This window comes from Toxoplasma gondii, chromosome VIIa (assembly GCF_000006565.2).
Source record: "Toxoplasma gondii ME49 chromosome VIIa, whole genome shotgun sequence".
NCBI classification, from domain to species: domain Eukaryota; phylum Apicomplexa; class Conoidasida; order Eucoccidiorida; family Sarcocystidae; genus Toxoplasma; species Toxoplasma gondii.
This window is the reverse complement of record NC_031474.1, coordinates 370598-496365: the sequence shown is the minus strand read 5'-3', so window position 1 is coordinate 496365 and position 125768 is coordinate 370598. Positions and strand designations below refer to the sequence as shown.

The 125768-nt window shown below is 52.0% G+C and overlaps 15 protein-coding genes across 15 annotated transcripts in view; 6 read left to right on the top strand and 9 right to left on the bottom strand.

The window, feature by feature from the left end:
- TGME49_280370 (hypothetical protein) overlaps positions 1-3856 on the bottom strand; it is a gene marked incomplete at both ends in the record, with an annotated part of 5379 nt that extends 1523 nt beyond the window's left edge. The window contains 5 exons of the mRNA XM_018781846.1: positions 1324-1807; positions 1911-2304; positions 2504-2578; positions 2677-3406; positions 3743-3856. Coding sequence (XP_018637224.1) covers positions 1324-1807; positions 1911-2304; positions 2504-2578; positions 2677-3406; positions 3743-3856 — 1797 coding nt within the window. The remainder of the gene's footprint in view (positions 1-1323; positions 1808-1910; positions 2305-2503; positions 2579-2676; positions 3407-3742) is intronic.
- A 25-nt stretch (positions 3857-3881) lies between these two features.
- TGME49_280375 (hypothetical protein) lies at positions 3882-5984 on the bottom strand (the record flags this gene model as incomplete). Its single annotated transcript, XM_018781847.1, has 4 exons — positions 3882-3898; positions 4343-4495; positions 4980-5130; positions 5949-5984. 4 exons carry the CDS (start codon positions 5982-5984, stop codon positions 3882-3884), a joined length of 357 nt encoding a protein of 118 aa, XP_018637223.1.
- A 32-nt stretch (positions 5985-6016) lies between these two features.
- Positions 6017-9191, bottom strand: TGME49_280380 (poly(ADP-ribose) glycohydrolase). The gene is made up of 6 exons (XM_002371391.2): positions 8662-9191; positions 8379-8521; positions 7665-8198; positions 7371-7548; positions 6993-7272; positions 6017-6893 (listed from the first exon to the last, which is right to left on the bottom strand). The coding sequence occupies exons 1-6, from the start codon at positions 8930-8932 to the stop codon at positions 6638-6640; spliced, it is 1662 nt and encodes a 553-aa protein (XP_002371432.1). The 5' UTR covers positions 8933-9191; the 3' UTR covers positions 6017-6637.
- Positions 9192-9336: 145 nt separating this feature from the next.
- TGME49_280390 (HEAT repeat-containing protein) lies at positions 9337-29527 on the bottom strand. The gene is made up of 17 exons (XM_018781848.1): positions 27186-29527; positions 26000-26975; positions 24974-25731; positions 24188-24643; positions 23421-23590; positions 22608-22921; positions 21998-22296; positions 20112-21721; positions 19057-19629; positions 18121-18471; positions 17451-17788; positions 16734-17015; positions 14706-16222; positions 13990-14213; positions 13073-13541; positions 12539-12595; positions 9337-12413 (listed from the first exon to the last, which is right to left on the bottom strand). The coding sequence occupies exons 1-17, from the start codon at positions 29235-29237 to the stop codon at positions 10485-10487; spliced, it is 12375 nt and encodes a 4124-aa protein (XP_018637222.1). The 5' UTR covers positions 29238-29527; the 3' UTR covers positions 9337-10484.
- A 2668-nt stretch (positions 29528-32195) lies between these two features.
- TGME49_280400 (hypothetical protein) lies at positions 32196-51342 on the bottom strand. Its single transcript, XM_002371393.2, has 26 exons — positions 50745-51342; positions 50251-50338; positions 49957-50030; positions 49244-49308; positions 48741-48845; positions 48175-48231; positions 47455-47535; positions 46808-46983; positions 46294-46383; positions 45666-45791; positions 44683-44879; positions 43853-43952; positions 42998-43284; positions 42237-42279; positions 41581-41745; positions 40941-41089; positions 40016-40213; positions 39394-39520; positions 38750-38861; positions 37029-37354; positions 36414-36460; positions 35624-35696; positions 35350-35475; positions 34497-34722; positions 33862-33935; positions 32196-33199 (listed from the first exon to the last, which is right to left on the bottom strand). The coding sequence occupies exons 1-26, from the start codon at positions 50936-50938 to the stop codon at positions 33032-33034; spliced, it is 3474 nt and encodes a 1157-aa protein (XP_002371434.1). The 5' UTR covers positions 50939-51342; the 3' UTR covers positions 32196-33031.
- Positions 51343-52304: 962 nt separating this feature from the next.
- TGME49_280410 (3'5'-cyclic nucleotide phosphodiesterase domain-containing protein) lies at positions 52305-66419 on the bottom strand. Its single transcript, XM_002371394.2, has 16 exons — positions 63341-66419; positions 62330-62769; positions 61967-62121; positions 61412-61634; positions 60908-61018; positions 60411-60539; positions 59880-60008; positions 59312-59365; positions 58543-58713; positions 58260-58309; positions 57845-57899; positions 57339-57460; positions 56540-56716; positions 55815-55923; positions 55289-55399; positions 52305-54962 (listed from the first exon to the last, which is right to left on the bottom strand). Exons 1-16 carry the CDS (start codon positions 64386-64388, stop codon positions 54789-54791), a joined length of 3258 nt encoding a protein of 1085 aa, XP_002371435.1. The 5' UTR covers positions 64389-66419; the 3' UTR covers positions 52305-54788.
- Positions 66420-67986: 1567 nt separating this feature from the next.
- Positions 67987-78723, top strand: TGME49_280420 (HEAT repeat-containing protein; the record flags this gene model as incomplete). Its single annotated transcript, XM_018781849.1, has 29 exons — positions 67987-68283; positions 68410-68530; positions 69179-69281; positions 69471-69523; positions 69797-69833; positions 69926-69980; positions 70091-70177; positions 70398-70549; positions 70651-70687; positions 70874-70951; positions 71186-71251; positions 71574-71671; positions 71781-71850; positions 72201-72268; positions 72508-72550; positions 72729-73029; positions 73148-73221; positions 73357-73449; positions 73635-73691; positions 73976-74041; positions 74157-74192; positions 74604-74732; positions 74868-75049; positions 75192-75728; positions 76167-76371; positions 76758-77393; positions 77803-77941; positions 78260-78340; positions 78623-78723. 29 exons carry the CDS (start codon positions 67987-67989, stop codon positions 78721-78723), a joined length of 4002 nt encoding a protein of 1333 aa, XP_018637221.1.
- Positions 78724-78736: 13 nt separating this feature from the next.
- Positions 78737-80860, bottom strand: TGME49_280430 (hypothetical protein). The gene is made up of 4 exons (XM_002371396.2): positions 80464-80860; positions 79755-79971; positions 79567-79613; positions 78737-79210 (listed from the first exon to the last, which is right to left on the bottom strand). Exons 1-4 carry the CDS (start codon positions 80839-80841, stop codon positions 79133-79135), a joined length of 720 nt encoding a protein of 239 aa, XP_002371437.2. The 5' UTR covers positions 80842-80860; the 3' UTR covers positions 78737-79132.
- Positions 80861-82925: 2065 nt separating this feature from the next.
- TGME49_280435 (hypothetical protein) lies at positions 82926-89141 on the top strand (the record flags this gene model as incomplete). Its single annotated transcript, XM_018781850.1, has 10 exons — positions 82926-83024; positions 83406-83594; positions 84214-84471; positions 84787-84987; positions 85153-85227; positions 85913-86110; positions 86694-86872; positions 87209-87446; positions 88417-88536; positions 89028-89141. The coding sequence occupies 10 exons, from the start codon at positions 82926-82928 to the stop codon at positions 89139-89141; spliced, it is 1671 nt and encodes a 556-aa protein (XP_018637220.1).
- A 1502-nt stretch (positions 89142-90643) lies between these two features.
- TGME49_280440 (ubiquitin conjugating enzyme E2, putative) lies at positions 90644-95754 on the bottom strand. The gene is made up of 6 exons (XM_002371397.2): positions 94836-95754; positions 94079-94205; positions 93588-93648; positions 93070-93178; positions 92052-92180; positions 90644-91597 (listed from the first exon to the last, which is right to left on the bottom strand). The coding sequence occupies exons 2-6, from the start codon at positions 94156-94158 to the stop codon at positions 91503-91505; spliced, it is 474 nt and encodes a 157-aa protein (XP_002371438.1). The 5' UTR covers positions 94159-94205; positions 94836-95754; the 3' UTR covers positions 90644-91502.
- Positions 95398-101218, top strand: TGME49_280450 (hypothetical protein). The gene has a single exon (XM_018781851.1). The coding sequence runs from the start codon at positions 96509-96511 to the stop codon at positions 100868-100870; it is 4362 nt and encodes a 1453-aa protein (XP_018637219.1). The 5' UTR covers positions 95398-96508; the 3' UTR covers positions 100871-101218.
- AP2VIIA2 (AP2 domain transcription factor AP2VIIa-2) lies at positions 101142-108050 on the bottom strand. Its single transcript, XM_002371399.2, has 3 exons — positions 105476-108050; positions 104695-105303; positions 101142-104436 (listed from the first exon to the last, which is right to left on the bottom strand). Exons 1-3 carry the CDS (start codon positions 106736-106738, stop codon positions 103552-103554), a joined length of 2757 nt encoding a protein of 918 aa, XP_002371440.2. The 5' UTR covers positions 106739-108050; the 3' UTR covers positions 101142-103551.
- A 2614-nt stretch (positions 108051-110664) lies between these two features.
- On the top strand, positions 110665-111931 carry TGME49_280465 (hypothetical protein; the record flags this gene model as incomplete). The annotated part of the gene is made up of 3 exons (XM_018781852.1): positions 110665-110814; positions 111529-111610; positions 111756-111931. 3 exons carry the CDS (start codon positions 110665-110667, stop codon positions 111929-111931), a joined length of 408 nt encoding a protein of 135 aa, XP_018637218.1.
- A 171-nt stretch (positions 111932-112102) lies between these two features.
- AP2VIIA1 (AP2 domain transcription factor AP2VIIa-1) lies at positions 112103-121076 on the top strand. Its single transcript, XM_018781853.1, has 4 exons — positions 112103-112572; positions 113119-114657; positions 114841-115431; positions 115801-121076. The coding sequence occupies exons 1-4, from the start codon at positions 112420-112422 to the stop codon at positions 116734-116736; spliced, it is 3219 nt and encodes a 1072-aa protein (XP_018637217.1). The 5' UTR covers positions 112103-112419; the 3' UTR covers positions 116737-121076.
- A 220-nt stretch (positions 121077-121296) lies between these two features.
- TGME49_280480 (EF hand domain-containing protein) lies at positions 121297-124301 on the top strand. The gene has a single exon (XM_018781854.1). It carries the CDS (start codon positions 122112-122114, stop codon positions 123027-123029), a length of 918 nt encoding a protein of 305 aa, XP_018637216.1. The 5' UTR covers positions 121297-122111; the 3' UTR covers positions 123030-124301.
- The last annotated feature ends 1467 nt before the right edge of the window (positions 124302-125768 follow it).

Genomic DNA, 125768 nt, shown 5'->3' with positions numbered 1-125768 from the left:
CAACTCTACCAGGGAGTCTGCGGTGAGTGCCGGCACTCCACCATCCAGACGTCACGATAGTTCAGCGGCTTGCGTGGCTCTGATAGATGTGCCCCGGGACCAACATCATGGTGGAGCGATCCATTAGCAGCCGACAACGCGTTTTCTGGTGAGTCGAGTAGCGCAGGAGTGATCCATGCACTCTGAAGTCGCCACGATTCTGTGAGGGGTTGGGATAAAAGCGATAGTTCGTCCTTAGAAAAAATAATCGCTTGTGTTCACCTAGGAAGATAAAGAGGTTTCTGCTGAGATTATTTCAGCCTGTGCCTTGCGCGTGAATCAGTGACACCGAGCATGGAGGAGGCAGTGCGCCACTAGTCGACTAAAGGGACGGAGGGAATATCCACATTGCCGTCAAGGTTTTATTGCGGAAATGGTTTGACATGCCTTTCTATGCGTGCACACGAACGTTCCACCAGTCCCGAGGAAAACAGTCCGACGCTCCTGAGGAATGCGTCCGCACATAGAAGGGAATTTCGCTTTTTGCTGCCCGACTTCACTACCCGCAACGACCGATCCACATCAAGAAGTGGCGTTGTACACGACTCGCTCACGGAAGGTTGTCATTGTCAAAAGCTCCAGACAAAAAAGATACATGCACTTTCTGCTAATTCGTCACTCCGAATAGTGTACATGGAGATACTGGAGCAGCGAGACTCCAAACCGCACCGTGCTCGTGGCACCAACAGAAATGGTGCACCATGTGCCGGCACCACCTGCGCACCAACCGCCCGGTGTGCAACTGGCGTGCTCATATGGCGGACACACGAACACTGGCAGTTCTCCCTATATTGAACAGCGACAAAATGCAATAACGAAAATGCACGAGCCTGTCGCGCAAATACGCAAATTGTCCTTGTGCTTCTCCACAACAACAATGTCGGCCAGACGGCACTAGCCACAAACGTGCCCACCCCACGGAAGACTAGTGAGTGACCTCTCAAGTCGTCTCCCGTCCAGGTGCCTCCACAACTCACACACGCCCAGTATCGGCGTGGATGAAGCATCCAAATACCCCTGTGTTCACTGCAAATACCTGCGTAAAACGTGTGTCTCGAGGATATTAGGATCGGCCAAGCAAAAAATAACAATCCTGGTCGCAAATCGCCGAAAAAGGACCCGCATGAAATTTCACGTGGAGAGATGCAGCTCAATTCGCTTCGGATATTCAAGAAACTCATACCGACTCGCCAAGTTTTCGGACCCCCCTCCTCCGCCCCCTCCTTGACCGCCTGAAAACCTTCGCAAGAAGTCCTGCAACTGTGCCGCAGCAGATTCAAGAACTTGACAAACGCCCTCAATATTCCCATCAATTAGAAGGACCCTCTCGGAATAATTGGCCCGCATTAACACACATAAATTTCCAAGCGCAATGTGAACAGCCTTTCCTCCAGCTTCTTGAAGAGCGTGCAGTCCCGCACAGTTGCTTCGTAGAAGACGTCCAACAAAGTCTCCTGGGACTACTAAGCATACTCGGTATCCTTCAATATTTGTTCGGAGTCCTGGACTAGATGTGTCTACCACAGCGTACAAGTCGGCACACGCTCGGAGTAATGAAACCAGCGGGCCGGTGAAGAGGACGCATCGTCCATTCGGATAACCTGGAAACGAAGATGCTTGGGCTGATGTCTGAATGCGGCAGCAGTACTGACGCTCAAGTAGCTCGACCCGTTTTCCATGGTAACCCAGAAGCTTCACTACCAGGTTGTGGTCGGCGCAGAACTTGAGAATAGCATGGGGGTAGTCTTGGGTCAGTGTAAAATGAAAGCTGAACACGCACGCAACATACTTTTAGAACAAATGAATGGCCCCGACATTTGGTATACACACGACGTTCGTCAATTGGTTTCTTGCCTCTGTTGTCTACCTACCTCAACAAAAATTGCTCGACTGAGATCTTGTCCGACCCTTTAATAATGGGTGTGGATGGATTCGGAGCACTCTGAATTTGATCCGGTCCTTGGTATCCAGATGGAGTGAGTAGTCTGCTGGTTGCTGACTTATTTGTTGCTGGCCGACTCTCACCCAAGCTGGACCCAGCGGCTTCGGCAGAGTGTTGCGCCGCCCGGAGACTCTGATTCTGCTGTTGCAAGAAGGTTTGGGTTTCCTCTAAAAGCGTGATTCGGTTTCTCAGATCGGCGTTTTCCTGGCGCAAAACCGCGATTTTTGCTTCTGACACCCTCTGCTGTACGGCGGTTCGATGCAGCTCTTGAAGAACTGCGAACGCCTGTGGGTCGATATATGATGTTGTATGTTGGGTTACACCTAAACGTACAGGATTGAAACAACACTGGATTCTCAGTAATCTGGAATGCAGCATCGGCAAGCCTGACACTCGGAAATCTAAGTCCAGTGTCTAAATTGACTGAAATGGAATTGTTACATTCCAATGCAAAAATTGTGGTGCGCCTCTACAAATCACGACCTTGCGTGCATCCTAGCGCCGCGGTTCAGCCCAGTATACCTTCATTGAAGGGTTCACACAGGCTGGAGAAGTCTCCCCCAGGCCCGTACGCCTGTATGCGCTGAGACGCTGCTGCTGAGAACATCGCACAGCACAAAATTCTGGCAAAATTAAGGTACGCACATATCTTCCGTGCGCACAAAATGGCACGCTGACAGAGAACCAACACTCACCTTCTTGTAACACATGAAGGTCCAGCCGTCCGATGCAACCTCCGGAGTACTCTTCTTCACCTCGCTGCATGATTTCTCTACCTTCTTCGGTTCCATGTTGTTGCTGTTGTTCAGGTGGTCTACCTAATATTGGTCGTCTCGCCCATGTACTTCTATTGTCTTTTGTCTTACTCTCTCCGGGCACATCTACTATCTCACCGAGGCGGCCACTAGGACGACGAGGTGTCGAAGCAGAAGAGGCAGACGATGACGTCGAGTTCGAGTGGAGTAACTTCTGGACCTGCGCGATTAGATCGTCAAACGAAAGAGAACCTCTACCGCTGAAGTTCCACAACCGTTCCGCGTGTCCTTCACCGTAAGGTTCTGTATCAGCTTCTTGGCAATCGATTCCTGGTAAGCAAGAGCCCCCCACATAGTGATTTGGTTGATGATGCGCTGTCGACGAATGAGGACCTGACGGAGTAGTCAGTGGGCTTGCCGCCCTCGGGAGCTGTCCTAGTTGTGGCTGCGGAGTTTGCTCCTGCCGAGGAGGACTCTCCTGGCGAAATGAATCTCCCAGAGATCGCCCGTACATATTTGGCTGAGGTACACCAGAGCAATCTTTCGTCACTGCTGAAGACGACGGCGCAAAAGAAGGCTGTTTTTGAGACTGCACTAATGGCGATGGTGTAGGCGCAGTCGAGGCAACTGGACTACTTCTTTGGGACGTTGCTGGCGGCGGCGGGGGACACTGTGGACGTACAGACGAATAAACCCCAACACGCCGTGGGGAAGATAAACAACTTGTCCTCGCAGCCGTCAACAAAAATGAACTGTTCGGGTGGCTTCCTCCCGTACCACAAGAAGAAAAGTAAGTATCGCTCTCGCCGGATGAAGCAGTCCTAACAGGGTCGGGATACGAGTACGTAGTGGAGCGGAACTGGTTTGTAGTATTCATAAAATTCGACAGGGTAGACAAATTTCCCAAGCCATGAAAAACTGAACCGGCCCCCTGCGAGCAATTGGCAGCGGGGGGACGGGATGGAACCGGGTAAGCTGTACTAGGTGGGAAACCTGGGCAACGCACATCTGAATGGACACGTTCCGTTGTAACTCCTTGTCCTGTAGTCGAAGGCGACGAAGAGTAAGACTGTTTCGGAGACAAAAAACCAGAAAACCCGGTATCCTGCTGGCGTTCCATGGCGGTGGGTTAAATTACTGCTGCGTCACGGAACTTTAATACCTGATGATGGACCGACAGCAGCATATCAAAATCTGTACTTTCATAATGCCTCTGATTCTTTAATAGCATACGCAATTCGAATAACCTTTAGGTCTCTGCTATTGGATGCACTGCCGGTAGAGATATCAACACAAAAAAACCTCGGGTGCAGGTACAGGGCGTTCACCCTACAGATGTGACTGGAGGCTCGGAACACGGAAATGGGACAACAAAGCTGATGAAATTAACTTGCTAAATGCAATTTAAGATCAGTCATTAGATTCATCGGTAGGATGTTCCGTTCACAAGCTAGTGAAACCGAGAGGATGTACCTCTCGATTGGATTGCAGGAAACGGAGAGAGCAGCGCTAATGTAAGCGGCGAGCAGCGGCTGCCGAAGCGGTCGCTGGGATGTCCCTCGATGGAACAAAAACAACGATAACAACAAACGTAAACATGTCCTACTACAAAATTGCCGCTGCTCCGACGAAATTGTCCATAGTCTCGAGGGAGACGGACCGAATAGCGACTCCCACGAAACACGCGGAGTGACCCCGACGGATGGTGCTTGTTCAACGAAGCCGCAGCCGATGCAGCTGCGCTCATCACACCGGGCACCTGCAGAACCAGCAAACTCAGGGAAGCGGCCAGGCGGTAAAAAGATACTCTCCTGACCAAGAAACAAGCATCAGAAGGGACAATGCCCGATAATGCGAGACCTATGTCGACCGAAATTCTGTGTGACAAGACCGATGCCACACAAAATGACCCCGTTAACGCGTCGCTCGGCGGCGAGTGCGACGATCAGCTGGAAAAAGGCCCTGGCTGTGTCTGTATCCATCCGCCTTGACATACAATAGGCTTTGAAACATATATAGTGAACTCATCGGTACGAACAAAGTGTCATCCACGCTGTCGAAATTCTACCCACCGTTGCATCCACGATGCTAGGTATGATTGGTTTCCCCCCCCCCCCCTCCCCTCCGGTCCCGAGATGGAATCACAGTACTCGCGACGGCATCGCTGGTGCCTTTCTTATGCACACCTTTTGTACATCGTGTACCGTGCTCAAGAGACTCAACAACATAGAACACGTTCTTACCTATTAGCTGTTTGTAATTCGAAACAGAAGCGGTGACTCTCTCCGCCTGGCGAGTCTTACGCCGCTTGATAAGCAAGTGCCCGTGACACATGTGTCCTTCACAGAGACGCGCTTCCGATCTGCCGGCTAAATATTTGGTAGAGTCGCAGGCCTGAAGGCCACAATCCCGAATTCAGAATTCAGGCTTTTCCACGATTAGACGTCACATGCCCAGAACCTAGCATGAATGCGAGCATCTCCAGAGTACTCTGCAGATTGAGTCACTGGCACTAAGTGGGCGTAACCAAAGCGACGACGGAGTTCGGCACACTTTCTCCGCGCTGCTGTAGGAATAACTGTTCTGGTTATTGTGGTTTAAGATATTGTTACGGTCAACCGCCCTGGGAATGATCGTGTTCGTTCCCACCGTGGGTCCGACGTACGTAGCAGCAGCTATCCGATGTTATGTAGTGTTCTTTTTCCCCCGGAAAGTGACAGAAACAACAGAAATCCGGACGGGTTTGTCAGCGTGGTAGGTGTAACAGTTACAAATGCTGGAGTGCAACAACTTTCGGTTTTCTTCGGGATTTGTGTCTCTCCTCCAATGTGAACCATGGTGCTGTTTCAAAACTCTTCGACGGTCGTTTGAGAGGCGATGTAAATACGAGAAAGCGCTGTTTACTTGCAACTTCCGTCGAGTGACATCATGTCAGCATTGTTTTTGAGCGAGACTGATAGACCCACATGAATATACAATCGATCGCATCTAGATGGCTCGTTCGTCCGGGAGTCAGTACGACTGTGAGCGCACGCGGTGAGCACGACGCTTTGGGCATACTCTCACTCGCGCTTCCTCAGTCTGCTGCGTAACAGCTCAAGTTACGCGTACTCCGACCGAGTCTCACCATCGTTTCCTTCGTTTTGCGAATTTAGACTGCCTTTTAGCCGGTGATACGTACTGCGGAAGTGGCAAGAAAGTCCACGGCTCACCTGTGACTTCGGCTGAGCAGTGGCGATGGCTGCCATTAGCCGGGAAGTTTCTTCAAGAAGGAAGTACTTCAGTGTGCACCGAGACAACTTACTACGCTGGTTCGATCATACATATGAGTTGCTGTGCCACCTCTAGCGAAAAAAATAAGCCAGCGTGCTCAGCATACCATCCCCACTGAGAGAGCACGACGACCTCTGAGTCGCCGTGTGGAAACAGTCTCAGATCTGTTATAAACGTAAACCCGCGGTAATGATGGAATGACTTAGTTGGATCTGTAATTACCAAACACAAGAGTGACAACTGACATCCTCTAAGTTGTCAGATTGATGAGCAGGGAAGTTTCATGTTATCAATCTGAAGTATCCTCTGCAACAATTGTCAGACACATGCAACAATGCAATTAAGCGTTCCAATGGTTCGGCTCCGTCATGGCCATTCCCAGCTGTGATTGCGTTGACCATCACAAGATCAATCTCTGTGATCGGTCACTACCCACGTTGCTCTGATAAATCGATTTTATTACATCACACAAGCAACATTACAGCTTCCACTTGTATTACACTACGGGAAAGTACCACTGTACAGCAGCAGCTGTTGTTGGCCATCAGGTGCTGACGGGACGCGCCGATATTCGGCCAACTAAAGATGACATTCACACGTTGTTCAAATCAAGACACACAACATCAGCTCATGCACCGTAGAGGAGCTCTTTCCACAACGACCAGCCTAAACGTCCCGATCTCCTGCTCAGAGCGTTCTGTATGGCTTTGTAGAGATTCCCGACGGTCGCGTAACTCTGCCGTAGTTTGGAAATAACAAGACCGAGGCCATCCACGGACTTGTTCGAGAATGTGTAGAACTTCATCGACCGACCTGCATACGATGCGGCCAGCCACTGGATCAGCGTTTTCAACTGCGCGTCTCCATTGAAAACACCGCAGCCCCTACAAAAAATACACCGAATATCACCTGCTGACAACTGGTGATCCGAAAACGTGTCCTGTACATAGACAGCGTAGAACTGGATGGGGACAGAGACTCACCATAGTCCAGTCGCGATGGGTTGGCGCGATCCTGATACAATAAGTTCATACGGGTCACCTTTGAAACCCACTGCCGCCTTCATCAGTTCTCGATTCACCATCACTGGCGAATATTGCTTGTTTGGTTCATGAAACTGGACGGCATCTATCCCCACGATAGCCACGTTTCGTCGACCAAGGCTATCCAGTGGTACGACTCCTTGAACGCTGAAGTGCTTGTTGGAAGGCAGTTCCGTCCAATCCCCTGCTGCTGCCGTGATTTGGAATGTCCATTCGTATCCTGAAAGATAACTCAGAGGTAGTTACGACGAGACGTAACGTTGACTGGCCAAGTACCCACGAACAACACGCCCAGTCGAAGGATATCAGGGGACTCACCTTGAGAAAAAACAAACCTCTCCACACCTTTCACAACAACCGCCTCGTTTGGTTTCATAATATCACTGAAGAGCATTACGCAGAGCATCTCGGGGTATATAATAAAAATAAGCTCTTCCTGAGCGATGTAGCCTTCGAACATTGAGAGACCGCCAAGATACTTGTCTGCAAAGTCTACCTGAGAATACACACACACACACCCGCCGGATGTATGAATGTAACAGCAGTTACATAAGAGCCCGTGTCTCCGCTCACACTGCGCGAACCATGAAAACAGTTCACTGGGATCCATACCTGCAAGTCTCCATCGCTCGTCGTTATATCTCCTTCTTCGAAAACCTCGAAACCACCGAGAGCCTTCGTGCTCTTAGCAATGTCGTCGATGCTCACCGACGCCGAAGTTCCTTTCACCGAGCCATCACTCCACACAAAATCCGCCACCTTGTCACTCTGTCGGTAAAATCCAATCAACTCATCCGTTGGCGCTATAGAAACGCTTTCTTCGAGAGTGGAGCATATGCAAGTGCCTGTGCAAGGTGCCATGTCGACGAAACCTTTCTTGACCATCTCATTCCAACAGTTGCCAAGACGCTCGCGCATGCTTGCAAAGTATATTAACACCGACTGAAATTTGGGCTTGCGCTCCATAAAACCCCTATAAAACATGTCGAGCTTATTTTGGTTCATCACGAACTTCTTTTGATGATGCGCTAGCAATGCTCGCTGATTATGTGGAATCACTCCTAAAAATGCAGCCGCGATCAACGTGAAAACCTGAATTTTCCGCAGATGCACTTGTGGATTCTCGGGCGTGATATACTGCAATCCCTGAAGCAGACATCGGAAATAACAAGTGCATAACACACAATAGCGACAGTCGCACCAGCTTTCTCATAAGAGCAGAGACTGTGTATGTTGAGCTCCGAATTAAGGGATTTGAGATACGCCTGTGGTTCCGACGATGTCAGAATACAAAGCTTTGATTGAGAGCTCAACTTATCAACTTACACTCGGGAAAAGTTCGTCAATACGCATCACCAGCGTCGCCATGAAAGGCAGGTCATGCGAGAAGAATTTTCCCGGGTTCTCTTCCAGATAATTTAACAGGCCACGCTGGAGAATCCGCTTGTTCTTTTCAGTTCGTATGTTACCTGAAGGTATAGTTCATTCATCCAGGATGCAAGTGACAAACAACAATAGGGCCGCATCACCTGTTACAAAGAATTACAGTCCAGCTTCGCTTCTTCGTTGAATTTATAGAATGCATTTCGATTTGCTGCTCAAAGCTCACCACTTAGTTTCAGCAGCCGCTTCTGCAGTGAGGCAAGCTGCTGCGGATCAGCGGGCCCGAAACCGGAGGCGACGAAGTTGAGGATATATTTAGTCTTTCCCCAATCTTCTTCCACGGGAGTCCGCAGAATTGCGCAAGGGTTATCAAAACAGGGGCCAGTATGAGGGTAACCTTTCTTCATCAAGTCTAACTGCGCCGGTGTTTGGGCCATGCAGACACAAGGCACCAAAATGAGAAGTGACACAAGTAGGCGCACCACATGACATTCCATCTTGATCAAACAGTTTCAGCGTCCAAATTCCAACCTGAAAATCAATAACGCTGTTCAACAAAATACCGTGAACAAAAGGGACCTCTGGACGGTTCGCCGTCGCATCGACACTGCGGAACTTCCTGACAGCGTGGCAGCCGGCGCAGCGCTGGCCTCGGCAGGACCGACAGCACACGTTCCGACTATGATTAGCAAATTGAGCTTTACGAAAAGTTATATTTCTCGAACGACAGTCGAACATGGGGTTTTGCCTACCACTGCGTGGGACCAGTGTCTCATCTGGGTCCTGTGTGTCTCCGCGTCGCATACACGTGCCGCGTTTTTGGGGCCACGGCGCTATGCGACGAGAGGTCACGATTCGGTGTGGTGTGCTCATCCCGTTCTGTTGAATTGTCTACTCAGCGGCTGTTCGAAACTGTCGAGGTAGACCGGTTGTTTAACAAGTTATGAGGTATAAACGTGGATCTCACTTTATCCTGACGTGCAAGACTGTAAGGCGATAAACTGCAGTGGCTGAGTCGCATCTGAGTAATAATACTTTGTCTCTCATTCAAAATGCCTTACAGACAGTTTCGAAGCGCGAGAAGAAACGATCCTTGAAGTATGTGCATGCAGGATTAAACAAACTCAAAGCATATCCTTGTTTTTCATAGACATTAGACACTTTTCTTGGCCAGAAGAGCTGGGTATGTCAACAAGATTGTCAGCTCCGATTGCGCAGTTCCATCGCAACTCCCCGACAGAAATATTATACTGCTTTCGTGCCGGGTTGCACATACCTTAGATTTCTGAAATTCTTAGACGAAGCACCCATTTAAAACTCAGTGTGTGATGCAACGAAGAGTTCATTTCTCTGCTCCGTAGAAAATACACCTCATAGATACTGGGTGTCAATGTGAGCCTTGCCTTCGCTACAATGACCCTCTGCAATCAATTCAATCCTGCCCCGGTCCGAAAACGTGGCCTACGTCAACAAGGGACTTCCTTCCCTGTTCAACACTCCCCTACGACGAAGCCTCTATCAGCCAGCAAATTGTGTGCCCATGCATTACCGCTTCCGAACTGAAGGCGTAGCACGTTTTTGTTCCCGTTGAAGACAACTACGTAACAGTTTTCCCTACATGCTGACGATTTTGCTTCTCTCCTTAACGATAGTGTGTATGCCATCGATGTGTGAACCATTGAACGACAACCATGCTGCGACATTTCCAGGCGGTTTTAAGTTCTTCAAAACATTCACAGGTTCTGTGACCAGGCTTGAGCTTGACAGAGAGGGTGCGCTGACCGTAACACAGATATTGGGAACGACGTTCTTCCCCGAATGTTAAGAAACCGACCACCTGGGGGGAGGTGGTTACCCCTGTACCACTGCAAGACAATCCCACCCCCACTTGGGTGCCCCTAACAGCTTCTTGGTACTTTTGACCTTTCAAGAGAAAAAAAAGCGCATATCACAGTAGTGAGCTCTCAACACACCTCGGCCTTACGGACGCACCGAACGTTCTCTGGACTGATCGCTCTCCTCAGCGTAGTAGATCCAGTTTTTCTCGCCTCAGCGCTCAGTTAATGATACGCTGCTCGGCGCTGTTTTCAGTGAGGCTTCCTGGGGAGAGAGACGCATCGGAGATCTCTCGCTCCTACGCAGACACGTTTTCTTGTCCCCTTGCGCCCTTTCAACTGGGCAGAGATGCTTCTCCGCACTTCCCATCACGGCAGCAGACTGCGCGACCAATCGTCCCGCCGAGTCTGAATCGAGTGCTCGCCTGAAATGACAATGTGCCTCGGAAGTCTCCCGTGTGCCTCCATACGCTATCACACCCCGATTCACACCTCCGAGCGACAAGTCGTCACGTTTGAGTAGACTGTTTGGAGAGGGAAGACACAGACCCCTACCCTCACCTGGCGACACCACGGTACCCGTCAACTCACCCACAGTCCACTGTGGGCCACATACAGCAAGCAGGCTCTCTTGGCTACCTCTCGAATCGTGCGGTGCCGTGATCGTCACACTCTTGTTATTTTCAGAACCCACGTTACTTCCTAATCGCCCTCGGAGTCCCTCAGGAGCCACAGGCAGATTCCTGGGAATAAAGCGCGCCTCGCCACTTTCAGAGATCCCGGTGTCAATGACAATATCTGCATCTCTGCTGTGATCCGCCAACCTCGAAGGTGACCTGATGCTCAACGGGTCACACACTCGAGAATCAAAAGGCGCTCCAGTCTGTGAGTCGCGTTGCAGCTGGGCTACAGACTGATGACTACTCGGTTTCGACAGACTGTCCAGGTGCTTTCCTAAATTTGTGGCATGCGTTCCACGAAGACTCGTCTCCTTGCATCTGTGTCCGTCACCCGCCCCTCGAAAGGCATCCACCTCTTTCAGTTTCTGTTCCATATGCCGGCATACTTTTGGCGTTACTCGCGTGCTCTCTTGCATGCACTGATCAGATGCTGGCTTGCGCAGCTGCGTCTCGGAACGGTGGGGAGCAGGCTGTCGAATAAGCTTCTCTGTGGAACTGCAAAATGCTCTATCCAATAACTCGACTCTGCCTTTTTCACCTAAGGAGCTGCGGTATGCATACGGAGGCTCTCTGTACTGTGCGACGTCGGTTTGGCCTCCCGATCGGCGGTCTTTTCCGCTTCTCCCGCAGCCTGCATTCGAAGCCGCGTCTTGCGTCTCTTCTTTCGAAGCTTTCTCGTGGCCTTCCACTCCTGATTCCCTCGCCAGTGTTTCTCGCCCCAGCGTCCCTTGGTGAGCTCTTCGGTTTTCTGTGCCGGTCACTCCATGAGTCCTCACTCCTTGGCTGCACGTCGCGTCGAGAGAGGCCTCGCGGGTGTCATCGTAAACCCCCGCGTGCAGACTACCTGGCCGGCTCTCTGTTGCAATTTCTGGTCGTTTCGAGTCTCCGCCCCGACCGTGGTGAGGGATATCAACTTTGACCATGTTCGCCACGGCGTCCAAATTCACCCATCGCTTTCCCGTGGGAAAGGCAACGGCCCAGGTTCGGTCTCCGCGGACGGCCTGCCTCGCGATTCTCTCTCCACCCCGGCCATCTTCGCTTCTGTCCACGCTGCTCACACTCAAGAGACCGACACGTGCCTGTCCAGGTGCCCGCGTCCCACATGGCCTGCGCCGTCCTTGCTCCGGCAACGGAAAGACATCCAAAAGTGCAACAGATCGAGTAAGGAAGCTCACGAGTCGCTCTCGCTTCGAGCTGCTCTCTCCCGACACTCTCGCCAACGGTCTCCCCGGATCGGCAGCGAGAGAAAGCACAGAGGGCCCCTCCATACCCACTTGCGCTCGACAGAGCCACGCGCGAATGTCGTTCAAGTACGGCTGCAGAGAGAGGTCGTTTGCAGTGTCGAAGGGCTGCTGTGCCACGAGACAGAAGGCATCGTGGTAACACGACCGCAGAAGATGAAGGGCAGAGGAACCCGGCTCTGCCACAGCCCCCTCGCCGTCGCATGCGGGCGTCAGCGGATCCTGAAACGACATGGAAAGCACACGTGCCGTGTGCCTAAAAAATTTGATCTTCGTCGACTCACGTTTCCCCCTCTACGACGAAGAGAAAATTCAAAGAGAAACACCCTAGAACTCTGTTTTCGTACCTGGAGAGGCGCAATATGGTGCCTCTTCATGAGCTCCGCTAGCTTCGCTTGCTCCGCCTGGATGAGACGACCAGGAAAAAGGGAATCACAGAAAGAGATTCATTTCTACTCGAGGGAAACCTAGAATACTATCTTGACAGACACACGACAAAGTTGCCAGTGACCTGTTCCTCCGACGAGTACGCGTGCAAGTCTTGTTCCTGGCGGTGCTAGGCGGTGATTGCTCGTCTGGGAGTTTTTTACCAGCCGAATTCACCCTAGCCCAGAAGTTGTGTCACTGAGTGCATGCGAGGTAGTCGTCGAGAGCTGCGACACCACCGAACGCATGGCATTGGAGAAGAGACGCTTGCCCACGAACAGAAATCAAGCGTTGGCCCTTACATCAGCTCGTGCTTTGTGAGACACCGGACACGGGTTTCTCCACTTGTTAAAACAGTAGACTAACGGTTTCCTCCACAGTCGACTCTCGTCGAGACTCGCGCCTTCCCTCGAGATAACTCCGGATTCGACGTTCACTTATTTTCTCGATCTTACATCAACAACTGACGCAACGAACGTCTTGACTTCATCTCCGAAGCACAGTCTCTTCTCTCTTCGTCCCTCCTCGCTTGTTCGCCGCTCTTTCCTCTCTCGCGGCGCGATATCCTTCGTCTCCTCGTCGCTTTCGAGAGGCAGGGTCCGCTTCCTCCGTTCTCCGTCCTTCTCTTCCTCTTTCTCGGAAACGGTCTGGCCCGTCTCCTCGGCTCGCTCTTCTCTCTGTTCCCCCCGCTCCTCCTCTTCCCGCCGCGCCAGTTCAATACACGCATTGCAGCTGAAGTCACGCAGGCTCTCCCGCGCCTCGGAAGCGCCCTTCACTGCGGCCTCTAGGGCGGCGAAGGCCCTCGCGCTTCCCGACGAGGAGAACAACGGCACGGAGCCAGACAGGAGACTCTCCAGGCGCCTTCCTTGCGTGCACGTCGAAGAAAGACTCTGCGCAATCAGATACTTTCCCAGGACGTCGGGGCTGAAAAAAACAAGAAACAATCGACTCAACATCATGTCTCGACCACGTAGTAACCACGGCTTGTAAGTCTTCTGCAGTATCTCTGCACCAGAAGCGCAGTCACCCGTACAGTGTAACGTCGCACATGCGGCCAAATCTGCAAAAAATATGTCTGGGATAATCGTATCTCAGTGAATTCTAACCGTTATGACAAGTCGAGGTGGAGGAAAAGGCGTGGTAGCGCTCCCGTTTTGAAGACACGATACACAGTCTCAGCGGTAGCGGTTTCGAACAGTAGAAGACTCGGCTACTAACCGCACCCACGAGGCAAGAGAAAAGTTCTTCCTCGGTGACTACACATGCATCAGGCCAACTCCGGCGCTCCGTAGGCATCCCCATGTGCTTTTTGACTTCTCTAGCCACCATCCGTCGGTGCAGACGAATTCATTCTTCCCTTCTGAACACTCACCAGAAACGCACAAACGTGTGCATGAACAGACGGAAGTAGATAAAGGCGAGTGACCTTTGATTCTCCAAGAAAACCGAGAAGCTTTTCCCGCCGCGGCCTCCATGCGCCGTCGTCGTCTCCGGTTTCTGCTCCTCGTCCTTTTCCTGTTTCTGCTCTCTCTGCTGGAGCGCCACCACTGCCGCCTCGTGGCTTCCTTCAAGAAGAAACCAACTTGAGATGACCGTCTGCGCAGAAGCCGAAGCAAGTCCTCGATTCAATGCAGGGAGCAGCAACGCGGAGACACGAATGCGAAAGCCGCGAACATGCGCCATGTCTTCACGCTTTTTCCTCCCCCTTCACTTGCAGACAGGAACGCGTCGACATGCATGGAAATCTACGTCTGCTCTAACCGCGTGTCTGCACATCCCACCTCCCTCACGCGCTGCAGGCTGAAACGTAATGTATCCGCGATACCTTCCACTGGCTCCTGGCGAAAAACGAGAACTATTAAGAGTGAAAATGGCTGCAGCAGCAGACCACGCTTGGACGCATCTGCAGCAAAAGCTTCGTTACGGAAAGAAAAAATATAAAAAAAAAGGAACTGCGTCGAACACTAGGCGAACGAATTCACAGCTGAGAGTGCGCTGCCAGAGACTCCCAGCGACAAACCGCCCCACAGACGCATGCATCTTGATAAAAAGCCTAGATCGACGTGTAAGGATTTTCCCCTTCCTCACGTGCACAAGCTGAAGAAGATGGCCCTGCGGAACGACATCCTGGAGTCTTTTACGATCCGCGAGAGGCAGAACGTTCTTCCCTTCTGCGAAAAAGTCCTCGCACAGGCCGCGTCGGTTTGTATCGCGGTCGCCGTCTCCACTCCGAGAGGCACCGTCAGTCTTCGCCGCGTCTTGCAGCTTCGAGGCGACGCGCCTGTGGATCTTGGAGAGAAACCGCCAAGCCGTGTCGGCGTTCAGGTCGGGGTACAGGCCCTGCATTTGTTGGCCGGCGAGAGAGAAGACAAAGTCGAGGAGACTCGCAAGGGAGGGAAGTGAGCCTCGGAGCATGTTCTTTCCTAGACACTGGTTCAGCAGTGCTGTCACGAGGACTCGCGGGACCAAGAGCTCTTGGGCCGCGGGTGCTGCTGCCTTGTACACGAACGCTTGGTACCTCGACATGCAGAGAAGCAGCTGCTTGCATGCGCGAGCCATCGCCGTCCGGCCCAGGAGTTCTCTCCCACCTTCGCCTCGCCCCGTCGCAGCTTCTTCTCCGGCTGTGGAAACCTCGAGGCGTTTCCACTGGAGGACATCGGCTCGAGCCGGCTTCCGGGCGCCATCGGACCCGAGGGTCTTCGGGGACAACAGCTTCCGTAGGAGAACTTCTAGGAGGAGAAGCAGCGAGAGAATCGTGTGGAAACTCGCGACCGCGACGGAGGTCGACGCGCTGAAGAAGGCCGGATCGAAAATGTTGTCCAGGCCCTGCAGAAGGCTTTCAAACAAGATGGAGGAGACGAGGGATGACGCGTCTGCATGGAACAGAACCGCCTCCCCTTCTGAAGAGAGCCCCGCGGGAGACGCTCCCAAGGAGGACGAGAGATTCGACGCATCGTTCTCTCGAGCTCCAGCAGTGCGTGAAGCGAAAAGGCTTTCAAGGATGGAGCCCGTCGGCCACGACCGAGGCGAAGCGTCGCCTTCGCGACTTCTTGCGTCCTTGCCCTCGCGCCCACGGGCAGCCAGACACGGGATGGAGACAGCGGGGTCCGTGCATGACTCCGGGGCACCAGCGGCGCATTCACGCATCGTCGTCGGGTCCAGAGGGATGTTGGTCAGGAGGTAGAGCAGACAGTGAGCTGCTCGCTCCAAACGAAATACGTCCTTCTCGTACAACTCGCTGCACCACACTTTGACCATCGACACGACGGCGCCCACGAGTCCGTCTTCCTTCTGGTCATCGCTTCTCGCGGGGTGCTGAAGCAGCGAGAAGGCTCTTGGAGACGCTGGCGACTCTCTGTCTCCTTGCGTGGAGACCGGGGGGTTTGCCAGAAGACGAAAGGGCAGAAAGTGACAGTTCGCGTGTGCTTCCTCCGCCTTCAGTTGCTGAGCTGCGATCGAACCTAGAACCTTCACACTCTGCTCCCGATGCGCCCTCTGAAGGGAAGAGAAGCACTCCTCAGCCGCCAACTTCGCCTCCTTCACTTGCGTCAAGACAGGCTCGAAGGCTGCACCCGACCGCAGCGCCGCAGTCTGCCTGTCTGTCTCTGGACACCGACAAACGCAGACGAAAAAGAAGGACCTCTGGATACTTCAAAGGTATTTACAGTTCTATCTAGCATCAAAAAAAACGACAGACACGACTCAACGAGTTCCTCTGACAGAGAACATGCGAACTGTCCGCCTACCTAAAAACATGTTAAAGCCGCTCCAAAGCCCACCGCAAGCGAAGGCAGAATACCGGTGAACAAGAAGCGAAGCTAAAAGACACAGATGATAAACAGGACATACCAGATACGAGAGATACGACAGACATGATATTATATACATGACATTATTATATACATAACATACGTGAAAATGTGTGTACATGCGACGCTGGCATCTGCCGATACGTGTGTTGTGGAGACTTCAGAATGCCTTCTCTCGCCGTGTCTATCCTCCAAAGGGAGCCCTTGCGAGACAACAACGCGTTCCGTCTTTCTGGTTTAACCAGCCGCGGTTTCTGCGGCAGAGCATACCGCTAGTTGTGTTATTTCCTCTAGAGAAACCACGCACCCTTCATGGCGTCTACAAGAGCCTGCTGCTCCTCTCTCCGTTCTCGAATCAGGCTCCGCAGTCCGGCATCCAAGAAGTGGAGCAACTCCTTGGCTCTCGCTCCGTTTTGTCCCCCGTCGCTGTGTCCTTCTAGCTCGTCTTCCTCGCCCCGATTCAGATTTTCGGAGAACTCACTCTCCGCCTCCTTTTCTGAGAGGCCTTCAGCGACAGTAGGCGCTCCTGGTTCCAGCGACCGCGAGCCTTCTTCCGTGCGTTCTTCTTTCAACACTTTCGGCCTCTTTCCTGAAGGAAAAAAGAAAGGCACGAAGCGACATGCAACGAGAACCGTCAGCGGAGACAGCGACAGGGAAAGTACAGAGACGACGCAAACAGTGGAAAAAAGGAAACGAAAGAAATTAAGACAACGGTTTAAAGTCGCCCGCGACCTCGGCAGTTCTTCAAAGAACGCCTCAAATATGTTAGTTTCACCATACCAAAAACACAGACACACAATTATCCCCCTCACAGACTGAGACGCTGAGCACCGTCCGATGTTGGCCCTGCTCTCCTGTTGAAGCGTTTCCCCGTGTTCTGAAGCGTCTTCTCCCCGTCGCTCGCCTCTCAGACTGCGTAGCGATTTCTCTTTCCTCAGTTCGTCTTTTTTGCTTTTTCGCTTTCTTCTCCGCTGTCCCCCCCTCTTCCTTTGTTTGTTGTCCCCTCTTTCTCGCGTCGGCGTACCGGTTGAGGCGGTCTCTGCGCGTTCGCGCCCAACTTCGTCTCTGCTGCCCAGGCGACTTCTCTCTCTCGAGGCAGTCGCACTCTTCCTTCCACCCTTCTCGGCACGGCTTCCGGCCCGCTCCTGAGCAGAAAGGCTAGAGGCGGCACCTGCTTCCTTCCTTCTCTGTGGTAGCTGAGGAGACGCGACAACGGGCAAACACGCGACAGAAACGTAGTCTGAACAGCGAGCGTGAGGTGGCAGAGGAAAGCAGGAGAGAGAGCAGACATCCAAAACAGGAGACGCCTTCCCGAGCTCGCCGAGACGCCCACGAAGCTCCGCTGTCAGGAGAGGAGAAGAGCTGCACACACATCCACAGGTTGCACAGACAAGCCCCGAGGCCCAGACACATGCAGAAACATACATGCACATTTATCTCAGTATTTTCTCATTTATATATATATATATATATATATATATATTTATATACATCTATGCATATTGCCACTTTTTTGATACCTAGCAGTCTCTGCTTGCTACCTCAGATACCCTCGTATCAATCAATCAATGTCCATCTATCTATCTATACCTAACTCTCTACCTACCTGTCGATTTATCTGTATGAATTTGTATGTATGTTCCGGTGTTGATGTGCCTTCGTGGAACTGTTGGAAGTCTCGAGTTTCTGCTTACTTGAGGACACCGCCTTTGGTAGCCGAGTTGCAGAGAGCGAGTGCTTTAAGGGCAGCGTCCTTGAGGGAGAGGCGCTCCTCTCGTTTCTCCTTCTCATCGGCGAGAGGACCCGTGAGAATTTGACAGAGACGCGGCACCATCTGCCCCAGAAGGAACTCAGTGAACTGCGCCTGAGCAGCGGCGTAGGCTGGGAAGGTCGAGGAGAGAGTCGCCGGAGACAAGGAAGGAAAAGACTTTTCAGACGTCGAGATTTTGTCCGCTCTTCCGCGAACTGAGAGAGCGAACGGTAGCGGAAGACGCAGGTGTTGCTCCAGAGCCACGCAGACTGCTTCCAGGATGTCGCACACGAGGCTGCAGAAGAAGGAAAGAAAAATGCGCATGCATCCGAGGTCGGAGGCTCTTTCGAGACTAACAGGGAACGCGGAGACTCCTGCTGTGCCATCCACCTGCGACACATTGATGCTTGTTTACATATCGACGCACTGTCGTTCGTTGAGATATGCTTGAATCGATTACACACATCCCATGACTGCTGTTTGCATATGTCTCGTTGGCATGCACTTTTAGGAAAATACTCTTTGTGAGTTATCTGGTGCGTTGTCGTGATGTCTGTTTTAGCGTCGACATTTGTTCTGTGTCCCGTTCTCAAGAGCGACTTGACACTCCACACTCTCACCGCCTTCGTACACGGCTCTGCACTCTTCTTCTTTCGTCTCTCAGCGCAGTCTCTTCTTCGTGCCATTACAACTCTGATGCCGGTCTTCTCTGCCTACGAACTGCGCTCAGTAGGGAGAGACAGAATGCGACACACTGCGTCTCGCAGCAAGAAGTTTGAGTATGTACTTCCGCCTTCGTGTGCCTCGACTGTGTCAGCCCTCTGCTTCGCCTGTCTCTGCAGGCTCTCCCGCTTTTCTCTTTCCCCTCTCCTTCGCTCACTCTCTGTGTTTCGTTTTCGCCAGCTGTTTGTGCAGCGTGCAGACGAGGGCAGCAGGTTCTCCCGCGACCGTCGCGAGGAGGAGAAGAAGCTGGTGAAGAACTTTTTGGTGGGTCTCTTGAGTGAAGGCGACTGCATGCGTCCGCGAATCGCGTGCGGGCGAGGCCGCGCGGACAGGTGAGCCGAGAGATATCCGCCTCTCGCCCTCGCCTCGTTCACCTCTTGCTTTCCTCCCTTGCAGTGCCTCCAGAGCTGCCTGAAAGCGGAGGTCCAGGAGAAGCGCGGTCGCCTCCTGCTGGTCCTTCACACTCAGACGCAAACGCAGCGCCTTGAGAGTCTGAAAAAGAACTCCCAACACCACCAGCGGCGCCGCCACCGTGTAACGACACTCCCGAGAAGCCCTCGAAGAAGAATCGAGAGGACATGAGGCAGACCAAGAGAGAGAAGGGAGGAGGGCGGGTGGGAGAGAGAGCGGAGGAGAGGAGTTGAGAGGACGAGAGCGAGCACCTGAAGAGGAGGAAGCGAGAGTACGGGGACCAAGGCCGCGGGGGAAAGTCGTCGAGTTCTCTGCGACTCTGAAGGCAAAAAGCCGGCAACGAAGCAAGTGTTGTGTCAGTGCTTGAAGGAATCTATGAAAACAAGGATTACGGACCATCTCTGAAAGCCTCGAGTTCGCCACTGGTATCGTATTAAGAAAACACACAAGGCGACAGACGACGGTCTCTCCATGTCAAACCGACGCGAACGGGAACGACGCCACCCTCTGTTCTCTGAACTCAGTCACTGCCGCCTCGACTTATCCGATCTTTCCGTTTGCTCTCTGTTTTCTATCCGCTGCCGACAAGGAAACAAGCCTTTCGAACTTCCCTTTTGTTTCTTCTTCTCTTTTCCAGTCTCTCCTTCTCCTTTATCTTTTCCACATTCTTCGCTGTCTGCATGTGTTTCTTTTGCATTTTTTCAGAGATCAACAGAAGAAAATTCCGTTGCCACTTTCAAAACCGTCTCGAAAGTCTGAACCCGACACTCCCGCCTCTCCCTTTTCTCGCCTGCGACCTACTGGGAAGCAATCCAGTTGATGAGAAGTCCGACGATGTCCTCGTCCCCCTTCAGCTTCCGATGCACCTTCATCCTTTCCTTTTTCTCTGCTGCGCCAGCGCCCCGCTCGTCTCCTTCTCCTCCCTCCTCTCCCCACGCATGTCGCAAGAAGGAAAGCCACAGTTGCGAGGCTTCTGCCGCGAACTCTGCGTGCGAACTGGGCGATTCTGCGTCGCTCTGCATGGCCGTCACGACTCCGCTGCCGTCCTTTTCTCTTGTGCCGCCCTCCGGGGACTCTGCGCCCTCCCTGTCGACTCCGGGAGACGCCGAGAGAGGCGGGAACATCAAATCCAACAGAGTCTGCGAAAGGTGAGGCCTCCAGGCCGCGCGCGCCTCTTCCCTAACAGCCGCGAGCGCCGCGAGCTTCCCGCGAGTCCGCAACCACGTCGATCTGTTGCTCGTCTTCTCACCCCCCACCACACGCGGCGGAGACATACAGTTCGAGAGCGAGACGCGCCTCGAGCCTGGAGAGACAGCGGCGCTGCTTTTCGAAGCTTGGAGACACTTCGCGGTCGACAGGACGCCGAGAGGCGAAGACGCGGCGGTGAAGAAGGGCGAGGCCGCAGACCCGACGTAGTCCAGAGGCGCGTTCCGGCAAAAGGAAGACCGAGGGGAAGCCCCCGGACTCCCTGGCCTTCGCTGCGAACCTGGCGACGTAGGCGACTGGCTCCCACGGCGTCGAGTTTCTCTCGGGACGCGACGAATGTGAAGGAAAACACCTTCGTCTTCGCTTTCTTCCCCGACCTTCGCGGCTGCTTCCAAGATGCAAGGCTCAGAGCTCACCGACGGTTCCGGAACGTGCGAGCCCTCAGCAGAGATGTTCGCTTGCTCGTCGCTCTTCGCGAGGCTCTCTCCAGCCTTCCCGCCCTCTGCCATCCGAGTGCGAACTTCGCATTCGTCCTCACTGTCTCCGTGCCTAGACAGCTGGCTCGGGGGGGCTCTGAAGCTGCGACTCGACGCCCCCAGAGACGCGCATGCGTCCTCGTGGTCCTGCACTCGTCGCCCGGCTTTCTTGGAAGCAGAAGTGGATGCCCACGTCGCGAGTTTCTGCATTTCTTCCTCCACGTGAGCCGCGTCGGCGTCGCTGAGGTGGGAAGCCACTCGACCGATGAGAGTCTCTAACAGACCTGCGAGTTCTCCGCCAGCCTCGCGCCCGTCGCGCTTCGCCTCACTCTCCCGCTCCTCCAGAACCAGTCGCAGAAAACTGAAAAGCAGCGGCAGCAGGCGACGCGAGAGAACCTCTGTGTGCGCCTCAGACGCGCCAGAAGAAAACGAAAACCGACTCGCCACAAGCAGAGCCACCAGCGCCTCCCCCACCTTCCTCCCAGTCTTTTCAGCCCCCCCCGGACCGGAGGGGAAGGACGAAAGAGAAGAAGAGAGAGAAGATGAGAGGGAAGAAGAGAGAGAAGAAGAGAGAGAAGAAGAGAGCATTTGTTGGCGTAGAGCGTTTCCTGGATTTGAGGAAGGAGCAGAGAGGGCGCGTTCGATGCAAGGAAGAAGAAGGGGAACAGCCTCTTCGGGACCAATCGCGTGAAGCCACTTGAGCGTCGCGATGTGCGCCAGTTCCATCGTCTGAAACGAGTAGGGAAATGAGAAGACAAATCAGGAAGATTCGAAAAGGTAACAGGTCGTGGCACTGCGAGAGAGACCTCAGTCAAAAAAGAAAAAATACAGATCGGAGAGCAGCGAAACACCCGCAGACGTGTCTGCCCATGCAAGAACGCGTCTTTGTCGCATCTTCCTCTTCTTCTCTCACGCGCGTTTGCCTTTTTTCTTGTCCCACTTCCCCTTTTATTCTCTCTTCCGTCCTCCTTCGTCTCTGCCTCGCATGTCTGCTTCGGACTTTACCTTCCGGTCAGGATCATGCAGTCTGTCAAAGAGAGCCGGAAGCAGACTGTCTTTGTACAGCTGACATCCTCGGCTGAGACCTTGAGATTTTCTCCAGGGGAACTCTGCGTCGTCTCTCGCCGTCGCTTCTCGCCACTCGTAGGCGCCCTCCTTCTGTCTCTCCTCGCCCCCCTCTCCCGGCACAGGCTGCGTCGTCAGAGCGTCGCACAACGTACACGCGAGGACGAGGGCGACGCGAGAGACTGGCGGGCGAGGGTGGCTGATTTTTGTGCGAAGAAGCGGGATCAGAGTGCTCAGACCTGAAATGGCAAGTCAGATGCCGAAGAAAGGAGACAGGAGAAAATGCGAAACTCAACAAGAAAAAAGGACAAATGGGGGCACAGAGAAGAAACCAAAGCAGAACCCAACGTGTCGGATAGCTCTCCCCTTTCCCTCTCGTATCTTCCCCAAACTCCCCCATAAACAACCGTTCTTTCTGCCTCACCACTCTTCCTTCCACTGCTCTTTCGTCCTCTTCAATATATATATATATATATATATATGCATCTAAATATATATATATATATGTATGTATGTCTATCTAGAATTCAGGACTCGGTGCCTCTCCTACCTTCTGCTCGGATGCAGCCTCCGCCCTCGACAGCGATGAACCGGATGCATTCCTTGAGCGCTGCAAGTTCCTCCTTTTCTCCCTTTCCCGCCTGTCCTCTCTCGCCGTAAGATTTCTTCTGACTCGCCTGCAGAATCGCCAGACGCTCCCGAGTGAGGACCGGCGCAAGAGACACCGGCTCCTTCGCCCGGCGGACGCACACCTCAAAATCGGACCCTGCGACCTCGCTCACTGCAGAGGTCACGAAGGAGGAGCCGGAAGAGACATACTGCAACGCGCGTTTGACGAGAGAGACGGCAGAGGCAAGAGGCGTCCTGGGAAGAGAAAAAGGAAAAAGCACCCGGAATGAGAGCCGCGGACTCCTGCCGACGCACGCTGACTCAAATGCACACTGTCTGCTTGACCGGCGAATTCCTGTGGAAATACGCGCCCAAGGAAGAGCGGGGAAAACGGACTTCTTCACTGTCCATGCAAAGACGTACACGCATGTCATCGCCCACCCATGCAGAGTGTCGACACACACACAAACCTACGCGTACTCCCCGAGGGCAAGAAAAATGGGAAGATGCACTTACAATAGACTGGTACGGAAACAGATTGAACCTGTCGTTCTGATACACTTAAGAAATTGGTCTCAGCTCTTTCCTGAATAAGTCACGTTACGGATCCCCAACTACATACATCTAAATGTGGGCATGCAGCTCTCTCCCTCTACGCAAGAATGCGATGTACAGCCGTGGAAGTTGCTGTATGGAAGAAGTCATTCTGGAAACGTTCTGTTGCATCCATGGTCCCCGTCCTCATTCGTTTTACCGATTCGAAGAAAAAGACTGCTTGGAGAGGCCTTGCGCGAGTTGTTTGACTGCACTACGCAGGTCGTCTGGCAGAGGCTGAGAGAGCAGCATGCTCGAGAGACTCTTCTCCCCCAGCTGCGCATGCAGTTCCGCCATCAATCGCAAGCCTCCGGAACGGCCTGCTTGCGCCTAGACAAAAGGAAAAAGAAGCAATTTCATCTCCAATCCTTCGCCGTCGCACGTCTCCGCTCTGACGAGCAAAGACGTCCTTCGAGGGTCCCAGAGCGACGCATGCACATCTTTCTCGACGCCTTGTTGCTTATAGAACGAAACTCGATCAGTGGTAGCCTGAGGCTCGTTGGTTTCCATCTCCACGTTTTCACGACCTAAAACGGTCTGTGTTTCCCACTCTGCTTTCCTACTCACTCTCCCTCGTCACACGTTGACATGCACACCTCGAAACAGACGTGAGGTTGCTTCCACAAAGGCCGTTTTCCAGCATCTTCTTCACATGTAGATCCCTGAAACGCGGCACGTCCTTCACCGTTTCGGACTCACACACGCTTTCCAGTTTACACTTTACTTCTTGAATATATGGATTGCCTATCTTCATTTGTACATGTCCACGGGGAGACGGAAACGTTAACTGCATGCAGATTTCAATAGGCACATGTTCTGTCTCCGCAGTTCGTGACGCGTGACCGGCTTGAGACACTGTCTGCAGCGCACTGACACCCGTTCCTCGCCATTCTTTCTTCCTTCTTTGCGTTCTTCTTTCTCCCTTACTGCAGTTGCCTTTTGTCCATCGACGATTTGCCTGACGAAGAGAACGAGCGTTTTGACAGGGCTGAATTTTTCGCTGCCCCACTCGCGTAGGAGTCTCTCGAGGACCCCACAGAGAGCCTGGCACGCGCGCCCTGTGGCTCCGCCGATGGCGGCCGCACACCCGACTCTCGCCCGTTCGCCGCGGGCCGTGCATGCGCCGGCGTCTCCGCTTCTCTTGAGCGAGAATCCTCTCTTTCGCTCTTCTTGCCACGAGGCGCCTTCGCCATGTCTGTCCTGTCTCTGCTCCAGTGACCCGCTGCGGGTCGTGGACGCACTTGGAGATGCAGGAAGAGCGACCGCTAGGTTGCCCTCTGCGCCTTCAACAAGCGAAACGGCCACCGGAAGCGGAGAGTCGAAAACCTTCGCCAGAGCGACACAGAGGCCCTGGACTTTGCCTCCCAGACGAGGATCGCCAATCTTCAGATGCAAGAAACAGAGACCCCAAGAATCACTGAAAGAGTCAACAACAAGCGACCACGATGGAGGTGTGTGCAGACAGAGCCGTGCACTCAGCTGTACGCATGCACACCTACCTATATATATATATATACATGCATACATACATACATCTGCATATATGCATGTGTGTCCGGATGTTTCTGCAGATGCACTGTGCATGTGAACATGAGAATACGATCTGCGGCGGCCGCGCGGATTTCCAAGCCTGTCGTGCCTGAAGTCCACTTTGTCGCGTATCCGTGTGAGCGTCAGTTCCTTCTGAAAAGTTCGCTCGTACGCGAGCCTCACCTTGTCCAGCAGGGGCGCCAGAATGAGAGGTGCGAGGGCGGGATGAACCATCTGTCGCGTGTCTTGTGTCTTCTTCGCCTTCGCTTTCTGACCGTCGCAGGCGGAGGCGACTGTTATGGGTGTCTCCGCCTTGGTGGATTCGCGAGACTTCACGGCGAGGGCGAGCGTCTCTACTGCCGCCGCGAGGCAGGCGAGTACGGCCTCCTGGACAACCAGAGACTTCTCTCGAAAATTCGCGAGCTTCATCCGCATAAACAGAACCAAGGGAACGGCACACTCCACCTTTCTTCTCTGGAGACACTCTTCATTCTTCCCTTCGTCCGCCATTTCCTTCTTGGCTTCCATTTCTTCCTTCTCTCCCTCCATTTCCCCCTTCTCTCCTTCCGTGTCATTCTGGCTCTCCTTCTTCTCCCTCGCTTCCAGCATGGCTGCGCATGCGCGGCATTCGCAGGGGCGACGCCACCAAGCCGCTAGTCGCTCGCATGCACTTCTTCGCACCAGGCCATTGGGGCTTCTCAGTCCGACACAGATTTCTTCACTCCAGAGGCGCTCGGCAATCAGCTCAGCTTCATCGAAACTCGCAGGGCAGTCAGGCACTTCCCACGACAACGTGAAGGCGACGGGAAAGGAAGGCGACGCAGGAAACGAAGCAGAGGAGGCCGACGAAGAAGAAGAGCAAGAAGAAGAGGAAGCCGCGGGAGACGCCCGACGGAGAGCACTGCGAGCCGTGTGGGGTCGGCCTGAGGCGAGACCGTCCGCTGAGAAAAAGGGAGAAAAGATGACGGAAGAACGGAGAATAGGACCAAGAGAAATACAACAGAGATGCGCGTTTCCATTCGCTGACTCCATTTTTCTTGTTCTCCTTTCTGCTTCTTTTCAAGCACTACTCTGCCTTTCCTCACCCTCACGCCCACTCTCCCACAGCCGCTCTCTCCCCCGGGTCTTTCTTCTCCCCCCGTCTCTCGACGCGTTTGACACATCTGCACTCGACTTCTTCGCGCTTTCGCGTTCTCGTTTCTCGCCTACTTCGGCCTCTCGTCGAAAGGGAGACTCTGTTCTGGGCAGCGCCGTCTTTCCGCTCCCGCAGTCGACCCGCCTCGTCGGCTTGTCCGCCGAACTTCTTCTCCTCTCTGCCACACTCGCTGCTCTCTGCTTCCACACCCTGTCCCCTCTCTGCTCCCAGATTCGGAGAGCGCGACGCAGACGCGCCCGCCTTCTTTCCCGGCTCCGCGCCGCCAAGCGTCGGAGACGCCCTTCCCAGAAGCTTCCTCGACCCCGACACTGCCGAGAGAGAAGAGACAGAAGACGACGGGGGAGAGGCGGAGGACGAGGCTGCCATGAGTTTGAGGACTTGCTGGCGTTTCTGCTCTTGAAGGGAGTCGAGAACACAAGACACGGCTGCGCGTCCACCCTCACCCTTCGAGCCGATGTGGGCAAGGAGCTGCAGCGCAGCTGTCCGTACACCCGAGGCGCCGTCGTCGGCGCCGACCTTGGCAGCCTGCACGAGGAGCGGCGCGGCGCGCCAGAAGGCGGCACTCCGCGCTGCGAAGCGAGGTTCGTTTTCGTCGGCTTTCTGCGGCTCTTCGGCCGGAATCGCGGCGCAGAGAGCTTCCAGAAGCGCCTGGCGATAGCCAGCGAGCTTCTCCTTCATCGGGAGGAGCTCGGCGCATGCTACGTCTAGCGGCAGCACTCGCAAGAAGGCGCCCAGACAGCTCGTGGCTGCGACCTGGACCTGCCGGTTGTTCACTTTGAGCTTCGCGGCGACGTCTGGCAACAGGCCCCGCAGCAGCTGCTGAGGAGTGGAAGACCCGGAAGAAGAGAAAGACGAAAACGCAGCGGCAGAGAGGTCAGACAACAGGTGACGAACAAGGTGTTGCATCACGCGCAGACAGCAGCTGACCACGGGCAGCGTCGGCTCGAGAGTCAGGCAGCGATGAATCAGGGAGAGAAGCGACGGGAGAAACGAGTTCTTCTTCGCCATACACACGCAGTCTCGAAGAGCCTGAAGACAATCAAGACACCACGGAATACTCGATCGAATCTGTGTTTTGAGAAGATCAAAGCGCCGCTACGTTCTACCTCGCGCTCTTCCTGGTCTCCCGAAGACGGTTCTTCCTTCTCACTTGCTTTCTCTCTTCATATCTCGCTTCCTTCCTCCTCTTCCCTTTCATCTGTTTTCCGCTGGTGCTGCGCGACGGGTGTTTCGTCTCACCTCTTCGAGTTGTTGCCAGGCTTGCATTTTGATTTTCCACGGAAGCTGGCTTTCTCCGGACTCCTGTGCGTTGCCTGCAGTCTTTTTTTGCGTGCCATTTGCGGCGCGCTGGACCCAATCGCCGTGTTGGCAGACCAGCTTCAAGACGTCAGTCTCCTCGGCGAGGAGGACTCGGCCGTCGCCCTCCGTTTTTCTGCTCGCTTCTTCTCTCCGGTCTTCCGGGTCTCCAGACGGCTCCCGTGCACCTCCGAGCAGGAAGGTTCGCTTCGGCTGTTCCAACTCGACTCCATCCTTTTCGGCGAGGCGGGCGAGGACGTCCGCCTGCATCGATTTGCTGTTCTTCACGGCCTCCGTCGCGAGCTTCTTCGCGGTCTCAGAGGCGCCAGCTAGCCATACCGCATGCGCCGTGAGACTTGTGCAAACGTCGCGGACCTTCTTCTCGCTCACGCAGCAAAACGGTCCGACACTCTTGTCCAGGAGCTGCTTCAGGCCGCCCGCGGCGTTCACGGCTGCGGCGCCAAAGCCCTCGAGAACCGTGTGCAAGAGCTGGAGAGCGGCGCCGAGTTGCTTGATCGCGGCGCCCTTGAGCAGCGCTACGTTGCCCTTTTTCTCCGACAACAGCTTCGCGTTCCCAGCGGCGACGAGGGAGACCAGTGCACTGAGACACTCTGCATGCACTGCCGCCAGGAGGCACAGGAGCTCCGTCGCCTGCGGCGCGAGCCGGGGATTCGGAAGGATGTTCTGGACGACCAGCGGCGCGATAGTCTGCAAGAGGTTGACCCCTCGCTCTGCCGAAAGCGACACGGCATTGGTCGACGGGGGGAGGCCTCCGGGTGTCTGGTCAGCGCATGCGCCGCCGCCGTTCGCGCCCGTGACGGTGCGGACATATGCGAGAAGAAAGTCGACAACTTTGCCCAGCACGAGGGAGTTGCTGTCTTTCAGGAGACGTTCCAAAGTGCCTCCTTGGACGTGCAAAAACGTTTCGGTGCTCTTCTCGGGGTGAGAGAGGAAACGCTGAAGGAGCTCTTCGCACCCGTGCAGGCGCTGCTTCACCGTCTTGCTCGACAGACGCACTGACAAGGGAATCGCTGCATGCGCCTCTTCTTGCTCGCCGCCCTCGTTCTCCAAAGCAGAACTGCCCACCGAAACTGAGGAAGAAGATAGAGGGACCGAAGAAGGCAGTGACAAAGAAGAGAAAGGCAACGAGGAGGAAGAAGAGAGAGACGAAGAGAGAGAACACGCAGAGGGAGAGTCATGGAGAGCAGCGGGTGAATTCTCGGTTTCTCCGCCGGAGAGACGCGGAGAAGCGTCGGGAGACAGGCGCGGTTCGTTGGCCACTTGGAAATTTTCGAGATGTTCTTCGTTCCCGTCCTTTTTCCTCTCGCGCTCGGACTCGGGGATCCGCAGCGGCGGAGTGGGGCACCCAGAAACCGTCAGCGCTGAACCATCGCTCAGGGGTGAAGACCCGCCAGCTGTCGAGACAGCCGACGCGGGCCGCGAGGGAACAAACTTCTCCAGAGAAACATCTCCTCCCTTCTTCTCGTCCGCCTTCTCTTGCATTCTCCCGGTTGAAGCAGGTCTGCGTTGGTTCTCCACAGTCCGGCCCACGGCGCCTTTTCTCGGCCTCGAAGAATCTGGAAGCGGCTGCGAAGTGTCTATGCCTGCAGCGGCCATGACTTCGTCGAAGCTTCTCCCTGCACAAAGGGTCGCTTCGGCACAGGCAGGCGCCTCGCTGTCGGCGGCCGAGCTCATTGGAGGCGAGGCAGACACAGAGACGGGGGCAGAGACAGACGCTGGAGAAGAAGGAGCCTCAGACTGGAGTTTCTGCAGAACTTCCTGCATCTTTTTTGGTCGAGCTTTTGGCGTGATATGACGTTTCTTCGGGGGTGGGAAAGACGAACAAGACGCTGTGTGTTTCATTCCAGAAAGATATCCTTCTCGCGACTCGAGCGGCCGCGGATGGAGAGTGCCTTCCATGTCGCCCTCTGAGGACCGCGGTTGACGGTTCTCTTCCTTGGAGAAGGAAGAATCAGGGGAGAGCCCGCGTTCCATCTTCGTTGGCAAAAGAAAAACGAAAGGCGTCTTGGCACCCAAGGGGGCAAGCTACGACAGACTGGACAGCGAGGAGCAGGCAGGCGCTTCTGCGAGCACTGTCGGGAAGGAAGAGAACAGATGCATGGACGGCGTTTTGCCGAGAGACAAGCCTGCGGGCGGAAAGCCGAGACCGAAAGAAAAAACCAAACACAGACGAGCTGGAATGAGAGGTGCGAGGTCTGAAGACAGAGAGAGGGTTTGCGTGAGACAGCCTCCTCTCGGAAAACGGTCCTTCACAGAAGAAAAAGAGAACGAGTTGTTTCCACTCAGAACGAAAAAAAACCTTCTCGAGGCGCGAGTCCAGAGCAAGATCTGGAGGGAGTGTGGCTGAGGGCTTCAAAGAAAAAAAAATAAGAAGACCGAGTCGTTTTCACAGCCGCCGAAATCTTCTGACTGGACCGTGAGCAATTCGTGCCTGCCGACTATATATTCAAGACGTCCGAGAGGAAATCACAGCAAGTCAAGAGAGAAGAACACGCGCTTTTCACAGGCGATTAAAAAAGAATGCAATAGAGACAAAACACTCCACAAAGGCCCACGTTCAACCTGATAGTTGCCGTGATCGTCCGTTCACGCGCTCAGACACGGTGAGCTCGTAGCGCCGGCGGCGGTGGTACGAACGGTGAACAAAGGCTTTCCTTCTTTCCTCGGACTTCCGACAGAAGGTTCGATCCCTCCCGTTGGTTATTTCCCGTCTACCTTCGCTGCAGCAGACAGAGCAAAGGAGAAAAAAACTGAAATATGGGGTACGACGGGAAAGAGGCTACGGCGACGCGAGCCTTCCGTGGAAGCCCCGGTGGCAACCGACCGAGGTTTTCCCTCTACATGTTTTACTCCGCTCTCCGATTCCCTTATAAAAATCCGGTGGCAAACACTACAGCTGCCTCCTCAAACAACGGATTTCCTCAACGAAACGCGCTAGCCCTCGGGACCCTCCAGAATGCCGGAACCGCCGCGGCGCTCTCGGCTGAGTGTGCGAGCGACTTTTTCACTTTCCTCTCCATGGACCTTGAATCTTCTGAAGAAAGGAGGACACCCGCGAACTCGAGAAAGTTCTCCGGAAGACAAGCGTGTAAAGGGAGGAGTGCCGGTCCGCATTCAGGCAAGACACGCGCTGTGTGCGAACCCAGTCGTTTCCCCCGTTCTTCGACGACGGATTTTTGGGGGAAAATGGGGAAGAACAGCCAGTGTTGCTTCGCCGGGGCACACACCAGTTTGTGGAAATGCGAAAAACACTCGCGAGAAACCTCCGAGACGGCGCCTTTTCCACACGCTTTCTAAAAGAGTGTGTGTGAAAAGCAGCGGGTGGAACACGCGTACCGCAGCGCGACTGGAACGACACGGGCCCGTTGTTCTGACTTCATAAATCGCGCAATGAGGAGACGGCGATTTCCTTTTCCTTTGCAGCCGACACATTGCGAAAAAACTAGAACAAACGCCGGAAAACGTGAGGGTCTCGACAGCGAGCGCCATAACCGCCCTTTACCGTTTTTAAAACGAACAGCTTACGCAAACTCGTGGAGCTTCGATTCTTACGGTCAGAAAATGCAGGGTTTGTTCACAGGGTGTGGTAACTTTTTCGTTCCAGCCCACATTGGGGGCCCGGAAGTGAGAGTTCGCGAAAGAGGCGCAAATCCTCCACACGCACAGAGAGGCTTTCTACAGCCAAGAAGGTTTCTCCATCCTGCGAACAGCACAAAAGAAACTCGGGCCCTGGACCTGTCTGCGTCGATGAAAAATCCGCAGCCTGGCTCTGGCGAAAGAAGTTGCAGCGTAGCGGAAGAAGCAGAGAGAGAGAAACACAAAACACTGGAAGAGGTAGAGAGAGGGAGTGCGCGATGCCGAAGACGAGACAGAGAGCTGGCAGGAGAGCAGAGGAATGCAGGGTAGGTGGGTATGATAGGTAACGAAGAAGCCGTTCGTTTATGTAGGACTGTAAAGTACACATTTCGACAAACTGTCCTTTTCACAGACGCATGGTCGCTTCATGACTGTGTTGAGGATTCACGAATCAACGCGCCAGCCTCTCTCGTTGGAAAGAAAGATTGTCTTTGCCAGACATCTTCAGGCTGGTCCTCTTTTCTGAGAGAATGCAGAGAATCGACTCTCTGTGGCACAGACGACGACTTTTCATCTTGCGGCTTTCTTCCTAGGTCGTCCTGCATGTTTTCTCTTGCCTAGAAGACAAAAGATGTCGATACCCGTGGGTGCGAAAGAGAGGCATCTGAAAAGAATGCCAAGCGATACCTACCGGAGCATTTTTTATAAGCAAGGAGGATACGATGCCTCGTCACCTCGGTGTCACACTCACTAGAAGAAGAGTGTTTTCCACAAATAGTTGAGTTATAAACAGATGACGAATCCGCATTCGGGCGACGCAGGAGCATTCCACCCTCGACCACCCACGGAGTAGGTTTTCTGTGTTTCTGTGTCCTCGTAGCAGATCGCTGGATGCAAGGTTAACTGCTGCTCTCTACTGTTGTGTCCATTTGATAGAGTCGTGGATGGTTCACTCCTTTTACAGCCGTTAAAATTCCCCTAACGCTTCTCAGTGAAAATCAAAGACGGACTGTCTCCGGATGAACGTGACTTCTCGAACCATGGATTCCTAGCGTCTTGCCTCTCTCAATCTGCCTCTCTAATCGGGTCACACACTCACAAAAGTTCCATACACCTCTTCAAGGCAAGATACGCACAAGGTGAGAGACACGCGCTTTCACCCATCTATGCGAGATCCGAAGCTGCATAACTCAAACTGTATAGACAGAGCCATTCGAGGCCCGAGACATCTGGGTAGGGCTTCTGTTATGAGGCCGGACCACCATGTTCGCTATGAATGGTGTACTCCACAAACCTCCCGGGCTACAGCAGACCGTTTCCCTTGTCGAAGCAGAGAAGGAACTCGGAGCGGATCTCCCCGATAGTTTTGAGCACCTCAGCTGCGATAGTTTGCACTCTCACGAAAAAGACATTGCTTTTTGCGAGAAGGAAAACGCGAACACGGAGTGGGCTCGGTTCTCCTCGTCGCTGGTTCTGAGCAAAACCACGGGAGACGGCTACGGACTTTGCGAGAGAAATTCAAGTTCGTAAAACGCCTGAATCCTGAGTGTCCTTCTAGACTTGCACAGGCAGGAAAAAACACGATACAGAGAGACAGAGAGTAAAGTCAAGAAAGGGGGAGACCGAAGAATGCTGGAGTCGCACGCACAGGCCTCCAGCTCCCGACTCCGATATTGGATCTTGTAAGAGAGCGGAATTCACAAGAGAAGTCTGTGCATCAAACACCTCCACAAACGATCGGGCTTCTCCAACGACGAAAGAGAGAAAAGGAATGCGAACGATCTGCCTCGCGTTTGACCCCCGCAAAGAGGAAGACTGTCAGCTTCTTTCCGTCGCCCACAAGGAAAACGAGAAGAGTGCGACGAAGGCGGCAATGCTACCGCGGAAGTTATAGCGAAAAGCAAAGTCCAGCCTGGAGGTGACTCGTTGCTTCACAACTCTGCGACTCGAGTTCAAGAAAGGAATCTACCGATTCCAGCGGATCGAACATCCCGTTGCTTCGGTTTCTCCTCCCGCAAGTTCTCCACGCAGCGACTGTCTGGGACAAAAGACTTCTGTTTCAAACAGGAAGACACCACGAGGGTAAAAAGGAACAAACATACGGTGAAGGAAGCGGCGAGAAGATCAGTTAGGAAACAGCGAGCGAGTATGGGGAAAAGCGAGGATCTTTTTTCCCGGAGAAGGAAGATTAACTAGGAAAGAAGGAGGGTATTGATGAAGAGCGAGACAGCGCGAATGACACGAGAGAGAAAACGGCTTTCTCCGAAGAAAAAATGTTGAATGCGCCGGGCTGTCGTCAGGCGCGAATTCTCAAAGTACGCCCAGCCCTCGACGACGCACTCATTCTGGATGTTCAGCTCCTGCACGGACAAAAAGAACGAAAATAGACAAAAGATCAGCGTGGAGAAACGTACACACACTGAGAGGGAGAAGAGAGGAAGCAGGCGTAGACGAACGGCGAGAAGAAGCCTCGCATCCACAGAAGCGAACATGACGACAACGTCCTCTGGGGGGCAGCGTAGAGTCGAACAATTAAAACAGGATCCGTTTTACGATTTTGTTCAAAGTAAAGCGTTTCATTGGAAAGGCGGGTATTACAGACGGACGGACACCGCGAATACCAAGAGCAGCGACTCCTTTTCCAAGGAGGCGGGCAGCAGCCTCAACAGAACGGATGAACGACTTGTTATCTCGTCGCAGAGGGGCTTCCTCCCCGACGACGGTACTGACAACGCTCGGATCTGAGTCGTTGTCTGCGTGAACGACGCCTGGACCATAAAACTGGTGCAGAAGAACCTCAGTGTGTCGGAGGAATGCTCGTCGAGGCTGCGGACATGAGATGTCCATCACTCCAGTGACGGAGAAAGCAGGAAGAAAAGATATGAGGGCAGAGGAAAATACAAGCTGAAACTGCGAAGCTGAAACGAAATGCCAGAGACGCAAAATCATGCGAAGACCAGTAAGAAACGGAGGGCTCAAGCAGCGAAGTCCGGACTCATTTCCCCCCCAAAAAACTGCGTACTTTGCTCCTGTCCCAGATACGCTGCATGACGCGCTCTTGCTCTTGAATTGCGTGTGGGGTGTCTCTCGAGGCTCCTGAAAGCACGCAGGGACTCCCCAGAAGCGAGGCAACTGGCAGGACAGAAGGCCTGCCTTCACGCAGCTTTACTTCATGCGTACACATCCACCGATATCGATGCATATACCTCCACGCCTACGGCTCGCGATGTGAATGCGGAGGCCCAGTTGCATAGAAACATTCTTTGACCACGAACGCGATGCATGTGTGTGCGTGTACACCGGGGTTCCAACGTCCTTTCGTGGAGACACAGCATCCGTTGCCTAGGTCAGCAACAGGAGTTTCCGAGTCGACTGATGTTTGACTCTGGAGTCAAATCGATAGACACGATACACACATGAATTTTCTCACGATCTGACTGGACCTGGAAGAAGCATTTTGGCATTCCAGAACTCGCAGCAACTAACTCTGTCTGTTGTGTGTTGCCGATGCCCCTCGAGAGACGCGAGGGAAGACGTTGGCTTGCAGGAACCCCCCCCTTGCAGCTAGGTTCGTTTTCGCAGTTTGTCTGCGTCTGCGTTCTCCCGGTTCTTCGTCGTGGAATTGTGCAACCGTCTTCTTTTCCTCGCGTCGCTGACCTTGTTTAACTTGCGTGTCCACCAGCTGTTTGAGCAGCAGGGCCGCTTTGCAGAGGTTGGTAGCGTCATCCAGAAGCTCCGCATTCGTCTTCTTTTCGAGAATGTCTTCCAAGTGAAGAAGACGATTCACGCTTTCCACCGCACGACTTCGCCCGATGGCTTGGTCGAGGAAGAGCAGAAACTGAACTGTCTTCGCGACACTCAGCGGATCCTTGTCTGCACCTCGCTGCGAAGAAAACAGAAGAAGACGAAGAACCTGTTGAATGAGTCCCCTCCTCATGAAAGCGGAAAGACTTCCTGCTCATCTTTCCCCTGAGGAGGAAAGAAAGGAGAGGCTTACACTGTGTAGAATTCACTGTGTTATTACAGTTCCACCGCACCCCACTCCGATCACAAAGCTGGCTCTCCGGGCTGCGATTGGGATATTATAAACCAGCGCCGATCTAAAATCGTGGTGGTTTCTTGTCAACTATATACGTCTAGTAAAGCTCAAGTTCCTTGTATCTACGTAGCTCACTGAGTACTTAGGATCCACCAAGTGAGTCCACAAACGGTACTAGGAAATAGGCGATTGCTGGAAACTGTCAATCACACTGAGTGGAGTGAAGTAAGGAACAGCAACAGCAAGAGTTTACAACGCAAAGAGGATTCATAGAAGAAATTGTGTCACACATCCTGAAAAAGGTACGGAAGCCATTCGGTTTCAATTTAGGGGTCGACGTCAGCTGCTGGAGAGACAGCGCAGCGGAGAAGCTCAGCTGTCCTTCAACGGAGATCTCGAGAAATCGAACCAAGAGTTCACAACGCCTGGTCGCGTATACTCCCCAGAAGCTCGTGAACGACCTCGTCTCACCTCGTAGTAGGTTGCTGCGTCTTTCGAGTTGCCCATGTCGAAGTCGAGGAAGACGCCATGACCGAACAGAACGTCGGAATGGTCTGGAAAAAGAGACACAGACTTCTCCTGCAGGAGGCGGCTTGTCTGAGAAGAGAGCAGAGAAAGCACCAAAGTCAAAGGGAACAAACAGCGAACGCATAGAGAGATGGGCAGCGAAGGGTGTGGACAGGGGAGAGAATGGCAGAACGGGAGGCGACACGAAGCAAGGACAGAAGGAAAAGCAATGACGTACCACCTTTAGGCCGTACAGATCCATCAGCTCTTGAGCAAACTCTTGCATGTTTCGACCGCATCTCTCGTCGTCTCTGAGAAAAACGAGAACACACGGAAGAAACAAAACACATCCGCCTCACAAACCGCAAATGCGGTGCCATATATATAAATACATATATTTATACATATATTTATACATATATATATATATATATATATATATACATATGCATATATTTATACATATATATGTATATACGTATATCACGTATAGATCGATACGGTCTACTTGCGTAACGTCCGAGAAGAACCTCTCTCCATGCGACTGCACGTATATCACTGAAGCCTGAGATCTTTGATTTACGCGACACCGCAAGCATTCCAAGGTCCTCTGTGCAGGAGAGACAAGAAAGTCGTTATGTGCCTGATTGCGATAGTCTGTCGGCGACACACTCATGTGAGCTCTTACTGGTTGCCTGTCCACATAAACCTGTCCGGGTGCTTGCAATGGCGGTGCTCCACTCGAGCCAACCTCCAGAAATACATGTTTATATGTGTGTATACATGCCCACGCTAATCTGCATTTATACATGTATGTACGCTAGAATATAATTCTATGCGTGCATATCTGCAGCATGTTTACGTCAACCTGCGGATGCGGATGAAGCGTTACAATGCATATGCATTCTAACCAGAAAGAGAGAAGCAGCGACAACCCATGATCAAGGCAGAGAGAAACGATGGTGAAACGGAGAGGGAAAATGGCAGTAAATGAGGACTCTGGATATTTTGCGCGCTGCGCGACTCACGTGATGCAGCGTTGAATCCAGGGGTCGAGCGCCTCGAGTGTGGACACCTGCCAAAGAGGAGGGAGAATGACAAAAAGGAAGAGATGAAGGAGAAACAAACGACAGAAGGCGAGATCGCATGCGACCGGAAGAAAGAGAGGACCGATGCACAGCGACCGGAAAAGAGATTGGAGGCAATCTGGAAGACGACGTAACCGACGCGTTGTCTCAAGAAGGGTGTGACTGGAACAGACACTTGGGGTGAAGAGTCTCGCACAGTGTAAAAACCGTCACGGGGGGAAGACCAATGCGCCGTGGAACACAGGAAGAAGACGCAAGTTCTCCGGAAGTGACGAGAGAAGAGAGATCGCAGAGACGAATGAAGGCAAGAGGCAGACACACAGAGTCGCGAAGACAACAGCTCAGCTAGAGACTCAGAAAGAGGTTGAGGGATGATGAGGGAGCATAGGAAACAGAGCCATAAGGCGGAAGAGAGCGAATTGTTGGCCGACAAAGAGAGAGATCAGAAACAGACAGGGAGACAAACCACAAAGGCGGAAGAAGTGGAGATCAAAGGAGAGACAAAAGCCTCGAGAAGGGGAGAGACGAAAAGTCCGAATCCGTCGATTCCAGTACCTTGGACTTCCAGTCGAAGGAAAGGTACGCTTCGTTTTTCTTCTGGATGTCCAGAACTCTCAAAGACTCCTTGAGCTGTTTTTCCGCTTCTTTCCGGTCGCTCTGTGAACGCGTTGCCGCTTTTCCTTCTGCGCGAGTCCCCCGCGGTTCTTTCACCTTCAGAACGGCGTACACGCCATTGCGGTAGAGGAGATCGAAAGACGCTGAACTGAGTTGCGTTTTGAAGCAGAAACGCGAGAAAGACTCCACAGCTCGGGGGCAGGGAAAACTCTTTTCCTCGACGAGATCCGCCACGCCAAAAACAGTCACTTTGTTCTGCTTTGCGGCTGAGCAGAAAAACCGCACGTTCCAGCAAACAGGGAAACACAGCGAAGCAGCGAAGCCAGTGAACAAGAGTGGAAACCGGTAGGACTACCGAGTTGTCGTTTTTCACTCGTATGGGTGTGTCTCAATAACCAGTTGAGTGTTTGTGAGGAGAGACTTCCACCAATATACTACCAGTTACGCTGTGAAGCGTCTCGTATACTCCTTGACCTCACAGCTAACTCTTCAGATGTGCGGGGAGAGCAGAGCGATAAAATGTCAGCACATGCACGGCATCCGTAAAAGCACAACCGCGAAGCAGTGGAAGGACGAAGAGAGAAGAAAAGGGCAATTGGGAGATGCACAGCAAGACGAAAGGCTGTTAAAAAAGCAGGAAAAAGACAAACAGGCAGGAACGGGATGCCGGAGAAAGTCAGAGCGAGGAAACTCCAAAAAACGGGGTGCGGGAAAACGGAAAGCAACCTCCAAAAAGGAAGGAAAACATGAAGGAAAAGTGTTGAGACGCCTCAGAAAAGACTTGGAGAAACAAGACACTGCGACGCAGAAGAAATCTCCAGCAAACCGAAGAAAAACGTATTTTCCAACTGAAGCCTCAACGAACTGCGCTGAACAACTCATACGTGATGGGCTATATCGATCAGCCACGGTACGCTCTGGGCAGAAAGAACTCTGCAACAAAAGTTACTCAGCATTTCCATGCAGAACCAGCGCGTCTCCACTCCTGTTCTGGGAAGCAGCTTGCGCGATCATGACAAAGAAGAGAAAGGAGAGACAGGAAACTCGCTGCGGGCAGTTGCCCAGGACGGCACTCGAAGCAAGTGGGCAAGGTGGCGCGTTGAGACCATTCAGGCAACTTGACAAGCAAGAGTGAGCATTTGCGTGGAAAAGAGAAAGAGACAGTGCGATTGGATCTGCTCGAACGGAGTCCCGAACCTAAGAATGGGTGCCAGAGTTGCCTATTGCAGGGAAGAATCACGAAAACGTGTACGTTCACTCTGCTGCGTGTAAACGCGCTTGAACCGGGCATGACAAACGAGGCAGCTGGCGCAAAGAACTCCGAAGAAGTCGAGATAACACTTTCAACAGCACACCAGTGTTCGCGCGCATGGAGACCGAGGCCACAAGGAGCTGCGATGTGAGACCGGGTTCGTCTTCGGACTTGTGCAGCACTGAATGGGGGAATAGAAGCAACCGGATGAATCTGTGGTGGGATGAGAATCTCCCAGAAGGCGGCAAGTCCCGGAGCTGGTGCCTGCCTTCTCCAGATTCAAGTAGTCGTCTGCAGCAACGCTCTCAGAGAGCGCTCAGCAGAAGGGGGAGGGGGAATTTACGCTTTCTACGTGGAGGAGACCTTTTCTCGGCAAACAACACACAGAGTGCACTTGGCTGAGACCGACCTGCACAGCGGAAGTTGTTGATGAGAAGGTAGTCCGTTTCGTAGACGCGTTGCATCAACGAAGCGTACAGCTCCTCGGGGGGGCACGCAGAGGCGCCATAGAGAAACTGCACCTGGAAAGTCGAAGAGACAAGAAAACGCCGAAAGGGGAGAACAGCCTGCGGTGACACAGATGTTCGAGGTTTGCGCCAGTGAAGACAGCGGGGCTTAGACGAGGGAATCTGAGCGAGCGCCGAGGGGATCCCCTTCTCAGAGGGTTCGAACAGAGGATACCAAAGTCGAAGGGAAAAGCCAGTGGAGCGCTCTGGAGTAAATGCGCATGCAAGGAGAGATCGAGTGCGAACGAAGGGCGCCGTCTCTGCTTTCTCCAATCTCCGACTTCCCACACACTCGCCGCGTTCGCTCGGTGAGAACACAGTACGCGAAACTCCGGGAACAACTGTACGGTGAAAAGGCGCAGCACAGGGTGGACGCCGGAAGCGGGCAAAGACTGAGACTCATGGTCTCTCGCATCCTCTCTGCAGCTCTCTCTCCCTGCAGGCGGCAGCTTCGTGGGTGCAACGTTCCCTTGCGTTTCTCGAGAAAAAAGCTGGATCTTCGAGTACAGGTTCCCGTGGCTAGAACATGAGAAGCTGCTCTGCTCACTCGCTTCCTCATTTCAGCTTGTTCGAATTGAGGGTGAATGACAAGACGCAGCTGCGTCGCTGCACGCAGAGTGGAGGACGAGGGCATGTCTCCGAGGATCGCGGCGTCCGGCGGAACGTTGGTTTTTCTGAAAAAACAATCACAAATATCACAAGCGCGTCCAGATGGAGGAGAGAGCTGCTGCCAAATGTCGTTGTGGAAGAAAGCTGGTGCACCGTCTCCTGCACATCCACCACACCCGACACAGTGCTGCTGCAGAGAGATAGTGGGTCATCCCTGCTCGGCACAAGAACGCGGACGCGGCAGCGTTCTTCCAACAAAAAGGCAAACAGATTCAAGAACTTGACAAGCAAGGGTAGACTGAGATTCGCGACAAAGAGACATCACGAACGTCTTCTGTCGCAGAGATCCAGGTCAGCACTACTCCAGCGTGGAGCATCGACTTCTTGTCCTTTCGCTCTTCCTCGAGTCTCCCTTCTCCACTACGCGTCACACGCGGCAACTTGTGCAGGACTTGTAGGCAGGCAGGCGGCGTTCCTCTTGTGCGCCGTAGGCAGGAGAAGAAGAGAGGAAAAGCTGAGAAGAGACGCGGACTCTTCTCGCTTCGTCGAGAGGGACTTACAGCCAGTTGATGAGAGACAGTCTGCTTTGGTTTGCAGCGTTCTCTGTCGAGGGTTCTGCGACGATCATTTCCTCCAGCGGGAGTTTAAGGTAAAAGGGCAGAGCGGAGAAGCCAGCAAAAAGCAAAACATGTACGAGGAAGACGAACCGCGAGCGACAGCGGCGGCCACCGGTCAATCGACTGCTGATCGACGCCAGACTGAAGAAAGAGAAGTTCACACACAACGGGAAAGGGATACACAAAGATCGACGTCGACAGATGCGGAGAAACCGGCAAGTAACTGCACATAAACGACTCCCTTTTTTGTATGCTCAGAAGAGCTAGTTCCTATACAAATGCCTGGCTTATAATACTTGGTCCAAAACACATGCCCACATATTTGGTTGCCCACATTCATCCAGGCTTCCAGCATTACATATATATATATATGTATATATATATATATATATGTAGGCGTCTCTGTGTATCAGCACACAGAATGCGTATGTGTGTTTTGAAACCTCGAAAAGCTCTTATTGAAGTTGTTTTTTCCTTCGCTTCTTTCAAGCGTTCTATGCCCCTGAGATTCGACTATTTCCAAGCTCCTTTTTGCCCATCGTTTGAGTTCGCTTTCCGTTGCGCAGCACCTCTGCTTCCTCTGTGCATGCAAACGGGGATCGGGAGCGCGGAGCAGGTCCCTGTGTGAATCTGAGTTTACGATCGTGGCTCTGATAGGCAGGGCTGCTCTCGACCAGCAACACAAGGAGCTCGCTGGAACTTCGAGTCGCTGGACAGACACATTCCGACATGAACAACGCAGCCAAAGGCCTTCAAGATCTGCACCAGCATTCCATCTTGTGGGATGTACTCCCCAGAAAGAGCTTAGGCTTCTGCTCGGGTCTCTCCTCTTCCTCTTCCACGTCCCCTATGCAGCTGCGTCTCTCACATGGGCAGATTCAGCGAGGCCGCCAGCGTGCATGCAACCGAGCGCCAGAGCGAAGGCGACGCGACTGCCGCCGCCAAGACGCAGAGAAGCGGGAGAGCGAGCACTCGAAGCCGAGCGATGAGAAGCATCAGAACCACGAAGAAGATCGCCTGAAGAGAAACAGCAACAGCAACGAGCGAAAAACATCTCTCCTCTCCCACACTTCACCACACAAACATCGACACTGATTTACACATGCATGCATGATCATATCTGTGTACATATACCTACCCATATATATACATATATATATATATATACCCATATATACATATATATATCTACCCATATATATATATACCCTTATATATATATATATATACCCGTGTATATATGCACATGCATTTATACACACACGAGCCGTGCGAATGGAGGGACATCCGGATGAGCCCCCGAGACGAAGAAAGGGGGCGGAAGTGACGCAAAAAGTCTTGGGGTCCCAAAGCGCAGAACGAAGAGGGGAGAGAAGAAGCGAAGAAGGAAGGCGAAAAGAAGAGAGACAGAAGCGGGAGAAAGGAAACATGTTTGCAAAGAAACAATGGGCCAGGCGAAGAACGACGAGGACAGAGGAAGTTGTTTTTTCGAAAGCAGAAACAAGTACCTGAACAGAGAGGTAGAAGAGGTCGGGCATCAGAAAAACGGCAGACACCAATTGGTCTTCCATCTGAGCACGCAGCCTCGCCTCCGCTCTTCTCCGCTTCTCCCCGACAGAGTCGGAGGACTCAACTGCCGGTGGCGGCGACTCTTCTCTTTCGTTGGTCCCGACCTGCAAGCAACGAACGGAGAAAGAGGAAAGTCTCCGACTTCGAAGCGGGGCGCAAAGCAAGCCGATCGCCAACAGAAACAGAGAGATACATGCATGCACACTCATTCGCTTTTATGTCTTTACGCGCAAACAGCTAAATATCTACGTGCGCATGCCCACACCCATGCATACCTATACATATGCGTATATATATATATATATATATATATATGCGTATATTTACATACACATATGTATTTGTATGGACCATACGTTGGCAGGCGTGTATACATGCACCGGCTCATGTAGACACACATCTGCCGATAAATAGAGAGCTACGCACGTAGAAGTATGGATAGCGACAACGACAGCGCTCGACGGTTTAGAGGAGATCTGATCTGTGTTGTTTCCGGGTGGGGTCGTGAACGAGTGCATGCGAATGCGCAAGGGGGCGAGCAAGCCAAGCGCTCTCGGAGCAGCACAACTTTCTTCCGATGTATCAAGCTGCTCACCGGTTTTCTTTGTCGCAGCTTCGAGTCGTCCGCAGAAGAGACTCTGGAGACGCGAGAGTGGTAGGTTTGAACAGAAGAAGCGAGAGTGATTTAGAAACGAAACACTGGAGAGAAAGAGACCGTCTTGCAAGAGGGAAGATCGCAGAACAGAGCGACACAGGGGCGACGGGAAAGAGCAGAGAAAGAAGGCTGAGGAGGGACAAAAGCGGAAAAGGCAACGAATCCCACGGCAGAAAAACCACGAGCACACCGCGAATCTGAGAAGAGGTACGCATTCGACGAGGACCGCCACCAGAATCCTCAAAGGAGAAAGACAGGAGTTGACTTCGTTTAAAAGCAAGTATGAGGCGAGGGGGGGGGGAGCTGCAGCCAAGTCGAGAAGCGGCAAAGCACCTGGTGAGTGAAACACGACTCGAGAGTAGGTAATCATCCCCCATGGCGACAGAAAGTAGAGCATGTTGCACAGAGTTTTGTCGACGCGAGACAAGAAGAGGGCAGACGGGGAAGCGATCGTGAGTTCTGTGTGCGTCAAAACATTCCTCTCCACGCGCCGTCGCCCTGTGTCTACTTGCGACTTGGGGACAAGTTTCTGGACTCTTGGGGCCTTGCTGGTTGTTTGCACGCATCGATGTGGATGCAGAAACGTCTGGCGTTCTCTTCAAAAGAGCACTGAGACGACGCCGCAGATAACGGAGACGGAAACACTGGACAGGCGCGCGACCAGAAGGACCGCAGAAGCAGAGAGGGAAGAGGGTACTCACCGTGTGTCAGCCGCACAGTGTTGGGTGCTCGGTGCGGCGTCTTTCCGTCGCGCCTTCTCTGCCTTCGCTCGATGTTCTTCCTGCCCGAGTAGCGGTTCTCTCTTCAGACTCAGAGACTCTTCCGAGAGAGCTGCGTAGAGACCGGGCGATAGGCGGCAGAGGCGGTTCAAGAAGAGCAGTTGGTCAGTAGAGAGAAGAAGGAAAAGGAGAAGCGAAACGCTGGCAAAGAGGAAGAGACGCGACGGAGCAATGAGGTTGAAGAAGTACAGAGAGAAGAAGTCGAACTCCTGAAGAGACACCACAGAGTGGGCATGCGACGTGTCAAGGACAGCGTGGAAACGATGCGAGACAAGAAGAAACGATGCGAGACAGAAGAAGAAACGATGCGAGACAGAAGAAGAAACGATGCGAGACAGGAGAAGAAACGACGCAGGAAAGAGACAGAAGAAGCAGAACTGAAAGAGATAAGCGCCACGGAAAGGAAGGAGAAACAAAGGAGGCGGGGCCGATGAGAAGTCCAAGGGCACAAAAGAGTGAAAGCGACGAAAAAGAAGAATAATCACGACGAAGGACTCGTGGAGAAGAGAGAGAGGTACTGTAAGGCGCTCAAGGAAGTGCGAACTGAAACGTCTCTCTCTTTATCGCGAGGATTTCGATTTCTTCTCTCTGTGCTTCTTCAACTTCATCGCTCCGTCGCGTCTCTTCCTGTTCGCCAGCATTCGTCTACGCCGATGGTCGGTGGCTCGGCTGCACGCGTCTCCCTCTTTTTCCTTGCTGCTACACAGGAACCTGCACAGTTCGCACTTTTGCATGAACTTTGACCTCTTGACTTCTCGTCGTCGCATCTTTCCTCACCGTTCCGCCCATGAGGTAGATGCTGGTGTCGAACGAGCTGGTCGCAAGTCCGAGCTTGTGCAGCAAAAGCTGGAAGACGTGAGAGTCGTCTTTCTCGAAGCTGAGAAAAAGAAAAGTCAACAGCCACACGGTCGGTCGGCTCTTCACGCTCTCAAGCAGTTTCCGTCATTTTCCACCCTGACCGCTCCTCCGAGAGGGTGCTGCGTTTTCTCCCTCCATAGAGACGCGCTTACGCCGGGAACGCCCAGGATTCTCGAATAGCATCCAAGGTGAAAGTTTCTATCGCCGGTTCGAGCGTTCACTTCGAGATGCGCTCCTCGTTCACATCTGATATGCCTGAAACGTCCTCCCGCCTCTCTCTTCTCTTTCTCCCTGCGAGCAGAGCTCCTTGGCAGCTGACTGCTCCCTTGAGATTGAGCTGCGTGCATGGAGTTGCAGTGACCCTTGACCTGTGGGGGATTGCAAGTTTTTCAATCGAGAGCTCCTTCTGTCAGATGATGTGAACAGAGGCGTCCTCGACATGACTCCGGGGTCAAGGGTCGGAACAAACGCGCCCGGACTGACTCCGTCTGTGCGTTTACATACGAATGACACCCTCTAAAACAGATCAGAGAGGACGTCCTAGAAGATTGAAGCCTTGCCCTCGAAACATCGAAGCGAAAATGAGCCGAAACGGACTGACATTTCTCCAGAGTGCTGTTTAGAGATACCGCGACTTTTACCGCGACATTTGAATTCGTTTTTCCCTTCAAAAGGACATTTCACACTCGGGCACAGATGCGAACGGTTAGCCTCCTCCTGGCTGAACGTCTTTGTGTCTGGTCGCTTACCTTCGCAGAGACAGGCGAACGAGGAAGCAAATCGACACCGCCAGAAACCCTCTGAGGACGTTTCTCGGAAAGAGTCGAAGAGCGACGCCTCTCGCCTCTCCCTGTTCCGCCGTTTGACGCATGAGCAGGCGGGAGACCGGCCAGACATGCAGAACGGCGAGAACGGCGAGCAGCGTGTGGGGAAGAAAGGAGAGAAGCTGAGAAGAAGGAGACCGGAAGCAGAGGCCAGAGCGAGTCTCGCAGCAGAATCCCTCTTCTCCGCATACGCGGAAACGGAGAGATGAGGAGACGGTGAGCACGTTCGTCAAAATGTCTGTTCGTCGTCAGGCACTCCGTCGCCACGGGGCGTCGGCACTCGAACGGGAGCCAAAACACAAGGCAAAGTCGAGAGAAGCGAACCATCGGACGAAGGCGAAGCTGTCCTTGGGGAGAACAGGAAGAGCGTGTGAATGCAAGGAACTTCCCGTTCTCTGCCTTTTCCTTCTGACCAGAAAGGCAAATGGAGGTCTCGGTGCCGGTTCAACCCATGCACATCGCAAGTGCGGCCGGGCAACACAGACACGGGAAGAAGACAAAGACGAAGGTGGAAACGAACGCACGGACGTTTAAAGTTAGACACTAAGAAAGGAAAACAGCTCAAGCCAGAACATGGAAAAGAAGAGAAGGAGTAACAGACGGCACGGTGTGAAGAGCTGCAGCGTCTTGGTTTCTGACAGGCTTGTGTCGCCACCTCGTTGCTGCTCAAGAGCATAGGGACGCTGCATGCAGAGGACGAGGGCCTGTGAACGCCGGTTCGGCTCGTTCGAGGATTTGAAGCTCCCATTTCGATCTGCTACAACTCGCAGATATCATCCTTGGGCTAAAGAAAGAGCGTGTCACTTTCTCCTTTCTTGTCAACAGACTCAAACGTTGTCTAAAAGACACCGGGATACTCAGAAATGCAGCCGCGAACTCCGCCGACAAACCGGTCTATCTTTCCTTACCAAGTACCTCGGGAAGAAATGGAGAAGAAGGGTGCTCACAAAAGCGGCAGAGAGAACCAAGAGAATGCGTCGCAGAACGCGCTCACAAGGGAAGCCCACGAGGAGCACTGCAAACAAGGCTGCCACCTACAGTAGAGAAAAGAGAAAACGACGCATGCAGTTGTCGACACAAAGACACGCAGGCAGCCCAGAGAGACCGCAGGCGATGCCGGGAAGCTCGGGAAGTCTTCAATGAAGGACTGAAAAGGAACTGGCCGAGAAACAGGTGCGGCGAAGAAGTCCAAGACAGGCGAGAAGAAGGAAACGAAGAGAGAGCGTCGAATAAGGGAGGGACCGACTGCGGTTGCGTGTGCATGAAAGACGGAAATCCGAGGCTCAAGCGAGACGACTGGAGGAAACGGCTCCTGCAGCTACTGCGTTGCAGAGATAACAAGAGACGCAGAACACCGAAGCGGAGGACAAGCACCGGAAGACAGGAAGCGACGGACGGCGACACAGGCGAGTGCATGCAAACAGAGAGAAGGACAAGCCGACAGGAGGGAGACGCGAGACAAAGTCCAAGAGGAGAGAGCGACTCAGGAGAAACGAAAACTCAAAAGGAGGTGTGAGGGAAAAAGGAAGCAGTTACCTGAGTTGTGATGACGAAGACTCCGAACTGCCACGAGACCAGGAGGCAGAGCGTCGACAGAAACACAACCGCGAGCAATTTCTTCTCTGTCTGCACAGTGGGGAGAGAAACGCTCTCAGAGAAAGAGAATATGAGGAGGGGCACGCATGCAGCTCCTCTGACACAGATCCTCTGCTGGGGTAGTAAACAAACATTGCCTTTCAGACGTGTAAATGTATTTCCTTGGTACAGTTCTGCCTGGACTTTTTCCTCGTTTTCCTCGTTCGCCATCTTCGTTTTTCTCACTGCCTTCTCATCCCTTGGTCTCTCGAGCAAAGTGCCTCGAGGTGACCATCCTCCTGAGCCTGTCTTTCTTTCTCTTCCTCGCGCTCCCTCTTTCTGTCTTTCCCTACCGTTCTCTCTGCCCCTGCGATCTCTCTCCTCTGCTTTCTGCTGCCTCTTCTCGTGTTCGCGTTCGCTGCTGCTGCGTCACTCTTTTCGCTTGCGTCCCGGACTCCCCCGATCTCTCTCGCACCTGGCGAAGCGCCTCGAGAAACCTGTGTGCTCGCAGACTCGAAGCTGAATCTTTGTCCGCTGCCCAGAGCCTCAGCGTCGCCCGCTGGAGGCGCGCATGCGTTTGCAGAAGCAGAGCGATGGCGGTGATGTTGATCCACAGAAAGGGCAGCGCCCAGTTCTCTCGCAGGGGGACGGCTGCGGAAGCGAGAAGTTGCAATAGAACTCGACTGGAACGCTCTACACTGAGTCTTAGTTTCAGTAAAAGGAGACAGGCGGCGACGACGAGGCCGCGGCATGACGAAATGCCAACGACGCTTGAGACCGCAACAGACACTCCACACGAGGAGACAGAAATGGCTGTGAGGCAGACTGTGGACATGCGGAGAAGAGGCGAAACGGACCGGCCCGCTGTAAATCCGCAGTGAGAAGAAGAGCAAAACAAACGGGTGGGCGCAAAAGAAACTGGGACGAGCCGGGAAGACAAACGCGAGAAGAAATCAAAAGCCAGAGGTTACGCAAAGGACAAACGGGAAGAGAAAGGTAAGAAGCGAAGTTGAAGAAGCAAACGAATTGGAAATGGAAGAGCAAAAAGAAAAAGCAGAAACGTGGAAGACGAGGGATGGAAAACCGTCAGGAGGTGCGTTGCTGAGGTGCATTTGTTCGTACCTTGAACGCGAATGATGAGACGGTGGTAGTAGTTCGCGAAGAAGAATCCGAAACAAGCCAAGGCACAAAATGCGCTACCCCCTGCAAATGTTCAGCACACAAACAGGCGCGCGTGCACCGAGGCGTCGAGGACAAGGAAGCAGAAAATCTGCAGAAGCGCTGTGAAAAGAAGAACGACCAAGGCGCAACCAAGGCAGAAGAAGAAGCCGATGCGCGTCCACGGAAGGAACAGAGCAGCGACGAAGAAGCGGACGGACAGCGACAACAACGATGTAGCAGGGAGGGAAGACGCCGAGTCCACATGAGAGGCCTGAGAAAAGCAGAAGACGACTGCCAATGCAGGACGGCACCGCGAAAACATTTCCATCAACGGGAAACGCAAGGTCAGCAAGAAAACGATTCGCTTGCGGCCGTTGGGGTCGAGACGTGTGTTCATATCGACGACGTTTCGCGAAAGCTTGCCAGACCGAGAGAGAATAAGCCTGGAACACTACACTTGTGACAAGTATACCTCCGACAATAGCAGCAACGAGTACAAACCACAGTCTTCTCCAATTATGAAACTATTAGGTACTGGGAAAAGGAGTGTACGTGCATGTGAGGCACTTGCAGAGAGACAGTGGAAGCGATCACTCCGTTGATTCACAGTTCACCGAGGGACCTTTTGCAGAAAAAAACAAGGATTCTTTTTTCGGAGATCTCACTCTAAATCAGACACACCTGCTACGGCCGCGAGGGCAGCGAGCACGGCGACGCCGAGAGCCTGGAGAAGAAAAACTGGAAACATCCACAAAGGAGAGAAGTCGGACTCCAAGCCTGAATTGTGCACGGAAGAACGCTGAAAAGCCGACATCGGAGGCGGGAAAGGGACGACTCGAGAGGCTAGAAAGTGCACAAATCTGAGAGAAGAGACGACACCGACACAGGCATGCAAGCAAGTGCTGTATTTACAATTCGAGTTGCTGAGGTCAAACGCATCCGCCGGAAAACTGCACGACCAGCATTCCTCGTGTCATGTATAAGTAGATAAGGCTTTACAGAATCGACGTACGCAGGTCGCGGGCACTGAAATGAATACATAGGGATGTATTCACACACGTATACAGGTCTGGGGATACACAGGTGCTCAGCGAATTCATGTGTGTGCATGTGTCGATATATACATATATATATATATATATATATAGGTTGATAAATGTATGTATCCTAGGAGAGAGGACTGTCGACGTTTATGCAGAGAGAACACAATGGAGGACAAAGAAACAGGCTGTTTCCACGGTTCTTACCGCATGCAGTGTAAAAGTTGAAGGGCGTGCGAGCGACGTACTCAGCTAGCCACACGTCCCCGAGAAGGTGGCGGACCCCGCGGTAGAGCAGTCCGACCAAAAGCTCTGAGAGAGAACCGGAGAAACAGAGAAACGAAACGGGTGGAGACAAGGCACCAAAGAGCAAAGGAGTTAGAAGCAAGAGAACAACAGACTGCACTGACACAGATAGCGACGAGAGCACAGCGGGAGACAGCACAGAGAAGAGCAGGGAAACGTCAAGCGAGAACAACGAAGAGAACAGCTAAGAAGAAACACGATGTTTTGTCAGAGAACGCTGCACAGGACGAGATGACGGAAGGAGGACGCAAACACTGAACCAGGGTCAAGACGCGCGAAGCGAGAAAAGAGCGACGAAGCGAAAAAAAATCAAGCGGGGAGACGGCCTCTAGCGGCACTCCCTCGGAGTCTCGACTTGTGGAGAAGCACGAGTCTTTTTATATGCGGCCCACAATGTCGAGTACCTTGGTAGACATTAAAGCGACGGAGAGCGTTCACAACGTCTGGATGCTCCGACCTCTCGTCTCGTCTGAAGCGAAGAAAGTCCATCGATTAGAAACAGGCCGAAACCAAAATCCGCGGCAGCTTGAAGAATTCTGCATTTGCTCTGACATGATTTTGCGCTTGAAAAACAGGCGTTTCAGCTATCCGTGCGTCCTTCTCTCTAACGGTTAGCTGCTTATTTCCTTCTGCCGCTGCGAGTGCGTTTGCGCCGAAGCCTCCAAAAAAACTGACAGGGTCACTCCTCGCTGAGGTCCGCCCACTTTGTCAAGGCAACCTCACGGGAGCATTCACAGGTGCACAGAGATAGAAGGACGCACGTAACTACAGACACAGTTGGACACAGACATATGCATACTAGACATCTGTGTAAGTGGAGATCAGCACAAACATGGGCTGTAGATGGAAACGGGCGCACACATGTGCAGATATGGTCAGGTATAGAAACAGAAAGGGAGTCAGGCGAGAAAAACGAACAGCTCCGTCGCTGCTCTTTCTACCAAGAAGAGATCGAGCGCAGTGCGGCTCAATCTTCGAGATTGCTGCGTTGACCAAATAATTTCCGTCGCTGCCCAAGCAAGGCGCGTTTCGCGTTCGTCGTCCCAGGTCTCAAACAACAGCTGGAAAACGGTGAGGTGGCAGGACAGGAAAGGCAGAAAAAAGAGCACAGGCCTACAGAATCGCGTGGACGCCGGCTTGCCAGGTGGGTGCGGCGACAACGTCGTTAAAGAACGAGTAGTAGAAGGATCCCTGAGAGAGACAGAAACGCCGAGAAGTTAGCCGCAAACACGGACACGAATGCAACTTTCTTCAACACACATGCATGTGCAGTTATAGAGAGATCCAAGTATATATATATATATTTCGTGTGTGTAAATGAAGATATACATAGGTGCGCACCTCTCTCTCTCTCTCTCTCTCTATATATATATATATATATATATATATATATTTGAATGGGTCTGCTTACTTCAGAATAGGCAGAAATTTGTTGTTTTTCGTAGGGCCACTCGAAGGTAAGGCGATGACGCCGATGGAGGACGAACAGGAAGAAGAGGCTGCGACCAAACGAGGAAACACGACAGAAGCAGCAACTGAAAAGGGAGGGCAGTTTTTATTCGACCATCCTCACTGGGCACAGCTTCTTTCGCCACCTCCTTTGAGTCTAGTGTGTCTCATTTTTCCCCCATCTGCCTCTCTCTCTTTCTCTCTCTTTCTCTCTGTCTCTTTCTTTCTCTCTCTCTCTCTTTCTCTCTCTTTCTCTCTTTCTTTCTCTCTCTCTCTTTGTTTCTCTCTCTTTCTCTCTCTCTCTGCGTCTTCTGCCAAGTTCCCTTTGTCTGTTTTGACTCTCCTTTTTCCGTTCCTATGGTCGCGAAAGGCGAGTTCAGGCATTCGACTACGCAGTTCTGTGTCTGCCCTTCTCAGTGTCTCTCAGTGACCAGCGCAATGTTTTTGCCGGCGGACCCGATGAGCGTGGAGACGATCCAGGTGGCCGTTGCGTTGCATTTTCGGGGAAATCCAATGGCGGCGCCGCTCTCGTCGTTTTCTCCGTTCTCTTCCAGGTCCGCTGTCTGTTCAAATTCAGCGTTGGAGACGGGTGAGGCAGAAGCAAAAGCGCGCGCCAAGTGCTCGCGAGCGTCCACTCGGACTTTCGCCATATTTTCGAGAGCGAGTCTGAATAGGTGCAAGCCGAGAGGAGAGACACGCAGCCCACCCGCAAGGTTCCAGGATGGGGAAAAGAGAGGAGAAGAAAGAGAGAAAGGAAGGAAGCGAAGACGGACGAGGAGGGGTAGAGAGTTGCAGGTGAACCGGCGAAAGACACACAGCGGCAAGACACGGGCGATGAGGGAGCGAAGGAAATTTAACAAAGGAGGCCGGTGCGGGGAGAGAAAGCTCACCACATGAAGCAAACGGAAGGGCAAGTAAGACAGCAAGGCTGAGAGAGAAAAAACACGAGTAGAATTGAGAAAATGGAAGAAAAACCGGACAACCCTCTCGGCTGGCTAGTCGCGGCAGTATGTAGCGACCATGCAGGAAGGCGAGAAACGACAGAAGCACCCCCTTTTTCCTTTTTCGCCGTCGGCGTTTTACCCTTTTAGGATCGCCCAGCTTCGAGGAAGGAGATCTTCTTCAACTAAGAAACATGCGAGTTTCTCCGGACAGAAATGTGTGCAGAGACGCCCCCCAAGGCACGTCTCCGGATCTCAGTGCAAGTCGATGCATGCGCGCTTGCGCAGCACACCTCGACAATACGGTACGACGAATTTAGTTCTCTTCTACAGAATAGCAAAGCCAACTGCAGTCAACTGCGTTGAATAATTCAGACTGGAACTCGGTAAACATCACTGTGTTGTCCTTCCAGAAGACAAGCCACCTTCGTAATCTTGCATCGAAGAGTACTGCTGTCACTTTTTCTCCCATGTTTTCAACTGTGCACGATTTTTCTCTACGCCTGTCTGACGATGTCTTGCTGCCTTCTCGAAGGGTTAACCTCTTTACGTGCACTAAGGCACTCAAGGCTCTTTTCCGCATTTTCATCTGCAAGCACATGCGATTCTGCGTCGGCCTTCCTCGTCTCTTCCTGCTCTCTGGCCGCGGTTATTTCATTCTTCTCAAAACTAGTGCCGTCCACCCTGTGAAGGCTGCTTGTGGTGTAGAGAGTCGCTGCCTTTTCCTGCTACACCCAGATAATTCAACACCAATCAATCCGTTCGCAACACAACTTTATATCGTGTGGTATACAGCAAACTTATGGGGACCTCGCTTGTCTGCACCGCGTCACTGGAGTCGTCTTTAGTATCCTAGGCACTCTACTGTCAAGCACAAAGAACTTGCTTGTCTGTGCACCGCATAACAGAAGTCCTACCCAGATGTCTGGGGCCTCGAATGGCTCTGTCTATACAGTTTGAGTTATGCAGCTTCGGACCTCGCATAGATGGGTGAAAGCGCGTGTCTCTCACCTTGTGCGTATCTTGCCTTGAAGAGGTGTATGGAACTTTTGTGAGTGTGTGACCCGATTAGAGAGGCAGATTGAGAGAGGCAAGACGCTAGGAATCCATGGTTCGAGAAGTCACGTTCATCCGGAGACAGTCCGTCTTTGATTTTCACTGAGAAGCGTTAGGGGAATTTTAACGGCTGTAAAAAGAGTGAACCATCCACGACTCTATCAAATGGACACAACAGTAGAGAGCAGCAGTTCACCTTGCACCGAGCGATCCGTTCACTGCCAAACACAAGATGGAGGGTGTCAGTGACGGTGCCCTCTGCATCTCAGATGGACTGTATCCACTTTTCTGGGAGAAGCCTACACACATGCGAAATCCACACCTTTGAAGGCCTGCATGCACCTATGCATCTTCCTGTATCTCTAGAGAAGTAAGTAGGTTGATGTATTTTTGGAGGCGGTGCGAAAAAAAAAACACATGCTGGATCACATGCTGGGCTCGAGAGTTGGTCCTTTATGTGGTGCGGGGAGAGGCTTTGACACGAGTCTTCATGGTTTGCAGTGAGAAGCGCCTGAGAGGCTTGGCAAGTCAGATGTGCCGCGAATTCATTGCAGGTGCAGGCTTTCATGCGTCGAAAGAGAACCGTACTTCTCGGTAGCGGTAGCTTCACTGTCCATTTCACTTAGACATGAGAAAAGAGGTACTCACTAGAGGCAGCCAGACGAGAAAAAAGAAGAAGGGCGACCCATGGCCACACTCTATTTAGGGTCACAGAAGAAAAGTCTTCTCTCACGTCGACGGAGAGTCTCCCAAAAGGGGCACCGAAATGAAGAGACAATTTCCTTGACAAGAGGCGACTGAGGAACAGAACGTTGCCAAAATTCCTGTTCCCGTTCCACAAAGTGAACGTTGTCTAACGCAGATTTGGACCTGTACCACTATCGACGAACAACATACATTTTTCCTCGCCGACTCTCGCAACTCGAAAAACTCACTCAGAAGTCTGCAAAGGTCACAGGCCGACACCGGCTTATAGACGGCACGTCGGGCTCTTGTGCCTCGCGGAGATTGAACGACGCACCACTGTGGCCTGGGCATCCTGCCTCAAAAACTACACAGAAGCCGCCATCTAGCTGTGCCTCCTCGAGCGTTCGATTGAACCACAGAGGCGCGACAAACAGGCACAGCTCAAAGAGTAAATCGTGATCGACTGTCGCACGCCAAAATGCGCTCCAGCCCGTTCTGTAACGACTGCTCTGAGAGTGTCGCCAAGTCACACAGGGTCACACACACGCGGGGGTGCCTTCTGTTTCGCTCCGCGTCGCCACGAACATAACAGTCCATTCCGCACCTGCACATCTCAATCTGCGTCTCTGACGTACACCGCTGCAAGCATTCGCCGTCTGCCAAGCGGTGCAGAGACGCAAAAAAAGTTGACTGACTCTCGACTCGCGTCTCCACACTGCCTTCCGGGCACACACTCACGCGACGCAATTCCCAGTGTCCTGCAAAAGGCCGCCGAATCTTTTCTGCGCCTTCCCTCCGACGTCAGGCTTTCTACGGCAAGCGCGAGAATTCGGAAAACTCCAACCCAACGTGTCTCCCAGACCACAGCAGTTAGCATAGCAACGCCACCGCGTCTCTCCTGCCTTGCATGCGGAGGGGGACTGAGAGGTGAAAAAGAGGAAACGGAAAATCACGCACACCGTTTCGCGATTCGATGCAAATACGAGGGCGAGGTCGACCGCGAGAAAAGCACACACTCACAGATAGATGGATGCTTGCGTGCACGCATCGATAATTCCAGCGCCGGTGTCTATACTCGACCCGTCGCAGCACGAGCAGCTTGGAACCTGGAGAGACCTACCGAAAAAAAAGCAGGACGGTTTGGACGCAGCCGCCACAGAACGAACGTTCAAATCGCGCCTTTGCAGGCTACAAACCGCAACAGCAGCCCATAGATCTCTCCACGGACAGTGCTTCTCACCAAACAACGCATGCATCACTTTACAAGTTCCACACTCTGTCGCGTCAGCCAACGACCCGAAAGGTGGGCTCTGACATACGCCGACACCGCCACTCACGCATGCACAGACACCGATGGATGTGGATGCATGCGCCGGTTTCTGCGTAGACAGGCCGACACCAGCAAACAGTGAAACGCGAAAACGCCACCAGGCCTCTGAAGGTCAAACCGAGGTCGAGCGTGAATCTGGCGCAACAGCGAGCGACAGACAGATCGGTCGACAAGAACGCATATGAATGCGAAATACTTTTTTCGAGCCCCAACTGCGATGCTTGACAATGTCATTAAACAAATATCCCGCTGGGACGCAGAATCCTTAGTCATGTGCCTTTCCTTTGTCTCCACTTCTATCTCAGCTTCTCGCCTCTCATGTCGAATGCGCAACTCACAAGCGCCCGTTCAACAGATAATCCGGCTGTCTGTCTCTTCTCTCTTGGGTCTGAACCGTTCTCAGGGCACTGCTTTACTCTCGACTTGTGTGACGGGAGACGAACGTGCGTCTCGTCAGTCGAAACTATCGAAAAACTTCTTTTTCTGTTACGCTCCTCCAACTTCTAGACCAGCCGGTTCCAGAGAAGCCCGGCGCTCTTCATTCTTTTTCTTCCACTCCGAAATATTCTCCTGGAGATTTTTCAAACAAATGTTCTCGATTGGCAGCTGAGGGTTTAGATTCAACTGCGTCTCCAGAGCTTTGAGTTCTTCGTACAGCGGCTGAATCGACAAGAAACAAGCGCAACCCACGCAGAGTCTGTAGCCCGTTGCCGGAAGAGTCGTCATCGAAGAGGACGCATATACCCTAGTATGCGACACTCTCAAACCTCGTATGTATCACCATAAACAGGCACGCATGCACATATGTATTGGTGCATGCATACACAAAGGTGTACGTATACATATATATATATATATACATGTATATTATATTTTCAAGTATGCATGTGCATCTATCTAAGCCTACCTTTTCGTGCGTATACATGCCCCATCTGCGCGTGGCAATGCGCATGCTGATTTCCCTCCAAACTCATTTGCTTTCTTACCTTGACAACGAAGTCGAGGAAACCAACTTGAGATTTGAAGAACTCTCTGTCGTGCTGGTCTCGATCACACAAGAAAGAGACCGGTAGGCCCAGTCGCTTTTCCTCGTCGCCCTGCAAAAGCGAAGGAATACCAGGAATACCACTCCTTGAAACGCTCTTCCAGACGCCGGAAACGAGCACGAGAACGGTGAGCAGACAACGAAAAAAATACTGCTGCCGGGACACAAACTTGCTTGTGACCTGACGGGCTCTTTTCATATATATATATATATATATATATATATGTAACAATTATCCCAGGATCGACGCAAAAGGCTACCGGCACTCCACGAATAATGACATATATATATATATATAGTATGCATGTACGCTTCCATCTTTGCTGTTATGTTGACGCGTCTGTGTTCTTCTGTCGGATACCACAAGAGCGCATGAACTCGTAAGCGTTTTCGTGCGGTGAAGACGCGTTGCTTGCCGCAGACTCGCAGCGATATGTATGTGAACTGAACTTCGCATGCATGCGCACCTGTTCATAGAACTCTTGGACGACCAGGTTACACCACCGTTCGTGGTCAGCCCAGGGCAGAGTGCCGTGGCCGATGTCGGCAGACTTGATAATCATCGACATCACTTTCCTGGAGAAAAACGGAAAAGTTCACACACCAGCGAAACTGCACAGGTCCACGTATAATGCAGGTGTATGTACACGCGAAAAAGACAGCCAGGCAGAAAAAGAGCGACGCATACGCCTGCATAAAGTCTGACGCAGATCTAAAGACTCACGTGTCTACCTAATGAAAATCAACTTTGGAAAACCGCAACCGGGGAATGGAAATGCGCACAGTTGAACCCGTCCACGCACATCGAGACACATCGTCGTCTACCTGTATTTATATATATATATATACATATATATATATATACATATATACATATATATATATACATATATATATATACATATATACATATATATATATATAAAAGGACGAGGGAAAGAGAAAACGGGAAGCAAGCCCAGCTGCTGTGCGGCTCGATGCACGGAATCTCAGGTCCGCGTGTGAATTCACAACGCCGCTAGGAAAGATGCATGCAGAGAGAGGACGGAAGTGCAGAGGCACACCAGCGAGACAGCGCAAACAAAACAAAGAGAGACGGAGAATCAGAAGGGCGACAGAATCGCGATGCAGAATCAAAGACGGCGGAGGAACGCCAAGCTGCAAGAAAAACGAGAGACTGTAGAAGACGTACTGTCTATCGTCGTAATTGTTGATGGGGTCAAACTCCTCTTTCTGTCTCCTGACTCTGAAATTCGCGATCTGCTCAAAATGAGTTTTCATGTCTGTCGACATAATCAACTCGATCACCGTCATTCGGAAAGAGCGGTAAGCCTCCCGGTGCAGGTGGTTCAGCAGACCCAATCGACGGCTGATTGAAACACACACTCATGCACATGTATATATATATATATATGGATTATATGGATATGCCAGCGTATCGATCGTCGTCCAAATCGCTCACGTCGGAAGCACGAGGACGTCTATACCTACTGCATATGCACATGCACTCTTGAGAGCCACACGTACGACGTAGCAGTACGTATGTACAAGGAGCGATGCTCATTTCACAATGTATCAACACTCCACCTACAGACGCGGAGAGATGCATGCGTTGCGGAAACACAGAAACGGCAGCCGACCCGTGAAAAGGCGATACATGATCGCTCTGTGAACGTGCCGAGCTGTGTGTGCATGCAAATCTGGAAACGAAACATATCACTACGCAAGCACTGTCGTCGGCAGACGCAAGCACCCACAAGACGCCACGAGCAGCTTTCACACCTGCAAACGCGCAGAAGCGTGTATGCAACTTTTTTGACACAGCAGCTGACGCTAGACATCTCCACTCACAGTCTCCAAATACATATATATATATATATATATATATATATGCATGAGTATGAGATATATACGGGACATAAATATATATATATATATGTGGGTAAGCCAGATACACATGGTCTCGCTGTTTTCTCGTTTTCTCATCTTACTCGAGGAGCAACTTGAACGTGAGGGACGCATGCATGTTTTCGAGGACGGAGATATCGTTGTACGTGAGAGCGAGAGGTGTGTTAGCGTTCACCATGAAATTGTTGTTTCTGCCAGGGTGCGCCTGCAGAGAAGCCCAGAAGCATCACTCGCGCGGAAGTGGAGACAGGTATGAAAGGAGTGAAGAGACCTCGAAGCCAGTCGTCCTCCAGCCAGAGGCAAACACACACACACACAGGCACGCAGCAACGAGACAGGAATGAGAAAAGTTCAGGTAGTGCACATCGTCCACTGTTGCATGCAGGAAGTGGATGGAGGTTTGGGCACAGGTCTGCAGAAACGCGCAGACGCTTTTTCACACGAGCGTCCACACGCATGCGAAGAACACCCACACGGCAGGAGAGAGATTTAGGCGAAATCAGAGTCGGTACAGTGAAGAGACGTCGAGAAAACGAGAATCACAAACCGCAAAAGAGCCAGGCCAGGACCGAAGATCGGAGGAACTTACAATGTCATGGCAGAGCGCTGCGATGATCAGGCTTGCCTCCTCTAGGTCACCCAAGCTGCAAAACATCGCCAGAAGAACGAAAGAAAGTGAGTGCAATCGGACGCGGCGACTCAGGATAACCCTGGGAACGCAGGCAGAGACGCTTCGCCTGCGAACGTTGTGTAGGAAGCGAAAAACATGCCAGGGCGCTTGGCAAGAGGACGGTTCTTGCGTGAACAGGTTGAGAGACAGACGGAGAGACATGCTCAAGCGGAAGTCGCGAGAGAGAAGAGAGGCAGTTGAGAAGTACATGTGGATGGAGCGGCAAAGTGACTTACGGATTCGCGAAGATGCGAGGAGGACACTGTCGAAAGGGAGACTCTGACACGAAGAACGAAGAAAGAACACTAGGAGACAAAACGAGTTCGTAACTTACGACTCTCGGAGACGGAGCATCTCGAGGAGGCAGATAGACAAATGACAAACCTAAAAGCACAGAGAAGGGAAAATCAAGTTTTCGATCACGCAAATAGCAGGTCACAGTGAAGACAGAAGCGATGAAAAATGATTGTCGCTAGCCTCGCCGGCAAAATTGTACACCGAAACAACCCAAGCTTCACCGTCTCCCTTTCTGGGCACCTGTATACATCTCCTGAAACTTTTAGACTTACAAAGATGGATACGTTTGTATACCTCGGCTGGTGTAGGTGTGCTCTTACCATAGATCCATGTAAGGAGTTGTGGTAAGGGCAGTTGCGATACGCTTTATCGACTTCACAAAGGAATTTACGCAGCAACTGCGTGTTGAGACAAGCATCCGGGGACAAGGCGAAGGGCGAGAGAAGAACGTAGCCGACCTCGACGAGAGGTCGGGGAAGCTTCAGTCTGAGCTGAAGAAAGACAGCCACGGACAAGCGGGAGAGCTTGGAGAGAAGAGCGAGGTTTTGAGACAGAACTTGTCTTTGCGTCAAATCGTCGGCGCGCCAGAAACAAAGAAAAGTATGTCCAATCAGGAAAACCAAAGCCTCAAAAGTGTGCAAAACAGTGACATGAAGGCTGACAGTCAAGCAGAAATGACGAAATTGGTTGCAAAAAACCACGCGACCGCAGAAAACTCCACTTTCCCCACCCGCGGTCTATAACTATACAATCTGCACGTGGAACCCCGCCCAATTTCCGATAAATCTGTCTTGGAAGAGTGTCGGACATGAGTGTATGGGACATGGTCGTGCGGAAAACGACAAAGGTTTCATTTCTACGTCTGGGTTCCTCACAAAAAAATTAGAAATGGTCCTCATGCAGATGTGACGTCTGCTTGTAATATATTGATCATAGTGATCACATCAACGTCGTATGAGACCAGGCAGAGTTTCAGGAAGCTTGAAGCCGCGGCCGCGGTCGAACTCCTCCATTCACGTTGCGCTGTATGCGGAAACTCCAGACGCGGAGTGATCCTCAACCCGTTCGCAAGCTATGAATTTCCCTTACCATGAACATGTTGACGTCCCAGGAGTTTCCAATTTCCTCCAGCAACTCTGTTCGCTAAAGAGAATGACACCACAGAATTCGAATGACAGAAAGATCGGGGGATGAGTTGTGTCTGCACTCCAGCGCGGTTGCTCCCCTGAAAACGCGTAAAAGGCGCAGGGAGGGTCCCTCAGTTTTTACGAAGCCTGTCAGGACGTGCACACTTTACGCTGAGAAAATACATCCGCAAGAATCGAAACTTAAGAACGTGTAAAGAACTTCCTGAGGTACCAAAAGTAAATCTGGAACTGAAATATCCGCAAGCGCAGCTAATCTGACCAACCATGCATGCACGCAGACACACGGGTACGCTTCTCTCTTCTACCCCTTGCCCAGACGCAACTACGCTCGCACATCTGCATATTTGCATATTCACGTCGCATCGATGCATAACTGTCGACCTATCTGCCTATCATCATCTCTCGCTATCGAATTCCACCTGGTCTTCGATCTGTAGGCATGAACATGGCGGCCTGCCGGAGGCAAGAACGTGGAGCTGCTGTAATGAAGCACAGACGGCCGAACTTACAGTTGTTTCCACTCTCCCTGAGATAACCGACCGCCTGCGTGTGGCGAGAGTGTTCAGTCGCGAGACGGCAAAGTCGGAAGCTTCCCGACTGTGCATGCGCAGGTCGCGAATGAACGAGCGTGTGAAGTCCTACGGAAAGGAGAAGCGCAAACGCAGAACTGGATCCCCATCAGAGCGCAGAGAGCGCATGCATCGAGGTCCACACACAGGGACAACCAAAACGGCCCCCGAAAGCGGAAAGAAGAGCCTTAAGAGTCTTTGCCTGCAGAGATTAGGCTTTGTAAATTTACTCCATAACCGCAAAGCGCAGCCTCCTGAAGCGTCGAATGCATGCTTTCATGCTGAATGCCCGCTTCGCGATTTTGTGGCGTCGCCTTAGCAGAGAACGGATTTGAGCCCGTCTCCGTTGTCAGTCTGTCTTCTCGCTTGTTCTGACTAGAGAGAAAAAGGAAACAAGCTGCGCGCCGAGACACTCTCGTCGTCGTTCGCATGCACATCTCCGATCTCTCTTTCATGACAAAACACGCTTACGTTGTCGACATATTCCGCCTGAACTTGGTACACATTCTCAGACGTTGTCAGCATGTTTATCGTCTCCTGCATCAACGCGAAAATCTCCTCCCGGTTCAATGGCGTCGGCCTCTTCAGTGCCTCCAAAGCCTAAAACCAGTCCCCACATACACACACAGGCACAAACGCAAACGACAACTTTATCAATTACACCGAACCACGAAACGGGGGAAGATGCACATAGAGATAGGTGTAGATATATAGAGGGGTTTTGGAGATGCACGGATACACGTAGAAAGACAGAAAACCACTCATTGGCGAGCACTCAGAGAAACGTGAAGAAAGAGAAACTGGAGTATGCTGGACGCTGGGACATGCCGCTAGAGAGAAGATAGATTTGCCGAGCTTCACTTGCCGCGGCTTGCGTTTCTCTCCGATTCAGTGCATATGCACTCAACCACTGGACAGTGACGTCGCCATATGCATCCACAAAAAAAGTCGCTCTGCCGTTTCTTTACCTCTGAGAGATTGCCCAAAATGCAGTCTAAGGGAGTGCCGGTGTCCACACGACGTTTGAGGCGCCTGAGTTGGACCTGCTTCTCGAGCAGCTTCAGGCGAGAATCCGAAATCTGGAAAAGGCGTTCGCAGGAAGGCGAAACAAAGCGAAATGAGCAGTCAGTGAGAGAACGAGACAAACACGGTGTCATCCAGTGCAAAAACTACAGAAAAATATAGATACGCAGAAACGGTAAGAAGCGAACAATAGGTGTGAGGAACACTTTACCGTATATGCACACAGACTCCCACACTCACACGCAAAAACGAACTTCCTTCAATGTGACATGTTATATGCTACCAAGTGAATCACGCAGGCAACATATATATATATATATATATATATAGAGAGAGAGAGAGAGAGAAAGGAAAAAAGTATACAGGCTGAAAAGAAAATGCTGTGACGTCAAGAGATGAAATCCTTCTGAGGTGCGTGCAGAGCCTCAGGTCAAAGTTTCGGGGCGTACTCTGAGATTCCAGAAGAGGACGCGTTTTTTTCTTTCTTCGTAGTAGGCGGAGACGAGTGTGAGGACGATAAGGAGAAACGGGAGAATGTGCAAGAGACCCTCCCACTCCGACCAGACGCGTTCTGGCTCGCGGATCAGCTTGACGGACAAATGCATTGAGAGTATAGCGATGGGAGCAGACCACGCGAGAAAGTAGAGCGTCGCCCACATTGCGTATGCGAATCTGGGGAAAAGCGCAACACAAGCGAGACAGTCCGGCACCACTTGGAGTTTGGATCGCTTGTCGTCCTGCGTTTCTGCGTCGTCTCTTTTGAGGAGCAAGGGTGGAAGCAGCGAGGAGCAGAGAGAAGAGACATAAGCGACGGGTGCAGAGAAGCAAAAACGGCAGCGGCAGGACAGAAAAAATAAGGAAACGGAAGACATCGACGGAGCAGGAGAGCCTCCCAGAGCAGACGTGAAATAGGAGAAACTCTGCAGACAACGGTAGAAAGAAAAGCGAAAGCAAGAGTCCGAAGCTTTCTTTGTCTCTGGCCGGTTAACACCCGGAGGTCTCACCTCACTCCAAGGAAGGTGACAATGGTGAAGCAGAGAAGAAAGCTCTCGAGGATTCCATTGATGCCGTAGTACGGGAAAATGACTCCGAAATTGGCTGGGTCGCGAATTGCCCCTGCGAGGGTGGAGAGTCGCATCGCCGAGCGGTACGTGGACAACTGCACAGAGTAAAAGTCGAGGAACACTCGATTCAAATGAAGAGCTGGCCCAAAACGCCCCATTTTTTCCACATGGGTAGCAAGCACAGAAGCAGAGGAGGTCTCCAGCAGCGACAGGTGCAGCGGACATCGACAGACTGTCTGAAATTGGTTGCGTCCTTCTCAGACCTTCGCTCCGACCAAGGTCTGCGCTAACGCCCTCACTTACGAGACAGAGGGTGAGTACGACAAACAGCTCCAGGTACTCGTACAGGAGATAGAAGTGAGCCCCGAGAGTCGCGACGGTGAGGAGGAACACCGAAACCACTAATTCCCCGTCAAACGGAGCAGCCAAGTAGCAGTCCGGACAGAACCTGCGACAAGTGCCGTAGCTGATGGCGTAGATCGTGCAGAGCACGGGGAACACGATCACGAGTCGGAGCGGCATTCGGCGAATGTTGAAGTTTCGGTAGTCGCACTCCGCGCGCCGTTCCTTGAACGCGAGTGGGAAGCACTTGCAGTCACAGCCCCGGAGAACTCGGTAAGGTCCCGTCGCGTTCTTCATCGTCGCCTCGTCGTTGTTGATCGCCGCCACGTACCTCCACATCGACCGCATCTGCCAGCGCAGGCCGCGCCACCCTGGGTCGCCTGTCTGGCTGCGCCCGAGATCTGGGGAAGAGAGCAGCACAAACATGGAAAAACAAGCCTCCACAAGTAGACAGGAACGCAGGAACCTGAGGCACCAAGACGGTCGACAAGAGCGAAAGCACGCCAGGCAAGGGGGGACGACGCGGTTGATTCCCGGATCAGTTGCCACGCTGACGAAAGCCGACACTACACTTGATCATTGCCAGCAGAGGCCTCGAGACGAACAACATCTGGGCTAGAGGAACCCCAGGGCGAGGTACGACGTAACTGATGCGAGAAAAGGGACGCCGACTTGGCCTCCTGGGGGCGATCCTACATTATTGTCGTTTTCTAAATCAAATTTTTAGCATGCTTTGCAAGACCACCATGTCCAGCCCGGTTGAGTGCATGAAGAAGAGTGGTATCCGATGCAGATTTAGAGACAGGCTGGAAATCTCGAAGCAGGAAACACCGGGAAACGCGAGTCCGACGCTGGCCGAAGCACCGGGTGAAGGCCGACACATGAGGATATTCACAGAGCAAGGGCGTATCCACGAAAGCCTCGCGCGTCGTCTCCGAGTTTCTGTGTCTGGTGCATGCACTTGCGACTCACATCTTTTCGTTTCCTCTTCGTCTTCCTCCTCGTCGTCTTCGGAGAAGTGCATGGGGCGAAACACCTCGCCGTTGCTGCGTCTCTCGAGGTCAGACTCCTGGCGGCCCATGCCAGGTCCGAGCGAGGGCATATCGGAGAAGGAGGGAGCCGAGACTTCGCTGTCGGCCTCTCGGAAGTGGATGGCTTTCGGCCCGCGCCCACTTTTCTTCAGACTCGACGCCTTCACCACACCGACGCCCTCTACGATCCCCCGCTCCTCCCATGGCGGGACAGTCTGCTCCTCCACGGCGACGATGCAGCTCAGCGGCGGGCTTTGTATCCCCTCAGGCGTTGTGAGGGTCTCTGCCGACGCGTCGCCGTGCGTGGTCGCATCGTGGGCAGTCGTCGTCCACCTTGCTCGATCGGGGACAGGCTTCGCCCCGATGGTCCTGTCCTCGCCGCTGGCCCACTGGGAGGACAAAACGCTGGCGGCGCTGTCCGCGCCTGACACATCGCTCTCTTCGTCAAGACTCACGAGGGCCGTCTTCGAAGAGCCCACAGAAAGCTTCTCCACTCCTTGCGCGCGCCTCTTCCCCGATATCGAAGAAGCATGGCTGGACACGCCCTCGGCATGCGCTTTCTGCTTGGAGGCAACGGCGAGCGACGTGAGAAAAGAGAGAGGCGACGAAGACGTCTTCGAGTCCGAGTCCGGCCCCGCCTGAATCTCCGGCCTCGCCTCTCCCGGGTTGGCACCCTGAGCATGCGTCTCCGCGTCTGTATGGCCATGGCCACTCGCCGCGGGAAGCGCCCCGTCTTGCGGCGGAGTCGCCTCGTGGAGTCGCTGCGGCAAGAATGTCAAAAGACGAGGGCCCTCGCCGGCCTTCGACGCCACGCCTGACGAAGAAGCAGAGGCGCGAGGCGACTCACGCAAAGAAGGCAAACTGGAGGCATGTTCACACGTCTGTTGGTCTGGGTCCAAAGAGCTGGTGGACGACCGCGTTGGGCTCTCGTCTCTTGCGGCGAGTCCCGCGCTCTCGATCGGCCCCGACGGGGAAGACTCCGCTGCCATCGCAGACGCCAAGGCAGACACACCGAGTTCGGTCTTCTCGTCCTCTTCCCTCCTTCTCTTTTGCTTCAGGAATTGTCTGACGGCTTTGCCACTTCCTTCGCGCCCTCGATTTGTCTCTCGGAGAACGCGGGCTTCAGACCCGTTTCTTCCTCACGCGTTTCTGCTTTCGCACAAGCACTGGAAAGCGTGGCAATGGGGAAAAGATGGAGACAAAGGCCGTGTTGGGGACCGGACGGAAAAGGAGATGCACGAGACTCCACATGCCCATGCCCGCAGATCCACACTTTCTTTCAACTTAAAACCCGCGTGAAGGCCGGCGGCATCGGGCGGAAAGAGCAAAGGGAGCGCAAGAGATGAAGAAGACGAAAAGAAGACGTCGTGCATAGAAGTCGTGGGGAGACAGTCATGCATACACAGCAGACTGACCACAGAGACCGCGACAAAAAAGCAAGTGTCTCTCTCTCCGGGGTCAGAGAGACGCAAGAGACACAGGCGACGCGCTCATCGGCGGGTCCGCCAGACGACGCGATCTCCACGTTCACAGGCAGGAAGGAGGGAGGCAGGAAGCAAGAACGCAGTCGCCGCTGGGATGCGAGAAGTCTTTTTTCACGCCGAAAATCCCGCAGCTGCGAGGTCGCCACTCCAACAGGGAAAAGGTGTCTCCACTGGGAAGAGACAAATGGAGTCAACGCAAGAACCAGGCAGAACGCAAATGTGAACAGCAGCGTCGGTGAATTCACGGAAATGGAGCGCGGGATGAAGCAGTAGAGAGAGATCCAACGGAAGTTACCGGACAAGAAACTCGACGCAGACGTGAGTGCGGTGAGTCTGTCTTCCAGGTACCGGTGTCCTCGAAACGACAGCGCGGGCACGAAGACACGAGGAGAAAACGGGGTCTTGCTGGAAAGAGGAGAAGCGCCTCATACTAGATGAAAACGGCATAAAGCGGAAAAACCAGACAGAAGGAGAAAGACGTTTGGATCCAGTGAGTACGACCGCTGAATACGTTTTCTACGAGCGAAAACAGCAAAGCTGATAGACGGGAAGAGATACGGGATCGAACTAGATGACATTTCAAAAGCCGCGAAAATCTTTGAAAAACAAGCACAACGGGGGTGTGTGGTTGCAAAGACGTCCCCGATTAGAAAATCCAATACTGCCTTGCGGTCACCCAAGGTAAAGCAATGATTCCGTGCCCCATCGACGAATCAGCGATCCTGCGACTCATGGAGGGCATGCAGGACCACAGAGAAAGAGAAAAGCTGCGATCTCACTCACTTCCGGAGAGGAACACTGAAAAATAGTGGGAAATTCGGTCAGAAACCAATTAATTTTTACGGAAGAGGGCAAAAGGCATCTTTCGGAAGCATGCAGTTTGGGCATCCACCACGCAAAAAGCCATGAATGAGACACGTGTTACCTCGGACAGCCAGGAGGTCCTGCATATACCACATGCTCCGACTTCAGTAGGCGCTGTTGCCTTTGAAATCCTTTGATCAGAGCTAGACGCTCGATTGTAGAAAGTAAAAACAAAAATAGTCTTTGCACTGCGGCCGGTCTACATTTGCCTTGCTTTTGGGCACGCTCTACACCAAATTGGTGTGAGCTGGCGAGGACTGCATTTCCCCTCGCCCTTTTGTGGAGGAACTGAAGTGCCGTATGGATCATGAGCAACGAAGACTATTAGATTATCCGCACATGCATCCTTTAGGGTATCGGCCGAAAACAGACAGCAACGAAGAAGTTTCTGCCGCATAAAATGAGAAAGTTCTGTTGGTCCTGTAAGGTGTCGCTCCACTCCTGTTCGTAGTACTTGCGTCTACGCAAGAACCAGCTTACTTTACTTTGTAATTGGTGTTATGCTCGTCAGCGGTACGCACAACGCTTTTGCGTTGCTGCAAATTTGATTTTGGCACTCTCGGTGGAGTCGAGAATATACAACTTGCTTTCCCCTATCTCGACCATCGGCCTTCATTTAGTGTATGGTTACGTATCAGGAAGTGGGATCTGTGAACCTGAATTGTTGTGGTGAAAACTTGTTGAGTTTCAGACATATTCTAAGGCTGTGGTTGCACAAGCTCTGCGCGTAGGCTGCCTGCCATACGAAAAGAGGGGCCCGTGTGACGCAGTGTGACGGATTTCACCGATCTGCAGCAGTCTGTAGAACTATATTCTGTTTGGAAAAGGGCCGCATCAGGTCATCCTTCCCGACAAACCCAGTCAGTGTTTCAAGGAGCTGATGTGAGTTTCTCTCGCTCCACAGGAGACGAAGCCTGGAATTGTACTGAAACTTTAGCCACTGAACACAGTGTAAGATAGGTGTGGTGAACATGCAGGAAGTTAGCCTAGGCGCCAGAACACGTCATGAAGGGATGCCAGAAGTGCAGTGTATCCTTTTAGAAATCCTCTTCGAATGAAAAAAACGCCACACGTTCATATCGGATGTGTCTAGAGTTCGAAGCGCAAAGGCTGCAGAAAATGGTGCTTCCATGTATTCACGAGCCTAAATGCGTTCCCTTCCTGAGTAAAACGCTGTGCCCTTGCAAGAGAGCTGCCGGTTGTCTGCAGTTTGGATACTCATGTGAGCTACAGTACTGTCGAAAAAAGGCATGATTAGTGAAAAGCACTTTGAAGTATCACGTAGTTGGCATAAAGTCGTGGCACAAAGTGTAAACGACCGTCGTTTATCTGTTGTGTCGCACGACAACGAGTCTGCTTTAGGGTTGACATGGGAGACCAAATTGATAACTAGACGGCAGGATGCGGAAAGCGTAGTCGTTCACGCCAAGACAAAGTTACTGAATGCTGCACGGGTGTCTTGACAAACGCCCAAAGCAACGGACTGATTTGGGTCGAGTATCCTGTATCTCGACGAAACTGCCCCCCCCCCCCGCCACCAAAAAAGGCCCAAGTCGGGACTTCTGCTGGCGCTTTCGAGAACACTAACCAGTGGTCTTTCCTCCGCATAACTGTGTGTCTTCAAACCAAAACACTAGTCGAGAGTCTCCGGATAAACCTCAGACGGGACTTCTTTAATTCCTCAGTTGACCGGCGCTGTCACATTTTGGGCAGCTAGTCTGGGGATCGTTTGGACTGCTGCCTCGACTCTACACGTTCCTTTCCTTGCTTTTTCCAGAAATATGTGTTGAGGTGCTTCGAACACAGTGACATCGGGTTTCCTTTTACGCACATCTGCAGCTCTGCTTCAGAGCCGCATTACGAGGAAGGGCACTAAAAGCATGCATCGCCCGGTCCCAGTGCGCGTACAACAGTCCGCAGCTACGAGACGCTGAGAAACCTGTGCTTGATAAGCATGAGTAACGAAAACTGGTTTTTCTCCTTTTACATTATCTCCCACTTTGCAAAAAATCTATCGCACAAACCTCGCTTGAAATATCAGCCGTTTTGTGCGAGCAAAATTTTATCCGATTTGGCAACCGCAGAGAAAGCCCCTTCAGCCGCTTACCTAGATTCACTGGATGCCCTGTCAGACAAAGAGTCAGACTCACCACGAGGTAGAACTCGAATTTACCTTGCGTTCCTCTTTCTCCGAAACCATAAGAGCTTGGATGCACCTTTTGTCGAGTGCTCTGCCACAATGGAGGACGTTGAAGAGATATGGAAGCAAATGAACCTCTCCTCCCCGGCTCCTGGCTCTGTCCAGTTGACCTGGCGGAAACAAGCCCGCGAAAGAAAACAGAAAACGTCTTTCGAAAATATTGACCTTGCACAGTTTTCAGTCTGGAAAAGAGAACCTCTCCGTTCTGTCCACTGCTCTTCGCTCGGGGTGGGTACTCCCCCAGGGAAAAGTCCCCAGGATGATGCTCATCTCTCGTCTGTCCAATCTCCGGAAGAGGACCTCTTGGAGTTTCCCTGGAAAACCGGAGACAGAGAAGTGCGTCACGCGTTTTATGCGTTTTTAGTTCGAATAATGGATTCCTTAGCTTTCCATATATTCTAGAAAAAGGCCACATATTTGCAACGACATTTTCCGTTGCTGCCCCGAGTTTGCTACCTGCAGCATCTGCAAAGTTTTCTACGGAGACAAGCCAATATTTTGGCGGATGACCGAAGTGTATTATCTAGGCTTCGGGCGTTGCAGAAACTCAAGGCATGTTTTCTCCACCAAGAATGTCCCCCCTGTAAGCAGTCCTGCAGCAGTCGGTCGTAGATAGTGCCTTTCTCCATCAGACATTTCACATGAGCTACGATTGCTTTGCTTCGACGTTGCCAAATCGATTTTGACAAGGCTTCACTTTTAACAGTGTTCATTTGCCTCCGCCTTTTCCTCTCGTGTGGCAGAGAGGAAAAAACGCTGACGGCCCCGCATGAGCGGAAACTTGTTAGTACAGCATACCTGAGACACCGACAGAATGGTGTGTAATCCATGAAATACAGATGAGATTCGGACTTCCGACAATCACTGTAGCAGATGAACTGGACATTCTTCGTCTCCTGGCACATGCGGCGTTGATTCTAAACACATCTTCGTCCATAGCGCTGCTCAGCGAAACATCTGTTCACCTGATATCGTCGTTAGAAACGGAAGCAATCAAGAATCAACAGTCACTTTTCTGGCCTCTTGCTGGAGCACCTAGGCAAACGGTCGTCGCTTGTTCCTGTCATGGCCAGAGACGACTCCAACATCTTTCCCTTTGTCAGCTTTCTAGAGGCAGCGGACAGGTCCCGATGAGAGAATTCTACCAAATGCAAATGAGGACAGAAAACCATCCCAAAAAAGCTACGCCAACCTGAAAATGAAGATTGACGCCTATGCTTTTCTTTTCTAGACGCATACGACCTCTTACTGACTACCGCAGCTGGTCCCTTGATGGACATGCTCTCACACTGGTCCGAAACTTGCAGAGAATTGGCGGCTGAGATCTCAAGCAGGTGAGAGGTGATCACGAGCAAACGACGATCAACAGTTTACCACTGGGATGAAGGCGCCCTCGGTCCTCGGAATCCTCAACAAAGCGATGCAGCAATGCTTCTGATCGTATCACTTTCCCATTGGACTTCATGAACGAAGCTCTCATTTCCTCGAACGGTTTCCACGTCCTCTTGATTTTTTTCTTGCAGCATGGCTAAGCACGTTTCTGCGGTGGATGGCCTCCTTCGTGTTGCTATTCCAAGTGAGAAGCATTGGAAGGCCACATCCTCTACCTAAAAACAGGTGTTTCTTCGAGAGACCTAACAGAATACGCTCCCCTGATGTCTTGCGGCAATTTCGGGTGATCACTCTTCTTGACCCTCCATCCGTGGTCACTGCCTCGATTGTCGGGGACCTCAGTGCAACAAAAACAACCTACGGGTTTCTCCCCTCCCAAGCCGGTTGGCGAGAGCGGATTCATAAAAAACTGCACAGTAACATGAACCTGTACTTCCCGCTTTGTTGTCTGCTGCAGTCGCCGTCATGAGGTTTGGGTCCCAAGACGTTGAGGGGTAAGAGGAGAAGCCTGCTTCTCAAAAGAAATCGATTGGTCGCTCGCGTCCTGTAACATCTCGAATGACTCCTAGTTTGTTTGTGTATGTAGGGTGGCGCACCTTCCCGAGGTGATGCGCCCCCCCCCGGGGCAGAAACCAACTCAAGTGAGGCCTCGAAACTGCTGTGGAACTTGCTGAATTCTACAGGAGCGGAAAATAAATTCGAAGAGCGGCATGTACCTTCGAGTGGATGACGTGTGTGTTACTCTCTGCAGCTGATCCCAGTAGAATCTAGCGAGGAAGTCCGAGGTGCCATGCTCAAGTTCGTTTCTGCCCTCGTGGAACGTTGCTCCGACGACGCTGTAAGGCATCACGGCCAAATTCTAGATTGGATATAAATGTAATTCGTTGCGTGGAGGAACACGCTTGCCAATTTTTGTCTCCCGCTCTTCGTGCTTGGATCGCTAGGTGACGCGTTCACTACAGCAAAACTTTGGAGCTGCACTCTTTTCGAATGGCCCCGCCGAAGACGATGTGAATTCCGGAGCTCGTACATACTTTTCTGTGGGGTCCTGGCTTCAGATATGGGAAAATATGGACGGTATCGTCAGCATTCTTCGCGCCTGTGCAATGGACCAGTGCGCAGCTATCCAGGTTGCCGCTTGTGCGCACATCTGTAATTTCTGCGATCACCATCATGACGGACTGTTTCACTTCACGGAAGCCTTAGCCAGGTGAGTCACGACAGTAGCTGAGAGACGACATCACCACTCACGTATGTGAGAGCAGCTTCGGTATATGCAGGAAGCAACTGCCTCTGTGCGTTCACGAACAGGTCCCTGTTTTCTTGTCTCGTCCACCCGCATTCCAAGGTAATTTGGAAGAAGGCCAATCGGATTCTTCGAGGATTCGTACTCCATCTCAAGAGGCTTGGAGTATTATCTAGCGCACGACAGGTCCCGGAGCAGGCTGCAAGAGAACGCTGTCGATGAAGTTTGCCTCTCCAGAGTCACCCTTATGTTGTGTGCCGGGATTGGAAATGTCATGCCCTTCATTAGGTTCGGTTACATGGCCTCAAAGCCATAAGCGCAGTAATGAAATGTGGCCAATACAAGTATAACGCGTCCGTTGTGCAGGTAACAGAGCTACCCGACTGTTCGTTAACCCTCATGGCTTCGTTGACAACTGATGGCACCGGAGATCAGGTTACAGTTGCTGAGCTGCGGCGGCGGCGAACGATAAAACACAGTGGATCGCAACAGCCGACAGTTATGAATCGACATCTCCATTGAGGGCTCGGTAGATCCAGTTTGCATTCGATGAGAAAACATGCCCTTATGCTCTTTGAACTTTGCTTGGTCTATTTTCAGATGCTGGTGGGATGGCAGGATCCGAATGTTGTCCCCATCAAAGCTTTTTACGAACCCTGGTCTACAGTAGGTCAAACGGTGAATGTCCTGGTGCTCGTGTCTGCGTGAGTAGTGGAGTACGCTCACAATTGCCCTTATGACCGAATTCACTCCTTCCATAAAGCAAAGGACACGTGACAATAGGAAACAGCGTACAAATGCGGCTTGGCAACTGCACTGATATATACGAGAGACGACAGTCACCTGTTCATGAAGGAGTTGCGAGGTCGCGCCATCTTGAAATCAGATGCAGATGGGACGCGCATGAAAATTGAAGACACGCCTGTTGTCGACATCCTATTTTGGATGACACGAATTTCGATCTGGTATGTTCCACTTTCTTTTCCAGCATAATTACCTTGCTCGGTTGGTGGTTGACCGAGCCCCCGCAGTACGAATGTACTTCTACGAAACCATCGTCCAATGGATCCACCGTCTTCCCGACAAGTAAGTTGTCTTTGCGTGAATCAATGATTCCGTCTGTAGGCAGTATCATTGAAGAGTCTGAGTGTTTGATTGGCATGTCCATTCCTAAAACATGACGTTTTCTTTACAGGGGAGACTACGAATCCTGGCTTTTTCCTTATTTGCTAACGGGCATCTTCGACGAAAACACATCTATACAGGTATGCTTGCCACGTAGTTGTTGCCAGTGACAACCGCCACTAATGAGCTGTGACTACTCTCACACTGGAATGGAGAAGCACACGAAGAGGAAGTGTGACTCGGGTGTAGTTCAGCTTCTTCAGACATAAGTTGGTTATGTCAAGAGAACTGTTTCCCTCGAGAAACAGAGGCGCTAGGAAACTCTCTTAAATCCGCAAAGTCGCCAGCGGCGTTCTCTCGAACCGAGATAACATTGTTAAATACTAACCTCGGAAAAAGGTCAATAGTTCTATCTTCATCTTTGCGGAAGCCAGAAACACACTTACGGGCATTACAGGAGACAGGGAGATTGCTGTGGAAATTGCTTCAGAAACTTGTCTACTGGCTCATTGAGAAGTGCGGCGAGCTCTACGAAAAGGAGAAAGAGAAAGACATCCGGTGAGGTAACCTTTTCATTCTGGTCTTTGGTTGCCTCCTTCGAGAATGGCACACCGTATTACCTGTGGATCCTACTGGCCGATCAGGAGAGGATCCGCGAATCCGTACCTTCCTTTCCATTTTACCCCGGTGCCTTGCTGTAACAAATTGTTTCAGTTGATAGTCCACGCTCGCCGCGTCCGGAAAGCATGTAGGGCCACAATCTCTGTCCTGTATTTGGTCGGTGATTGCGTTATCAGAGCCGTGAGGCAACTAAACTATCAACAACCGTGGACCTATGAAGTAAGGCAACGACGCCGCACTGAGAAAGGCAAAAACAGCACAAGTACTCCCATTAACTACTCTTCAATCAGTTCACCTACCAGAGACCTGAGAGATGTTTGTGTCTCCATAACTACTAATCGTGTGGTAATAAAGTCACACGGTCTGTACGGAATGCTGCGGGGTTAATCAAATGCAGGGCCGAGGATCGTTTCCATTTCCCCTAGGAGGGTGCCTAAATCCAAAGCAAACAGGTTGCACAAGTCTCCCAGAGAGTGCCGCTGCCCTCGACGCTGAATTCGTTCGAGAGTATGAAACACAGACGATCAGTTTAACTGAGGGCGGCAGCTTCAGTGGCCTGCAAGAGTTGCTCGGAGAGCTCGACGATGTTTTGGCGAAGCCTGTGACACGCCCGCGTCTCGGATCCAGGTGCTGGGTCAAGGTCCACTTCCGCCGTTATGCCAAAGGACTATTCAAGGAAGTCACTGATTTTAAAGAAGGTCGGCAGAGCGGGAAAACCCGGTGAAGCACATCCAGCGTCCCCGATTTGCTCACCCATCTTAATCAGGCGTTTCGGCTTCATTGCTCACCGTAAAACGGTACTGTGTTCTTTTGCAGTCAAGAGTGAAAGCTCAGCCCGATTGTTAGTGGCTTCTTTGGCGTATGTAGAGGAATCCATCACAGAATGGCTGGTAGGTGTGACCGCACTGTTAGGCGTTTCAAGAAACAGCCCTCGAATCTCGTTCCGATCTTCGTCAGCAATCATCCGCACGAGTAGACTATAATATGGGCGACTTCTGTGTATGCCGGATGTACATGTTCTGCAGGAAGAACTAGTCCATTTCTGTTCTAATTTGTATGCGAGAAAAGCCGTCCTTCCAAATGGTCTCTTGCCCCTGTACGACGAAGCTCTCAAGATGGTAGGTGGCATTTGGCCTTCTTGACGTGTTGCATGATCCCTTCATCTCTGTGTTGTCATAGCCAATCTGCAGAGCGTTTCACCGAATATCAGACATCGAGTCGATGCACTCCACCAGTGACGCGGAAAGGCAGTACAATTATTAAAGCCACTGCGGATGTGCTAATGAAAATGCTTTTCTTTTAGGTTGGTGCGTACGTCGACCCCGTCTCTTACTGGAAGTTGTTCGAGGATGTCTTCGACGTAAGTCTAACACGGTGCGGAGCTGCTTAAAACTTCTGCTGCGAAAAACAGCCGTACACTTCATACCCGTAGGTACGAAGAGAAGTCGCTCCTTACACGACAGACAATTCTTTCCAACAGCAGCCTATAAGTATCGTCCAGGATAAATATACGAAGCTCTGTATGCGGCGTCGTGTGCACCTATGCACATGCTTCGTAGTTGCAGCTGTCGGTTTGACTACAGTGAGGAAACGGGAAAGGGTCAGTCTATTTTCTGTTGAGAGACAACTGTCTTTTTGGTGCAGGTCACGTGCCCCCTGGAGCTCAAGCAGAGGGCTGCTGTACTGGTTGTCTTCACAAAACTGCTTGATGTAAGATAACGCTTCCGCAACCTTGCGAGCAAGATGGCCTGTTCCTACCGTTATGGACAACGGTTAGCCGTTATCTCCCAATCTTTCGTGCGCCCGGTTGTTTCCTTGTTTTCAGGGTTCCGTCACTGTGCTCAAATCTGTTGGCGACAAGGTGCGTCCTCCTGAATGTTTTCTAGTCACTTTTTCTTGCTAGATTTTGACTAGACGAATTTATGCTGACGAACTGAATCAGATTTGAGCTGATGAAGGATACTATTTGCAGATCTTGACCCCTCATTCGGCCTCGTACTTACTGCGAATCTCACCGAAGCTGGTGACGCGTATCCTGAGCAAGGGGCAGGACGTCTCTAAGTGTTTCATTCGTCTCGCCTTCTCGAAATCCTTGTTCGCGGCATGCATTGCTGCGTCTTGACAAACGTGGAATACCAGAACTGTATCCCCTTAACAACAGCTACAGGAATTTCATCTGGCGCTAGAGGGCGAGTCATATCGAAGCCGGACGAGTGACCAACGCTTTTCGTATACAGAAATGTGTCTTATTTTTGTAACTGGATGCAAACAGACTCTCGGAGCTGGCCGTCTTCAACCGATTCTTTCTGACGTCTGTCAAAAACTGAGCCGTTCAGACCTTCTCGCAGAACAGTGCATCCGCGACTCTGGTAGCCCCATCAAAGCGGTATGTTGTGCGAAGGTAAAGAGCGTAGCTTCTTAAATATCCTTCAGAGTGCCTAGCACGCAGCCAGGCTGCATTTCTTTGCGTCCGTTTGGCGTCTAAATTGGATCGTCGTTTGCAGCCCATGTGTATGTGCGTGTGTTTGTGCGACAGATTCTAGAAACCCTACTGCTGCAGATCGACTGGCTGGTGGAAAGCTGCGGCAAGGACGAAAGAACCCAATTGTTTGCAGCGACCTTAGCTGTAAGCGGTCCCCTCCTTCAGAAACAAGATCAACAGGAACAAAGCGGACAGGAAGATTCACACAGCGTAGAGAGCACTCTTACCATCTTCAGGTACGTGGCCCAAGCACTCAGCGGGATGCAATCTTGGCGAACAGGGACACGGAAGCAGTAACATACTCTGCTGCAATCGTCTCGGCAGAGCCGTTTTCATTACCGGGGTGACAACCAAAGTTGTCCTTCGCGTTCTGCGCAGAATCCTGAAGACCCTCGTTGTCAGCCAAGCCGAAACGAGGGTGAATGATTTTGTGGACGGTATTGGTTCCCTCGACGATGTGCCTGAGGAGCCGCTCCTGGACATGCTGAACTCCCTCGTTTCTCTCCCTCCTTCCTCTTGCAATACGGCTTCTCTCTCGTGCCTTCTCGCTATCGTCCCGCCCGCTCTCACTCTTCATGAGAGCATCTTTACGGCATTACTCGGCCGGCTTGTCAGTTTCCGACATCGTACTCACCACCAGCACATACGGCGACATGCGTTGGAGGCGGCAATACAATGGATTCTGCGTCTTCTGAATTCTCAAGACGAGGGTGCTGCAGACACCTCCGACGAAGACTGCTTATACGACGGCGTACGGCAAATTGCTTCCCACATCGTACTGCCTATATTCTGTTCAAGTGATGGCTTCTGTGGAACCAAGCGAGAGCTTGATTGTCTTTTGCCTCTTGTTACATCGTCTGGAGAGCAAACCTCCTCGTGTGAGGCAAGAAAAGCGTACTTTCTGATGACAAGCGGGTGAGCTCTTCACGAAGAGGACCTGATACATGGAGCTGTGCGTCGAGGCTGAAAGGAAACCTCTGCTACCGGCTCCCGACAACTCTCTCGGGAGGTAATTACGCTATCAATCTTGAGAGAGGAAGGCTAGACAGACAGTAGAGTTTTCTCACAGAAGAGGGGGGCGAGAGACGAAAAAGCTGCTCAGTCTCCTAGTGGCTTAGAAACGTCAACGGCTTCGTCTCGGGAAAGGGATGGACACGGCTCGTAGGTGTACACCAGCAAGAGCGAGGGGGGCATGCGCTCGCACCCGCCTCAGTGAAGATTCCGACCTCCGTGTATGGATAAGCTCTCTCTGGGAGAAAGGCGCGGGCGTGTGATTGTAGACGCTACGTACGTAGCAGATATCTCGATTTGTTCTTCTCGCTGTGTCTGTGTATTTCTGCACATATGGTGTAGCATTCCAGAAGCACTAGCGGAACTGGTGGCGAATGAAACGGTGCATCGCAGCGCCTACCTGTCTGCTCTAAAAGCGCTCCGTGTGTCCTCCATTGCAAAATATGGTAAAGTCGCGAACGACGACTGGTTGAATGAAGTGCCCGTAACAACGCGGCGACAAACGCGACTTCAAGCCATCCAGACTTCAAGCCAACTGAAACAAAAGGTCGGCACCTCTGCACGTCAGCTCGAGTCACGGACATGGGAGACACTAACTTTGTGGTCTCGGATAGCGCACTCGCTAGTGTTTTCCGTTGCTGCAAATGGAGTAAAAGATACGTAACATGGAGTGTGGATATCTGTCTTGCGTAACCAGTAGCAGTGTTCGTGAATGAAAAGTCAGTGGTGGCCTGATAGCTGTCGTGCCACAGAAATTTTTCGCGCCTCTCTCGTGACCCAAATCACGGCTAATCCCCCTCCGTAAGTCACCTCCCACTGATGCCAACACCATTCACGGGGTCTGTCGCCTCCTCCCGTGGCCGTGTGGACAACTGACTATGAAAAAGGCGGTTCTCGATACTACCCATTCCTCTTCTTCGCTCTTTTCCGCAGGCAGTAACTTTATTGTATGGCGCAGTAGTCCAGATTCTTCTGGGCGCTACTTCCCCAACTTCCGCGGTAGAAACGACCCAGGTGCTCGACTGTTTAACGCGCGTGTTTACGAAGATCCGGCGCGCCCTCGTGCCTGTGAAAGAGCTAACAAGATTGAGCGAGATTAACGATTCTGTGAAGACCGAGAATCAAGACACGTCTCTAAGGGATAACCAAAGCACTGCGGCAAATCATGAGGGTGCAGAAGTTGATTCAACAGCCAAAGCGGCTAAGTGTCTCCCTCTTCAGCCCCTCGATGGAGGGGTGGCATTCTATGCTGTCAACTTGATTGGACTCATCTTACAATCCGTGCAAGTCATTTCTTCCCAGAATAGAATTGAGGATTTCCGCCCAGAACTTGAAGACGGAGATGCTAGATCTCAGACAGAATGTGAGAGGAACCGGCTGATGTCAATGCCGCGCATGTGGGATGGGCATGACTCCCTCCAGCCCGAGAAACTTGTCCCGAAGCACTCATCCTCTTTCTATTCAAGAAACGGACCGTTTATTCGCAAACTAGACAAGTGCCGTCGACAATGTCTAGTCCACTGCATTCCCCAAGCAGATTTCCACGAGCTCATCGGTCATGCTGTTAAGGTAAGGCTCTCTGACAAAAAGTGTGGAAGTCCACGAAGGAAGAGAGGCAGTGCAAGGCAGCCAGCTCGTCAGAGCAGACACACACTTGAGTGAGAATGCATGGGTGACCCAAATGCGTTTTCTGCTCAACATTCTCGATCCGCCTCCTTGCTAATGCAACTTTGCCTGTTCCTTTGCCACTTTGTGTTGCTTCCTGGCGTTGCTCTCTTTTCGGTACCTTTTCGGCTAACGGGCATTGGAGCATCGTTTAGGATTCTCTTCTACTTGGCTATGATGGTGACAACTGTTTTGCGGTTTAAGGTCGACACACCTCCCCCGTTGCTTTACTGTGGTTGTTGCCACTACCCTGGAGGAGGATTATGCTGTAGACGCATCGAGCAATAGATTTCGTTTTTCTTTGTGTGAGCAGTTTTATGTAGAGCTCGGTTCCAAGATTCATTGTGAGGGCTTCAATGGTCTTCCCTCAGCGCCAGACCCTGTCTTGGTTGACGAGTTTCTACCAGCAACAAGTGAAGAGACACTCGGCAAGGTGATAGTGGCGCTCGAGAGTGAGTCGCCTAGGCGGCACCACTGAAAGAGAAGTAACGCGGAAGTGTCAGAACTGAGTATGCCTGGAGAGAATCCAGCGGAGGTATACATGAAAGGCCAACCGACGAAGACTGTCGCAGAAGGGAAGAGCAAGAGATGGTTCGAAAACGTAACACGAAAAGAGAGAGTGCGGGGGGGCAGAGACAGGCAAATATGCACGGAGCGGAACAGAACGTGACCGTGGAGGGAAGAAAGTTGAAGTGAAACTGAGACTCATACGAATCTGGAGTTTCTACAACCGGCAGAACTATTACGACGGCGATACGTTATCTTGTCAGGTGTAACGGAAGAGAACAAACGCACCAACGCTGCTGCCGCCTTGTTACACCTTCTAGTGAACCTAGCGTCTACATTCCCAGGTAGGTATCCAAGCAGTCAGCGCCCAATAAACAACAGACATCGAGTGCTTTTCTTCTTTCTCAGCAAAGCCACGTTTTCAGTGTATAATTCCAGTGTGTGTTCCGGGCCTTGTTGGTTTAAAAGCCGTGCCGACTGACTGTTCGGCCCTGATTCTCGAAATAGCCATCACCGAAGGTCGGCGCATCGGAAAAACTACAGAAACGATCGATAAGACTATTCCCGCAATTTTCGATTGTGACTGCGTGCCACGGTCAATTCTTCTCTGTTTCTGAATTGTGCAGATTCCATTCAAATGTGGCACGAAAGGTGGAGCTCGAGAGGACACGTCATGCGTGCAGAAGTGGTCACGGCTTTCCAAAAGCTGGCTTCAACTGTGCGATAGCCTGGACCGTGCATCCCTACACTAAAGCCGAACGTTCCGGCCACCGTAGCAAGGCGTCTACGTGTGTTGTTTCTGTTCTCCATTTGGGTGGTAGCCTCTCTGACGGACGAGGAAAATGAGAGGGGTCCCGACAGTCTGCGTCGAAGAGACACATGTCTTCTTCGCACCCTTCCCCGAGACCCCAGAGCCCGACGGGAAGGCAAACGCAGAAGAAATTGATGGGGGAAATTGCAGTTGCTGCCGAAGACAAGGTCGTGCGCAGCAAGCGTGGGGTCCCACATTCACAGTCAAAACCTACAGCAAAACATTATTTTTCTAGGTCCAAAACAACAAAAATTCACTCTGCCCCTCCAAAGCACAAACAACAGGCCTCCGATTTCGTGAACCCCAGTGCTCCTCTACGGCGGGCTTAGAAACCCAAACCAGAGGCGGAGATTTGAAGAGGTCCCATTCGTGCGCAGGCAATCTCTTTCGATCCAACTATCATCTGCGAGAACAGATGACAGACAAGTTGTTTGCAAAAAAAGAGATGCTCTACAACTCACCCGTGTGAACAATGTTGTCCTGCATATACCTGCCTGCGTATCCTTTTCAAAATCTGTCCTCTTGGCAATTCATTTGGACTGAGTGATGCCCATACCTATGCCTACAGACACTAATTAGATCCTCTTCTGTATATCTGTGGTAACACGACGTCTCTCTATATCTGAAGGCACCTGCCTACTGCTATGACAGTGCTTGTTGACCTCGTATTAAACAAGCGGTCGTTTACCTGTCCGCTGGTTCATCTCTGTAAGCTTCGATTGTGGCCACAACGTTTCCAGAGTTCCCGACTTGACTTACGGTCGCATCGACGGTGATAGGCCCAGGGATCACGGGAGGGATCGCATCTGCAAGTAGCACTCAGAGATAGAGAAGAAGCTTGAATGGCATTTCCGCCTCCCTTCAATGGAAGAAGGTGTTTCGTTCAGTTGCTCGCGACAGGAAATCCAACAAGACAACCAGCAAGCACATCCACTCTCTAAACCTACATGTGATGGTTAGCTCCTGGTAGCCGGGCTGCAGAGGACAGAGACCAGGATTCTCAGCGCAGAGATTTCTCGTGTGTGAGATTCTAATAAAACGGCTTAGGACAATGAGAGTCCGCAGCTGCAGGTCTGGAAGCGCCTCCTTGAGGATGCCTCTTAAATGCAAATTGAAATTTCTACCCGGGCGAAGTGGATATGGGTCGAGCAAGATATCGAAGTCCTGCACTCAAGAATGGAAGGCGGGAAGTCAGAACAAAGTGCAAACCGTGACTCACGAATTTTTGCCGCGAGGAACTGGTAGGCAGAGCACCTGCAGGAGCCCTTATTCGTTCGGCAATTCCCTGTTGTCTAACGGTCTATGATCAATTAAATGGTGGGCAGCAACAGTGAACTGACCAACCAGAATCCCTGAGGAAACAACCTGTCAGTAGTTTGTGCTTAGTCACTTATTTGTATAGTCTGCGCATGCGTAAATGCACACGCCCACGGCAAAACAGTCTGAATGAACTCGTCAATCTAGATACACCGAAGAAGAACGGAAAGAGGTTTCTGCGCAGCATGCGCGAGACAAGCAATCACTCTTAAGAGAGCGCAGAGAACAGAGTATCTCGCGTATGGGTATCAACGGGTAACTTCCAAGAAAAGAATACTGCGTTGCATCAAATGCCTAGAAGTCCGTGTTGACGTATAGCCCGAAACGCAGCCATATTACCTCTATCAGAGACGGCTGAGTAGTGCACCACCTCCAGAGATCCCGATGAGATTCAGGCGGGTTATCCCAAATAGACGAAGAGCCGCCCGGTCTCGTAATGGAAATCTGTGCCTCTTCAGCTTCCTCATGAGCCTTTGTTGACGCGATCTCAAAGCCCTCTTCTTTTTGATCGACGTCCTCTGTTTTTTGGCCAAGAACAGAGAAAGGACAAAAAGCAGAAGAGAGCGCAAGAAAGAGGAACAAAGCTGCAATACGAGTACGGAGTGACATGGTGAAAAATGCCGTTTCAAAACGCGGGAACAATGGTTGACAAGATCTCGGAGAGAAGGCCAAAACACGCGTCAAGAGGAAAAGACAGAATTGTGACAATGCCATCATGGGCACCCTTTTCTCCTCAACGTGAGCTCTCTCTTGGACAACGGGGTACAAAGCCTGAAAGGAATCGCTTCCTTTTTGAGTGCGATCGGGGAGCCGACTGTAGTCTTTACGGCGACTGCCGTTTCTTCCTGGGAACCTGGTGTGTCAGTGACATGAGTGAGATGCGTGATCGGACGGCTCAAAACCCTTTGCCGGTGAGGAAGCTGAAGAGAAGCACGTGTCAGCCGTTCGGGAACTGTTTTAATTGCTCAATCATCTGTTTTTCCTTCCAACACAGCGGCGAATTTGCGAATGTGGGGGATTACGAGGTATGAAGTCGTCCAGTAGAGACCGCTGGCTTTGTACGGAGGATATGGTAACTTCTTTGTACCAATCTATATTGGTGGTTCGGAAGCCGTTTTTCCAAGACCTAACGCAGTCTCCTATTTCCTAGTACCATTAAGTTCTGTATTAGTAACTCAAAGTATCTGTGCTGAATTCGCTAGTGGTCTTGGTTGGACTGACCTACCATACGTTCGAATCGCCACTGAAGAACCAGCGTCCTACTCGACTAAATACAAATCAGCTATGCCGAGAAATGGAGGCTCCATCTCACTAACGTCTTTTGTTTTCTGAAACAAGTTATTATCAGTTTGCTCGTAGAATTCAGTGTAGAATAACGGTAGATGAATTGTCTGGGCGCTCGTGCAGACAAATTGAATCAGTTTTCCTTGAGGAACTGTATGACGCGTGGTCCTGAATATACACAGTTGATCACGTACAGATGTAGTGGCAAATATGGTAGCGCAGAAGAGTGAATACCCAATTTCCCGCAAAGAGTTTCAAAGCACCCGAGAGATAAGACGATCACGTAGTGACTAACAAGCTCATATACTTGCACATTCTGTCGGGGCTAAACCTGAATGTGGATTTGCAAAATTCACAACGAAACTGAATCGAACCAGCGGTATTTCCCTCACTACTTCCACCATACCAAGCCACAATAAACAAACTTGGGGCCCCACGGTCGTCAAGTCGATTCTGCTTTCTGCAATTTCACTATCTTCCAGCAAACCGGAGGATTCAATCAAATATGTGCAAGTGCCCGATCTCAGTATTTCTTTCAGCTAAGAGGGACATCAGGTGGAATACTCTGTCAACACCTTTTAGACGAGAGCTTCTAAACCGATGTTAATTTTCGGCTCACGGCCCGGCAATCAGCTTCACTGATGTTGTTGCCTAGTATTTCTGTTCATCCGCTCAAATTTGACCACTCGATCGATTTTCCTTCAACTAGTCACGAAATATTCGTTTCAGACAAGCAGCAGACACTTCGGTGGCCCCGAGAGATGAACTAAAAGAGTGAAAAACTCTTGCCTGTTCAGGTAGCCGAGGCAGCTGATCCGAAATCCTGCGCGGCAGACGGCTGCATCCGAGTCGCCCTTTTTAAATGATCCTTCTTTCCAAGTTTGGATGACGTAATAAGGCAGCAAGACAGGCCACTCAAGAAGTCTCTGCGCCAAACTTTTCTCCAAGTGGAGATGCTGAGTGCATACGGTGTCTCTCTCCCCTCTTCAGGAGGAGACAGCTCGTCCTCGAAAGCTCAAAACCGAGCGAAGAAACCGTCCACGTACGGCGTCATCCCCTGGAAGTTCTCTCTTTACACAGCATTCACGTCTTGGGCTTGAAAATAAAATTCCATATCCAGTAAAATAGACCGGAATGGCAGCCACGACTATTACAGGGTATTCAAGACTACTTGCCGTATATCTGACATAGGAACTATAGCCAAACAAAAATCATACACACCTGTGTTTGATCAAATGCGTGAGAATCACTCATAGGATTCAGTTCACGCAGAAGGCTTTCTCTAGGTGGATGCACGTTTACGGACAGTTTTTCAAAAGCGAGAGGAAGCCTGGAGTGCCTGTCGTTGATGGTCCAGTGGGTGAGACACATTTTCTTCTCGTCGCTCAGCTGTTGAGGAGTTCAGGTGCACGGAGCAGCGGAAAGTGACAGTCGAGCAAGTTGCGAGGCGTTGGCAGTTCTGTTGACTACTTTTTGTAGACCGGGGGTGCGCTTCGCTCCTACCGATAAGGCTTTCCATGGACCGTTGCCCCCACCAGCTGGTCCTCCCCAATGGCAAAAAGATGTTAGTGTGGCAGAGAGGGGACGGCCGAGCGCCGACCGTTATTCAACATCGGGTGAAACCAAAGCCGAAGACAGCAAGGCTGCTGCATTGCTTGAATCTCTTCTCAATGACAGTGCATTCCAGAACGTGAGCCATCGAAACCAAACTACGCCGACAGGATGAGCGTGCACACAGATCTGTACGTCATCCCGTTTCCCCCCATACAGCAAGGAGAAACTCTCCACCGTGTTCAGGCATCGCAAGATAAATCTGTATATTTGAGTTGCTGTATAAACGTGTGAATGCGAATTTTTGTTCCCCTAGGAGAGGCACATTTAAATAAGTCAGGCTCACGGGTGTATAGCGTGGACACACACCTACACACGGAAGTTACAAAAAGATATGTAGGTGCGTCTTTACCGGGGCACAATGTGTCTCTTCCTACATCCCTCAGATGGGCAAAGATGACCTTCTTGTATTAGTAATTATTGGTGCTAACCCATCGACCTTGTTGCAGCAATTGCCTGGAGAGAAAGCGGCTCAGGTCATGCGGCAGTACTTGCTTCCCATGTTCGAAGTGCACCGGATACGTCAAGAAGAAATCGAGCGCCATGAAAGACTTGGAACGTCTACCACACGGAAGGTTAGAGGCACCGACTCGAGGTTCGCGTTTTATTTCGCCATAGCATTAGTTCAGATTCCTTCAGTTTTGTCGTTACGGAACGAAGAAGCGACCTTACGTTGCCAAGAAACCGTTTTAACATGCAGCTGAAGTGACTGATAAGAAATAGACTGCGAGCTGTTCCGCGAAGAACAAACCAACGGGAACTGCACCGAGCAGCGCACAGCGTGTTGGTGAATACCGTTTCAGCAGAGATCCTGCAGTAGCAGTCAATTCAGCAACGAGTCGCAGCCTGTGACATCGCTTCGGACATTTTTCCAATGCCTCATCTCAATGAATTTCCTTGAAAACCTCAAATATTCGCTCACGGTGCTCCCGTCTAGAGCGAGGCCCCAATAATCGCGCCTTTTCATTGAGTTCAAAAGCGCTGTTGTAGCCAGGGACTCTATTTTGTCTGGCAGGCATTCTTATTCTGTCTGTGGTACTGGAACATATACGCGGTACACCCTAGTTCGTCACAAGTTATCACCCAACACTCTAGGGCCCTCGCTCCACAGACGTGTGATTTTCTTGGTGAAGCGTGTTTTTAGCAGAGGCAGTGGACCTATATTTCTGATTTCATCGTTCTGTTGTCCTCCAGGAACCCAAGCTAGAAGTGCCGACATCTACACCGCGGGCAGCCTCTCCAGTGAGCCCGGGAAAAACAGCAGTGCTGGCGGAAATGCAGTTGAGTGACTCGCTCCTGAGTGAGCTGCAGGTAGCAAAAGAGGGAAATGCGGTTTTGAGGCAGCGCCTCACGGTCTCGGAAACGGCATGCAAAGAGCTCTACGAGAAACTGGAAGCTGCGACGTCTTCTCTAGCAAAACTGAAAGTCGAACTGGAGCAAACTAAGCAAAAGGTAGCCTTACCAAAACTACCATACTGTGCGGCGCCTGAACGACCTTTATGACGTTGCGACAAAGGGCGAAACCCTGCTCTCAGAGACGCGATTTACAGAAGCTGCCTGCGAAACCGTCGTACGGTAACTTTTAGTCGGGGTGAAACTGTGACTTTGTAACACAGCAACTCTTTAACCGCAAAACAAAACTGGCGGCCGACCACGCGTGAGAAAATGAAATGCATCACCCGAAGCTACGACGAAAATGGCTTGTTCTGCATGTGTGGTTGATATTCTGTTTTCAAGGAATCTTTTTCTCGCCTCCACATTACTCAGACTGAGAGTGACTGTGCTTCCCTAAGGTGGCAACTACAGCAACTAGAAGCGCTGATCGGACAGCACCAGGAGGAACAGAGCCGCCTCTCTCAGACTGTCACGGAGCTCCGACAAACGAATGAGGAATTGAGCAGAAAACTCACCGTCACACGAAATACCGCATCTCTCCTGCAGCACGAACACGAGGTCCTCACAGAGCAGGTAGGCGGCTGCAGAAGTGAGCCTCCGTGTTCCCAGTTTTTTTCTAGTCACGGAAACCTTCTATCCGACATGGGGGTCATCGCCCTCTCATGGACACACGCTGCCAAGACGATTGACCCTAACCCTAAACTTGAAAATGATGCTGCGGTGTTCGTTTCACGCTAGGTCAGAGGCCTCTCTGCTGTTACGAAAGACCTACCCACTGTAAAGAGCTTGCAAGACGCTCTCCTGTTCGAGGAAGTAAGGAGATTTGAAACAAATGCTTGAAGTGTGGGGTAGTCGAGCAACACCGAATCTTGAAGTGAATGGAAACCTCTGTTTCCATGCACTGTAAAGAGTCTGCAAGATGGGGCTTTCCTGCGTCCCCGTATTACCTGGGGAAAAGAAAGTCTGTCCGTTTTCGAATTTGAACAGAGTGTAGACAGAGGAGTTAGCGAACTAACGCTGTAAACTGTTGTTAACTGAAATATCTTTTAATGATATTTAATTGAGCAGAAAAACCAATTAGTAAAAGTTAGACTCTAAACAAGGAAAAAACAGCTCAAGCTGTGAGCAATATTTTACAGAGTTTCGATGATCGGCATTGCACAGGTTCGCTTGAAGGGAATGGAGGCTTTCCACGTAGTTCAGTTAACTTTTTCACAGTTAATGCGGGCGTCTACACTATACCACGAAAGTTCTTCTATCGTGAAGCCTGCGCACAGTCTCACATGTTATCAGCAAATCTTAATTCCAAGAACCAAATCTACATGACCACTGTCAGCGCGCACTCGCTCTCGGTTCTTACATCGTAGTCAACTGTAGTCGAAAATCCGCTATCATCTCTCGATTTCCAGTTCTTACGCCTCCAGCCTTTTGCTGAAACTGCTCCACTGCTCCGCCTTCAAGTGCCGTGATGCATAAGGCGGTAGGAGGGACGCTAAAGATTGAAGAAGAAATTTGTATTCTCTCTGATTTCATTTGGTCCCGGTCAACTGCATTTCAGTCAGTTTCGAAGGCGCATATCGATGACATCCAGAAGTTCTCAGCAAACCTGCAGAACGAGTGCGCCAAGCTGGCTAACGAGCGGACTCGACTGCTTGACATCAAGAAGGACTTGACACTTCAACGGGACCGTCTGGCTGTGAGTAGTGCCAGAGAAGACACCCAGAACATAAACGATGGGAATAACCTCCATGTCGTACGGCATTGAACTCCTGCACTCTTAGCTTTATTATGCAGTCCACTGGGGTGGTGGTGTGCAGCAATTACAAAGAACTTGGCACTGAAAAACAAATGTGAGCTTTCCAACAGTTTCGGTACGGGGTGGTTGGGTGGGAAATTGAATCTTGTCTAATTTTATTGAAACACGCAAACCCTCTTCTCGAACGAGAGGTAGAAAGAGACGAAGCTGGAAATGGAAGTCGTACAGGAAACCGGATCAGCATGACCAACTGGAAAGTGAGGTATAAACGCAGAGGAGAGGATATACACAGAGAAACTTTTGAATTGTATGCAAGCGTTTTTGTGCACTGTTATCAAGATGCATGCACGTATTTACTGGACCTCTCCGCGCGTTTATAAATAATGACTACTAAATGACAGCCGCGCAGCAGTGACTGAGATCAGACAGCAAGTGAGTTACTGGAATGTGTAGAGTTTGTTGACGACAGTACTTCGGTTTTTCATGCTTTTGGGGGTATCTTCCTGTTGGCAATTGCTCGCAGGCAGAGACGAACCGGTTGAGGAGGGAGCTGGAGGAGACTCGCCTGCAAGTTTCCAAAGAGAGCGCGCAGCAGTCGGAGGAAATAGAGAATCTTAAAAAGGAACGTGAAGAGATGGACAAGCAGATGAAAGAGCTACGGGAGGATCGTGATAAGCTGAAGCAGCGAATAGCGCGATTCAGGTGTGGATGTCAAGAAGATGCTGGTCCTCTTAACCCCTTTCTGTCTGTGCATGCACCTTTATGCTCGCGAGCATGTAGGTTCGGTGAATGCCGATATAAGCATATTACATACATACACATACGCGTTATGCACGATTACGTGTCAACCTCTGTACGGGCTTAGGATGCCTAACGATGCGGTGCTCCGTAGATCGCCAGCTGTTAAAATTCATTTATGCACTCCCTGACTGTAGTGCCCCAAAGTTCTTCGGACTTTCAATAGGCTACATCCAACTGCGACGTCTTACTCCTCTAACCTGTTGACTGCCTCTTTGTGCTCCCCTCGAACCACCACAGAGCGCGCCGAAAGATGTTCGAAGCCCAGCAGCGGACGTGCAAAAACTGTGGTAAAGACTACGAGGAAACCGAGAATTACAATTGGAGTTGCCGGACTCATCACTCAGAGTATGGAGGCGAAATGTGGTGGTGCTGCGGAAAACTGGGGAAGAATGCTCCCGGATGTCGATTCAGCAAGCACGAATCCAAAGACGATGATGATGAGCTTGATGCAGAGGAGAAGATGGAGAGAGAAGCAGTAAGTCACACGAACTCTCTACGACAATAGGCATCCACTGTACGTCTACGAATCTAGTTGTAGTTCTAAGTTATCTTTGCAAAGGTGATTCACCGTTGGTGTTGCAGTGTAACTGTATAACGTGCAACACGGCAAATATGCATGCATGTATACATGGTGAAAGATCGGTGTAGCCGTGTATCTGGCTGATCAGAGAGATAACACGGGAATTCGCTACATATGAACATACAATTATATACATATATATATATACATATATATATATATATATGTATTCATATGTGACTCTGCATCTCCGTTATGCGCGATGAAACAGAAGGTTGTCATAGGTGTCGTCACTGAAACGCTTGATTTGTCCCTTCAAGATTATGCTCACGCATTCTGAATCTCCAAGAACTTAAAAGTCCCCAAATGAGTGGCTTCTTTGCATCCTCATAGTGAGATCCACAGATTGACAAATAATCCAAGGGATGACTACCTGACAGTTTTTTGATTCATATCTTTCGTGCAGGCAGAACAGAAGATTCGGAACCAGAGCATCCTTTGCCTGGCCTGCAAAGAAGTTGGGCATCTCGTCAGTCTTTGCAGGAGAACGAAATTCTTCGCACACGCAGTTCTTCTGTAACGAATTTTGAAATGTGTGCGCTCGCCTATGGGGGATCGCCCTTTCGTAATCGACATAGTCATTCGCCGCACACTCTCTCTGCCTGTTGAGATATATCTAAACACGGTCGCTATTTCTTGCATAGCACGCTCGTGTGGATAATATGCAGAAAGATGCGCATCAGGTAACTGCCGTAGATCTTCTTGCATCGTTAATCATTTGAAGATTGGCCTTTCTTTGCCTTACATTTTTCGTCATTGCTACAGAGAGCGAAACGCAATTAGGTAGAATTCACTGACAAAAACAAGTTGCAGAACTGTATACACTTGCAAATCTTTTGTTTGGTGGCGAATTACATAACCACAGGCGAGTCATTGTCCGAAGGATCCGAATCCTCGGGCTGGTGGTGCCGACGTGAACGGGAAAGAGGAACTTCGTCGGTTAGAGATTCTTGGCAATCAAGAGAGATCTCAGCAAAGACGTCAGGTCAGAAGGCTTACCCTCTCCAGATCCTTTAGTTAAGCATGTGTGAAATCCTTAACGGAGACAGGCAGCGCAGCGGGGGAACCTCGATCTGTTTGTCGCTGGGCTGGTTCTCATTTGTCAAGCTGAAAAGAAGTTGACACGAAAATCTTCATCTATCTACACTGATACAGAGCTGGCCACATGATTACAGACCGGAGGATTTATGTTCAACATATGCAAACTGGATACTGCCCATGCACGTTCATCTACGCAGACATCGAGCTGCTGGTTTCTCTCTGCAAAGAAGATTACACTGAAATGCCAAATGCCATATTATTACTCCAGCTGTCTTCGGCATGGATGCCTCACGAGCTTACGGGCCGCATGGTTGGGATTTTCGGGAAATCTAAAGGAGACTGAGCTCAGTCAGTGCTTGTCGAAACGGGTAAATCTCAAAATGTGCTCCTTCCTATGGAGTGCGCACATTCGAACCACATTCATTCTTTCTGCAGTCAGGATTGGACATGGCCGTAGAGCTCGCCGACAAGTTCGGTTACGAAGGACTGAGAGAGCCCCTTGATGACGAAGATATATTCATGGTAGGGGGAATCATAGGGTGGATATAAGCCTACCGATCTGAAATGCTAGTGCTCACATTCACAGTGCTCTATCTGCTCCGGGTTGTCGAAGGTCGCCCGGAGTGATAGCCTTCCAGCCTGCATTGTGTGTTGCCGGCAAATTGCATGCCTATGTCGACGCACAAAAGGTAAAGAAGGGACGACACAGACGTGGCGGGAGTGTTCTCTCACTGTTGAGTTCTCCTCCGTGATAGTTTTCAAGAACGGGTAACGCACAGAAGGAGAACCTCCTCGACGCTGTTCCTGACCTGCAGTTTCATGTCTTAAATTTCCCTCGTTCTCCCAGGATCTGCGGTCCGCAGCCACCTCACGGGCCCCGTCCTTCTCAGTTAAAGTAGAAGCAGAAGGTAACAGGAGGACCTGCCGCAAAGGGGAAGCTTAGTCGGTGTTCGCCTCCACGGCAGAACCTAAGACATAGTTATCGATCGCCACCAAAAGAAGCAGAATCTTTTCTCTGTCGTACAGCTATACACATGCTCAAAAATATCTAGAAGCAGAGGCAGATATTCTTTCACAGCTTCGTATCTACACGTCGAGGTGCGGTCAGAAATCTCTCTAGAATGGAGCCCGACATGTCTGCGCCATCTGTTCACGTGTGAAAAAGAAACTATTTGTTCACAAAAAAGTATTCAGATAGAGAGAGACGCAAAAGATTCCGCGAGATAGAGTGGCTTGCCATCAAGCACAGGGACTGGAGATTTGTATGCGTGCCTCAAGAAGTGTACTTAATGCCTGTTTGTGTTTCCGACTGTCCTCCGCCCATCTCAGGAGTCACCACAGCGTCAGCGTTCCCTCCGGAGTCTCTTCCCAACGCAGTGACAGAAGCGCCTCGTGCAACGCCTCAGCCACCATCAGAGGAACTTGCAGTTGCCTAGGAAACGAATCCCGAAGACTTGTGATCCAAATGTCAAGTTCTTTGTGTCAGTTACGAATTTGTGAAGAAACGGGACGCCTTCCTGGCCCTCGATACCCTTGAGTGTCCGATGTTGTTTGCTGAGAGTGAAAGCGAGCTGTTCTTTTGTTTCTCATTCGTGAACAGGAGGACAGGACCTCACCATGCAAAGATCAGCCTGCATGCACCGAACCGTATTGTCGTAACTTATACATCAGAGCATGTATTCGACACCGTTGTGATTCCAGGAGTAGCATTCGTGCATGTACGTCACAAATAAAATTCCGAGTACCCCCCCCCCCCCATTAACGTCACCGACTTCCACGAATGCACAGATATCTGACAGGCAAAAATGGCACGTGTCTGATGTCGCTTGGCAGCGACTTGTGGATCCAAAAAATATGGACCGGAAGCGCGCCTCCTACCTACCCTGGCCAGAATGGGGCCTCGCAGTTTACCCTCGAAGAAATAGGGATACTGTGTGCTGTGCTTCAGACTTGCGATGGTTCGCGTATCTCTGTGTGCTCGTTCAAATATCGGGGGTCTCCCTAGTTTGGGCTTCGAGGGTGGGAGATGCCTTAAGGTGCTTGGGATTTCAATTCTTAAAATTGATATTCCGAGTTAAAGTTGCAAGTGGAAACATTTGTGTCAGTCTTTCACCGATCCGTTAACAGTCACCTGAGGAACGTGTTCACGGTTGTAAGTCGCATCCAAGCCGACGACAAACGGCAACAAACGATTTTCTGTCTCATTTACACCGGTAGCTGTTCAAGCTTTCGTCGATCAAAGCGGCCCTCCCCATAAGTGAAGGCATCGTTCACTGGTGTCGCAATTTACGTTACCCTTAAAACTTATCCAAGCCTTTTCTCCACCACAATTCATTGCTCGTCTACATTTGGTTGCGTGCCAACATACATGGTAGCTGAGGACCCGGACGGGCGACGAAAAACGGCATTTCGACTTGCAGACGCCCCGTAAAATCCGCAGGCGTTGTCTGGCACTTGTATTGCTTCTGGCTAGGGGTGTGTCTTGCCTCGGAGAGACCACGTGGCACGGGTGCCCAGTCTCGCTGGCTCGGCCATTTGGAAGCGAGTCGTCTGTGAGAAAGCAGTAGCTACAGTGTCGCCCATCTGGCTCCTTTCACCGTAATGTCTTTCCTGTCTACACCCCTCTTTCCTTCACTATCTGCATTTGCTAACCCTCCACTTCGTTCTCGTCATTCAATCCCTCACTCTTCCTGCCTCTTTTTCTGGTCGGTCTGCTCTTTTTGTCCGCACACTTCGTGAATAAAGCACGAGGAGAGACATGATGAGAGACAATACAGGTTGTCTACATCTCCACTCTTCATGTTCGATGCTCAGGCACGCTTTGACGATCTTCGATATCCAAAGATAGCTGTTTGTACGTGAGTGGTTAACCTGTCCGTTTCTCGTTTTTCCCTCTCTTTGCCGGGGTGTCTATTCAAGTGTGATTTCGGCGCTCGCATATTCGATTGTGTACATCCGCGCCATCGAACGGAAGCCTCGCAAATCGCCCGATCGTATCAGATTTCCTACAATAGCGAAGCACCCAACGCACACATTTGAGAAGACAAATGTACGTCTTTCACGGATGACAATACATCGTCTTCTAGTGTTACTGTCTCTCCTTCCCTATCCTTCCTATCTCCGTCTTGAGGCCCTCTCTCTTTCGTCCTGGACTCTCGACTGGCAACTGTTGCTCGTTTCGCGCTTCGCCATTCTGTTCCAATGAGCGCCTGCTTTTTCGTGCCATCCGCTCGCTCTCGTGTTCCCTCTCTTTCCTTGTCGTGCTCCATTTTTTCTCTATCCTGTCACAACGATAGTGCTCTCCCTCGGTGGCGCCTGCATTTCGAGTTGACCCGCCACAGACATCAAGACTAGCGAGCGTTTCGGAAACATGAGATTTTAGATACACAACATAGCCCAGTCCAAGGCAAGAAATCCCAAACCGTTTTTTCTCCTCTCGTACTCTGCTGCATGCCGTACCTGCGTCGCAGTTGAGCGGGCTATCGGCGTTCGGAATATCCATGAGAGCACAGATCGCGAGACAAACGTAGTGGAGGTTCCACGCTGGAGTCCAGCTTCCGTCTCGAAGAATGTTGAGACAAACTGCACCTGAGGATGGGCATACACATCCGCATATACACTATCGAGGAAAATCCAGAACGAGGAGCCCCAGGACACAGCTCTTGTGTCCCTCGTTACGGATATGTATCGGTCTTCTTCCCTGTTGAAGGAGACTCGCACACACAGCTTCCACGGCAAGCAACGCGAAAGACACCTAGTGTTTGAAAAAGCACATGCTTTCGGTACCGCAACCACAACAGGAAAACAGAAAACTTCCTCAGTTCTCCCCGTTGAAAAAAGTATCCAAAAATGACGTGCAAGTCGGCTGCACTCCGCAAACGCAGGCCTGTCCTGCCTCTAATGAGCCTGCAGGAAAACGCAGAGCGCTCTCCTTTCCAGCGCAAAACTCGAGAAACGACAGACTGCTTTTCCAACGCGCCTCTGTAAGCAGCACGAACCAGGCAAGCTGTGGGAGAGCTGGAGTCCCCCAGCTAAGGAACATTTGGGCGCGAAGGAGAAAGACAGCATCCACACAAACACAGACACACGCCACGACAACGGAGCACTTGTACCTGTGACGAAGAGCGAATCCTCTCTCGCTCTGTATGCATACATGCTCACATATACGTCGACGCCTTTACGTGCATTTACAAATGCTTTTCTGTCCCTCCACTGCTACGTCTGGACATGCTCGTGCACTGAGGTTTGTTTTGCTCCTGCTGCTGGAATTTTCTCGAGGCGCCCCCAAAAGGGATCTGCTTACAGACGCCCTCACCCACATAGTCCCCTGTCCTGCGCTACGGAGGGAGCGAGAGGTACCACTGTAGCGCTCAGACATACTGCAGCAGCATCTCGTGCATGCGCAGTCGTTCAGCAGCTAGTTGGTGAGTTTCTCTTCTCCTCTGGATGAAAAACGGACTCTGTTTGCAGCACGCACCCGTTCGGAAGTCCACATTTGGGTGGAAGCACTTGGTCAGAAAAGTCACTGTAGGCGGCGAGAGAGGATACGTCGGCGGGCATATGAGACGGAGCTTCCACTTGCCGTTCTGAAGAAAAACAGAGAATGAATGAAAACTGTGCTTTTTTGAGTATTCTGCTACTCGTCTGCCTCTCCTTCGTCTGTCACCTCACAGCTGCGTCGCTCTGACTCCTTATTCGTCTCTGCGGAGTGCGTCTCTTTTCGTCTTTCAGCAAGTCCCTCAAGCCCCCACCCTTCTTCTTCTTCTGCACTTTCTCCGGGCAATGACCCGCCGTCTCTTTGTGAGTGCCCGACGACATCCGTCCGCTCTTGTCTCTGTTTCTTCGAAGCTTCCTTTCACTTTTTGAAGCGCTTGACAGTCCGGATTTGAAACTTCCCTGCAACGATCATGCAGCTCGAACCTTCTCTGCGTCGGCTTCTTCCGCCGCTTCTCAGCCTCGCCTTGCCAGCGAGAGCAGAGACAGGAAGGTCCTCACCTGGTAGGGTGACTCCTTCGGTCCGACGATCACAGCTACCCACTCGTAGAGGTTGTCGTGGCTGCGCGCATGCAACGCAGAGAAAACAGAGCGGTGCACGCGAGCAGGAAACACAGCGGGGAGACGGGGAAACAATCCTCGCTGCGAAAATCGTTGAGTCTTCCTTTACACTGCTGCGAGAGACAGAGCGCATGCACTGAGAGTCACAAGGCGACCACTGTTCTGCCACGACCCAAGGAGCGGCGCGCGCTGTCCCGGGAGTGGACCGGACTCTCGAGAACATGCACAAGAACGCGCCGAGTCTCTCGCCTTCTCCGTCGCGGAAGGACAGCCAGAGAGAAGAGACCACCGGCAAGAAAAAGACACGAAAGACGAAGCAGCACACCAAGCGGAAGCCGGGACAAGAACGAAAAGTGTAGAAGAAACAGACTGAGACAGACTGAGACGCAAAGAGCCAGCAGAGAAGAAGGAACGGAAAGAACGCGACTAACTTTGGGATGAGGCGGACTTGAGAGTCGTTCATCCGTTGGGCCTCGCGAAGTTCGATGAGCAGCCGATTGCGCGCCGCCATGACGGGTCGAACGTCCAACGAAGATTTTTCCTGAAGACTCAAAGTCCCTGCGCGAGAGGACAAAGAGCCAGAGAAACTGCTCTGAGGTGGAAGCGGGCACTACACCGCACAGACCGCGCGAGCTTCAGCGAGACCAGCAGACAGGCTTCGCACGCGAGAGCCGAGCCGTGAAGACCAGCAACACAGAAAGAGGGAAAGAAAAGTAAAAAACAGAAAGGAGAGACAAAATGAGACGGAAACGGACTGGAAGCCACCCGTGAGAGAGATTTGCTTCTACGTAGGCGTTCAGGCGCGACACATACTCTTCACGCGCAGACAGTCGTACACTACGGAAACGTGCATCTCGCAACATGCACAGATTTGTATGTACATCTCTCTCTATATATACATATATATATATATATATACATGTATATATATATATATATATTTATGTACCTATAAGTATATATATGTATATATATGGATTTGTACTTATGTCGAAAAGGAAGAAACAGAGAAGACAAGGTACTGGACGCGAGATGGAAGCAGTCGAGGCTGAGTGTGAATGAGACGGAGACACAAAAAATGGAGACCGCGTTTTGTGATGCAGCAGAAGAGAGGCCGTGTCTCCCGAGAGAAAACAAAAGTCTCCAAATGGGCCTGGCACCCCCCTACAGAGACCCCGAAGAAGATACCTCTTCTAGCTAGTGAAAAGACACCTGTTTTGAAGACAACGCCACCAGCTGCGTCCTGGAGCAAAGAGACTTTTACACCATTCTAGAAAAAACACCCGAAGGAGAACTAAAGTTCTGTGAAAACACGAGAGGACGGCACCGTTCAAAAAGGAGACGCGCAAAGATGAAAACTGGAGGCAGAGAGAAGTGGACAATCCTCTGAAAAGGAGGGGAACGCGTTTTCTGGCGGTCTCGAAAGTCCCTGATGAGGAACGGCGGTGACGAGCGACTTTCTCGAAAGACAACACAAGAGGAATTTAAAGAGACAGAGAGGCTCATGAAACGTCTCTGACATGGAGGAATCCCTGCATCGATGTATAAGAAAGTGTGCGACAAACAGAACTTAACAAAGTTGCAGAACAACTCATAAATTCGAGAGGTTCATTTCTTCTTAGAGCAAAGATCGCCGCTGCATGTGCATGCACTCTCGTGTACGCCTTCGTTGTGAATCCAGTCTTTGTGTGCCTCGACGACAGCTCTGTTTTTTCCTCAAGAAATTTATCCATCCAACAATGCAGCACAACAGATTTGGTTGGAGAGAGTTTTTCTTCGCTACGAATACGTTGTGCATCGGATTCGTGGACATTTCCCTGCAGCTGCTTGCGCTTTCTCGCGACTTGGCGCGCAGCGACAGTTGCGTACCTCAGCTTTCACAGCGGCATGTGTGTCTCGTCAGGAGGTGTGGAAGCGAAAAAAACCTTCAGAAAGAAGCGAAAGAGTTCCTCTTCCGTCCTGGTTCAGTTTCTGTTTAGCGAACTTCTTGTCCGTTGGGGTGAGTCTTCCTTACTATTGCCCCTCTTGCCGTTATTTTGCCCCTCTAGGGTGCACGAGTCACCTCCGTCAACAATCAGCTCCGCTTTCCCAGTTTAACGAGTTGGAGAGTTCTTCGTTTACATCACTCCCGCTACATCCAGGAGCGAACGGCTATGTCCGATCTCACGGGTTTGCAGATTAATCAGTCTGAGTAGAAAGGAACGACGGCGCATATTAGTAAGAGACTGGAATTCTGTTTTCTACAACGAGGGACCAAAAGCTCACTGTCTGCAGCGGCACGCACCTTTTCCGCGCTTTTCTCCTTTGTTTCTCAGGAAAACCCAGCTTTCCAGCCCGAGGAAGGACCAGCGAAATTTCCAGTTTCGCTCACTTACAGGAAATGGCGGCGGTGAGCCCCTTCCGGCTAGAACAGCTGGTTTAGCACTCTGTAACTGGGGATGTCCCCGTCAACTGCATAGGCTGTCGTCGGGCGAGGTATTGTGTTGAACCTCGTTAGCGGGACTGCTGCTCGACTTTCGTTCTTGACCTAGACCGGACAGAGAGGAATGGAGTCGGAAGAGAGAGCTCGGGCCAGACCGAGGAGCTTCGGCAAGCCTGGACCTTTGGCATGCCAGTGTGACGAGTAGAGATCGGTGGAGAGAAGCGAGGCACGCAGAGGAACAGCCGTAGGCCGGGAAGCGTTTAACTTTCTGACACGAAAAAGATGCTCCATATATACAGCGTTTCGGCGACCGAGGCACCGGACGGAGAGGTCAAAGAGGGAGCAGGGGTGGCGGCGAGGTGAGACAGCAGCGGTGCCGCCTCATCGGATTTTTTCGAAGAGAACGAGAACTCCCAGGGCCTTCTGAAACACAGGAACGATGCGTGCGTGGCCGCGATCTGGAGCCTCCCGTGGAGAGGCTGAGTCGCGACCGATTCCTGGGTGGGAGGCTCATGAGAAGTTTGCCGGAGAGCAATCCAGAGAAGAAAGTGAGCCGTCTTTTCCTCGGAGAGTCGCCGCTGCATGCGCCGGCTCTTGTCGTCCGGTGGTCTCAGAAGAACACCGCGACCGCCCCCCTCGTTTCCCCACTTTCTCCCCGCCGCCCTCGCTAGCTCAACTCTTGCTACTCTCACCGGCAGACGAAGAAAGAGGAACGGCGAGTCCATTTGCTGGCAAAACGAGGGAGAGAGAAGAGCGGCATGGCGAAGACGAGTTCCACGCGCATGCAGACGAGAGAAGAGGTGCACTTGGAGAGGACCCAGGCAAGGCCATCAGACGAGAGTCGGGTCCCGAGAGAGATGCGAAGAAGCGCCGCCGAGGAAGTCATCTCGAGTTCTTTCTTTCACCGAAATGCCACAAAGGAAAGGAGAAGCGAAACGACTCAAAGGGTGGACTGGAGGCTGTGGGGGACTCCCAGCTGCACGCACAGGCGACAGCGAGCAGCAACGCGAGGATCGGACTCCCGGAGTCTTCGAACAGAAAGAAAGTCGGGAAGGTCGCGAGCAACGCAGTCCTGGGAGGCTCAACAAGGAGACCTCTCCTCACCACTTCGAGTCTGTTTTTCTGCTCGCCGGTCTCCGAAATGAAGCGGTCTGCCTGGGGGACGAGGCGGACTGGCGACCACGACGCCTGCAGCGCTCCCATGCCCGGCCTTCGTGGAGGCGCTTCGCGCACATCAGGCGTCTCTGCGATTGCTCACCACGATGCGGTCCTCGAAAACTCGCAGGCCATGTCGTCCGATGTTGGCACGGGAGATTTCCGAGAGCACCAGGCCCGTGTCGATCTGTGCTGCGTGCAGGAGGGCGGAGTTCACCGAAGGCGGCAAGCAGATAGCGAGGCGCAGGCTGGGGAGGGTGGGCTGGAGGCGCACAGGGAAGAAACAATTGGGGTGAGAACGGACAGCGTAGAGCCTCGCGGAAGTGATCCTGACAGAAATACGCAGGTGCATGCAACAGCTGGCTGGTCGAGATCTCGGGGAGAAGCGGTGCTAGCTGCGCGAGGTGGACGCCCCTTGGTCAAACCCCGAGACAGAATGGATGAGATCGACGAACGCGAGCGAGCAGGAGACGCAGGCGAGACTTTTCTCGTCTCAGGGAGGCATACAGTGGAATCTCTGTGCGGCGTAGAAAAGACCGGGGAAACGAAGGCACTGTTGGGACTGTGTTCGGAAAACCGCCCACGAGAAGGACCGAATAATGATGAAACACAATGGAGGAGCACCGGGAAACGGCGCCAAGAGTGGGGGTGTGACAGCCGGAACCTGTCTCAGTCAAACAACGCTCTAACGACTAGCGTTTCACGTCACTCGGGCGAACCTCGAAAAACGCGAATGCGGCTCCTTGCCTCCGCTGTCGTGCGTGGAACGCATGCCTCACACGTTTCTCGCCGCGAGGCGTGTGAAGCGACTCAGCCTCGCCAGTTTCTCGCGTCGTTGTGGGGGTCGCCGCGTTCCAATTTAGGCTCTGGCAGTTTTTCTCCTATCTCTCAGGAGAGCAGGGGAGGACGCAGAGACCCCTCAGAAAATCGTGCCAATCTGAAAGCGCCTCGTTTCGACAGCCCTCGAAACGAGGTCACTTCTGTCTCGCGCAGTGGAGAAGCAGAAGCGAGGACAGAGTCTCAGTGTTCACGCGAAGGCTGCACGAAGACTGACGACCGCCACGGCCTTCCCTCGCGCCTTCTGTCTTCTTCTCTATCTCCGTGGACTCCTTCCATGACTCGGGATGCAGAAAATACGAAGGTGGAACCGAGTGCGGTGGCTAGTCTCAGAAAACACCGCTCCATTCTTTTCCGCATTGTCGGCGGTCGTGTCGTGAGAAGCGGCTTTTCTTTTCCGGGATCCAGACGCATCGCGCCGCGGTCGCAGCACCGAGAAGCGCCATCAAGTGCCTCGTCTACCTCTCAGGCGAGGGGCGTCGGCGCAAGGGAGCCAGGCGGGAGGACGGACCTGCAGAGTGAGGAGCAGCTTACAAACCTGGGAAGCAGCTGTGCGTCTAGTGAACGCGCAGGAGCTTCCCTGGGGACTCAAACGAAGGACGAAAAGGAGCACTGGGCAATGGGCAGATTTGAAGACGTGCTTCTGCGTCTGGCTGCAGATTCACGGCTCTCGCTCCGAGCGCTTCAGCGGCAGTTCTACGGGACGCCGTACGGCATCGAAAGCTGTCAGCGGGAGAAGCGGCCGGAAGAGACCGGGAAAGAAAGGGAAGATGCAGACGGAAGAAAAGACGACACTGGCATGTCTGAAGAAGCCCAGGCGGTAGAACAACACTCTGAAGCCGCTCATGCGAGAAGGCAGCGTGGCGTTGCTTCTGCGTGTTGGTGCGAGGAAGGCTCAGGAGAGTGTGAGCAAGGCGAGGCACTGAGAGACAGTCTGAGAGCCTTTTTGAGACGGCGCCGACTCGCGCGAGCGGCAAAGTCGAAGAGAACTTTGCTGGCTCTCGACCAGCTGGGCTCTTTCGAAATCTCCGTTCCGTCTTCGAGCGTTCGAGTGCAAAGTGGAAAGAAAGACGAAAGCATCTGTTCCTGTGGTGAAGGACGCTCTTTGAATAATGTAGAGCATAGAGAGAATGGACGCCTTTCCGAGTTCACTCTCTTGGACTCATTTGGGGACCCTGTGCCTCTTGACCTCAGTTTCGGGTCAGCCGTTTCTCCATTTCATGAAACTCGACTCTGCCCAGAAACGCTACAGGAACGGCTTGTCGCCTCGCAACTCTGGGAGCCGAGCTTCACGGCGCTGCAGATAGGTCCGACAGAGCAGGATGAAGAACGCCTTCTTAAACTGTGGGATGAAGACTGTAGAAAACGAAAAGAGAGACACCGGCAACCCGACGCGTCCATGCAAGCCCACATGTCGCGAGCAACAGGCCGCCAGTGTGCAGCAGGCGTCACCGGAGGCCGCGTGCACTGTCGTCCGACAGTTCCCTTGGTGGATCCGCAGACTCAAGAGGGAACTGAGGCCGACACAGCAAAAGAATCTCCGAGTTTCGAGGTTTGCTTGCCGCAGACAAAACGCTTTTCGTTGACAGGGGGAAGTTGCCTCTTAGCGTCAGCCGAGGACGAAGCCCGGCGTCCTGGAAGTGAAAAAGTGCGTCCGGTCCTGTCCGAATTGTCCGGTGGAGAGGCGTCTTCACTTGTCATGCATCTCTGTTTCTGGGCTGCATGCCGAGTGATGATGGCTCATGGTCCCAGAGTGTCTGCGAAGGCTTTGCTCACTGAGGGCGTCGCCAGAATCTTGTCGGTTCTGCCGGTGACGTTGCGAGCTCTCGGTAAGTTACACTCGGCAATGAATTTGATACTTACTGCCGGCGGCTACGACAGAGTGATGGAGAAGAAAGAAGATGTAGGATGGCGCGTAACCACACGAGGTGACAGCGATTCAGTCGCCTACGGGATGGTAGAGGACTGCCTTGACAGAAGTACGTTTTGCTCGTTGATGAAGACAAACGAAGAGCACGCAGACACAGGACATTCCACAGGCAGGGAAACGACCGGACTACATGGTAACTGCGAGACGGACAAAAGCCAGCCAAAACTGGCCCAGATGCGCAAGAAGGAAGCGCCTTCTAAGAACACTCTTGACGGGACTTGTTCAGCAGGGTCGCCACTCACGAGCGAAAGTGGTACCGTAGAAGAGGTTCGGGAAATGAATCAACGATCGCGAGAAGTCAGCGACGTTGCCAATACAGATGAGAGTCAGACAAAGGGCGTCATATCGTTGATGCGCCTTTGCCTAGGTGGCTTTCAGACACATCTGCGGCGCGTTCACCGTCGACGCGTCTGTGGTAGAAGCAGTCTTCCCCGAGTCGAAGCAAAGCGACAGAAGACCACGGCAACTCTTCCGTCACAGTCAGGACGAAACTTAGCCTTTCAGTGTAGGCGTGCACAACAAATGCAGCCGCTTGGAACGGGCAAGCTTTGTCAAACCAAGGCGCGGAAGCCGCGGGCGTGCACTGGGGAATGGAAGCCAAACGCAGGCACGGATAGATCCTATAAGGCAAGATGTCAGATTGAGCAGCGGTGTCAGACGCTTCGCTTGGTCTTGCGGTCATTGCTAGAAGAAACAATCCACCCAGCAGGCCTGCCGTGTGACAAACAGGACGACGTAACTCGCTCCGAATCTGGCGTCTCACAGTGGAATTCGAATCCCGCATCGTTCCCATATGGCCGACTTTCTCTGCGCGAGCTGCTGCGTCGCTTGTTTGCTCCTCTCCAGCATGTGTCTACGAGTCGGAGCTGTAGTGTTTGAGACGTGTCGTGTTTTCATGCTGTCTTTTCAAAGTGTTTTTTTTCAACAACTTACACGCTCAGGGATCTACAGCCCGTCTCGGGTGAAGTGCAGGCCTTGTCACCCTCGTCGCATGCGAGTCTAATCTTATTTTTGTCACTCAAATGAGATAATGTTTGAGTGAGGCATTGGAGTCTGTTACAACGGCGGTTTATGGCAATTAAAAGTGGCCGAAGAGCCAGTCACTTCCTGCTCACGGGATGATTGCTAGGAGGTGGAACGCATATGTCATCTTTTTAATTGGTTTTGCAGAAGGTACTAATCCGTTCCAAGACGGCTGGAACAGAGGCGTGATTCGAACATTGCTTGCGAGAGTATGGTAGTCAATATCATGCTCTTCTTCGTGTTTCTGCCTTCCTGCGTCGCTAGCCGCTTACGCACGAAGACACGAGCTGCGACAGCTGCGAAATGTACGCAAACATCAAGCTTTCGGGCGGGGTCTTACTTGCTTGCGGGGGCGCGCTGCGACTGTCCTGTGGCCCGCTGACAACTGTCTGTGGTAGCAGTTCAGAAGTGCGCGGGCGTCACGTATCTTAGAGCTGTGCTGCAGGCACTACCGTTCATGCATTCCTCATCGAAGAGTGAGGGGCTGCAGTTCATGAAATTTGTTCACGGTGAAGAGGCGATTATCTGTAACAAGTATGCTAAGAGTCCTCTGTGAAACCACTCTCCGCCACGCCAAGAAAAATCAGGCCACGTGCCCCCCACTCTGTGAACAGACAAGATCCAGCACAACACTACCAAAAAGCATACATACAACCAATAGGGCCACGTTTTTAACTCACCATCAGGTACGTGCATTCGACTGTTGTTTACAAAGCCGTTCCACGCGACGTTCGTGTATTACGAGAAGCGGGCCACAAGAGAAAATCTTGGATTGTTACTACGGGAAGGCGACGCGACAGAATCTATCCTAACATACGAGTCACGAATGTAATATCGATTCCTACTACGCCTCCATCACGCCCTCAACGCAATCGATCCATAATCTACAGGATGCCCTCAGTAGAGGTCCCACCCGCACTATAGTTTTTTGGTATGTCTGAAAAGCGTGGAGTACTCCTTTGCTCCCCTGAGAGAAGAACGAGGAAACAAACGCGACCGAGGTGAACCCTGTCCACAGTTTCCACAAGCTCTTGTATTCTTTGTTATGAGACATTTAGGGAAAAAGCTCCGTACACTACCCATTCAGTGAAACCCACCCCCCGTCCTCGTTCCACTGTCAGCTCATCTTCCAAGTAAACGTGACACTAAAAACCGCCATTGCAGTAAACTGTTTTGTTAATGAGCTTCTGCAACCGCTGGACAGAGGCGCACCCACGTGAATCAAGACACGGAACACACATACATCATTTTTACTAAAGGACGACAAAAAGTGCGGAAGCCGACGGTAACAGCCGACTAACGTCCTTGCTCTAACAGCCTCTACCTAACCCTCAACATGACTACACAATTATGAACGCGGACTGGGCACACGGAAATGTACAGTCGTCATTTCAACCATGGCTTTCACTCGATTTCCTTATCAACGGTGAGGCCAGAATACAGATTGCTTTCTCGGCAAACGAATTCTTGAAAAATATAACCGTGGACGAGCCAAAGAACACCTGTGCACCAGAATCCTCGATGGAGTACCCACGAGTTCCAGCGGACCACTAAGAATGAACTCATACCTAGTAACGGATCAGCCCACCACTACAAAGTTTATGTTTCCATTCGTACATTGGTGTGGCAACTCCCCCACAAAATAAGGCGGAGCAGCGCCGCATATATGCATCGGAATCAGCCGGAAGTAGTACACTCGAGAGACAGTCACCCTGTGATGAGGCGTGCCCCAGATCGTACTTCACGCCTTTCTTAATTTTGAATGACCAATAATGTTTCTGTCTCGCTTCGAAAAAGAACTCCCCTCACAAAACACGACGTAACACTAACCAGCACACACGATCTCTGTGCATAAGTGGATGACCCTGTAGCTTGGCTCACAGTTACACTGCCAACGTTCCAATCACACCTGTATTTACGCTGCCCCCCTTAGACTGAAAACCCTCCGCAACGGACAGAACTTTACGCAACTAGAAACGGATCGGCGGATTAGATGCCGTTAGATCCACGGGCACCTCCTGCCGCAGGGGCTGGAAAAAAGTCTCCGCCCTGCCTCGTGGTTCACTCCGTCTACCCACTATACACGACTGCATGTCTGGGCGCCTCTGCCGGCGCGCAGTGACTAGGCGGTGTCGACAGACACGGAAACTGACATCTCGCTGAGGCAAATATATTAGACCGTTCCACACCTCAGTCGGACAGTACGGTCCTCGGACACGACGAAACTGCATGCTTGGTCTGCGCCATGGTTTGCGACTGTCACGCCACGTACGATGCACTCGAGCTCATTCACATACTGATCTCCGCGTGACACCGATACAGTTCTCTGTCCACAGTCCTTCCACACGTGTAAAAGGCACACCGTGCACGTTTGTTGAACAAGAATCCCTTTGTGGCCCCTCTAGTCGCACCAATAGCTCCCTAAATCCAGAAGTCTAATCTTTCGGGACCACTACATACAAACGATCACGCCTACCTCACGAATAGCCCGACCCAGCAACTGTTCCTGGTGGATTGTACGAGATCTCCTTTGGCAGCTACATCGGCCACCACCCCGGGTGCTGTCTCGCTGCAATGGCTACACGAATGGCATTTAACAGATGTTGCTTGTCGCTAGTTTGGGCTTCTTCGATGGGTCTCCAGGCATCGCCCGATGCACCTATACCTTGTTGAAACCGAGTTGAAGTCACGTGTGTTTGGTGTTCTTTATTGCAGCCACGAGTTCCACATTTGCACCCATCTACCATGTCGTTTATAAGACCCACTGCCGCCTTGAGTAGCGACAGTTTTTCTTCGTGGGCCGCTTCAGAATCCGGTGATCTACACACATCAACCGTGGGGCCGCGACTGGCGGACGGCTCTGATGCAGGCAGATCGTCCGTCAAATGGCCCTCACCATCAGGCATCCCGTTTCCACAAACTGTTGTCGAGAATGCAGTACGAGCAATCCGAAAAAAATTACCGCTTTGGTGGCTTCTCGATTCTCCTAACTCATGTACCTCAGCCACCCCTTTTTTATTGAAGCTAGACGGCTCGACGCACCAATCTACATTCTTGAGCGGTCCTCCACTTGTTCGTGTAGAGCGGCGTAGATCCTCACGACTGCTGTTCCCACTATGCTCGCCGAATGCAGAGATAGGTTCCCTCTGTGCGTAGCCAATTCGCTGGCCGTATACACTCGTCGCACTCGTACTACGCCCCAAACCAGAACAATTCAAGATGTGTGCCTGCTTTGCATCTGACCACGTCGGTAGGGATTCCCCTTCTGAAGAGGACTCTGTCGATACTACTGCTTCCTGGAGTAGAGAGAGAAACACCTCAGTGTCATTTTCTCTCGACTGTCGATCGTGGGGTGCCGGATTAAGAAGTTTTGTAATCTCCGACGAGAGCGGCGAGCGGAAGCCGACAGGCGAGGTCGCTCTCTGCGCACACAGTAACCCAGTCCAGAACAGTACTAAGTCAAACACAAACGGGGAAAAGGCGAGATTTTGAGACAAGAACAGCAGAGCACATCGCTTTCACAGGAGGCGGAGTAAACATGAGGACTACTAATCAGACCATCTGGAATACATACGATACGAAAGCACCACATTAAAACCGGCGAGAACGCGACATTGTACAGTATCTTCCTGCATTTCGCCGGGAAGCGAACTTCCTCTACCTTCCTTCCACATGCGTACCTTCTGACCCTCGAAGCCCAATGAGCTGCCATCAGGATAGGTGTTGCACATCTCGTGGTGCTCGTCAACGACTGCATCTACGACAACTCTTTTGAGTAATTCGCGTAGAATGGCCTCCACGGCGACAACGCTTGCCGCTCTTCCTCCGTCGTGCGCCTTCTCAAGCGTCACCCTCTCCTGCTGTTGTTTCAACAGCATGGGCAGACAGTGCTTCTTGAAAGGGTTGATCGACTGTCTTGGTGAGGCAGTTGACTCGTGTTTCAGAGGGTCCGAATCGATAGACCGAAGCGACTGTACAATGCTAACGTCTGAAGCATAGTGTGTTTCCTTAACAGACCCACTGTTGACTGCCGCTACAGGAGAAGACGGCACATCGGAAAGGATGGGAGACTGGAAAGGTGGTGAAGTGACAGGGCCAACTGTATGTCGCCAAGAACGTGTAGAGGCTGAGGATATGCTGCTGTCGAGGCGACGGCGTTTCCTCGCAAGCGTACCAACCTCCAACGTCCTTAGACGTGCAGAACCGTTCTCGTCACTTCTCGGGGACATGGCGTTGCTTGAGTCGTCGCCTCTGTTGTTCCTCTTCGCAAGTTTGAGCTGGAGTACTTCCTGTCGGAATAAACAGCAACGAACCTCACGAACCGAATGATGCAAATTTTGTCGAAATACACCATCACAGTCCATCTCGTACTGTCTGACAATCTCTGTGGAACATCCGTTAGCACTACATGCTCATCTTGATCCGTCAAGATCCCCTCTCTCGTTGGGTCCTACAGCTCACCTCTCTGCATCGGATGGCCAGATTCCTTGCTTGCTCGAATCCGTAAAGCTTGACGGGAAAATATGCCATCCTGGTTCGACCGCGGTCGTACCACTCCGCCACAAAACGGTTTCTCTGCGCCTGGAAACGAACCCCAGTCACCTTGGGAAGAATTTTATGCATTGCGTAGTAGTCCGCAGAGTTGGTGTCAACTGATGAACTCCCTCTTCCGTTCCCCTCCTGACGACGCCTGCGTGACAGTACAGGGCCACTGTCAGCTTGCACACTGTTGGACGGCTGGCCACATGTGCGTTGTTTTCCATTTGCTGACCGGGTGCTGTCTGTTTCGCTCATCTTTCCCCTGGATCCTGCATCTAGCCCGATCCGTTCCTTGCCCCTTCCAGAGCTGCTGCGCAGCGATGTGCAACCATGTTGTGGCGGAGCCGTGAGAGCCGCTGACGATGTCAACGACGGTGACAATGGCGATTCACAACCCGAATCCTCTGACCGCGTGCTTCCTGTACTATCAACTCCGTCACCATTTCTGGACAGGTGGAAGTCACTCTCAGTCTTGCGGAAAGCAGTTTCGATGCTCTCCGGACCCTCGCTCGTGAACCGGGAACCATGGTTGCCTGTTTGTTGAGGCCACAGATGTATCTCCTCCAAATTGGTTTCCGCAACCTCTCGATGAGAGTCGACGGCATCCTGGCCACATCCGTCCTGCAGCAGGCTGCTGTCCCCTGTTAATAGATGAAGGGTTGCTTCGGGAAGCGCGCTCTTAGCTGCTTCACCGCATGCGCGGAAGAAATGTGATCTTGCCACTGCCTTCAGCTGACCACTAGAGTTCCGTCCAGGGATGTCCAGATGCTCCTGGAGAGAAGCATTCTCACGGCTGGTGCGCGGAACTTCAGCAAGACCATATCTGTCCTGGCAAGGGGCATTCCCATCGTCGAGAATGCGCTCCCCTGAAATTCCACGTTCGTCATCTGCGTCCATGTATCGACGGAGTCTCGGCGGTCTTGCGGGTGAGCGTGGCGCTTCATACTCTAGGCTAATTCCCTGTTCCGTCCCTGTGCACGATGCGGTCGACGTCTCCACTGAGTTGTAACCTAGAAAAAAACCATGCGACGAGGACGATTTTAGCCATTCCTCTGCTACGAGGTCTGAAGCAGCGCGCGGCCCATTGCTATCATCCGGTCTTCGAACAGATTGGACCGGTTCTCCTGTCTCGTGGCAAAAGCCATCGTCCTCCCGCTCGCACATTTCCATGGCATCCACTATCATAATAATTCTGTGCCGCAGAAGAGCTGAATCAAATGTCTACTACGGTTACCTACGTGCTGACATCCAATACAACACTCCCCCAGTCTGTCGTTGCCTGTTTACTAGGAGACGCCAAGCGCTAAACACTACACTCTAGAAAGCAGATGCCGCCTGCAGTGGAAATCGAATGGATCGCCGCAGGCGGTCCAGACTGAATTTACAGACCGGCGAAGAACGAAAGCTCACTCGCTGGAGCAAGGTCTACCACGGAGGCGGGATCGCTTGGCAGGCGACTGCAGCCTGGCTAGATATGCGGACTGCCCACGGCACTAGCGCACACGGTTGGATCAAAAGTGCACAAGATGGCCGCTAACTTTTGGAATCCAGCACAGACAGGGAAACGGTCTGCCCATACGAAAATGACGAAGAAGGGCCACTGTCCCCGCTGTGTCTGAATCAGCCACTTGCAAGTGTCCACCTAGTTTGGCTTACAATAGTGGTCGGCAGCGGAAAGGAGACGCACTAGGAACCCGCAGCCTATTTACGGAACACTCCAACTGATTTCCGAGGTGTAAAGGATGAAGAAGGGAACCAAAACGAAGAACAATCGAAGTGGGATTTCCTACTGCGCCCGGGGGCCAAAGCGTTGAGAGGTTTCTGTGAAAAACAAAAGAAGATTACGCCACGGATACGGAAGGTGGGGACACCGTCAACCCGCAGGCTAGCGAGACGGCAACCGCAGGCAGAAAAAGTCACTTTATCAGAACCCCACAGGAGTGAGGCAGAGGGGACGCGGCCAAAGCCAACACTCCTGAGGCTACCTTGCAGCTTTATCCTCCGAAGCTGAAGTTCACAAGAAAACACGTAAACCATGCAAACTCTTTTATCCCGACAGGGTTGTCCGCCACGCGGTGACAATGGTGATACAGAGAGCCACCGGAAGGTTGCGGACGGTGGACACCTAGCTGAGGCAGCCGAACCGTGAGGCGGACGAGGGTGGTACGGAAGGTGGTGACAGGAAGGCTCGGCGGACGTTTGAATCGCGGCTTATATATTTGCTGAAAAAGCGCAGAGTGCACCAACTCCTTGTAGATTTCATAGACTCAACACAAAAACAGCTGTCAAAAGCAACGCGACATCATCGAGGGCGTCGAACTCAGCCGAGCATCTGGTAAAGCTGGACGGATTGTACCGTAACGTTGTGAGTCAGAGGGGGGTGGCGGAACGGTATCCGACACAAAGCGGGCGCTGGCGCCTGTTGCAAGTAATCCCCAAAGTAAATCTCCAAACAGCAGTGCTCAACGGGTGAAGGGACACATGTACCATACTTCGCACTAAAGGTTTTGTTGGATTGCCCTGAAACCGACAATCCGTGCGGTGCCATTGCAGGTGCGGTGCTCTGGCGTGGTGCTAATGAAACCCGAGGGGAGACACGCGGGTGATTAGCGGCCCGAGGACAAGCTAGGATCGCCTGGCCAGCTGTTTAGCGAGAGTTCGTCGCGACTGGCCGAGTCCTCATCAATGGCGACTGCTTCCAGCAGCCGCGACCGTCCAATGCCCTAGCCATAGGCAACTGCCTATGACGCAATACGTTTAAAATCCGTTCCTCGAACGGTTTCTCTGCGAGAAAGGAGACGCGTGTCAGGTTTTTTAGAAACTCAGAGTCGGCGACCGCGCTACAGATGGGGAGCAAAAGAGGGCGACGGACCACTGAAAGCGAGCGCCGTCCACGCACCACACGTGAAACCACATGAACATAGGACCTTAGAAGAATCGGTAATGAAACTATGCATATACGGACGCCGCGCGTGAAAGATGAGTCAGGGGTGTGTGGACCGACGGGGGCGCGGCAACCCCTGTAGCTCCGTACAGGAAGTAGTGTAACTTTCCTAGGCGGCTGTGGTCGGTTACACGTGGTTGTAGGGCACAGGCAGTTAGGACCGGATTGTCAACAGGTGTGAACGACTGAAAAAGAAGGATTCAACCAGAGGTCAGCGTTGACACCGCTGGCACCCCGTGAGTCTTTGGTTAGGTAAGTTGTGTGTAAGTGCGGGACCATGAAATCCAAGAAAGCCTGCTGCGTGTCCCTAATCGAATCCCCTCACTACGAAAACTGCACCAGTCGGGACGGCAAACATGGTTATGAATCCTGTGCTCCACCTTAGGAAGTAGTCAACCATAGCACCAGCTTCGCTGTGACGAGTCTAAAAGCGAAGCCGCAGGAAATAGTTATGCACCAGTTTCGTGTGTAGTGTGCTTGAGGGGGCGGGACGACTGGGGCGGCCACAGTAATACGGCTTAATCGAAAGTGTCGGTGCTGTCGCCCGTGCGTGGGCCTAGCTGGTTGCTTTCCCCGACAGACGGAAAGATATGAAGAGATACTCCAAACAATACACCGGATATCTGGTTATTAATTGTGTAGTGGCCGAATAGAACTACATTCTTGTATGACATCGCGGCTGGAGCAGGTAATGCGCAAAGGACGCCGTAACGGTGTCAGCGCAGTTATTGATCGGTTTAAATGGCGAGTAAGTACCCACATTAGGAGGGGTTTTCTTGTGGTTACTATGGTAGCAGATGTTTCGCGTCGTATCTAAATTCTTATGCAACCCTGCAGTTCATCGCTGGACCTTGATGTCTGACCGCTTCGGCGGGCCACGTTTTGGCCGCCTATACCCGTCAACACTCGGTTAGAGTGGAATTCTGTGCTGATCAGCTTCACACGAAGACATCTGTAAGCGAGCGCTCGTCCAAATCTGTATTGTCAAGCCTGCTGAGCGGAAACGCAGGATGCAAGGGTGGAGGCTGATCACCGTCCTGTACCGTCACTGCGCTGACTGTTACGTTGCAGATGAGTAACAGCATGCGACACATTGGCCCTCAGAAGCATCGCTAACACGTGACATACCCTTCCACAGTTAACATGGTCCAAACGATTTTGCGTACGGCTCCTGCAGGTTGACGTGTGGATGAAGATATTTAAGAAAATGTGTGGGCAATTCGTTCTGAATCATGGAGGTGTACACAGTCAAGGAGCGGCGGATATAGCGGAAAAGAAGGGAAACTCTTCACGGGATGCTTCTACTCGAAAATATGTCCATCGCTGCATGCTGGTCATATTCTGTTTGCTGGCAGACCCTTGGCGAACCGTAGTTTCCACGTGTTGATACAAAACGAGTTTTAACTGGATGGTGGTGCGCGGGATCTCTAATGGTAGGCGCCCCTATTTCAGACCTGCTAGCCAACCCGGATTACGTTTCGACACGCCACAACGGGACAGTGCCCATTATAATGCCAAGGCAACTTCGAAACCCATACCACTGAAGGCACTCTGTGACGTTCCATATGGTCTTACGGTATTCAGCGACTGTCTTAAAACGGTTGAAGTTGAATAGCGATTGACACAAAGCAAGAAACCAGTATAAGTGTTTAAGATGGTTCACTCCGTCCGTCAGCGGCGACCGTGAGGTGCACAAAAAATGCTGACTCTGAATTCTTCGCCTTGGCAGTCGAAAAGTGTGGAAGGACGGCTCCCCGCACTCCCGTGACCATCGAAGGAGTATGGCGTCTTATTGTGAGTGGTTGTGTTTTAGTATCGTTGGTGCTTTCGCTCACTGGGCTTGACGACGATGTGCTGACCTACTCCGGCGTTCCTTCTGGCCGAGTCCCAGCCTCGAGACCTCGAGAAGTACTCAACGATAACGCCTTTTGATGCTGTATTCTTTCTAGTATACATTTCAGTCATGTCGCTGTCGGTGCTATCTTGGGATTCTTTAATGAAGGTGTGTATAGCTCCCTGCTCTCGGCGTAGCATATGGATCTCTGGTGTCAGTGACATTCTTGTCGGTAGACCGTATGGCTTCAAGTAAATGCAAATGCACGAGGCAACCGCACTCACTGTCCAGCTTCATTTGTGACGGATGCAACGTGGCATTTCGCGACTCAACATGTGGACGAATAAGCAACCGACTCGTAGGCTGCCCAGTTACGTGTGCCACTATTTATTCTATCTGACCTCAGAAACAGGTACGCCGATCTTCACTGCCTGTCCACTTGAGGGTGGAGTAATCCCATTTCGGAAGGAGGGAAATTTCTCCGTGAGTACATCATCCAGCAGCATAGCACGGACAGAGTAATACCAATGGATAAATTACGGGGCATGTAAGCGCTCGCGTTTTGTGGCAGCCCGATTCTTTTTAGCACTTTCTGTTCGTGTCAAGTTATTGCACAGCCAGCATTTCCCCCGAAAACCCGCCGCAGCACCGCTTCCGCAGCCATTTCCGGATATGGAACGCGTTTCCATTCGAGTTCAAAGGGTAAACTGGCGATGTGCTTTTACAGGTTAATTGCTTTCGTTTGTGCGAGTGACAAGGAAACATTACTTCTCGAGTCTGAACTCGAGGATGCCTTCTGGGCGCGGAACCGAAAGCCCGAGTAGTTAGCACACACACCCTGCTAGTTATTGTTAATGGCGCCGACTGTATTTGGAAGTGGCCTGCGCAAGACCTTGAGAGATACGTAGCAGGGTGAGCCTAGTCCCGCTTCTGCACATCCAGCTAACTGGCTTCGAGTTCCAGGTGACGCCCCGCTCCTGTCGCCGCGGTCCCCTCCTTGTCACGGGCTGCCCTCTCCTGCTCCCATCATTCCCTTCCTGGCGCTTGCCCCGGGGGCTGCTGACGCCGGCCGTCGTCGCCCGGTGTGGCAAGAGGAGTTGCAACTCTTGTTTGGCCTGCTTGCTCATGTGTTTGGTAGTTTTCTCCTTCGTTGCCGCAGTCGGGTTCCGAACTGCGTTTCTCTTCTTTCTGCTGCAGACTCGAACTTCCCGGCGTTCTCCCCGGACTTTCCGCAGTCAACACACAGTTGCAGTGCGTGACGCGGCGCTGCGCACAACTGGTGAGCGCAACTCGTGCCAGCTCCGCTCGCTCCACTCTCGTGCCTCTGTGTCCACCTTCCAAAGGTGTGTGAATTTTCTTTCGTCTAGCAGAGATCCAGTCCCGTAACTTAGTCACAGTCAACAACTTTTCTCCGTCGTTTCCAGGTCTCTCGTCGCCTCGCCGCTCTAATTTTGTACGCCTTTGCGCGGTAAGCGGAGTTGAGGTTGGAAAGCGGCGACAAGCTCAGTCGAGCGGAGACGGGAGATTCCGATTTAGCGCCGACAAGCTTCAGCCGGACGGTTTCCGCGCCAGTTCCACAGAGCAGGAAGCTGCAGCATGAACTTCCGTTTTTCCAGCGCGTCCGGTGTAGATTGGAGGCTCTCCTCCCCTTCAATTTCTGCCATCAACCTTTAGACTGCCGGGCACGGATCTTTCAGTCTCCCCGCCGTCCTTCTCTCTGCAACAGTCGTCACCTGCTCTCTGACCCGAGGGAACCGCGTGTCACGATCACCCGCCACTAACAGAGGATCGAGTTTCGCACTGTGGAGTTGACGTGGCTTTAGTGTTGTGCTGGCACCGCATCCGGGACGATATTTGAAGTGAACAATTCCAAATTCCCAGCTCAATAAAATAGGGGGCGCTCTGGAAGCTCCATTTTTTTCAACTAGGGCGTCGTCACTGCCGACTGCAGATCATCCCTCTAGCATATTCGGCTTTTAGTTGGACCGCTGTAAGCGGCCGTTGGACGTTGAGTCAACGGCGGAAGCAAATTGGTCGAGAACCATTGTTGCCACTTACTGCCAGAAAAGGGGTCATTTCCACAGAGAAATGCCGGCTAACTTATTTGGAACTCCTCTTTCTGATACCTACTCCGTCTGGAACACTTGGCAGCCGACCCAGTCCATGGGTGGTTCGCGTTACCGGTTCCTGCAGCCGAACCTTCCTTGGAAGCTCGTACCTCAATATTTTTGTCTGAATGAAGTGATACAGAGTTAAAGAAGTCTTTAATTTTTCAGGAGATCAAGGTGACATGCCAACGGCAGTTCTCGTTTCCTGCAGATACCTGTCCACAAGTCTGAGTCCATCCCCGGTTCCGTCCCGGTACGCGGAGCGGAACACGTTCTTCCCGTCCAAGTATTATCAGTCAGGAAAATTCGGAAGGACTACGAGCATGTCATACAGGAATCTCGGTTCGACACTGTTGTTTGCCTTAGAAGGTTTCGGCACCTTCCCATCCATCTCAGGCCTGAGGGAGGATAGGTTGTGAAGTGGCGCAAACGTGATTGAAGGCACGGAAGACGTCTTCATTTTCCCTGTAGTCTACGGTCCACGCCTATCATTACTGTGATAGTCTACGAGTAGCAGGAAATACGCACAGCGTAACATCAAACACTCCTCCGCCTTCGGTGTGTTTCGGGAAATTTCTCTGAACAAGGTGACTGGCCTGTCCACGGAAATACTTTACAGCACCTTCGTTCTAAATTCGCGCAGCTCGTTATCAACGTTCTCATTTCTGCGCGTATTCAGAAAGAGACAATTCTTAAGGTCCACTGCCCAGACATGGATATATCAGGAACAGACACTCTGTTCTCGGGGACCCCGCGTGGCGGTGAGGATTCGACTACAGACGCGGTGAGGAAGCTCTTGAAAAATGACTCAGAATTCCCAGCGTCTTGCAGTGCTACAGGGGAAGAATTCCATTTCGGTCGTTCAGCAGACGACTGCACAGAACCTCACGGACCAGCATTCTCTGCACAGACCACGCTACCAACATCTCGTTCTGCGGTCGTTGGAGGCGACCGTGAAGACCATCCAGAAGCGTTGTCCACCGTCAGATCGCTGTTGGAGAAGATGAGTGGCGACCCGCATCGGCAAGAGGCATCTGAGGAAGTCCCGGCGGCGTCCATCCGGTCGCCAGCTGACGAGACAACGAAACACATGAGAGACAGTCGGATGCTGAACGTGGACGACCAACACTTGGAGCTTCGAGATGAACCTACGCATGAGCGTCCAGCTGCACTAAGCAGCTCTACACCAGCGTCCCGACGCCCTTCTGGAGGTGTTCTGGACGAAATTGAAGACGCGATGATCGCTGAAGAGGCGAAGTGCGAGTCCACATCCGGATCCTCTGTGCAGCCCCCCGGTGGTCAGCAGTTACTGGTGGAGCTCGGGGAAATGTTTCGCCGAAAGCAAGAGCTGCCATTCGATGTTCAGCTCCTCGCCGCGGCACTTGAGCCTACCAAGAACGACGTGGATGTAACAAGCCGCGGTTCTTTCGAACGGAGGACTCCAGCAGACAGTCGGGAATATTATACGCAAGGCTCCTGCGCTGATCCCCAGGGACCCTTGCCCAATAGAGGCGAGGAGTGTTGCAGTCGACAAGAGAACTCCCAAGAAGGAGGCCTGGAAAATGTATGCTTCGATCCGACAGTGAATGGCGACGACATGTTGCCACGACGTCGGAGCCACGCTTCCTGTTCGCAGCACACCGCACCGGAGAACGAGCTTCAGTCCGGCCTCGAGATTCTTTTGCAAGCTGGCGCCGTGTCTGGCAACAGCACAGAGGGACTCGACAGCAGCGGCAGCACGCGATCTGAAGCGTCCGTCTCAGACTACTCGCCCTCACCGTCCTGCGAACTTCCTGGGAACCTGTGTCCCTCTCCGATACAGGAAGCCCATCTGGAACGAGACGGCGTGCCCAAGGAGAGTGAGGCTGCTGCAGATACAGAAGTCGACAGTGCTGGAGACCGGCCTTGCGCTGACCACGAAAGTGCTGAGCACCAACACACTCCTCCAACGGAGGCTGGAATCAGAGGACACCAACTGCAAGATGTCGGGGCGCCGACCGAGGCTCGAGCAGAGGACAATAAGAAGCTGAACGCGGAGCCTCTGGACTACCACGCCATGCATCGCGCGCTGCCCAAAGTCACTGGTGTACGCTTTCAGGCTCAGCGCAACCGCTTCGTCGCGGAGTGGTACGAACAAGGTCGCACAAGAATGGCGTACTTCCCTGTGAAACTCTATGGATTCGAGCGCGCAAGGCACTTGGCGATTCGGTGCCGGGAGGTAAGCACGAAGAGGCAGAAGCTGGCGGGAGACAGACGACGCTACACCCGCCGTGAGGTAGCATTTAGTGTACAGCTTGGTGTAATTCGATAGAAGAAGTCTGATGGGTCACAACAGAACGGCTCCGATATGGCATTCATATTTCCCTCTGCCCGACACTCGTCACTGCGATGCTATCCGCAGGAGGTTCTCCAAATGAAAAACGCCAAGCGTGGCGCCTACGGGGAGACTCCGGCGTCGCAGCCGCCTACCACTCGGCGAAGGAATGGTGCGGTTGATGGAGAAAGCGTGAATGAAGAGAACCCAGCGTTGAAACGTCGACGCGTAGGCGGAAACATTGCAAACCCCTGTTTAAGTAGACAAGGCGGACCGGGTTTTGATTCTTCGTTGCTGCCTGTTCGCTCGCGGACGTTCCCTGCCCCGGCATCAGCAAACCATCGTGAGCTTCTTGCCGTGGGAAAGGACATTCGTAGGGGATTCTCTAATGAGGAGCGCCGCGCGTCGGCCTTGCGGTGGAACGAAGGCGGCCAGGTAGACTCAGCAGCAGACATGAGCCTCCACGCCGTGCACGGACATTCTCTCCTCGATCTCAGCACCGAATACAACGTCATGGGTTTTGAAGGTGTCAGCGAGGAAGCCGAGGAACAGCGTGCCAGTGCAGTCGAACACGACAGCTTGCACGAGCTCCTCAAAGGCTCTAGGCTGACAGCAACATCCAGAGAAGACTTCTCGGCAGCAGCTCGCTCCTCTGCAGAGCCTTTTGTCTCGAGACAGGTAAGGCCGTGCCACAGTGTGTTACAGCATTTGTGGCGTGTTAATCGCTCAAGTCCTCGAGGCTGCACCTCTTTTTACTGTTGGGCGATACCACAGCTCGCGTATAGTGGCGTCTGTTGGTCAACCAAGCAGGCATATAAGAGAAATAGAGTTTTTCCGTAGCGGATTTAGTTCCGCCCCCCCCCCCCCCCGAAGAGATACCGAGCGTGTTCCTCTCGCAGGCCACCTACTGTCACCGTTTGCCGAGCACGTGAAAAGATGGGCACATGAGGCTTTTCACTGGATGTACGTGCACATCAAGTCACCCGTACCGCCACCGGGTTATGTATGCAAATGTGTGCCTCCATTAATCTTGTTTCGTGTTTTCAGACTCACAGATCCCCGAAAAGCGAAGGCTTGACGTCGCGACTGAACTCAGTAAACTACGGTCGGCGGCAGTCTCGTGATTCTGCTCTGAAGGGGGAGGGTCTCGTCGAAAGCAGACGCGCTGACTGGGAAATGTCGTCGCTGCTTTCAACATCACCCGAGAGGTCGTTGTCCTGGACACAAGAATCGAACCAGCGTCCATCGCGAAACATGCACGAGCGACAGCAACGAAATGGAATGACGCTTCACGCGAACAGCTCTAGCTGCAGTTCCGCTAGCGCCGGTCTGGGTGTTGACCCCAATGTCTTGCTGACACTCCTTCTCGGAACAGAGACGAGCCGGGAGAAACAGGCCACCGTCGAACACGCACTGCAGTCGTTGACAGGCAGCCTTGAGCAGCCTTTTGCTAGCGCTCGCGGCATGGGAAGACAGCGGGTGCAGCACGTTGCAGAATCTGGAGAGGATGATTCTTCACTGGCTTCCGAACCGGAGTTCTCGAGACTACCGAATCTCGGACCAGAGGACGTGGCAACGTCTAGCAGGCGGAGCGTCCGGCGAGTGCCGTATTCGAAGTCGACTGCCCACTTCGAGGCCCCCACTGAGAGCGCCTGCTCGGAAGCAAAAGTCTTAGACGAAAGTTTGCTTCTAGCTAAGGCAGCAGTCAGCGTCATCTTGACCGACCTGCTTGAGAAGTGCATTCCACGGTTAATAACCATGGGGAAGGAAAGCACAGATGAAACTGCCCTGCAGCTTCGCCGCGGTTTCCTGACATCCGTGGTGATGCAGGCTTGGCGGGCCGTGCAGGACGCTCAGCGTATCGACCAGCTCTACCCGCTTCTGGCGGTCTGTCGACGCACTATTGTCGCCGGAGAGCTTCCCAGCTCCTCGAGTTTTCTGTGCAACTCTTCGAGCGTGGATTGGCGGCGACGAGGCCGGTAAGGCGGGCCAGGGTAACTCCCAGAGCCAGAGGAGAGTTACAGGACACCGGAGGTCAGTACACCTTGACAAGAAAACATTCGAAATGCAGCACGACCGTCCTCGAGGCCAACGCAGCAGCGAATGCGCAGGTTGGGCTGTTTTCTGCAGAAGGTCTGAACTCGAGAGATCGCGAATGAAGTCGGGAACGCGCGACCTCCCTGCCTTCTGAACAGCGTTTTTCTCGGAGATGGCAAGATCTAGGCGCGCCGCATGAGGTCCGTGTAGGAGCCTAGTGGCAGTTCACAGCGTGTCCATGTGCCCGTTGACTCTCCTGAGTTCCCGTATTGGCCACGCCTCTTAGATGTTCGGGCGCGCGCTCTAGTGAAGCACGATTTTTAGAGCCTTCCCCGAGGCGTTTCATTCGCAAAGCCCACTGGAGGAAAACAACCGAACTGTCAGGGTTTCAGCAGAGTCGGCGAAAGCGACGACCGTGCGTGGAGAGCCTAAGTGGAGACGAAGTTGACTATCTTCATCGTTCTGTCCAGCCCTCGATGGGCGAATCGGAGTCTCAGTGTGAGGTCTTCGAGGCTACGTATGTGGAAAGAAAAGGTTTCAAGGCCGCACAGGGTCTTGTGTGAGAGGATCGTGGTCTTCCCAAACGAAGCAAAAAGTTACGGAGCTGCACAACCGGAAGAGGCTTCTCACGGTCCTTCTCCGGACAGGAATATCAGGAGTCAGCCTCCTGTTTTCTTTGTACCGTATCAACAGCAGGAACCAGCAGCCCACAATTTTGGACTGCGTTGTCACGCCCAAGCTGAGCACTAAATGGGCCTGACCCACCAGGAAAAGGACCGTCTGACCTCTGAGGGTCGAGTTGGTCAACGTTCGGAAGCTCTGAATATTTGTGGTCCCCGGCCGCGGTATTCGATTTTACAATGTCTTCTGAGACGCTCGGTGCTAAATACTACATCCTTACGTGTTGCACCGCTTTCGCGTGATGAATGAGAAACACTGTTCCTCCTTTAGTTGTGGACACAAACGCACGTGAGTCTCGATTTCGTTCTGTCGGATGATTCTGACAGTCGGTTTCGATAGCTGGTCGGCACGTGAGAAGTCTGCCCCACTGCCAGAGTTCGACACTGGAAGTGCTTGTCCACTGTGTCGATGGCCGAGGCGATGCCTCCAGAATGTGTATTACGCGCATTGCTCAAAAAACCAGCGGCATGCTGAGTGTCCATGCTGTCTCTCGGTTTCCCTGCAGCTAACTCAGTGATTTGCGTCACTTTGTAAATCGCTGCCCTGTAGCCGTGTGTCACCACTGGTGTTTCCAATCGTAAGAGGTGGGGGCGCAACAGTGTAGCCGGCTGTAGAAGCCACACGGTGTTCCATCTTTGGCATTGCAAATAACACTTGCTGTGAAGTCGGAGGTCCAGGCATCTGCAGCAGTTTTGAAAATCGTCCAAGCCATCCATTGGATGCTGGTACAAGCAGTTGTCCGTGTGTACGCTGCCTCGCTTGGGACTAGATGGTCCACGGTTTCTGATGCCGGTCTGGGGGACCTAGAGAGTCTGCATGGTGTCCCGCACCGCAGCAGGCGAGAGTTAACGTTGCGCGCCTGTGTGTTCTTGGCCGTCCCTGCAAAAACTTCCTTGAACAGTAGAAAGACTTTTTTCGGATCGAAACGATAACGCCACTTCGGTAACTTGAACTGACACCATCTTCAAGAGACGCCATCAGACCCGTCAGCCGGTGGGCCTCTCTGCAACCCGTGGAATTCATTCATCCGTTAAACGGTACACCCGGCCCAAGTGTGGGCTGTTCAACAGCAAAAGAAAGTTTTCGAAGGGTCGAGCGTCGCTGTGGAAACTGGTTCTACACTCTCGTTTAGCTTCCAGTCGCTGTAAGAGAAGCCTATTTCCCTGAGCACCCAGCGTCGGGCCCAATTCCCTTTTACAGAACTCGGTGTTTAGTTCCACTGTAGGCCACCCATCGTTGCGGGGCTCTTCACCTTTTTTGAAACTTGCAAAGAGGAACGGAGGTATCACACATGGGTCGGCTCAGTGGGAGATGACCAAGTCAATATCATCGTGTATGTAGAGCTTGTCTGCAAATGCTGGTTTTCAGATGTACGCTGGATACCCATGTACTTCAGACGCGTAACACAGTGGTCACCAAAAGCACTGATTCGGTGCGCGCGCCTTAACCTGGTCCCGCAGCGACGGCGTCGCTGTCAACATTGCGGCCCTGTTGCTGGAATCCTTAGGATTCGAGAATGTCTGAGAAATTGACAGATTTCTGGAAGCAAAGACGTGATTCGCACGACTGACACACCACGCAGACGACGCACTGTAAGTCAAATGAGGCCATGCTATTTACCTGAATGTACAGCGGTAGCCGCCTGAATGAGAAAACACCAAACTGTACAGCTAGCAAGCAAGGCCATATCACTCTTGTCTGCAGATAGGTGGAAGTGTTGCAGCCGACGCCAGCTCCAGTCAAACTCCCTGACGGAGGATTAAGAAACAGTCTTTTCTTCGATTTCTTCTCCAGCTTGGCCTGACACGTAGTCCCCTGATGGTATCGAACCGAGAATCACTCGAATTTCTTAAGACTCCTTACCCGCTTCTGAAGAACGGGGTGGAAAACGCTGTCGTCGGCTTCCCTTGGACTTCTCGAGTATAGCACAGAGCAGTCACCAAGAAGACGATGGAATGGAGACTTTTCCCTCCGGTAAAGAGAGCTAGTCTCTCGCTCATAAAAGTCCTTTGGTTCAAGAACGAACGGTGAAGGCATGCTCCGACGAAGGTCTTCACGGTCCTCTCTCGCACCTCAGCACTTTCAACTGGTAAGAAGCCCATCGACGAGCCTAAAAAATCAGTTTCATCATTTAGTCCGGTTTATGTAATTGTTGCCTGAAAAGGTGTTGCGCCTGCTTTATCGATTGTAACTGCTGCTTCTGGTCGTCGGACAAAAGCTGGCGTTGAGCCGGCCGAAGATGCCTGCCGCGACGCAGACTGCGGTTGTCAGCAAACGCGAGATATTCGCGCCAAGCCTCAGTGAAAAGCTCCAGTTGTTTCGAAACCTTTTCTGCCTCGGTCACTTCCCGAACCCAAGGCGCTTGGTTTTCAGGTGATGCCTTCTCACACCCCGTCGGGTGCTTCTCTGCTTGTCTAAATCGCCCTTTCCCTGAGAAAATCTCTTGAACAGCGATGCTCGGGATGCACCCTGTACCCCGTTGGATAGGAAGCGCGTCGTTTCCGGCGTTAGACGACCCGTCCGAAAATCCACCTTCAGGCCGCGGACTGTGTGAGCCTTTGCTATTCGTAGGTTGAAGTGCGACTTCTGGACCACCAGTGTATTGGCACTCAGACGCAGAGGCGATAGCACTAGCGGCTTCGGAAGCTGCAGCCATATGAGAACGGAATTCAGCACGAGCGAACTTGTCCGCCAGATCGCGCATGGGTGCCGAGCCGAGTTGCGTTCTATGAACTCGTAACACTCGTCGATAGAGTTGAACAGCTTCACCCAGCTGGAGTTGAAGCCGGTCAAACAGAGGTACAAGAATTTGCGACGCCATTGTGAACGAGGCAAATGTGCACGGGTTGACAACTGGGAAAAAGCACGGAGCTATGGCGAGTGTTTCACGTCGAAGAGGCGCGGCGGTCGCTGCCAACACTGGGTGTGCCTGCGTATCTCGATTTTCCTATCCTGCGTTCACTCTCGTACACCCATTTAGCCCTTTGGAAAAGGAAAAACTCTCGTGCCATAATGTGTGAGTTAGCTGTCGTTGTTAAGCGATGTCGCACACACAGCGGAGCTTCCTGTTCGTCTCAGCAGTTGACATCTGGATGAACAGTGACGCTTGACCTCGAATGGAGCACCATGCGCGGTGGACTGTCCACACGACAGCTGGAGGGACGCCGCTCCTTGCTGGTTTTCCCGTTGACCGAAAGTGCCGTAGAAAGCACCGATATATATTGGTGTTTGTTTGGCAGCTGAAAAAGTCGGATTTCCCCACCACGGATGAGAACAGTGGCCGCATGCGCGCCGCGTTTTTCCTTCGAAATTTCACCCTAAAAACGGTTTGACAGAACGGAGATAAATCTGCTGGAGCAGTTTCAGAGCAACGGGCTGAAACAGTGTGGCATGTTCACACCAAACAGATTTCGGACATACACAAACCAATGCCACAGGTTAACAGGTCGATCCGGAAGTCATTGACCCCACTCAAACCGTCTGGCATTCGCGAGCCTCGATGACCGTGCGGATGAAAGAATTAATACAGTCCGCATTCTTCTGGAATGCGTCTTGTACAAACTTTAAGCGCTTATGTGGCAGGCAATTAACAACTGGGTCTTGAGACTCAATTGCTAGGAATTTTGTGCGCATAAGGTGACTGTGTTAGCTAAACGGGGGGCCAGGAATTGATCGCCCGCAACTTTTCGCCTACTCTTAGCGAGCTGCGCTGTGAGGAGACACAGACCAAAACACCATGTGCCGTAGCGTGTCGGTGTCTTATAGTGAGAAACCGCAAGCATGCCTCATCATGGAAATGACTACGAGCCGTTCCTTCTGGTAGCCAATGATCCCAATCTACTTTACCATTGCGACCTGCGTTCAAATGTTATCTTTTTTCCGGCATCTTTGCGTACGAAGCTTGCCCACGGTGTTCCCTCCCAAGACGACAGGCGCAACCGAGGGTTCTGCTAGCTGCGACAGCGAAGAGGGCTTGCAGTTCCGTAGCAAGTTATTGCAGAGCTGGCATTTCGCTATTGATCACCTGAACAACTCTGGCGGTTTTTACTGAGTTGAAGTGCGTGTTTCCAGCTTGGTACCGACGTCATAAGTGGACCGTTAATGAGCCGCCATCCAATGCCGCTCGACTACGCCCGCAGACGAAAACCGGTTGTGTCTCGCTAGATCTTTTACCAGAAACTCTGGTAACCGCGTATACAGCACGGATTTAATCCCTATTCAACATCCGATTGTCTATCTCTTCGTCTCAATCTGTTCGGGTTTTTTTTGAAGAGGAGCACTGTTGCTGGATCACTAGGTGACTGCACCCTGTCTTACGTCAACGCAATAATCGGTACAATGCCCTTGTCTTAGGTCAGCGCTTGTCTAACGTCAGTGCCTTGAATAGTGCTTTCATACGAGAAGTAACTTTCAATCCCTGAGTTAATTTTCTTATGAGAAGATTGCATTTTCGCCATCTGCTTTTGTATTTAGTGGCGGCCCTGGTTTTGACGCCTTCTAGGTCCGGTGCATAATGGTGTTAAGTCCTGCAGGTGTTGCGGATTAGCCGGCGTGCAAACGGCAGGCGCACAAGAGTGAAAAAGACAGTCGTTGTCGAGACACCCAATTGGACTGCTTGTTTAGCTGACACACAGTTCAATATGACAGATCAAGAGCCACTACTGCCTCAAATGGTTGAGAGAGAAGTGGGAGAGCGCTCCGCTTCTGACCCCGAGGCAAGAGGCTCTAGCGCCACGCCCGACCAGACAGGAACCCGTCCTTCAAGGGCTCAGCAGATCATTCGGAGAGGCACTGTTCACGCGAAAGAGGTGGCGAAGAAGGGCTATGAAAAGTCACGGCTGTTTATTATCAACCAGTACACAAAATTCAAAGAAGACCCGAAGAGAGGACCCCGCTTTCTTACCTGGGTGAGTGTGGCGGCGTGCGTCATCCTCATTCCTGGACTGTTTTTCGATATTATTACACTCGCGCTTACTCTCAGCCCTATGGATGTATTGGCAGATATATATGCGGCTCTCGGGTGCGTGCTTCTCATCAGTGCCGAATTTTCGAGAATCAGTGCTCGCTTTGGAGTGCGGTCCATGATCCACTTCTACATTCAGTTCATCGAATTCACTGCAGGAAGAGGATTGGTTCAAATGTTTGTTGCTTCATTGTGCGTGTCGGTGAAGGACCTTCTGAACCTTTTCAAATTCATACCTGGACTGGCGTTGTTACTCTGCGGGGTTCTAAACGTGATATGGGGCCTCTATGCGGCTTGCAAGCTCAATACGATGATGGCTAAGATGCGCGAGTATGATGGAGAGGAATTTCAGTCGAAAACGATGGCAGAAAAACTTGACTTGCTTGATCGGAAATTCGAGCTACTTAACAAACGGGGCGACGGACTGCTTACTGTTGATGATCTTCGGGAGGGAGTCAAGGAAATGAATCTTATGATTAACGAGGTTGAACTAAAGTTCATATTCGAGGCACTGGATGAAGATCACGATGGTCTTGTCAGCAAGGAAGAGTTTGAGACGTGGTGGCTCAGGGAAAAAGGACCCAAATTCCTCTGATTTAGGCTTTTGCGATGGCCTTGTCAGCGGGGAATAGTCTGAGACGTGGTGGCTTGGAGAAGAGGGACCCCCAGTTCGTCCAGCTTAGGCAGTTCTCTATTCAGTGACAAAGCCTTCAGTGGGTCCCTGATACGTCGTGGAGTGCGCCTCTCGTCCGCTGTCCAGGTGAAATCGGTTTTGAAACTCAATTTCGTTGTCCATCACATGCTCGTGAGCAATCGTTACTGGCGCATCGTTTATCCAGTGCAGGGCCAGGTGAAAGGGATGATTCACCAACTTGCCTACCACCTCGTTGCGCCACCAAGTCAGCATTCTTGACGCCGACTGGTCCTGCAGACGTACTCAAGGATCAGCATGGAGAAGTCAGTTCAACTTTTGAAGAAGTCCCAAAACTTCAATGTATAAATCAAGCGTATAGTGGTGAAATGAAGGCTAGAGCCCAGTTGTGGAACTTGAGAGAGGACGGTAAAAGTACGAAGCATTACAGGGCCAATCCTGCGAAGTTTGAAGACCACGCCACTGCCTCGCAGCTGTCGAAGTTCGCTGCGACCTGTCTTTATATTTATTTGCACTCATCCCTTTCATAGCTCGGGTTCTCCAAAGACTACGCTGACGATACCAGAAGATCATTCCTTCACTGATGTATGCTGCGTGCTGCCTACTCTTACTCGTCGCTTTCCGACTAGTGAAGCATCAAGGGGTTGTCCAAAGCCACCTTGCATTCAGTGCAAGCTCAAGCGATTCTATCATTCGTATCTCGTACCGCAATTAAAGGCCAGCATAACTCTTTCTGCTCATGACGAAGTCACAGACGAGTTCAGTGCGTGGCACCCCATATGAAAATGGCAGGACGAGCCGTGTGCTTGTACTGTTGCAGGTGTACGCTGTAGCCGTCATCAAATAACAGGATTCGTTGCCGGTTCGCCGACATTTGGAAGGAACGGTCGTATCAGTTGAAGAGTCCTTGATACTTTGAGGAGGAAGGCAAACACGATTGTTCAGGCAACAGATATGTGCGTGGGAAATTGTGCAACGGTTCGAGGTGTGCAAGTGGCAACGGAGCTATCTTGCAAAATTTCCAAATGTTTGGCTTGCCAGAATTAGGATTACACCAGTTCAAGAGTTTGAAGTTTTAAACGGGTCGAGAAATTGCCCGCAACTGTTCGTTAACTCACAGAGGTTCAAATACGTGTACCACCGTGTGGGCGCAGAGCAGCGCAATTTTTGAGGGTGTCGGCAGTTCATCGTCCGTGTCTTCCCGACAAACCGATGTGACACAGCGTGGTTTCACTGGACCCGTAACCGGTGTCACGTTCAAATGGACAGCGACTACATCTGGTCATATCCAAAAAACGTAGGAGGTATGGAGACAACTATTTACTAGATAAACCCACCCTAGTCTGCAGTGATACCTCATCCGGGATGAACTGACTTCTTGGTTGTCGCGTTTTGCGCTTGAGGGAGCGCAAGTTATTTCCTGAGGGCGTAGCGGCCATCGCAGAAACTGGGAACAAACAGCTGTACACTTTACTTTGAATGTGCCTACAGATTCCATGTCACCACTCTGAACGGGATAAAAGGGCTGTACCCACACACTACCTGTCACAACAGTGTTCCACGTGCACTTTAGGTGCAGTGGGTGCCGAAACTTTGCACCTGCCGTGCACACGCGGAAAAGCCGTCCCGCGGCGGCGTGGAAACGCCTGGAAACGGGAATGAGTCAGGGTGTCCAGAGGCTGACTCCCTCAGGGTTATACGCCCTGACCGGGTTTTGGACGTGGAGGTGTCACAAACTCCAACTGATTAAACTTACCTGGCAGGCGCTCGGGGTGGCTCACGCATCACCCTGTCGTAGTTCGGAGCAGGGCACTGCACTCTGCTGCTGTGATGAACTATGGGCTCCCAATCGGGGGTGCCAACTGCAGAATTTCTGATAGCGGCAGACAGCGTTCGCGCTTCTGCTATCTCCAACTCTTTCCTTATTTTTTTTTGCGCAATCTTGCACCTGCTCCCTGCCATGAAACCAGTGCCTTGACAGGCGCTTGGCTCCTAAGCGGACGAGCATAGCATGGAGAAAGAACGCGATTTCCAATACAGTGTGAGTCCAGGATGAGTCTGTTTGGTCATGCACTCAGCTACTTACAGAAAACAGCGGCATTTGCATCGGATTGACACGACACTTTCACGGGCCTCCAGTGCATCACTGCCTAGTTTTCGCTGTTCGATACGAAACAGTCGGTCACAGAAAGTAACAGGCCGACGGGGAACCTCCAACAAAGGCCCCGGTCAGAACTGTAAAGTATAGCTGGTGCGGAGATCCATATTAAATTGAAGACGATATTTGGGGAGAAACTATATGGTGTGTGTTTGCTCCCTCGCTCCCCGCTTATTGTAAGGAAAACAGCGGCAGTTGGTGGTATGGACGACGACAGCGTAAACTCCCCATACACTGCCGTGTAACCGAAAAGATGCTCTTCATAGACGGCGTATTCTAATTTATCTCACTAGGGCTAACACCAGTTGTCTCGTAACAATTTCTTACAGTGACATGTAGGCGGAGTGAAGGGAAAAATGACAGCGGAGCATGCGCTGCTGCTCAGAGTTGGCATTAAATGATCTCAGAATCTCTGCATTGGTGTTGGTAACACACGCCTTTATATGACAAGCGGCTTCTGCATTCTGTTTTTGCATTGCGAATCACGCAGCCTCCTAGCTCCCCTTGTGATGACAATGGATGAG

Bases quoted from the DNA above. Each gene is read 5' to 3' on its own strand.
- TGME49_280390 (XM_018781848.1), bottom strand. From the start codon at position 29,237: ATGGAACGCGGGCTCTCCCCTGATTCTTCCTTCTCCAAGGAAGAGAAC. The intron at 23,591-24,187 runs GTAAGGGAGAAA...CCTTTTGTCTAG, and splicing joins ATGGACAAAAGGCAACTGCA to GCGCAAGCAGGCCGTTCCGG. The intron at 12,596-13,072 runs GTAAGATCGAGA...CGTCTCATCCAG, and splicing joins TCGTTGCGTCAGTTGTTGAT to GCGGAGCAAGCGAAGCTAGC.
- TGME49_280450 (XM_018781851.1), top strand. From the start codon at position 96,509: ATGCGTGCGTGGCCGCGATCTGGAGCCTCCCGTGGAGAGGCTGAGTCG.
- TGME49_280380 (XM_002371391.2), bottom strand. From the start codon at position 8,932: ATGGAATGTCATGTGGTGCGCCTACTTGTGTCACTTCTCATTTTGGTG. The intron at 7,549-7,664 runs GTATGGATCCCA...GTGTATTCTCAG, and splicing joins CGAGCGATGGAGACTTGCAG to GTAGACTTTGCAGACAAGTA. The intron at 6,894-6,992 runs GTGAGTCTCTGT...TATTTTTTGTAG, and splicing joins CCCATCGCGACTGGACTATG to GGGCTGCGGTGTTTTCAATG.
- TGME49_280440 (XM_002371397.2), bottom strand. From the start codon at position 94,158: ATGGCGGCGCGCAATCGGCTGCTCATCGAACTTCGCGAGGCCCAACGG. The intron at 93,649-94,078 runs GTTAGTCGCGTT...GCATGCGCGCAG, and splicing joins CAAGTCCGCCTCATCCCAAA to CCACGACAACCTCTACGAGT. The intron at 93,179-93,587 runs GTGAGGACCTTC...GTTTTTCTTCAG, and splicing joins CGAAGGAGTCACCCTACCAG to AACGGCAAGTGGAAGCTCCG.
- AP2VIIA1 (XM_018781853.1), top strand. From the start codon at position 112,420: ATGCCGGCTAACTTATTTGGAACTCCTCTTTCTGATACCTACTCCGTC. The intron at 114,658-114,840 runs GTAAGCACGAAG...TGCTATCCGCAG, and splicing joins TGGCGATTCGGTGCCGGGAG to GAGGTTCTCCAAATGAAAAA. The intron at 115,432-115,800 runs GTAAGGCCGTGC...TCGTGTTTTCAG, and splicing joins AGCCTTTTGTCTCGAGACAG to ACTCACAGATCCCCGAAAAG.
- TGME49_280410 (XM_002371394.2), bottom strand. From the start codon at position 64,388: ATGGCAGCGGAGTCTTCCCCGTCGGGGCCGATCGAGAGCGCGGGACTC. The intron at 55,924-56,539 runs GTACGTCTTCTA...GTTTTTCTCCAG, and splicing joins AACAATTACGACGATAGACA to GAAAGTGATGTCGATGATTA. The intron at 55,400-55,814 runs GTGCGCATGCAT...TCGCTTTTGCAG, and splicing joins TCCAAGAGTTCTATGAACAG to GGCGACGAGGAAAAGCGACT.
- TGME49_280430 (XM_002371396.2), bottom strand. From the start codon at position 80,841: ATGATGGCATTGTCACAATTCTGTCTTTTCCTCTTGACGCGTGTTTTG. The intron at 79,972-80,463 runs GTAATATGGCTG...TCTTGAGTGCAG, and splicing joins CTCAGCCGTCTCTGATAGAG to GACTTCGATATCTTGCTCGA. The intron at 79,211-79,566 runs GTAAGTCAAGTC...CTGTTCTCGCAG, and splicing joins CTATCACCGTCGATGCGACC to ATGATAGTTGGATCGAAAGA.
- AP2VIIA2 (XM_002371399.2), bottom strand. From the start codon at position 106,738: ATGATAGTGGATGCCATGGAAATGTGCGAGCGGGAGGACGATGGCTTT. The intron at 105,304-105,475 runs GTGAGCTGTAGG...TTATTCCGACAG, and splicing joins TGGCCATCCGATGCAGAGAG to GAAGTACTCCAGCTCAAACT. The intron at 104,437-104,694 runs GTACGCATGTGG...CTGTGTGCGCAG, and splicing joins TGGGCTTCGAGGGTCAGAAG to AGAGCGACCTCGCCTGTCGG.
- TGME49_280400 (XM_002371393.2), bottom strand. From the start codon at position 50,938: ATGGCGAAAGTCCGAGTGGACGCTCGCGAGCACTTGGCGCGCGCTTTT. The intron at 39,521-40,015 runs GTAAGTCCCTCT...TTGTTTTTTCAG, and splicing joins CTGTCTCTCATCAACTGGCT to AAAAACCAACGTTCCGCCGG. The intron at 34,723-35,349 runs GTGAGACGAGGT...TTTTCTTCGCAG, and splicing joins ACGCAGCAACCTACTACGAG to CGAGGTGCAGACAAGGATCC.
- TGME49_280480 (XM_018781854.1), top strand. From the start codon at position 122,112: ATGACAGATCAAGAGCCACTACTGCCTCAAATGGTTGAGAGAGAAGTG.